This window comes from Euprymna scolopes, chromosome 28 (assembly GCF_053919585.1).
Source record: "Euprymna scolopes isolate OS-2025 chromosome 28, ASM5391958v1, whole genome shotgun sequence".
In the NCBI taxonomy this organism is placed as follows: Eukaryota; Metazoa; Mollusca; class Cephalopoda; order Sepiida; family Sepiolidae; genus Euprymna; species Euprymna scolopes.
The window spans coordinates 98,480,892-98,625,070 of record NC_136509.1 but is presented as its reverse complement, the minus strand read 5'-3'; the positions used below and the strand labels follow the sequence as shown (position 1 = coordinate 98,625,070).

At 33.1% G+C, this 144,179-nt stretch overlaps 2 protein-coding genes and 1 long non-coding RNA gene across 11 annotated transcripts; 2 read left to right on the top strand and 1 right to left on the bottom strand.

Moving 5' to 3' along the window:
- The first annotated feature begins 33,924 nt into the window (after positions 1 to 33,924).
- LOC145249756 (myelin expression factor 2-like) lies at positions 33,925 to 58,595 on the top strand. Of its 2 annotated transcripts, XR_013863574.1 has the most exons (14): positions 33,925 to 34,665; positions 48,922 to 49,082; positions 49,192 to 49,252; positions 49,371 to 49,464; positions 51,071 to 51,437; positions 51,577 to 51,687; positions 51,788 to 51,862; positions 52,006 to 52,808; positions 52,899 to 52,950; positions 53,095 to 53,193; positions 54,137 to 54,177; positions 57,677 to 57,793; positions 57,986 to 58,045; positions 58,162 to 58,595. XR_013863574.1 is itself a non-coding variant. In XM_080111677.1 (12 exons), exons 1-12 carry the CDS (start codon positions 34,595 to 34,597, stop codon positions 57,719 to 57,721), a joined length of 1,980 nt encoding a protein of 659 aa, XP_079967803.1. In that variant the 5' UTR covers positions 33,925 to 34,594; the 3' UTR covers positions 57,722 to 57,794. The 2 variants fall into 2 exon arrangements, 1 of the variants encoding a protein (XP_079967803.1); XM_080111677.1 differs by lacking the exons at positions 57,986 to 58,045; positions 58,162 to 58,595 and having other exon boundaries at positions 57,677 to 57,794.
- Positions 58,596 to 65,739: 7,144 nt separating this feature from the next.
- On the top strand, positions 65,740 to 70,039 carry LOC145249757 (uncharacterized). The gene is made up of 2 exons (XR_013863575.1): positions 65,740 to 66,626; positions 69,733 to 70,039. It is a non-coding gene; the product is annotated as an uncharacterized LOC145249757 (long non-coding RNA).
- A 2,109-nt stretch (positions 70,040 to 72,148) lies between these two features.
- LOC145249754 (uncharacterized) lies at positions 72,149 to 143,589 on the bottom strand. Of its 8 annotated transcripts, none has more exons than XM_080111675.1 (15): positions 143,245 to 143,589; positions 110,170 to 110,414; positions 108,187 to 108,359; positions 100,151 to 100,696; positions 95,619 to 95,724; positions 92,321 to 92,409; positions 83,049 to 83,154; positions 81,360 to 81,487; positions 80,473 to 80,676; positions 76,522 to 76,610; positions 75,012 to 75,186; positions 74,705 to 74,802; positions 73,561 to 73,715; positions 73,045 to 73,174; positions 72,149 to 72,758 (listed from the first exon to the last, which is right to left on the bottom strand). In XM_080111675.1, exons 2-15 carry the CDS (start codon positions 110,397 to 110,399, stop codon positions 72,732 to 72,734), a joined length of 2,256 nt encoding a protein of 751 aa, XP_079967801.1. In that variant the 5' UTR covers positions 110,400 to 110,414; positions 143,245 to 143,589; the 3' UTR covers positions 72,149 to 72,731. The 8 variants fall into 8 exon arrangements, with proteins under 8 accessions (XP_079967801.1, XP_079967795.1, XP_079967799.1 ...); XM_080111669.1 differs by having other exon boundaries at positions 83,049 to 83,166; positions 143,245 to 143,566; XM_080111673.1 differs by having other exon boundaries at positions 83,049 to 83,157; positions 143,245 to 143,566.
- Between the last annotated feature and the right edge of the window lie 590 nt (positions 143,590 to 144,179).

Genomic DNA, 144,179 nt, shown 5'->3' with positions numbered 1-144,179 from the left:
ACCTGATGTTCTATGCCTTTTTGGCGATAAATATGTCACAAGAAAATCATTTGTCTTTTCATGATAGCTTCCATCAGCAATCCTTTAGTGCAGATCCAGTCCATATTTCCCCATTAAAAATGTGATCTACTCAAACGACCTCTTACTCACGAATCACTGCAAGAACTTAGACACCAGGGTCGGAAAGTAGGATTGAGAAGTCAGCACCCAAGAGAGGAGGGGGGAACTCTGATCTGAAAAAGGTACCTAGGCAGCCCCTTTTGAATTGGAATTCTGCAGTAAGGGCACCTCAGGCGATTAGCAATTAACTAACTTCTTCTCAAAAAAGAGAAGACGAGGTTCAAAAGGGTGGACATCTTAAGACTGCCCAGAACTAAACTCGCACCGCAACAGAGATCGGATCATTACTGGAATCCTCTAATCTCTGTTGATTTGGGGAACCCAGGATAAAAATCCTACAATGTCTAGCTACAAAACGTTTTTAGCCATCTCACCAGCAGTAAAACGAAGGACCTTGTTAATCTTCGTGTTTGATTGGGATCATCATCATCATCATCATCATCATCATCATCATCATCATCATCGGCACTGCTGTTTAATAGTGTTGGCAACCACATCTCTCCAATGCGGGCAGCTATCCATAGCCCAAAACAGCTATACTTTTGACGATAATCCCGTACAATTGATCAAGTTTCCCATCAAGGTGCATTTTAGTAGATCTTGCTTTTTCGTTCCTGGCATTCTACCAGTCAGTACCAGATGTTCTACGCCTCTTTGACGCTAAATATTCTCTAAGAAAGTCATCTATCTTTTCATGATAGGTTCCATCAGCAATCCTTTAGTGCATTCAGATCTAATTCGTATTTCCTCGTTAGAAATGTGATCTTTCCAAACGACCACTAACATTTGTCTCACAAACCAAATTTCTGCTACTAAAATAGGAAACTGTATTACAATGAGGTATGAAAACAGCAAATTGATGAAGACCACTAAAACAATGAGTCAAATAAGCTGGAACAAAGGAAGTAAAGAATATATCCGACAATTTTAAAAAATTTCAAAGTGACTTCCAAACTAACCTATCTCTGGCCAGGTCTTCATGTACACCTTGTTTTCCAGAATCCCTGCTTATCACTTCCTTCCATATTTTCCTTAACTTTCCCCTACCAACTGACCATGCTACCTTAGCTCTTTTACATGTAATTGCCCAAGAACTCTCATTCATTCTCTCGATGTGACCAAACCAACAAAGTCTCCTGTTCTTCGCATATTTTCAAGAGTTATTCTTCCTCTGAGGTCATAAAACTAAACCTGGTTTGAAGATTCAAATTATCATTCTCATACTACTCCTATTCATGCAACGCATGTCCTCAACCCTCACTGGCTGGATTTCCCTTCCATAATTATCACATTACACATACCTGCCTCATACTCTCTTTCTTTCATCAATGCTGGTAATGCTCTGCTGGTTTGTAATGGAAGAAGTTATTTGAACTTAATGCATTTATATCACTGGCAATCACATTAGCACCTGCTCCATCCTGTGCTCCAATGGTATCTCCAAGCTAATAAAACTTCCAGTCCATATTTCCTTGTTGGAAATATGATCTTCCAATTTGTCACATAAACGAAATTTCTGTGTTATTAATGCGTTTCTGCATTTTGGAGGAGATAGTTCAGCTTTCACAACCATATAACATATATAGGTGGTGGTGGTGGTGGTGGTGGTGATGATGATGATGATTGTGGTGGTAGTGATGCTTGTGGTGGTGGTGATGATGATGCTGATTATAATTGTGATGGTGGCTATGATGATGACTGTGGTGATGGTTCTGATGATGGCTGCTGTGGTGATGATAATGATAGTTGTGATGATGATGATGATCGCGGTGATGATGATGATGATTGTGATGATGATAATGATGATTGTGGTGGGAATGATGATGATGATGGTGATGATTGTAGTAGTGATGGTGGTGAAGGTGATGATGATGATGATGATGATGATGATGATGATGATTTGTAGAGGAGCTAACAAGAACAAAAGACGACAATCGCAAAGACAGGAGGAAAACAGTCTGGTTAGCAATGGCAAATTATTAATTTGAACTTACTCCGTTCATACATAACTCATGCAATCACACTGGCACCTGCTCCGTCCTGTGCTCCAATGGTATCACCAACGTAATAAACTTCTCGACAGCCTCAATAGCTTCGTCATCCCCATATGTTTTCTCCACATCTGAGTTCTCATCCATTTCCATTGTCTTACACATCTTGCACACAAACTGGAAACGATGCCAAGGTAAGCAGCGAACACATACAGCACCTGGAATTTCCAAATGGTCACCCATTTTAGCACTGACCAGGCGCAATGTTGCTTAACTTAAGTGATCTAACTTAAACCGGTGTGTCAACGTGATTATGTCATATTATGCACATACATTATACACGTAAATATATATACTTGTTATATAGGCGACGTATGTTCATCACAAGAAAAGACTGAACGTCTACCATCTCCGATGCTTGCGACATATCATGGACATCAATTGGTGGGATAGAATCACCAACGAAGAGGTGCTAAGACGTGCCGGCAGCTGCTCCTTCTTCCAGACACTCAAGATCTGACGATCGAGTTGGCTTGGACACCTGTGCAGAATGCCTGATGGCCGTCTCCCTAAGTAAATAATGGAGTTGTTGTTCTTTGTAACTGCTTCCTTTATTGCAGTTACACAATGCCACAGTGAATAGAGATGTTGAGTCTCTATGGTTCCAAGTGAGCATTACACAAAGATAGCAGTTTCAATCCTCCCCCAAGCAGGCTAGAGGATTAGTTGGCCAAAACTTGGTGAGACAACAACTATGGAAGGCAGTAATTACTGAGGATACAGTTAAGAGACTCAGCATTCCTATTCCGTCATTGTTAAACACCTGAAGAAGACCAGAGGATGAGTTGGCCGAAACGTGGTGAAACATCAACAACTATGAAGATGAGGATAACAGTCCGCAAATAAATAAAAAATAAATAATAAGTAAAAAAAAAAATACATTTTTCTTTAGAAATTAAGTTAGTAGTTGAGATTACTTGTACAAAAAAGTGCATCATAGCAGAAAGTCGACATGGCAAAGAAAAAAGAAGGATCCTATCTTTTGGGTATCGAACCATGGAATGAATAGACATATTTTTCAGGCTCTACCATCACTCCTATAATTGGTTAGTAATCGCAGAAGTTCTCTAAACTTGCTCCATCCACTCACAATTCTTGCAATCACAATAGCACCAGCTCCATCTTGTGCTCCAATAGTATTGTAACAGAGCAGTATGCTTTCATTGTAACATAGCACTATGGATGCATGTGAGAAAATCAGCAGCAGCTCTAGGATAGCTGCCTAGCAAAAATATTAGCAGCAGCAATCGTCTTAGCACATATGCAAATGTGCATGCACTTACGTCGCGAGAAGCAAGAAAAAAAGAAAAGGCAGAAGAAAAACGACAGCATGTGATCAAAGAAAGGAAGCGATCAGACATGTTTTGACTCATATGTGGCGAGAGAGAAAGTGTGCCGCATGGCCGAAAAAGCGAAAAAGGTAAGTGACGAAAAAGACATGCGTGAAAGGGTGTCTTGTCAAACATGTTTGATGTGTGATAGATATTTGTAAAGTACAATGAAGTGTGTTGTTGGAAATTACTGGAATAAAGGCTTTTTGCATTCACCTAAAAAATGCTGAGTCGTGTTTTTATGTCTTTCCATAGTTATTGCCTTGTTGCCTGTATACAATCGATTTCACAATCTATTGGGCGATAATCTCTTCGATTTTGTAATAAGTCTATCATTAGGATTATCTATTTTTTGAAATGTTATTTCACCTCCATAAGGTACAGTGTCACTTTGTAAAAAAGGCGGCACACTCTCTTTGTAACATCGCACGTATGGATGTGTGTGAGAAATTCTGCAGCAGCCTATGATATCTTACCAGCGAAAATATTAGCAGCAGCCGTCTTAGAACATATGCAAATTAAGCAAGTGTCTACATGTTGATGACACAGGGAAAAAGAAGGAGAGAAAAAGAAAATATTCGCTCCATTTGGTCACATATATTTGCTAGTATGTACACATACAGAACATAATCCCAAAGTTATGCCATCGATTTTCCAAACAGCACATAAAACTTTGTATCCACATTACAATGCATAACTTCTCCTCTAACACCCCATAAAGTCTCAATAGCCATGGTGAGAGTCCTCGGATAATTTCATTACACTAAGAAAAGATTGTAACACTATGGAAAGATGTTTCAAATCATCGTCATTATCATCATCATCATCATATCATCATCACCACCACAACCACCATCACCACCACCACCATCATCATCAGCATTACCACCACCACCATCATCATCATCGTCATCATCACTCTCACCACCATTATCATCATCATCACCACCACTACTACTTCCACCACCACAACCAGCAGCACCATCATCGTTACCACCATCATAACCATCATCATCACCACCGTAAACATCACCGCTGTCATCATCATCGCCATCATCATCATCATCATCATCAGTTTAACGTCAGTTTTCCATGCCAGCGTGCATTAGATGGCTTTAAGAAACTGTTTTTCAGTGACCTATCTCTGCCCAGGTCTTTTTATTTCAAATCCATTTTTATCCCTCCTTCTATTACTTTCCCGCACGTTTTCTTTGGCTTTCCCCCTGTAAACTAAACCTGCTGACTTAACTGATAATGATGATGATGATGGTGGTGGTGGTGGTGGTGATGGTGATGATGATGATGATGATGATGATGATGATGATGGTTGTGGTGGTTATGATGATGACAATTGTGGTTGTGGTGATAATGATAACTTAGTGGTGGAGATGATGATGATTGTGGTACTGGTGATGATGCTGATGATGATGATGCCTGTGGTGGTGGTGAAGATTGTAATGATGCTGATGATGATGATTGTGTTGGTGATGATGTTTGTGGTTGTGATGGTGATGCTGGTGATAAAGTTCATGATGATGATTGTGGCTATGATGATGATAATGATGATGATGGTGGTGGTGATGGTGGTGGTGGTGGTGATGATGATGATGATGATGATTGTGGTGGTAGTGATGATGATGATGATAATGATAATTGTGGTGATGATGATGATTGTGGTGGTGATGATAATGATCATGGTGATAGTGATGATGCTTATGATGATGCTTGTGGTAGTGGTGGTTGCGATGATGATGATGATGATGATGGTGTCGTCTTGCATTGACAGAGTTCAAAATCGGCTTTCAAATTTGATAGGTGGTCCTTTTTCTCCTCTCTGCAACCTCTTTCCTATGAACAGACGTTGTGAATCTGGCTTTGCTTTATTTTCATGGCAAATGCTCACCTCATCGCCAAACTTTCACAAAAACACTCGTCTAGCTACAACCACTATCAACAATTTCCCCCATTTTCTATCTGTGCCTTAATCTAAACGAAAATTCCATAAACAAAGCTTCTTTCCTAGGACTGCCCACCTGTGGAGCTCTGTTCCACTAGCTTGCTTTCCAGCTGACTACAACATAGTAGTTTTCAAGTCTACTGTAAACAAATTCTTGTTGGGCTGTTTCCTTAAATAGTCAAATTTTACCCAACTGCCATAACCATACACTCATTAAACCTTATCCTCGAGTGACCCTCGAGTCCTGTCGTTGAGCACTTTCAGTTGAATTAAAAGTCGGTCAATTTAGCTCTTATGCGTAGATCATCGTATAACGATTAGATCACTGTCTGATTGATGTAAATGAACACTTAAAATTAAGATGTTTAAAATTCAACGTTATTTCAAGCGGTTAATGGTAGCTGAATGGATTAGGTCTCCGCTAATCGAGCCAGAGATGTCTCGTGATACGGGGTTCGAATCGTTCGACTGGTAGTAATCGTGACACCCTGCACTGAAGATTCCCGAAAGGATGAAACACTAGTGTCTGTAGGTGTTTAATTATTATAGTAAAAAATAATTATATATATATATATATATATATATATATATATATATATATATATATACATGTATATATTTTGTGTATATATATTTATTTATTTATTACTACCTACTTATTACATCACTATTATTAGGTTGTGTTTGAATAAATATTTCTTTCTCTCTCCCCTCTCTCTCTCTCTCTCTCTCTCTCTCTCTCTATCTATCTATCTTCTTCTCTCTCTCTCTCTTTCTCTTTCCATCTCTCTCTCTATCTCTCTTTCTCTGTCTTCTTTCTCTATATATCTCTTGTCCTTTCTCTCTCTCTCTCTCTCTCTATATATATATATATATATATATCTTCTTCATCTCCTCTCTCTCTCTCTCTCTCTCTCTCTCTCTCTCTCTCTATCTCTCTATCTATCTATCTATCTATCTATCTATCCAGGTGTCACAATCACTCGCTGAATTCAGTAGATATTCAGGGTTACATTCCATATCATCACAGAGATAGTCAATTAAAGTTTAAGTTGCTGACGTCATGTTTAAGTGACCATAACAATGCATTGACAGTTTTGCGCCTGTTCCTCCAGCTGTGGCCTGCAAATCTCCTGTGACATTCCCTAATGGCTTTTGAAATAGCCGCACGCTTGACACATCACGATTCTTTTGTATTACTTGCATTATTCGAACTTCTCATCTCATAACATTTTTGCCTGATGTTGTTACGGAGGAGAGAGGGAGTTGCAGGTGGCAGAGATGAATGGTCGGCTGTTTGGGCTTGCAAAAATAAGTAAAAATAAGTCAGTCAGATCAAGACAATGATCCTGGATCCAGATGCCTCAGGAATGATGTCAAAGAAGTTTTTAAAAAATGGAAAACGTAGAAGTCAGCGGGACTGGCTAATATTTCAGACAATGCATAGTGGAATGTTCTGACGTCATCTGTGCCAGTAAGATAGAAGCAGCAGACAACGACAAAGAAGAGAGTGGCAACTATTGGCAGGACAAGTGGACACATTATCTCTCCGTCAGTCTGCACACACACCCCACCCCGCAACCTCTTCATGCTGTCAGCGTTGTCACTAGAAAATAAACATTTTCAAATCATTCATTCCTGTTAAATATTATTTTAAAAGTGCAAGTTACTTTGTTTTGTGTTTATGTCTGTTGCGGAGACATGCTTAAGTTATATGGATTTCAAACAAACCCTGAATTGCGATCCGGCTAGCTTTTTTGAATAACACAATAGACGTATAACTTTTTTTTCTTGTTATGTTTGTATGGTAACTTGTTCGTTCTGGTGCCTTGAAGCGGGGAGGGGGAGGGGGACTTTCGTCATGGGCATCAAAATTATAGCCTGCTGCGTTATTCAAAAATAATTAGCCGATCATTAATCAGGGTTTGTTTGAAATCCATACAACTTAGGCGTACATCCACAATAGACACAAACACAAGACAAAGTCTCTTGCCCTTTTAAAATAATATGTAACAGGAATGAATGATTTGAAAATAATGTTCATTTTCTAGTGACAATGCTGACAGCATGGAGGGGTTGCGGGGTGGAGTGTGTGTGCAGACTGACAGAGAGATAATGTGTCTGCTTATCCTGCCCATAGTCGCTTTCTTCTTTGTTCTTGTCTGCTGCCTCTATCTTAGAATTTTTGATATACAAAGATACATGTTAAAACCCCAGGCAAGGATCTTTGGTTACATAGATACATGATGTAACATAGATACATGATGTAACGTAGATACATGATGCATCATAGATACATGATGCATCATAGATACATGATGCATCATAGATACATGATGCAACGTAGATACATGATGTAATGTAGATACATGATGTAACATAGATAGATGATGTAACGTAGATACATGATGTAACGTAATTACATGATGTAACATAGATACATGATATAATGTAGGTACATGATGTAACGTAGATACATGATGTAACATAGATACATGATGTAACATAGATACATGATGTAACGTAGATACATGATATAATGTACCTATTTACTATGCCTCCCCACGGGACAGAGTTAGACACCAGGGTCGTTTTTAGTGTGGAGAAAAGGTACAAAAATAAAAATTGCCTCAGTCGTGAAGGATTTCTCCTCCACCGAAAGAGAACAAGAAATATAAGTGCAGCATCTGAAGAACAGATACTACACTTTGATCTGGTCCCGAAGGCCAAGAAACATGATGTAACGTAGATACATGATGTAACATAGATACATGATATAATGTAGATACATGATGTAACGTAGATACATGATGTAACGTAGATACATGATGTAACATAGATACATGATGTAACGTAGATACATGATGTAACATAGATACATGATGTAACGTAGATACATGATGTAACATAGATACATGATGTAATGTAGATACATGATGTAACATAGATATATGATCTAACGTAGATGCATGATGTAACGCAGATGATGTTATGTATATATATATGATGTAACGTAGATACATGATGTAACGTAGATATATGATGTAACGTAGGTACATGATGTTACATAGATATATGATGTAACGAGTTTAGAGACAACTTAGGAAATTAGTAGAGTCTGTAACGAGCGGCCAAGAGGGACAGTCGACAGATGGGATGGCACCATCAGGGGCAAAATCGATAATTAAGATGTTGACAGGACTGTATCAACGTTCAAACTTTTCAAGATAAAACAATATTCTGGAATAAAGGTTGCTGAAAAGAAACTCGAGGTCTGTTGTTCGTGGTAAAACTTTCGTTGCAGCTTTCCGTCCAACAAGATCAAAGATGGGTCAAGTGTGTTCCCTAATTGACCAAATGTTGTAAACCCATAGAATGGCATTCGCCCCTTTGATTGAATGTATGTCCTCCTTTGTCTGGCAAGAAACAAAAATGTTTATTCTGTCCCTTATTTGTCGTTATATGTGAACATACATCAGATATGTTGCTTTGTCACATTTTGAAAACAAGGCGATCACACGTAAATGCATGTATGAAGAATAGACGCATATTACATAAGACACTCGTTACATACACGTGTATATATGTTCAGAATATATACACACACCCACAGAAACACAACTTATGACTCCTAATCTTAGAAACTAAAAAAGCCAAACTTAAACAAATCTATACCCGTATAACACAAACTATCCTAAGCACTTCCTGAAAAAATCATTTAACAACAAATAAATCTTATTCGCAAAAAATTCAAAAACGTCTGTTATTTTATATTTGTTTACAGAGACCATGTGCGTGTGTGAACGTCAAGGTCAAACTGGTGTCAATCAAAATCTGTTCTTTTGTTTTGCTCAACCGATTGGGGTCCTTAATCTTACCTTAATCCAAATTCGGTTCTAAGTAACACTCTTCTGAAAGTTGAAAATCTGAGGGAGGAGGTGATGCTAGGAATACAATTGTGAATTATTTAAGACTTATACCTATGCCTATGGATTTAATAAAGGGTTACATTCGAAATTCCGCGCAGATATCTAAGTTCAACAGAAAGATTCCCAAGTTCAATACACCTGAAGAAGGTCGGAGGTTACATCAACTGAAACGCTGTGAAAATAACACTTTAAAAAATTTTTTTTTTTTTTATTACATTTTCACCCTAAACAAGGCAAATTGCCACTTTGGTGTAAGGGGCTACTATCAGGGGCAACAACTACTGGGGTACTATGTAGGGATTTGGGCAGCAAGATGTCGGTTCACGTTACACTTGAACTTCTGCATGTCAGTACTGTTGGGGAAGCAGGGACCTGGAATTGAATTCCAGAGTCTAGTAGTTCTGGGGAAGAAACTATTGGAGTAAAAAGATCTTTTACATCTAGGGATCTCTACAGTGTGGGGTGGGATTTAGCAGCTTGTCGGGTTTGTTGAGGGTGCTCACGTCGTGGGGGCACAAGTGATTGCAGTTCGTCAGAGCATTCACCACTAAAATACTTGTAGAAAAGGCAGAGGGATGCAACATTTCGTCGATGGGACAGAGGCTGAAGCTTAGATGCCAGTTCAGGGCCTATCAGGTTTGCGACTCTCTTTTGTATGAGAACAGTAGTCTGAAGAATCAAAATAATATGAATAATCAATCCTCATCTCAAATGAATGGCCATTTGGGAATTCTAGGTGCTGTATGTGCTCTCTGCTTGTCTCGGCATTGTTTCCAGTCGTCCTGGACTTCTCCTTGCAACTAGACTCAAACAGTGTCGATTCAGGAGAGGTATGTTTGGGGATTGCGCAACCCTTACCTCACAATTACACGTGCAGCTGCCATTACAGGACATATCCATTGTCTTTCTAGACTGAACGGAGGCAGTGATGATGATCATGATGATGATGATGATTATGATGATGATGATGATGATAAAGAATCCTCATCACACAAATCCATGGAAATGACATGTGCAAACTGTTTGTTCAGACTGAGTATTCGCTGTAATGTCATCTATAAGAGCCAGATCATCAGCATCGTCGTCATCATCATCATCATCATCATCTGTGATGCATCTGTGATGATGATGATGATGATGATGACTGGGTCTCTAGAATTTGGTCCTTATTCAATGTCAATCCGAGATGTTTTATCTTATCAACTGATAAACGGAGAATGTAGTCCAAGCAAAGAATGAATATGAAGGATATTAACGTGCCCTCTTTTAGTATACCAGCTAAGATATAAAAAAAGGTCAGTGTTATTATTTTTTTTATGAAAATCGCTCGAGACAAAGCATGAAGTCACTTAATGTAAGTAGTTAAAAAAAATACCACTTCCAAGTCAAAAACCAATCAACAATAAGAGAGTGATAGATTCTGACCCAGAAAACAACAATTCTTCCCCCTTTGTCAGAAACATTGCTCATGGAATGTGAGGACTAAAGTACAAGATATGGGAAGCAAAAGTTATGAGGATTCTAAAAGTAAACCTAACGTCCACTTTCTACTCTCCTCGAAGTTGTGGGGTGAATGAAAACACAAACACAGTTAGCGTTTTATGTTAAGATGAAGTAAGTTTCTTGCCGACATCCTGCCTTTATTTATAACAAAACAATTAAACGAAAGCGCCCTCTAGGTAAGATAAAAACTTGCATGCAAGGGCCATAATTTCACCTTAAATATTCAGCTGTGAATTAATTCTAAGACTTTTGTAAAGTCTGCAAAGAATTGAATATTCAACCTCCACAAATAATAAGTATATAATAATTAGTGTTTAGACGATTAATTGGAATCGGACCTCGAAAAAATCGAAACATTTTGGAGTATGAGAATCGGTATTGGAATCATAAAAATTTTTGCTTATTTTCCGATGCTGAAACCATTCTTTTTATTGAATTTGTTTCTTTGTTTTTTATTTAAAACTTAATTATCCACGGCTCGTATTAATGATGAAATGATAAATATTTACTGATTTTACACTTCCAGTAAGACTAAAATTTATGGGCCACACCCATAAATTTTAGTTTTATGTTTGTGAAAGTATATGTACGTATTACATGAGGGTTTTGCGATAATTCAATAAACAAACAAAAAAAAAAATACCAAAAACACACAACCACAAAAAGCAATATATTTAGAAATTTAAAAAGAATTTAATTCTGAATCGATAATTGTATCGGAAATTTAAAACAGTATCAGGAGTTTAGAGCAGAATCAGTAATTTTATCAGAATTGGAAATTTAGAACAGAATCAGTAACTGTATCAAAATCAGGAATTTAAAACAGAATCTATAACTGTATCAAAATCATGAATTTAGAACAGAATCGGATATTGCATCAGATTCGGGAATTTTTTAACAGGATCGGTAACTGTATCAGAAGTCAGGAATTTAAAACAGAATAGGGTATCAGGAATTTAGAATGGGTAACTGTATTGGAATCAAGAAAACATTTGAATTGCCTCATCAATAATAATGATAAGTAGCAAGAGGACACTTTGGAAGAATAATATGCAATAAAATTCTGTTTTAAACTAGAAAAAAATGTCACAGAAACGTATGGATTGCTTCAGACTGCTTTTGGACCATCTTGCATGAATCAAGCATCAGTTTTTAAGTAGCATAAGAGATTCGAGAAAAACAGGGAGTCTGTGAGGGATAATAGGAGATGTAGGAGGTGTAAGGAAGTCAGAACTCTAGAGTTGATTGGCCAAATAAAGAATTTCATGGATAAAGACCGTCATGTATCTATAGAAACAATAAGTGCACAGTTTGATGTCAGTGTGGGAACTGTACGCACAATTACTCGCGAGGAACAGAAGATGCGGAAGATTTGCACACAATTTGTCCCAAGGGTGCTCCATCCTTGTCACAAACTATTGTATTAAGATGAACATCAAGACAGTTACTCACCCTCCCTATAGTCCAGACCTTACTCCCTGTGATCTTTGGTTATTCGCTAAGCTCAAGGAAAACCTTAGAGGCTGTCATTATGAGATAATTGAGAAGATGAAAGAGGCTGTGGCGAGGGCCATTGACACACTTACATAAGTGGACTTGCATGGAACCTACCAGAAGTTGTTAGAATGGTACATTGCAGCCGGAGGAGATTACTTCAAAGGTGACTAAAAGTTTCATGTATCTACTATCAATAATAGTGGCCATACGAAAAAAAGGCTGGAAACTTATTGAAGGCTCCTCATGCAAAAAGAAAAACTAGGCTGGAAAAAATATAGTCAGCATTTTCATAAACAAGTCGAAGTGAAGCTAAGGGTTCATAATTGAAAGTTCCTAATTTTCAAGTTAAAGGACAGGAAATCATTTTTTATTTATTTATTTTATTATTTATTTTTTTTTTTTTTAATAAGGATAAATGTAAAAACGTCGTTATTTTTTATTTAGGTTGAAAATTTTTTCAAACAGAAAAAAAAACTTTAAATAACATTTTTAGCTTCCCTCAAAAGATTTCTTGTTAGAAAATTAAGAACTGGGGGCATCCTTCTTCTTTAATTGGCTTTTTTTCTTGATTTTTTTTTCAAGATGGCGACTCTAATTTTTCTTGAATAACTTCGGCATTTCATAGATACAATTAAACTATATATATTTAATGCTATATATCATTTATTTATCTACCAGCACTTCAGCCTGGCTTTGCTCAGGCCTTATGTATATATATATATATATATATATATATATATATATATATATATATATATATATATATATATATATATATATATATATATATATTAAAAACTTTGTACTCATGTACAGGTAACCTACATTTAAAATTTCTAGTGTTTAGACAAAAAAGTGGCAGAGGAGTTTGGTAAAGTTTTCAAAGCTGAAATCATTGAACTTTGACCCCCTTGACAGCCAAATTTCTGTCCAAAAACCGATTAAAAAGATTTTCCAAAATTTCAATAACCCTTTTGTCAAATCTCGAGTCTGTAGACAAAAAATTGACAGAGTAGTTTGCTAGGGAAATGTACACACACAGACAATATTACTTTAATAGATATAATAGATAGATTAATTCACTATTAATCTCAAACCCAAACATTCACTAATAATGTCAGCCCCAAATTAGTTGCTATTAATTTACTATTGCTCTCAACTCCAAACATTTTACGAATAATTCACTATTAATCTCAAACCCAACATTATTTGATACGAATTTACTATTACTCTTAAATCCAAACTTATTTACTATTAATTCACTAAAAACCAAAAATTATTTGCTACTTACTTACTATTGTTCTTAACTCCAAACTTATTTACTAATTATTCATTATTAATCTCAAACCCAAAATTATTTGCTACTTACTTACTATTGTTCTTAACTCCAAACTTATTTACTAATTATTCATTATTAATCTCAAACCCAAAATTATTTGCTACTTACTTACTATTGTTCTTAACTCCAAACTTATTTACTAATTATTCATTATTAATCTCAAACCCAAAATTATTTGCTACTTACTTACTATTGTTCTTAACTCCAAACTTATTTACTAATTATTCATTATTAATCTCAAACCCAAAATTATTTGCTACTTACTTACTATTGTTCTTAACTCCAAACTTATTTACTAATTATTCATTATTAATCTCAAACCCAAAATTATTTGCTACTTACTTACTATTGTTCTTAACTCCAAACTTATTTACTAATTATTCACTATTAATCTCAAACCCAAAATTATTTGCTACTTACTTACTATTGTTCTTAACTCCAAACTTATTTACTAATTATTCACTATTAATCTCAAACCCAAAATTATTTGCTACTTACTTACTATTGTTCTTAACTCCAAACTTATTTACTAATTATTCACTATTAATCTCAAACCCAAAATTATTTGCTACTTACTTACTATTGTTCTTAACTCCAAACTTATTTACTAATTATTCACTATTAATCTCAAACCCAAAATTATTTGCTACTTACTTACTATTGTTCTTAACTCCAAACTTATTTACTAATTATTCACTATTAATCTCAAACCCAAAATTATTTGCTACTTACTTACTATTGTTCTTAACTCCAAACTTATTTACTAATTATTCACTATTAATCTCAAACCCAAAATTATTTGCTACTTACTTACTATTGTTCTTAATTCCAAACTTATTTACTAATTATGCATTATTAATCTCAAACCCAAAATTTATTTGCTACTTACTTTACTATTGTTCTTACTCTAAACTTATTTACTAATTATTCACTATTAATCTCAAACCCAAAATTATTTGCTACTACTTACTATTGTTCTTAACTCCAAACTTATTTACTAATTATTCATTATTAATCTCAAAACCCAAAATTATTTGCTACTTACTTACTATTGTTCTTAACTCCAAACTTATTTACTAATTATTCACTATTAATCTCAAACCCAAAATTATTTGCTACTTACTTACTATTGTTCTTAACTCCAAACTTATTTACTAATTATTCATTATTAAATACTCAACCCCAAATTATTTGCTACTTACTTACTATTGTTCTTAACTCCAAACTTATTTACTAATTATTCATTATTAATCTCAAACCCAAAATTATTTGCTACTTACTTACTATTGTTCTTAACTCCAAACTTATTTACTAATTATTCATTATTAATCTCAAACCCAAAATTATTTGCTACTTACTTACTATTGTTCTTAACTCCAAACTTATTTACTAATTATTCATTATTAATCTCAAACCCAAAATTATTTGCTACTTACTTACTATTGTTCTTAACTCCAAACTTATTTACTAATTATTCATTATTAATCTCAAACCCAAAATTATTTGCTACTTACTTACTATTGTTCTTAACTCCAAACTTATTTACTAATTATTCACTTATTAATCTCAAACCCAAAATTATTTGCTACTTACTTACTATTGTTCTTAACTCCAAACTTATTTACTAATTATTCATTATTAATCTCAAACCCAAAATTATTTGCTACTTACTTACTATTGTTCTTAACTCCAAACTTATTTACTAATTATTCATTATTAATCTCAAACCCAAAATTATTTGCTACTTACTTACTATTGTTCTTAACTCCAAACTTATTTACTAATTATTCATTATTAATCTCAAACCCAAAATTATTTGCTACTTACTTACTATTGTTCTTAACTCCAAACTTATTTACTAATTATTCATTATTAATCTCAAACCCAAAATTATTTGCTACTTACTTACTATTGTTCTTAACTCCAAACTTATTTACTAATTATTCACTTATTAATCTCAAACCCAAAATTATTTGCTACTTACTTACTATTGTTCTTAACTCCAAACTTATTTACTAATTATTCATTATTAATCTCAAACCCAAAATTATTTGCTACTTACTTACTATTGTTCTTAACTCCAAACTTATTTACTAATTATTCACTATTAATCTCAAACCCAAAAATTATTTGCTACTTACTTACTATTGTTCTTAACTCCAAACTTATTTACTAATTATTCATTATTAATCTCAAACCCAAAATTATTTGCTACTTACTTACTATTGTTCTTAACTCCAAACTTATTTACTAATTATTCATTATTAATCTCAAACCCAAAATTATTTGCTACTTACTTACTATTGTTCTTAACTCCAAACTTATTTACTAATTATTCACTATTAATCTCAAACCCAACATTATTTGCTACTTACTTACTATTGTTCTTAATTCCAAACTTATTTACTAATTATTCACTATTAATCTCAAACCCAAAATTATTTGCTACTTACTTACTATTGTTCTTAACTCCAAACTTATTTACTAATTATTCATTATAATCTCAAACCCAAAATTATTTGCTACTTACTTACTATTGTTCTTAACTCCAAACTTATTTACTAATTATTCACTATTAATCTCAAACCCAAAATTATTTGCTACTTACTTACTATTGTTCTTAACTCCAAACTTATTTACTAATTATTCATTATTAATCTCAAACCCAAAATTATTTGCTACTTACTTACTATTGTTCTTAACTCCAAACTTATTTACTAATTATTCACTATTAATCTCAAACCCAAAATTATTTTGCTACTTACTTACTATTGTTCTTAACTCCAAACTTATTTACTAATTATTCACTATTAATCTCAAACCCCAAAATTATTTGCTACTTACTTACTATTGTTCTTAACTCCAAACTTATTTACTAATTATTCATTATTTAATCTCAAACCCAAAATTATTTGCTACTTACTTACTATTGTTCTTAACTCCAAACTTATTTACTAATTATTCACTATTAATCTCAAACCCAAAATTATTTGCTACTTACTTACTATTGTTCTTAACTCCAAACTTATTTACTAATTATTCACTATTAATCTCAAACCCAAAATTATTTGCTACTTACTTACTATTGTTCTTAACTCCAACTTATTTACTAATTATTCATTATTAATCTCAAACCCAAAATTATTTGCTACTTACTTACTATTGTTCTTAACTCCAAACTTATTTACTAATTATTCACTATTAATCTCAAACCCAAAATTATTTGCTACTTACTTACTATTGTTCTTAACTCCAAACTTATTTACTAATTATTCATTATTAATCTCAAACCCAAAATTATTTGCTACTTACTTACTATTGTTCTTAACTCCAAACTTATTTACTAATTATTCACTATTAATCTCAAACCCAAAATTATTTGCTACTTACTTACTATTGTTCTTAACTCCAAACTTATTTACTAATTATTCATTATTAATCTCAAACCCAAAATTATTTGCTACTTACTTACTATTGTTCTTAACTCCAAACTTATTTACTAATTATTCACTATTAATCTCAAACCCAAAATTATTTGCTACTTACTTACTATTGTTCTTAATTCCAAACTTATTTACTAATTATTCACTATTAATCTCAAACCCAAAATTATTTGCTACTTACTTACTATTGTTCTTAACTCCAAACTTATTTACTAATTATTCATTATTAATCTCAAACCCAAAATTATTTGCTACTTACTTACTATTGTTCTTAACTCCAAACTTATTTACTAATTATTCACTATTAATCTCAAACCCAAAATTATTTGCTACTTACTTACTATTGTTCTTAACTCCAAACTTATTTACTAATTATTCACTATTAATCTCAAACCCAAAATTATTTGCTACTTACTTACTATTGTTCTTAACTCCAAACTTATTTACTAATTATTCATTATTAATCTCAAACCCAAAATTATTTGCTACTTACTTACTATTGTTCTTAACTCCAAACTTATTTACTAATTATTCACTATTAATCTCAAACCCAAAATTATTTGCTACTTACTTACTATTGTTCTCTTAACTCAAACTTATTTACTAATTATTCATTATTAATCTCAAACCCAAAATTATTTGCTACTTACTTACTATTGTTCTTAACTCCAAACTTATTTACTAATTATTCATTATTAATCTCAAACCCAAAATTATTTGCTACTTACTTACTATTGTTCTTAACTCCAAACTTATTTTACTAATTATTCATTATTAATCTCAAACCCAAAATTATTTGCTACTTACTTACTATTGTTCTTAACTCAAACTTATTTACTAATTATTCACTATTAATCTCAAACCCAAATTATTTGCTACTTACTTACTATTGTTCTTAACTCCAAACTTATTTACTAATTATTCACTATTAATCTCAAACCCAAAATTATTTGCTACTTACTTACTATTGTTCTTAACTCCAAACTTATTTACTAATTATTCATTATTAATCTCAAACCCAAAATTATTTGCTACTTACTTACTATTGTTCTTAACTCCAAACTTATTTACTAATTATTCATTATTAATCTCAAACCCAAAATTATTTGCTACTTACTTACTATTGTTCTTAACTCCAAACTTATTTACTAATTATTCACTATTAATCTCAAACCCAAAATTATTTGCTACTTACTTACTATTGTTCTTAACTCCAAACTTATTTACTAATTATCATTATTAATCTCAAACCCCAAAATTATTTGCTACTTACTTACTATTGTTCTTAACTCCAAACTTATTTACTAATTATTCATTATTAATCTCAAACCCAAAATTATTTGCTACTTACTTACTATTGTTCTTAACTCCAAACTTATTTACTAATTATTCACTATTAATCTCAAACCCAAAATTATTTGCTACTTACTTACTATTGTTCTTAACTCCAAACTTATTTACTAATTATTCATTATTAATCTCAAACCCAAAATTATTTGCTACTTACTTACTATTGTTCTTAACTCCAAACTTATTTACTAATTATTCATTATTAATCTCAAACCCAAAATTATTTGCTACTTACTTACTATTGTCTTAACTCCAAACTTATTTACTAATTATTCACTTATTAATCTCAAACCCAAAATTATTTGCTACTTACTTACTATTGTTCTTAACTCCAAACTTATTTACTAATTATTCATTATTAATCTCAAACCCAAAATTATTTGCTACTTACTTACTATTGTTCTTAACTCCAAACTTATTTACTAATTATTCATTATTAATCTCAAACCCAAAATTATTTGCTACTTACTTACTATTGTTCTTAACTCCAAACTTATTTACTAATTATTCACTATTAATCTCAAACCCAAAATTATTTGCTACTTACTTACTATTGTTCTTAACTCCAAACTTATTTACTAATTATTCATTATTAATCTCAAACCCAAATTATTTGCTACTTACTTACTATTGTTCTTAACTCCAAACTTATTTACTAATTATTCATTATTAATCTCAAACCCAAAATTATTTGCTACTTACTTACTATTGTTCTTAACTCCAAACTTATTACTAATTATTCACTATTAATCTCAAACCCAAAATTATTTGCTACTTACTTACTATTGTTCTTAACTCCAACTTATTTACTAATTATTCATTATTAATCTCAAACCCAAAATTATTTGCTACTTACTTACTATTGTTCTTAACTCCAAACTTATTTACTAATTATTTCATTATTAATCTCAAACCCAAAATTATTTGCCTACTTACTTACTATTGTTCTTAACTCCAAACTTATTTACTAATTATTCACTTATTAATCTCAAACCCAAAATTATTTGCTACTTACTTACTATTGTTCTTAACTCCAAACTTATTTACTAATTATTCATTATTAATCTCAAACCCAAAATTATTTGCTACTTACTTACTATTGTTCTTAACTCCAAACTTATTTACTAATTATTCACTATTAATCTCAAACCCCAAAATTATTTGCTACTTACTTACTATTGTTCTTAACTCCAAACTTATTTACTAATTATTCATTATTAATCTCAAACCCAAAATTATTTGCTACTTACTTACTATTGTTCTTAACTCCAAACTTATTTACTAATTATTCATTATTAATCTCAAAACCCAAAATTATTTGCTACTTACTTACTATTGTTCTTAACTCCAAACTTATTTACTAATTATTCACTATTTAATCTCAAACCCAAAATTATTTGCTACTTACTTACTATTGTTCTTAACTCCAAACTTATTTACTAATTATTCATTATTAATCTCAAACCAAAAATTATTTGGCTACTTACTTACTATTGTTCTTAACTCCAAACTTATTTACTAATTATTCATTATTAATCTCAAACCAAAATTATTTGCTACTTACTTACTATTGTTCTTAACTCCAAACTTATTTACTAATTATTCACTATTAATCTCAAACCCAAAATTATTTGCTACTTACTTACTATTGTTCTTAACTCCAAACTTATTTACTAATTATTCACTATTAATCTCAAACCCAAAATTATTTGCTACTTACTTACTATTGTTCTTAACTCCAAACTTATTTACTAATTATTCATTATTAATCTCAAACCCAAAATTATTTGCTACTTACTTACTATTGTTCTTAACTCCAAACTTATTTACTAATTATTCACTATTAATCTCAAACCCAAAATTATTTGCTACTTACTTACTATTGTTCTTAACTCCAAACTTATTTACTAATTATTCATTATTAATCTCAAACCCAAAATTATTTGCTACTTACTTACTATTGTTCTTAACTCCAAACTTATTTACTAATTATTCATTATTAATCTCAAACCCAAAATTATTTGCTACTTACTTACTATTGTTCTTAACTCCAAACTTATTTACTAATTATTCACTATTAATCTCAAACCCAACATTATTTGCTACTTACTACTATTGTTCTTAACTCCAAACTTATTTACTAATTATTCATTATTAATCTCAAACCCAAAATTATTTGCTACTTACTTACTATTGTTCTTAACTCCAAACTTATTTACTAATTATTCATTATTAATCTCAAACCAAAAATTTATTTGCTACTTACTTACTATTGTTCTTAACTCCAAACTTATTTACTAATTATTCACTATTAATCTCAAACCCAAAATTATTTGCTACTTACTTACTATTGTTCTTAACTCCAAACTATTTACTAATTATTCATTATTAATCTCAAACCCAAATTATTGCTACTTACTTACTATTGTCTTAACTCCAAACTTATTTACTAATTATTCATTATTAATCTCAAACCAAAATTATTTGCTACTTACTTACTATTGTTCTTAAACTCCAAACTTATTTACTAATTATTCATTATTAATCTCAAACCCAAAATTATTTGCTACTTACTTACTATTGTTCTTAACTCCAAACTTATTTACTAATTATTCATTATTAATCTCAAACCCAAAATTATTTGCTACTTACTTACTATTGTTCTTAACTCCAAACTTATTTACTAATTATTCACTATTAATCTCAAACCCAAAATTATTTGCTACTTACTTACTATTGTTCTTAATTCCAAACTTATTTACTAATTATTCACTATTAATCTCAAACCCAAAATTATTTGCTACTTACTTACTATTGTTCTTAACTCCCAAACTTATTTACTAATTATTCAATATTAATCTCAAACCCAAAATTATTTGCTACTTACTTACTATTGTTCTTAACTCCAAACTTATTTACTAATTATTCATTATTAATCTCAAACCCAAAATTATTTGCTACTTACTTACTATTGTTCTTAACTCCAAAACTTATTTACTAATTATTCATTATTAATCTCAAACCCAAATTATTTGCTACTTATTTACTATTGTTCTTAACTCCAAACTTATTTACTAATTATTCATTATTAATCTCCAAACCCAAAATTATTTGCTACTTACTTACTATTGTTCTTAACTCCAAACTTATTTACTAATTATTCATTATTAATCTCAAACCCAAAATTATTTGCTACTTACTTACTATTGTTCTTAATTCCAAACTTATTTACTAATTATTCACTATTAATCTCAAACCCAAAATTATTTGCTACTTACTTACTATTGTTCTTAACTCCAAACTTATTTACTAAATTATTCATTATTAATCTCAAACCCAAAATTATTTGCTACTTACTTACTATTGTTCTTAACTCCAAACTTATTTACTAATTATTCATTATTAATCTCAAACCCAAAATTATTTGCTACTTACTTACTATTGTTCTTAACTCCAAACTTATTTACTAATTATTCATTATTAATCTCAAACCCAAAATTATTTGCTACTTACTTACTATTGTTCTTAACTCCAAACTTATTTACTAATTATTCATTATTAATCTCAAACCCAAAATTATTTGCTACTTACTTACTATTGTTCTTAACTCCAAACTTATTTACTAATTATTCATTATTAATCTCAAACCCAAAATTATTTGCTACTTACTTACTATTGTTCTTAACTCCAACTTATTTACTAATTATTCATTATTAATCTCAAACCCAAAATTATTTGCTACTTACTTACTATTGTTCTTAACTCCAACTTTATTTACTAATTAATCATTATTAATCTCAACCCAAATTATTTGCTACTTACTTACTATTGTTCTTAACTCCAAACTTATTTACTAATTATTCATTATTAATCTCAAACCCAAAATTATTTGCTACTTACTTACTATTGTTCTTAACTCCAAACTTATTTACTAATTATTCATTATTAATCTCAAACCCAAAATTATTTGCTACTTACTTACTATTGTTCTTAACTCCAAACTTATTTACTAATTATTCATTATTAATCTCAAACCAAAATTATTTGCTACTTACTTACTATTGTTCTTAACTCCGAACTTATTTACTAATTATTCACTATTAATCTCAAACCCAAAATTATTTGCTACTTACTTACTATTGTTTCTTAACTCCAAACTTATTTACTAATTATTCATTATTAATCTCAAACCCAAAATTATTTGCTACTTACTTACTATTGTTCTTAACTCCAAACTTATTTACTAATTATTCATTATTAATCTCAAACCCAAAATTATTTGCTACTTACTTACTATTGTTCTTAACTCCAAACTTATTTACTAATTATTCACTATTAATCTCAAACCCAAAATTATTTGCTACTTACTTACTATTGTTCTTAACTCCAAACTTATTTACTAATTATTCACTATTAATCTCAAACCCAAAATTATTTGCTACTTACTTACTATTGTTCTTAACTCCAAACTTATTTACTAATTATTCACTATTAATCTCAAACCCAAAATTATTTGCTACTTACTTACTATTGTTCTTAACTCCAAACTTATTTACTAATTATTCATTATTAATCTCAAACCCAAAATTATTTGCTACTTACTTACTATTGTTCTTAATTCCAAACTTATTTACTAATTATTCACTATTAATCTCAAACCCAAAATTATTTGCTATTAATTTACTATTGTTCTTAACTCCAAACTTATTTACTAATTATTCATTATTAATCTCAAACCCAAAATTATTTGCTATTAATTTACTATTGTTCTTAACTCCAAACTTATTTACTAATTATTCACTATTAATCTCAAACCCAAAATTATTTGCTATTAATTTACTATTGTTCTTAACTCCAAACTTATTTACTAATTATTCACTATTAATCTCAAACCCAAAATTATTTGCTATTAATTTACTATTGTTCTTAACTCCAAACTTATTTACTAATTATTCATTATTAATCTCAAACCCAAAATTATTTGCTATTAATTTACTATTGTTCTTAACTCCAAACTTATTTACTAATTATTCACTATTAATCTCAAACCCAAAATTATTTGCTATTAATTTACTATTGTTCTTAACTCCAAACTTATTTACTAATTTTTCACTATTAATCTCAAACCCAAAATTATTTGCTACTTACTTACTATTGTTCTTAACTCCAAACTTATTTACTAATTATTCATTATTAATCTCAAACCCAAAATTATTTGCTATTAATTTACTATTGTTCTTAACTCCAAACTTATTTACTAATTATTCACTATTAATCTCAAACCCAAAATTATTTGCTATTAATTTACTATTGTTCTTAACTCCAAACTTATTTACTAATTATTCACTATTAATCTCAAACCCAAAATTATTTGCTATTAATTTACTATTGTTCTTAACTCCAAAATTATTTACTAATTATTCACTATTAATCTCAAACCCAAAATTATTTGATATTAATTTACTATTACTCTCAACACCAAGCTTATTTTGCTACTTGCATTTCTGCCCGGCTTTGCTCGGGCACTATGTACTATTTATAACTTGCCCTACGTGTCAATAAATTTTATATAAGATTTCAAATGTTTAGACCAAAATTTGTCTAAGTAATTTTGTAGTGACTGCAGAAGTCAATTTTTAAAAAATTTGACCCCAATTTTGACCCCCTTAATATTTATTATTTTGGTTTCAAATCAAAAAACAAAGTTTTACCCACGTCCAAGTTGCCTACATCTAAAATTTCAAGCCTTTTAGACCCAAAATTGGTGGAGGAATTTGGTAGTATCTGACAAGGTCAACTCTTTCAACTTTGACCTTTGGCAACCAAATTTTCACCCCAAAACTGATTAAAATGCTTGCCACATGTCTGAATACCCGTTATGTATAAATTTCAAAAGTTTAGACATAAAGTTGACTGAGTAGTTTGCTACACACCGCAAAGGTCGAATCTTTTGAACTTTGACAGCTCAAATTTTCGACCCAAACCGATTAAAAGGCTTGCCCTATCTCTGAATACCCTTTATGAAATTTTCAAATGTTTAGACCAGAAATTAACTGAGTAATTTTGTAGCAACCCCAGAGGTCAATTTTTTATACTTTGACCTCAGTATTGATCCTTTAACATTTATTTTTTAGGGCTCAAATCAAATTATAAAGTTAGATCCATGTAACCTACATTTAAAATTTCAAGTGTTTAGACCCAAAGTTGGCAGAGGAGTTTGATAGAGTTCTCAAAGGTCAAATCGTTGAACTTTGACCCCTTGACAGCCAAATTTCTGTCCGAAAACAGATTAAAAAGATTTTCCCAAATCTCAATACCCCTTATGTCAAATTCTGAGTCTCTAGACCGAAAATTGACAAAGTTATTTGATAGGGAAATGTAAACAGACACACACACACACACACACACACACACACATTTTCACTTTTATAGATAGATTAATTCACTATCAATCTCAAACATGAAATCATTCACTATTAATCTCAAGCCAATTTTAGGTCTAAACATTTAAAATTTTACATAAAGGGTATTCAGGCATGCAGCAAGCTTTTTAATCAGTTTTTGGGTAAAAATTTGTCTACCAAGAGGTCAAAGTTGAAAGAGTTGACCTTTGCAGACTCTACCAAACTCCTCCATCAATTTTGGGTTGAAACACTTGAAATTTTAGATGTAGGTTACCTGGACATGAATCAAACTTTTTAATATCTATAATATAAAGCTGAACGTGTGTGTGTGTGTGTGTGTGTGTGTGTGTGTGTGTGTGTGTGTGTGTGTGTGTGTGTGTGTGTGTGTGTGGTTACGAATAGGCTCCTATATGGTTGACTATTTTAAAAAACTGATTACATATAATGATAGAAGATGTATCGTGGATCAGGAATGGGTATGTTTGATCGGGCAGAACGGTGGTTCATTAAAATTGTGGGGTCACAAATAGGCTCCTATATGGTTGACTATTTTAAAAAACTGATTACATATAATGATAGAAGATGTATCGAGGATCAGGAATGGGTATGTTTGATCTGGCAGAACGGTGGTTCATAAAAATTGTGGGGTCTGCGTTCGCACCTGGCCACTAAAGTATGGAAATAAAAAATGAAAAAAAGGGTTTTTGATATAGATATACATAAGAATACTTTGATAAGTATGTTTCAACTTAAATAGGGATGGTATAATAAAATTGTGGGGTCTGCGTTCGCGCCTGTACTCCATGGAAATATGGCACAAACTTTAACAAAGACTTTTCATATCTATTTGCGTAAGTATACTTTGATAATTATGTTTCAGTTTGAAGAAATATAGTATAATAAAATTATGAGGTGTTCGTTCGCACTTGACCTCCATAGAATGTAAATATCTCACAAAGTTTAACAAGGTTTTTTAAAAGGGGTGAGGGCCCACAATAACACCTTAACTTTAATCTTAATTCACATTAGCTTTTATTTATTTTTTTGAGTTGAATCATATTGTGTTGAATAAATTCACCTCATAAATTCATGTTCTTATTAAAGTGAAAGCCAAAAAAAAGTCGGAACTTTAGACAATTCTTGACACAAATTTTGCAGTACTCTGTTTTTTTCCTTCTCCACTTGTACATGGCACTCTTTCGAAAATAGATAAATAGATAAATAATAAAAAATAAGAACATTACTTGTTATCGTGTCAAAAGAAGGAAAAATCCTGCTCACGTGATTACGTGTCTTTTTAAAAACATTTACATAACCTTTTTTATTTTTATTTATATGTTTAAGCTTTTTTTGTCAGTGTACTAGGAATTCAGTTGATTACAACCCTTTCTACGTGTTCTTTACATTACAATAGTACAACTCTGAATCCGATGGTGCAATACTACACCATTCAATACTGTAAAACTGAAACGAAGTTGTTCTGCTTGAAAAGGGCGCCATTTTCTTCTTATTCCTATTTATATCGATTCTTTGCTTTAAAAAACTAAAGTAATTACCTGTTTACTTTTTTAATATCCCATTTTGCTGTTTCAGATTATTTTACTAAAGTAAGTAAAGCTTCATTATTTTTCAAAACTGTTTTTGTTTCTTTGTTTTTCGATATTTTGTCGATATTATTTAGTAAGAGTGTTTAGCAGAAAAGCCAACAAACGACTACCCGAAAAAATAAATATACAAGAAATAAATGTTACCATAGTCAATAAAAGTTCAGTTCATGTTGTTTTTTGTTTTGAAATAGTTTTTAATGCTCTTTACTTGAAATAATTTCAGCAAACCGAAATTAAAACAAAATTTGAGGTGATAACTACTTAAATGAATTTTTATATAAACTACACATGCCATAATCGAATATTCCTCCAGCACAAAATAACAGAAAACATTAAAATATGTTTATAAATATTCCTTATGTTGACGGAACTCTCTTAAATTGTTAACACAGAATGCTCAGGTGCCCCTCCTTCAAATTGAAAATGGGGCTTTCCATTTCAAAGTCGCTGCCATTTGGATTTTTTTTTTTAAACCGATTCGGGAATTAAAAAAAAAATTTTTTTTTACAAACTACTTAAAAATACAAACCAATGAACTTTTCTACCAAAAAAGCAACTTTTATTGACTATGGTAACATTTATTTCTTGTATATTTATATTATTATATATATAACATTTTCTCTTTGTAAGGAAACATCATTTTGTTGGTCACTCTTGGCTACGAATGGAAACAAAGTTGATATAAAAAAATATATTTTTGCGAAAATTATCTTTACTTTCATATTTTTCCTTAGGGTAAAATTTTTGAGTATCAAAACCTATCTCTTTACAACCCCCTCCTTTTCATAACCTATCATACTTTCATAAATCACAGTCCATTTTCTGTAGGCTGTTTTTGAACCCAGTCAACGGTGAGTACTTCTGGTTTGGTTGGTTGTTTTTGTTTTATGACATATCAACCTTTTTCAGGTTATTTAATGCCGAATCTAATTATTTTGAGGAACGATTTTTAATGGGGTATATTTGTTTTTTAAGTCTATGTAACCCATAGTTGAGACCCTAACAGGTATTACCACTCCGGGTCAGAGTGGACCTGGGAGCAATGGCAATTAAAGGGTGACTCCACACTCCCCAAGGCCCGCAAGCTGGGGCTTCACCATCGAATATAGTTTTAGGTCATATCCAGGACCCGGGTACTTCTGCTACGACTCACCAGAGTGGCTGAATCTAGCGAGATTCGAAATCGGGACCCCACGGTAATGAGCCTAAACCCCTTACCGCTGACCCATCTTGCATGACTATCTGGATATATTGCGATTTACTTAAATGTTGTTTGTTTTGGTTTTAGTGATATGTTTTGAATGAATTCAATTATTTACGAAAGTGCATTTTTGCCTAAATGCGAGTTGGAAATAATTTTTCCTTTAACCAACTTGGTACCCCCACATGGTACATATGCACATAAAGTTATGAACAGTACATAGGGGCCGAGCAAAGCCAGGCTGAACTGCTAGTTTATAATAAAACAGTATTTCAGTAAAAATAAGCTATTTTGAAAATAATAATGCATCACATTTTAGTAAAACTGCATTATAGCAGAGAAAACAAGAATAAACTAAAATATAACAAATAACTTTTACCAAATGCATTGAAATTCCCGTATTTTTTTTTCCAAGGGGGTCACCACTAATTAAGGCCCGAAGGCCACTCTAGGATAAAGGTTCATGAATGTAAGGTGGTAGTTCAGTAATCGTTAAAGGTGTAGATTCGGTAGAATTTGGATTATTTAAGGGGATGGCTCAACAAGAACTTGTTTACATTGGACTTGAAGGCTACCATATTGTAATCAGCTGAGATGCAGGCTAGTGGAACAGTGTTCCATATGTGGCCAGTTCTGGGAAAAAATTTTGTTCATGGAATCTGCATTTAGAATTAGGCACAGATAGAGAGTAGGGGACATTGTTGATAGTGGTTGTAGTTAGTCGAGTGTTTTTGTAAAAGTTTGGCAAAGGGAAACTATAGATTGGGGTTCAAATGAGTACTTGCCATGAAAATAACGATAGAGCAGAGACAGTCTTGTAATTTCTCTTCTGTGTGAAAGACGTTGCAGGGAAAGGAAAAGGGCATCCCCCACTAGATTACAAAGTCTATTTTGAACTCTTTAACAGAAACTCAACATTTAACGTTAAATTGACAATTCTTAAACGTTTCCGAGTATGCTGAAAACTAATATCACATTTAAATTTGAGGCAGACAAGTGGGTTTCTGGATATTGAGACTTTTATCATTCAATGTAACCATTGTTTTCACTGGAGGTCATGTTTTTTTCTGAACTGAACAAGTAGTAATGGGCATGTGCGTTACAAAACACCCCCTCCTCCCTACCGACATTCATAAAGTAATACATTGGAAAAAAATGTCTTAATATCCAGAAAATTATTTGTCTGCCCTAAAGCTGAACGTGATATTCGTTTTCAGCACACCTCTAAAAGTCGCCACTTTAAAGGTGAGTGTTGACTTGCAGTTAAAGTAAAAATTTACCAAATTTTCTACCGATCTGTATACTTTTAATATTCTGATACTGTTTTATTATTTATTTCTTAGATTAGAGTTTTTTCAACACACAAGAAACAAAATAGTTGTTTGTTAATGAAGCTTCATTCCTTTAGAAAAAAAAATAGTAAAAACAAACAAAAAAATTATTACCCCCCCCCCTCCAACTAACCCTAAGTTTGAAGGATTATCACTCGGAATTAGAGTTAGGGTTAGTTTGTTTTGTTTAGTTTTATTCACCTGAAAATAATTGACAACCTCAGAAAAATTGTTTCATGTTTCGACATGTCAACTTAACGATAAGAAATTCAGACATAAAAAAACAGTTTCCACACTTTTAAAGTTTACAGGCTGATAGGAAATTAAATTTTAATGCGTTTGGTAAAAGTTATTTGTTGCCTATTTTGTTTTGCGAATTCTTATACAGAGTGGAACAACACTACAGCTTTATTTTAAAACTTTTATAAAAAAATAAAAAAAAAATCAATTCAGGTAATTTGATTATGTAGTAGAGCCGACATTTATTCAATGTAGCCGTCCGGAGCCTCAATCAGTACCTCGATATGGGTCCGGAACTGGAAGCATGCATGTTCCACCAGCGCCAGCAGGAGCTCAGCGAATGCTCGGTGGATGGTGGTGATCAGGCTGGCTTTGGTGTTGTGGGAAGTCATGTTGGTGCTGTTCTCAACGTATGACTAAACGAAATAGTTCAGCAGGTTCAGATCGGGGGAGGAGGAGAGGCAGTAAGAGAAGGGTACAAAGTCGTAGCATTCTTTCTCAAGTCTGGGTCTCATTGAACTTGCAGGCCGACACCGAGTCCTACTGCCACACCTAGGGTCTGCCAGTGGCCACCTGATTGCACCAGGGGACCTCCACACTCTTCAGCACATTCAGGTACACTTTGGTGTTGACTTTCAAGCCGACTTTGGAGATGTGAGGTGGCCTGATGTGGCTTTCACGTGAAACCACACCAAAGATCATAACTGTGGTCGGAAACTGTTTTCATCACCCTGGGCACATCCCTTTTATTAGCGGCAATCCAGCGATGCATTTTGAGGGTGCTGTTGTCATAACTTGGATCAGTAGAGAGCATGAGTTGTACAGCGGCGCATCTCCAATCTCACTCGTTGAACATTGTGTCACTTTCAGACATAACAGAAGGCTCCTCGCTCTTGTGATTTGTATACAACTGGCCAACTAGTAGATGGTCTGCTGCAATCAAAAAAGAAAACCGGTTTTCATCAAACGGAAATGGAATCATGTCGTTTTTTCTATGGCGACAATTTTATTGTTCCATCCTGTACTGCAATTTTACCAAATGATAATTTTGCCAACATTTTTCTAAAAAGTTTGTGACTGAAATAGGAACGAACAGGCTTAGGGTCAAACAAATCCAACTTGCCTCCTCCCTTGAGGCTTGCATTCACAAATATCCGTGGGCTTAGAACTAATTTAGCTGATGTTGAAGCATTTCTCCTAACAAATACCCCGGATATCTTAGCACTAAGTGAGACTAGCCTACACTCCTCCATCCCCTCTAACTACTTTAACATGCCTGGATATCTCCCACTCTGCCGTAAGGACTCTGACAGACATATGCACGGACTTGGAGTTCACATTCGTAATACCCTTCCCTTGACTAGAGAAACAAACCTAGAAACGGATGATCAAGCCTTTATGTGCTTTAGACTAATCATGCAACACAACATTAGCTACTTTTACTTTCTCTACCGCTCTCCCTCGACCCAAGACTGCACCATAATAAACAAAGTATCTGACAGCATAGACACAGCACTCTCCTTCGACACTAGCGCCCAAGTACATGTATTTGGTGACTTTAATGTCCATCACAAAAACTGGCTTGGATTCTCTACTTATACAGATGCAGCAGGCAGCGCAACTCATAGCTTCTCTGTATCTCACTCCCTATCGCAAATTGTTACTTTTCCAACCCGCTTCCCTGATCAGGAAGAACAACACGCATCACTATTAGATCTGTTTTTGACCACAGTTCCTGATTATTGTGTAACGAAAGCCGACAGCCCACTTGGGAACGCTGATCATGCGGTAATAATGGTTGAAATCGCCCTAAACTCTAGACCCAAAACTGAAGAGCCAGTGCTCAAAACAACGAGATATTATAAAAAGGCTGACTGGGAAGCTATCAGAGATCTTATCAGAGACGCTCCATGGGGAAATATTTTTTCTCTTCCTGCTGAACAGTGTGCAACTGAGACCACTGAATGGTTCAAAACTGCAATCGAAGCGCATGTTCCCATGCAGAAATTCTATAGCAAGCCCCACTCTCCCCAATGGTTTACTTCGACTTGCGCAACTGCCATTGCTCAAAGGCAGCATGCATTCCGCAGGTTTAACCGACATAAGTCCAGTTCAAACAGACAAAAGTACATAGAAGCTAGAAGTAACGTTAAGAAAGAAATAGCGACAGCTAAGAGGGAATTTACGGAAACCACTAAAAAACGCATCGAAGCACAAAAATTAGGAACTCGTGACTTCTGGAAAATCTACAACAGTGTAGTAAATAATGGGCAATCAACAATTCCCCCACTAACCAACAATCACGAGGTTCTTTGCTCAGCAACCGAGAAGGCTAACATGCTTGCCAGTCGGTTTGCCTCCAACTCTACACTGGACCCTCTAAACCACCCCCTACCTGACTTTCCTATGCGGACAGACGCCAAGCTAGACGATCTGGAAATCACCCCTGCTCAGGTGCATGCTATCATAAAAAACCTTGACACTTCCAAAGCATGTGGACCCGACCTCATCCCAGCTGTGCTATTAAAAAAGTGCTCAGCCGAAGTAGCTCCAGTTCTCTCCAAACTCTACAACAAATGCCTTAATGAATCTTGCTTTCCGAGCTGTTGGAAAACTGCTTTTGTGGTACCAGTATTCAAGAATTCTGGCGAAAGAACTGACCCATTAAATTATCGCCCTATTAGCCTCCTCCCACTTTTTGCCAAAATATTTGAGACCTTAATTAACCATGCTCTAGTCTAGCACCTTACAGATGCTAAACTTCTGACCGACCATCAATATGGATTTAGACAAGCCCGTTCCACGGCAGACATCCTCACTGTAATCTCTGAACGCATATACCATTCACTGGACAAAGCGGGAGAGGGCAGAGCGGTAGCTCTAGATATATCTAAGGCTTTTGATAGGGTATGGCATGAGGGTCTCCTCAGGAAGATTAGATCTTACGGTATCACTGGTAGAATACTTAACATAATTAAATCCTTCTTAGATAAGAGAAAAATCCAGGTTGTCCTCGACGGTCGTACGTCTAAACAATATAATATAAATGCCGGAGTGCCCCAGGGATCTATCCTTGGTCCTCTGCTGTTCCTGATATTCATAAATGACCTCCCCGACAAAATTGCCTCTGAGATGGGTATATATGCTGATGACACCACACTCTATAGCAGGCACGACACGAAAACAAATGAACATATATCTAAAGTAATGGCAGAAACACTAGAGGATGACCTCAAATCAGTAGTGGAATGGGGACAAAAATGGATGGTAACGTTCAATGCCACCAAGACAAAACTGGCTTCATTCAATAATTACAAGAAACCTTCTCTACCACCTATAGCAATGGCCAACAACTCTTTAGCTGAGAGTACGTCTTTCAAGCTCCTTGGCCTAACGTTCACAGGAAACATGAGCTGGAACAATTACATCGAGGGCATTGCCAGGGCCGCTGCGAGGAAGGTGGGCTCTCTCTAGCGTGCTAGAAAACTTCTAACACCCGAAAGTATCCTGTACCTCTATAAGGCCACTATTCGCCCATGTATTGAGTATTGCTGTCATATTTGGGCCGGTGCATCGGCTACTAGTCTCTCGCTCCTTGACAGGGTTCAAAAGAGAGTCGCAAATCTGATAGGCCCTAAACTGGCATCTAAACTTCAGCCTCTGTCCCATCGTCGAAACGTTGCATCCCTCTGCCTGTTCTATAAGTATTATAATGGTGAATGCTCTGAAGAACTGCAAGCACTTGTGCCCCCACGACGTGAACACCCTCGACAGACCCGACAAGCTGCAAAATCCCACCCCCACACTGTAGAGATCCCTAGATGTAAAAGATCTTTCTACTCCAGTAGTTTCTTCCCCAGAACTGCTAGACTTTGGAATTCCATTCCAGGTCACTGCTTCCCCAACAGTACTGACATGCATAAGTTCAAGTGCAACATGAACCAACATCTCGTTGCCCTAATCCCTACATAGTACCCCAGTAGATGTTTCCCATGATAGTAGCCCCCTACACCAAAGTGGCAATGTGCCTTGTTTGGGGTGAAAATGTAATAAAAAAAAAAAAGAAAAAAAAGAACTCGTATCTTTATGTATTTATTGTAACTTTTGCTATTTTTATGTTTTATATGAAAATAAATAAAATCTAAATAAAATTAAATCAATGACAAATCAATTATTTAAACAGATTTTTTTTATTGAAATAACCCCTCATCATCACAAAAATTTAACTTCTCTGGATTGTAAATTGTTTAAATTTAAAAAAAATAAAATGAAAATTTAAAGTATTTATTTTAGAAAGAGAATTATGAGCAGCGCAGCAATATGAAATTCATATCTTTCGGCGATAAAAACATTTAGAAAGGAAATAAAATTAAAATAAATAAACGACATTTTTAATGTTAGTTGAGGTTCCCATGGTTGTAAGCTCCCAAACAAAACAAGAAATCAATTCAACAGTAAACGTTGATTTATATAAATTATCTCCCCCTGTTTGCTCTATTTCTATTTTTTAAAAATCTAACGACAGGTGGCGCGCTGTCTCTTTTAAAACTACTTTTTTTTTTTATTAAAAACTAAATAAATAAAATAGATTCATGCATGCTATTTAATTATTTTTTTCTTCAGAATACAGTTTTCAAACTGCTCTAAGGAGTTCTCTGGAAAGCCTCATTTTAGTTATATGCTACACTTTAGACTCCTCTGAAACAATACTATTGTACTTCTCTACCTTCTCTTTGCTTTTTACTCCCTCCCTGTTTTGTATTCTCTTCCTCTACATAATCACTTAACTCTCACTCTCTCATTTCTTTCAGTTCGTTCTCTTTCTAGCTCTCTATTCTCCATAACCTGCCTCTCATCCTCCTCCCTTATAAACGCCATCTTCTACTACTCCCCGGTTTCCATCTTTAGTTCTTGCCAGTTGAACATTTATTCTTTCTCTCCTCCCACTCTCTCCTTATCGTAGGTTAATTCATCTCCTCTCTCTACTGTAAGTCGTCCTTCTCGCGACCCTCCCTAACAAAGTTTACCTCTCACCGCTCCCAGCTTCCGCTTTACACATTGAACATTTCAGCCTCTCCTCCAACTCTCTCCTTATCCTTGGTTATCGACCCCTCTCTTTTCTGCGAGTTGTGCTTCTCTCATCTCTCCCTAGCAAAATCCACCTCTCACCGCTTCCAGCTGCCGCCTTACGCTTTAAGTTACTCGCCTCTCACTGCCACTCTTTAGTAGAGCGGGAAAGCACGTACACACACGCACGGCGCTTTTTGTAGCGACAAAACATTAGGAGAAAAATGTCGGACTGCGAAAAAAGTGACAAAAATTCCAGGGCTAGCTCGCCAAATGCGGAAAATAACCGTTACAGGTAAGCCATAAAGTGATCTATTTATAACTAATAAGTATAGCCTTTATATATGTACTAAACCTAATTAAAAAAAGAAAGAAAAACTACTTGTGTTATAACGTGTGCGTATTTCTTGTTTCTCTTATGGCCTGTGCTACAAAATCTCGTTTGTTTAAAAAAAAAAAAAAGTATTGTTTAACTATGTTAATTAAACGAACCACATAAGTTTTTATTTTCTGGGCATTCTTAAAAAAAACTTGTAACTTTAAAAATGGTTAAAAACATGACTAATAATACAAACCACCGTATGGATTAAAGTCAAAATTAATCGGCCAATGTCGAGACTGTTTCTTCATGAAACATTTCGTTTTCATTAAAAAAAAAAAAAAATGCGTATTTTTTAACCGTTATTTTAAAATAACTCAAAGTTAAACAATTTTTTTTCCATCTACCCCCCCCCCCTAAAAAGGACCCTTTTAATGTGACCCTCCCGATTCCTTGACCCTTTCTTTCTGGTTGGGGGATCAGATTACTATAAGCTTATAATTGAAAACTGATCCCCCATTTTATGACCATCCTCTTTCAAAATGGCTGCATTTTTCTAACAAAACGGAAGCCGCTAAACATGATACCCTTAATTTTCTTTAAATTATCCTTTTTTATATATATACAATTTTATGAAGGTTAAATATTTCTTTGGATTTATAAATCTTTTAATAAATTTTGTATTTTTTTTTAAATTGCAATTATTAAAATCTCAGCTTTTTTTTTTTTTTTTTTTTTTTTGTAAACCAATCCCTGTCTTCGTGACCGTAAAGTGACGCGCCAAGATAAAAAAAAATGTTTCTTGGCTTTTCTTTCGTTCTTTCGTTGCGTATTTTTAATAATTTTTCACTGAAAGTTGTAGTGTAATCTCTTCAGAAACAAGTTCTGCTTTTTAAATCCAACATGTGTCCATATAAATATATTTAAATATACAAATATAAATATATTTATATATATACGCACACAAAAACTTATCTCCTCGTCCGACAACATGGACGCCGACTGATTAAAGTTTTTTGGGTTTTTTTTAATATAAAAAAAAAAATCTAAAATTTGCATTTAAAAAAAAAAATCTATAATCACGACCCACTTTTTGATTTACAAATCATGTCTCTTCCGGGTTAAAAAAAAAAAAAAAAAAAAAATTCAGAAATTTTTTTTTTTTTTTTTTTTTTAGTCCTCCCTGACTTGAAGTTAATGAATTTTAAATGTAAAAAAAAAAAAAAAAAAAAAATTTAATAAAATCCTACAAATAAGTTTTGGTGCTTGTGCACTTTTGTTACTGTTTTTTTTTTTTTTTTTTTTTTTTTTAAGCTTCACGATCTTTAAAATTGGTGCAAATGCCGAGTGATCTGATCCGCTATTTTTTTTTTTTTTTATATTTCCAGATTTAATTAAAGTTCTTTTTTTTTTTTCAATTTAAGGTTAAAGTACAGACTAGATACAAAACACCTTCCCCCTCTCCATGTTAAGAATGTCTTAAATATTATTTCAGCACTGATCACTCTCTGCATGCATGAGTATCTTAAAATTAAGTGGGAGCACAGAATAGTTACGAAACCTTCCCTCCCCATGTTAAGAATGGCTTTCAAAATAAGTTCATCAGCACGGTGGCAAAAGTGCACAAATGTTTAACTTAATCTAAAAAGGTACATTTTTACGACGGGCCCCAACGTATTATAAACACCCCAACCACCCCCATGTTAAGAACGGCTTTCGGAATAAATCCCTCCCCAATTTTGAGAGCCGTTCTTAACATGGGGTGGTTGTGAGTATTTATACTACGCTGGGACACGTCGTTAAAAAAAAATAAAAATAAAATTCAATGTGATGAATTTAATCAGACCCGGAAATGACCGAAGCAGTTTATGGTTTGAAAGTCGTTACTTATGCAATTATGTTCCTATTTATTTGCCTCTCCACGAGGGCAGAGTTAGACGCAAGGGCGGTTTTTAATGTGGGGGGAAATCGAGCTCCCCAAAAAGGGCACTCCAGATAGGAAAAAAATAAAAATTGCCTCTGTCATGGAGGATTTCTGCTCCACTGACCGAGGACAAAAGGTGTGAAGTGTAGGCACGGAACAGATACTACGTTCTGATCTTCGCCCGAAGGCCAAGAACTCAAATTCTTTTGCACTATTAAAATAACGTTATGGTTAACTATTTAGAAAGCCATTCTTAACATGGGGAGTTTTTGTAACAATTTAATATCGTAAAACTTAATTTGTCTTGAAAATGTGGGTACTAGTCCACTTATTGATCCATGTTGACATACGGTTATTTAGAAAGCCATTCTTAACATGGGGAGGGGGTGTTTTCTACCTATTCTGTACTTCAACCTTACAATTTAATAAATTCGGGACGAGATCAAAGTGTAGTATCTGTTCTTCAGATGCTGCACTTCTATTTCTTGTTCTCTTTCGGTGGAGGAGAAATCCTTCACGACTGAGACAATTTTTATTTTTGTACCTTTTCTCCACGTTAAAAAACGACCCTGGTGTCTAACTCTGTCCCGTGGGGAGGCATAGTTAAATAGGTACAATTTAATAAAAATATCAAAGATGTAATTAAACTTACATACAATTTAAAAAAAAATACCCAGTTTGGTAGAAAAGTAACTTACCTTGCATTTGGTAACATTTTTTTATTTATTTATTTATTTATTTTTTTTTTTTTTGACAACTTGAAACCAGTTAACATTTTTCTAAAAGCATTTTTAGCATGATTCTGTATAAGCCGTATAAATCTAAAGGCAGACGATACTAAGCATCCCGAGAGCTAAACAAAAACTTTCAGTCTTTCCCAAAAGACCTTTCAAAAATTGTAAACTCTTTCCTTTCGAATGTCGCACTTTTATGAAGAGAATTCTTTCTCGACTGAGGCAATTTTATTTTTAAAGGGGAGGTAATAGTGTCTAAATTTTCCCTACATTAAAAACCAACGTTGTGTATAACTTTTGCATATTTTATGCACTTATAGTACCGTGCTGAAATGTTTTTTATTTCGAAACCTATTAACATGGGGAGAATGCTTTGTAAGTTCCGTACTTTCACATAATTTAATAAAATATCGTGAAACTCAAGTTTAGTTGGAAAATATTAAAAAAAAAAAAAAAAAAAAAAAAAGCGCGTGGCAATAGATGCATACTGCATAAGCATCTTTTTTTTATTCTGTTCAAGTTGAGAATGGAGCATCCTAACGGATCCCAAATATTCACCTGCTATCTCTTACATTCCAACCGAGAGATCTTTTTCAAGATTCTAATAGTCTCTTGAAGTGCAATTGTTTGAATTTCTCTTGCACTTGGCTTACCGAGTATATTTGCAAGGTGATTTATTTTAACGAATCCAGTTTCTTCTATAATTACAGGAATGGAAATCTTCCGAAGATTTCAGTTTTTTTTTTTTTTTGTTTTTTCCAACCCAGATTTGAAAAAGGGTCAATGTTACCAAAGGCAAGATAGTTACTCTTATACCTAGCTGGATAGGATTTTAGTATTTTTAATGTAAAATGTTTATTTGGCTTTAAAAAAAAGTAATATCAACAGTACACAAAGAACACAAAAAAAAAATGGCCGCGTAACAAATAGATTGCGGCCATTTTCCCTTGTGCTCGTGCACTAGTTGACATTACTTGTTTTTCAGGGCGAGTAAACGTTTTAAAGTGAGTAAAACCACTACCTTTTCCAGAAGAGACATGATTTGTATTTGGTAACGTTTATGTTTGACTTTCTTTTTGCTCCCCTTCAAATCTGTTGATTGTAAAACATACCCCCCTTCCCTTCTCAGTTTTATTTAACTCAGCATTATTGGGGGTCACTCACTAACTTCTATTGTTGCTTTCTTTACCCACATGGAGTTGCAATTTGCATGTAAATAGGAACTACTTCGTCCACTTCCGGGATCGAAAATACTAACATCCCCTGGTTACCAATTCTAGAATTAAAAAAATAAAAATGGGTCTAATTGCCAATAAACTTGTCAGCAATTGACTCCTGCCCCTGAACCGTTTAACGAGTTTCGATTTTTTTATTTTTTTTTTTTTTTTTATTGTCACATGAAAGTATAGAATAGTTGCAAAATACCCTCTCCATGTTAAGAACGGGTTTCTAATGGTATTTTCAGTGCTAATGCACTTGAACTGCGCTATTTTTTATATAGTATTTAAAAATTGTTTTACAATATCTTTATTAGGTGAAAGTACAAAATAGTATCAAAGTATCTTCCTCTCCCATGTTAAGAATGGCTTTCTAAATAACGTTATTTCACCACGGTTCAATATGTGTACTAATAGTTATTTGAACATTCGTATTTATTTTTTAAACGACATTAGAAATCGAATTTTTTTGTTTAAATAAATCCACTCTGTTAATCCGGTGTTACCCGTCGTTTTACATTAATAAATGATTTTCGTCTCCACAAGGGCAGACACACAATAGCAAATCCGTAAATTATAAGTCTAAGAACAAATTAACTGCCTCTGTCAGTTAACCGAGGACAAAATCTTGAGTTTTTGTTAATTATTTCATTTTAATAAAATTAAGCTGAAACATTTTTAATAACGAAACCATACCCCCCTCCTTTTTAAATGAATTGAAAAGGAATTCATTTGTTTCAATTCTTGATGACTAATGAAAAATGGAAAGTTTTGACATTTTGTAAAAAAAATACAAACTTGTCGGCACATGTTTTTTTTTTTCTCGATGAGTTTCTAACATTACAGATGCCTCCCTCGCCTCCTCGCCTCGGCCCGTTTTTAAATCTTTGTTATAGCGAGGTTTGTCTTTTTGCCACGAGGGGTTTGTCTCCTTCCCTTTTAATCGCCATTGCATTTTTGTCTCCCTCCCCCCTCCTTTTTTTCTTTTTTTGTTTTCTTTAACGGTTTCGACCTTTGTAACCATTGCAGCGTTCGACTCAATTGTACTATGGACACCAACAGAATAGCTCCATTTTTTTTTTTTTTTAAATAAAACATAAACGTATCCAATACAAAATATTCCCCCAAATTAGATTTAATATTAAGATTTATTAAAATAAAAAACCTGTATTGGATACTTTTTTTTTTTCAAGTGTGATAGGGCCTATCCAGTGATAGAGGGCCTGCAAACGAAATGATCAAAGGTTTCTTATGATTAAATTCAGAAGTTTTTCAAAATTGAGTTCTCTAAATGATTTTCCATGTGTAATCAAAATTATTTTAAGAAATAAAATCCTAAACGGGAGAGGGGTTAACGTCTTTGTTAACGATATCTTTCATCTAACACTTGTATGAATAAAAAAAAAATTAACTAATTTAATCCTATTTATAAATTGGACTGCAGAAAATATTAAACTATTAAAACTCTTAATATTTCGGTGCATTGTATCTAAAGATTTAGATATTAACAATCTAGAAAGGGCAGTCTTGCAGTTAAGCCCGGCAAAGTCGAAAATAAATTCGACAACAATAGAAGAGTCAAATCGTTATTTTAAGAAAATTATATCTTAACAGAACAAAATATATAAAAAAAACTGACGCTTTCTTATGTAAAGCGTAAACTTCAAATTAAATAAAAACAAAATTTAAAAACCGTGAAACTGCGTAATAAAAAAAAAATTAATTTTTTAAAATATTTTTTGTTTTAAAACTTTGATTTTAACTGTAAATACTGTGACCCTTTTAGAGGTGAATTGCAAGCCGTGTTAACTGAAATATTGCCTCGTGCCTCAATTGCATCGTGTTTATGCACTTATGTTACCGTGCTGAAATGTTTCTAGAAAGCCATTAACAAGGGAAGGGAGGGTGCTTTGGGTAAAAAAAATTACATTAAGGTCCCACGTTCGTATATAACGAAATATTTTTTTGTAGATTTGTGTGCTAAAAACGAATCTGGAAACGTTTCCGTCGCAAAAAACAAAAATTTTCATATGAAATTTTTCGAAAAGTGGGTGATCACTTTTCCATGTAAATTTAATTTAAAATGAGTACCCAATTTCTGGCCACCTGAGAGAAGGCATTTTTTGTTTTTATTGGCTAAAATGTTTTTTTTTTTTTTTTTTTTTTTTTTTCAATAAAGAAACTAGGAAATTCAAAAATAAAGAAAAATCGGTGTTTTACTTAAAGGCTCGTCTCACATTTTGTATAGAAAAAAAAAGTTTTTTTTTTTTTTTTTTTTTTTTTTTTCTGTGTGCCTTTATGGTAACCATTTCCGTCACAAATTTAGCGTTTGTATGGTATTGATCCCTTAGCTCTGGGACTATTTTCCATTTCACAGCCCAACCTTCGTTTACGGTACGCGCGAGCATAAAAAGGGCTGTTAAATGTGCACTCGCGTACCAAACTGCCTTGTCACAGTGTAGTATTTGCGAAAATTTTAAATTAGACGAAAAGCAAGTAGTTTTCCAAACATGAAACCATGTTATTCTGTTATCACGGCTAGCCATTTTTTGTACGCGCAAGCGCGCGATGGTATTGACCCCCCCCCCCCCCTGAACTCTGGGACTATTTTCCATTTCACAGCTTATCCTTCGTTTATGTTCACGCGTAGCGTAAACGAAGGATAGGCTGTGAAATGGAAAATAGTCCGAGTTCGGGGGTTAATACCATGCGAAAGAAATCAACTTTTTAGCCAATAAACAAAAAAAATGCTCACTCTCAAAGTGGGTGCTCATTTTAAGTTACTTTTACATGGAAAAGTGATCACCCACTTTTCGAAAAAGTAATTTCTTCATATCATGAAAAATATTTTTTTGCGACGGAAACGGTTTTCAGATTCGTTTTTAGGACACCGAAATCTACAAAAAAAAAAGTATTTTGTTATATACGAACGTGAGACGGGCCTTATTTGTAATAATACTGTACTAAAACTTGAAAAATACTATTTAAGTCAAAATAATACGGTAACATAAGTGCATAGGCAATAATTACATCTCTTGCTCCAAATGGTCATATGGTCTTTTTCAGAAAAAATGTTGGTGCCCCAGGGTATTATAAACACCCCCAACCTCCCCCTGTTAAGAACGGCTTTTGGAATACCCCACCCCCACAAAACATCGAAAGCCGTTCTTAACATGGGATGGTTGGGAGTATTTATACTACGCTGGGGCACGTTGTAAAAAAAAAAATATACCAAAATGTTAAACGTGTCCCCCTCCCCTATTTTTTCGAAATTTGAAAAAAATATATTTAAATCTATCGAAATTTCTATTTATGAAACATTAGGACTTCATATAAGTAAAACAATACTTTTTTTCGTATTATTATACAAACACCGTGACAGCGTTAGGGTTAATTCGCTGTCACGGTGTTTGTATAAATTTACCCTTTTTTTTTTATGAAATACACGTATTGAACAAAAAACTTCAAGTTGCAATTAAAAAAATATAAAAAAAAATTTTAATAGCATTTTTTTTTTTCGAATTAATAATAGTTGAATTGCTAAGAAAAAAATTTCCTAAAAATTAATTTTTAGCAGATTAAAACTATTAAAATTCCATTATAGATTAATTTAAATTTTTTTTTTTTTTTTTTAATATTAAGTTTTAATATAAACATGGCCCTTCTTGTCAGCTACTTTATTTCCAGATTAAAACCTATTTGAAATTATTGCACAAATATTAAGTAGCCAATATACAAATGTTTATAATATTAATCATTAAATTGTAAATCTTAAAATCTAACAATTATAAAGATTAATTAGTTTGAAGAAGATAGGTTTTAAAACATTAAGTCGCTTCTGCTTTTCCATAGTTCGTATAGTTAACACAAATCTGGCGTCACGGAATCATGCGTTTTTTTGTTTTTTTTTTTCACATTCATTTGGCAATACCTATTAATCACACTTACACATGAATGAAATCGTCTAAAACCATGTTTTTATAGCCGTTTTAAACGGTTCTCTGCCATGAATTCGGTGTGTAAAAAAAATAAAAACTTTCATATTAAATGCTGCGTTTTGTTAAAATTTAATTTTTTAAATGTTTATCCATTGTTTAATTTAAAATATATTGATGTAAATCACGAATGCCTTGTTCTTTAAAATGTTGTCCCTTCAACTTCAACAAATCCAAACATGTAAAATTTTGATATTTTCAAGAAACGCGAGTAAAATAATCGAACGTAATTGTATTTTTTACGTAATGAAACAAAGTGAATGAAATGCTTTAAATTTAATTTTCAAAGTATTTTTCTATTAATAGTATGTTATAGGTACGTGCAAAAGAATGCCGATGCTCAAAATGTATAAACATTTTTTTTTTTTTGTATCATATCTTCAAAGCATTTAATGATATATTGAGCTCACTAAAAGAAAATTCATTTTTCAAAAATTTAAGTGTTTTTCGCAAAAGTAATTTTTTTTCTAATCTGAAAAATAACATTCAACGAATTTCACACTTGAAAACAATGAAAGATAACACCTTCAAAATTCGGATTTTCAAGCTTAAAACGTGCGTAGTTATATCTACAATCCTCCCCACAATACAATATAGTTCAAAATAGACTTCGTAGCCTCGTAGATGTCCTTTTCTCTTCCTTGCAACCTCTATCTCACAGAAGAGATGTTGCGAGTTTCTCTGATGTATCGTTATTTTCATGGAAAGTGTTCGACTGAGCTTCAATCTATGGTCCCCCCTCGCCAAACTTTCACAAGAAACACTCGTCTAGCTGGAAACACTATCAATAATTCCCCCCACTCTTTATCTGTGCCTAAACCTAAACGTAGATTCCATGAACAAAGTTTCTTTCTTAGAACTGCACGTCTGTGGAATTGTTTTCCTGCTTTCCGGCTGACTACAATATGGTCGTCTTCAAGTCTAACGTAAATAAGTTCTTGATGAGCCGTTCCATATAAGTTATCAAATTTACCAAATTTTCATTACTAATGATTACTATATTGTCCAATTTCTACTGTACCCTTTAACCCTTATCCTTGAGTGGCCTCTTGGCCTTGATAATGTGGTGATGCCTATGTAAATATATATATATTTTGCTCGGTTTCGGCTATTTTAAGCGTATTTGTAACCACAAAAGCGTGCAAAAAATGAGTATCGATCATGAAAAAATACACCATTATAAAGTTCATTCTTCACGTAGTCGGTAAAAATTTCGTGTTGACTTGATAATTACTTGATTTTTGGTAGATTTTTAAAAACTATTTAAAAAATACCTACTCCCGCCTTTGGTTTTGGCCGTGTCTAGATTTTTTTTTTTTTTTTTTTTTTCCAATGAATTTATCGGCTTCCGAATGTCGCCGTGAAAATATTTTTTTCCTTTTGGAAATTAACTTTAGGCTTTTAATCTTTCAAAGTTTTTTTTTTTTTTTTTTTTTTTTTTTTTTTTCCTCTCGCCATTATTGCCTGTACCTAATATAAATTGATTTTATGAAAATTGCACATATTGTAGCCGGCCACTCGGGTTATATATAAAATGTGTGTACTATTTAAACATGTTAAAAAGGGGCCCCGACCTCCCCCTCCTCTCATCCTAAATGAAAACCATTTTTGGGAAATATTAAACGGTTCTTCTGTTAATATTGGCGCGTTATTTACGGGAAAACGGTTAATTAAACTTCAGACGCAGTAGGCACCTGTTTAAAACTATACAAGTTCTATAATTGAATACCCCCCCCCCCCTTCCAAAAAAGGGGGGAACGAAAAACGTTTTTGTAAACAAACCGCTCGTGAAAACTTAACTTTTCAAAATGATTAAAAACTACGTCACAAAAAAATTACTCTTTTTTTTGTTCGTTCCTCCGCGACGTGACAAGTCACTTTACTACGCGCGAGCGTATCATGTAAAGTAAACACTGTCGCGCGTAGCGAAGGGCGGTGAAATTGCGCAAAAGTCCCAGGGTCCAGGGGTTTTGTAAAGGGTAAATTTGTGACTGGTTGATTATCAGATTCGTTGTCAACGACTGGGAATGTCCCTAAAAATATTTTTAGTGGTCGGTCACGGTGTTCTCTTGTAGGGTAACATTTACAAAAAAATTGATGCTTCAGGAACCTAACGAAAAATCACTAAAGTCTGTGGATGAAAACTTGAATTTTCACACAAAAAAAGTAATTGCAAAAATATTTCATGTGATTTTAATAATTCTCTCGAAAATTTTAAAGAAATATAGTTTTGATGCGCATGAACGTGATCAACGTTTAAAAAAAAAAGGCCTACCTTCAAAATAAAAATTGAAATCCCAAGATGACTAAGAAAAAATTTTAAACGAAATTATTTTTTAAATTTATAGTACAGATGTGCAATAAAGACAGGATTTTCATTCCACCGGTCGTATTCTATTTGTTTTTGGGTTTTATTTTTTTTTTTATGAATAAAAATTGTTGCAATATCTGATTTTAATTTAAAAGGATTTAATTCATCGTTAGGGCAGGAGTGATCATATTAAAAAAATTGACACTGTAGGCATTTTCCAAAAGTGTTATTGAATTTAGGAATTTTTAACTGTTGGCCATTAAAAATAAATTTCAATCTCTATAAAATCGTGTTAGACATTTAAAAATACTAATTAAATATACACTTTTATTACCGAAATTAAGATTTTTATAATCTTACAAAACACAGAAATTGATGTTTCGATTTCTTTAGAAATGTGAAAATATTTTTTCACGTTTTGGTGTTCCGTACAAATTCTGCTCATTGCCTTTTTGTTTTGCTCCAACAAAGAAAAGTTTGTTACTTCGTTTTGGTCAAAATGCGCTGATTTTTTTTTTAATATAATCGGCATGTTTTGAATGAATATCACATAAAAAATTGTTGGCGGCAAGTAGTACCTTCATTATCCTAATATTATCTCCAGTTTTCACTGGTGGCCATGTTTGTTTTTGTGCGTGTGCAATATTTGTTCAAAACAGGCCTGAATATTCCTATAAATCAGCTTTTTTAAGGTAAGTTTTAATATATAAATAAACACGCACAAAACGAATATATAATAAACCTTTGTCTTCGTTTTGATGACAAACTGATCCAGTCCACCACTAAATATTTTTATCGTCTGTTTAAAAACTATTGATTGCAAAACAATTTTACATTTCATCTGATTTTTCAACTTTTCTATTTAAAAAGATTTAAAGTTTATTTCAATTTTTGAATTGGATAATCATTGTGTAAAACTTCTGCTTATGTTCTACTCTACAATATTAGTAAATTTAGGGGGTGGGGTGAGAATGGTCATCATGCTGAAGTGACAGAGGCTCATCTGTGTCAAAAATGAATAGAGCGAGTGAAACCATGCACTGCTGAGACCGGTTCATTTAGTCATCGTTTTCGACAGTGCTCAAAAGCATATATTTGAAGGACGAACATTTCGATATTACAGAAATGGTTTGGATGTTATGCAATGATTTTTAGGAAAATTGAGCTCAAACCAAAAACTTATCACTTGCAAAAGTATTGGAAAGAATTGTAGATTAAACGAAAAACAAGTGAAGTATTGCATGGGTCCCTCATGAACGCAAAGTGAACGAGGCATTAAAGAAATGACTTAGTTCAACATTTGCGCCCCCTCTCTCCCCCCCCCCTCACCACCGCCACTCTAGCAGTATCAGAATTTTTGTAGGAATTTTTGACACCCCTAACACGAAACTGCGAATACAATATAAAAATCTCGTAATTTCTCTGTTAAAAGTGGGTTATTTATTTTCTTTATGGATTATACTTCCAAAATAAACTATTACAGTTGTTTTAAAAGTAATAAAAATATTTTTATTTTTTTTTAAAACAGTAATGAATTTTCCGAACTCAATATTTTTCAATTTTTAAACTCAATATTTTTAAATTTTAAAAATCTATCAAAATTTTTCTATTGATTCTATTTTTACGATATTTTCAGGGTCAATGTGAAATTTTATGTTCTTTCCAATAAACCGAATATAATATTTTAGACAAACGTTTTTTTTTTAATTCACGCCCCCCCCCCCATTTTCAACTTTCTCTTAAAAAGTAAATAATTAATTTATGTTTAATAGTTTTATATATCACAAATTGAAGAGAAAAGGTCAATAAATAATATATTCAAATTTAAAACAAAAAAAAAAATCAGTTTTTTAGAAATTTACCTGTAAAGTCCGAAGTTTAAAACCTTATTTTATAAGAACACATTTTTTCTTTTTGTCTTTTTTTTTTTTTTTAATGAAACCTTGGTCCTTGCTCCTTTAATTGAAAAAAAAAATTAGGGCTTGAATTACATTTTTCGAGGAGTTATAAGCTTAGAAAGATAGGGGGTCGAATAATTTACGCCTCTCATTTTGAAATGTCTATTAAAAAGTAAATAATTAATTTATGTTTAATAGTTTTATATATCACAAATTGAAGAGAAAAGGTCAATAAATAATATATTCAAATTTAAAACAAAAAAAAAATCAGTTTTTTAGAAATTTACCTGTAAAGTCCGAAGTTTAAAACCTTTTTAAAAAAAAAAAAACACATTGTTTTGTTTTTTTTTTTTTTTTTAAATAAAACCTTGGTCCTTACTCCTTTAATTGAAAAAAAAATTAGGGCTTGAATTACATTTTTCGAGGAGTTATAAGCTTGGAAAGATGGGGTGGAATTATTCACTATTTTCACGAAATTTCTGACACTGCTACCGCCACTCTAACCCCAAAAGTCCACAGAGGACGTCAAATCTTGGTGAACATGAACAAACGGTAGGTGTATCAGAATTTTTGTAGAAATTTTTGACACCCCTAACACGAAACTGCGAATAAAATATTAAAAATCTCGTAATTTCTCTTTGAAAAGTGGGTTTCTTTTCTTCCAAAATAAACTATTAAAATTGTTTTAAAAGTAATAGAAATATTTTTTTTTTTTTAACAGTAATGAATTTATGAACTCTATATTTTTCAATTTTTAACCTTTTAAAAATCAATTTTTCTACTGATTATAATTTTTACGATATTTTCAGGGTCAATGTGAAATTTTATGCTCTTTCCAATAAATCGAAAATAATATTTTAGACAAATGTTTTTTTTTTTTTTTTTTTTTTTTTTTAATTCAATATGTTTGTCTAAAATATTATTTTCGGTTTATTGGAAAGAGCATGAAAGTTCACATTGACCCTGAAAATATCGTAAAAATTGAATCAATAGAAAAATTGATAGATTTTTGAAGTTTAAAAACTGAGAAATACTTAACTCCTAAAAATCAATTGATTTCATTTTTTTTTTTTTTTTTTTTTTTTTTTTTTTTTTTTTTTTAATAAAAAAATTTCTATTACTTTTTATACAACTTTAATAGTTTATTTTGGAAGTATAATCCATAAAGAAAATAAACAACCCACTTTTCAAAGAGAAATTATGAGTTTTATATTTTATTCAGTTTTATGTTAGTGGCGTCAAAAATCCCCCCAAAATTCCTATACACCTAGTGCAGTTTTAGGCTTAGGCCTTAACATGTAAACTTGAGTTCTGATGCAAAAAAGAATTGTGTCCATTTGGATCAGTTTCAGAAATCCTTCTGAAATTTCTTTTTAAAAATTGAAACTGAAAAATAACTATCCTCGTAATAGTCTATCGCCTGAACGTTTCACAGCAGGTTACATGACTTTACTGGACGGCCTTCTATTTATGTAGGCTACACTTAAATAAGTCAGTGTGTTCAAAAAAAAAAAAAACGTCCACTTTTTCCTTATTAAAATTTTAATAATTGCACTTTTTTCTACATGAAGTTTCAGGAAATTGGCAAGAAATAGGTGGATTATTTTGTTCTTTTAAGATAGAAAAATGATCGCACTAAAATATTTGCTTCAAAAAGGAAATCAAATTGGTCATAAAATGTGTGATTGTTAGTTCTATAGAGGAAACTGATACCTCCCTCTAAAATATTTGATTTTAGAAAAAAAAAAAGTGATAATGAAGAAGCACGTTAACTACGGTGAATAAGTTTTTATTTGCTTTCAACTGTTTTGACAATCCGCTAAATTGTTTATTATAAATTTATGAAACTCTTTAATTTTTAATCCAAAAATTAGATTCTTTGTTTTTATCAACAAATCATGTTTTTCTGTATAAAACCTGTTTTGAACACTTTTCAACTTAAATTAATTTTTTCAGCATGAAAATTCTTTTCAGTTGACAGAATTGCATGATTTTTATTATTGAATGAAAGATAGCTTAAAATTCTTTATTTCCCTTGATGTTGGGACTCTTGTCTGGTATTTGATTATGAAAATAATGGCGCCAATAAACTATTTCCATGTAATTAACCAATTTTGTTTTAACTTTAATAAATTCCATCTTATCTGTTTTAGGTCTACTTCTCGATCGAGATCTCGATCTCCTGTTCGGTCTCGATCCCGATCAAAATCTCCGAGACGGCGAAGGATTACTGTCAATTCGAAGAGGGTTTATGTTTGCAATATTCCCTATGAAATGAAATGGATGGAAATCAAAGATATTTTCAAAAAGGAAGGTAAAAAAAACTAATCATCCTCATCTTTTCTCTTTTGATGGAATTCAATTCTCATATTCATCCAAATATTTGTATTTTTTTTTTTTTTTTTTTTATTATATTCTTATAGTTGGTGAAGCCCCGTATGTTGACATGATGGAAACTGTTGATGGAAAACCAAAAGGATCTTGGTGAGTCTATTAAATTATTTCAGTATTTTACAGATTAAATTTTTTAATTCGATTTCATCAATACAATTTTATGCCTTAAACTAACTTTATATAAATGTATCCTTTTCTTATTTTTCAGTCTTTTGGAATTCAAAGATAAAGACACGGCTCGTAAAGCAATTGAAAAAATGCACAGATATAAAGTGAAAGATCGACAGATTGTTGTGCGAGAAGTAAGTGTACAAGCTTATTTTCTTTGTTATTGACGGATCGTTCAGATGTTCCAGGTATCATGAGGAAACCTCTCCATAATGACAGGCTTGACGGATTTGTGAAAAACCCAAAACAATGCATTTATTAAAAGCTCTTATATAAAAGGAACTTTGAGTTGGTTCCCTATCCCAATAGGTTTGTTAGGCAGAAAATTATAGAAGCTCAAAATCATTGTAAGAGTAAATAGCTACAACCAAAAGAAAGCACGCTAAAATCACTGGAAAATGCATTAAGGTGCAGAAATTAAGAACTCTGGGTTTTGAAGAAATGCTCTGCTGAAAATCTTGATAACTGGGAAATTGCCACTGTGGTATTTGTATTTAAGAATTTTTGAAAGAACAGACATTTTAGATTATTTTCCTCCTCCTCCGTTTTTTTTTTTTTTTTTTTCTTTGGAATTGTTAATCAACCAAGTGCTAGTTAGACAAGTGGATATCCTAATGATCATCTTTAAATGCATATATCATGCATTGAATAAGTTGGTCACCCTTGATATATAATAAAGAAAAGTTTATCCTTGGATTTTTTTGCAAATTCATAAATGACCTACTGGATGAAATTTGTCTGGGATGGGTGTATTTGCAGATAACACACAATGCTCTTTCAGACATCTCACAAGGAATGATACTGTAAATGTATGGTAACATTTAATGCTACTAAGAGAAAACTCCTTGCCTTGAACAAAGAACCTTTCAGTTATTAATTCATCATGTATTAGAAACAAATACAGTGCAAAGGTAGACTCCTTTTAATGCGTTAGAAAAATGTTCACATCTCACTACAATGGTACCATTTACGCATGTCTGGGCCAGTGCATCAACCACTAGTTTCCAACTCTGTTGAATAGTATCCAAAGAAGTTTCCGTCTAATGTCTCTCACTGTCTAAGCTCCCATCACTGCACTGTTGCATGATTTTTTTTATTATTCAACCCTGTGTTAAATATTTTTGTTTATCTCTGTGTTAAAGGAATACTATTTTGGTTGCACAGTTCTCGTTTAAAGTGCTATAGAACAGTCTGTTCTAAATGAGTCTTCTGGGGGTGTCAAATCCTCATTGCAAATTATTTAAGACTTATATCTGGTGGTTAGGGTCGACGGAACAACGATCCACTGCCATAGAATAAAGGGTTATAAAATAAATTGTATAGATTCACAAGTTTGCCTACTTTCATTTGTAGAAAGTCAGCGGTTACATTATCTCAAACAAAAGAATGACGGTAATTATGGCAATAGTTTAAATGACTTGTTTTCTCATAAGCTTCCTGTCAATCATTTCTTTCCTTCACCCCACCCAGTTTGAGAAATTTTTCTGTTTTTAAATTTGTTGCCTCTTTTATAAAATGTATATCCAAAAACTACTGGTGTGTGCATTACCCCCACCCCCACCTCGACAAAAATGTTATGCCTTTTTTTTTAAATTTTTTTCCTCATTTTTGTCATTATTACAGCTTACTGATATAGACATCAAATTGTAATTCAGTATGAAATAAGTTTTAAAAAAAAAATTGTTAATTTGTCTTTCTTTTTTTTTTTTTTTTTTTTTTTTTTTTTTTTTTCCCCTCCAGGAAAAAGAAAGTGATCGTCAACTGATGCAACAGCTGAAGAATCAACAGCAGCAACATTCGATGGGTGCCGGTCTTGCAGGTCCTGGTCCAATGGGCATGGGTGGTGGCATGGGTAACTGCGGTGGCGGCTCTGGTGGTGCTGGTCCCAGTCCACAACTGCTACAGAATCTTGGCATTGAAGGTCCTCTTACGAATACAGTATTTGTAGCCAATCTTGATTATAAAGTGACGTGGAAGAAATTAAAAGATGTCTTCAAACTGGCGGGTAATGTTCTCCGTGCTGAAATCAAGCAAGACAAAGAAGGCAAGAGTCGGGGAATGGGAATTGTCACCTTTGAACATCCAATGGAGGCTGTACAAGCTATCTGTATCCTTTTCAACTTTTTTTTTTTTTTTTTTTTTTTTTTTTTTTAATACTTTAAAGATCATCAAATCTCTTAACACTTGCAAATTCACCGATTTTCTTGGACTCATTTTAAAATGTCATCCTTGACTCAGTTGTTCAGCCATGTTCAACAGCCAAACTTTGTACGATCGCGCCATGGTTGTGCGTATGGACAAAACTAGTGTTGATACATCAAACGAAAAAGCCTCTCAGCCCAAAGTTAATTTGCCCAGTATGTATTTCTTCAGGGTTTTCTCCTATATTTGAATGAAAATGTCCAACGGTGTTAAATGTTCTCGTTTCTAAACATTTCTTTTTTTTTTTTTTTTTAGGTGGTTTGAAATCGATTGGAATGGGTTTGGGTCTTGGTGGCCAACCAGTACAGCACTTCAATCACCAAATGACAGGTATGTCTGCTGGGTTTATTTTAAAATTATCCTTCTCCCCCTTGATTGTAAAAAAAAAAAAAAAGAAAGTTTTTTAATATATTTTATTTTAGGACTCCCTTCCTTACCCTTTGCAAATAATTATTTAACTGTTTTCTTTTCAGGTGGTGGCCCAATGGGAGGTGGATTTGGTGGTGGAAGTGGTGGTGGTGGTGGTTCTGGTAATAACTATGGGGGTATGGGTGCCATGGGTAGTGGGATGGGTGGTATGGGCAATATGGGTGGAGGCCCCATGAATAACTACAGTGGAATGAGTGGCATGGGAGGAGGCATGGACAACATGGGTGGCGGTATGGGAGGTAATATGGGTGGCATGTCCGGTGGTATGAACACTGGCATGGGTACTGGCATGTCTGGTATGGCAGGCAATATGAGTGGTGGAATGTTACCAGGCAATATGGGCATGTCTGGTATGGCAGGTATGTCTGGCGCTACAAACATGGGTACTGGAGCTGGTGGCATGGGTGGTGGTATGGGTACTAACATGGGCAGTAATATGGGTAGCGGGATGGGTGGTGGTGGTATGGGAAGCAACATGACCACTGGCAATATGGGTGCCATGGGTATGGCAAGTGGTATGAGTGGTGGCAGTAGCATGGGTGGGATGGGGGGAGGTGGTGGAATGGGTGATTATGGGATGGGGGCAAATAAGAACTTTGGTGGCTCCAATCAGGGGATGGGGGACACTTTCACTAGCAACATGAGTGGTATGGGTGGCCTTGGCACCATGGGTGGTATGATGGGCAACATGGGAAACCAAGGAATGAATATGTCTGATATGAGCGGCCATGGATTATCTGGAATGGACGGTCGAACTATGATGAAGAACATGAGCACTACTGGAACTGGAGGAGGAGGTGGCGGTGGCAGTGGCGGACGTGATGACTGCCATATAATTGTTAGAAATGTGAGTTTAGTTTATTATATTTTTTGCACTTTTTATTTTCCTATTCCCCCTTCTGTGTATTACTAATTTTTGGTTTTTCTTTTTCTCCAGTTACCTCCCTCCTTCACTTGGCAGATGTTACGTGAAAGATTCAGGGATGTAGGTGAGTAAAAACTTTGGTTTATGAAAACAAACTATGCAATTCACGTTTGATACTGTGAAATTCAGCTTTTTTAATCCCCTCCATTTTTATTGTTTTAATTTGAAAATTATTAAATTCTAATTGAACAAATTTCTTTGCTTTCAGGAGATGTTAAATATGCTGAGATTAAAACAGATGGTGGTAAATCACGGGGCTGGGGAGTCGTGAGATTTGCTACTCCAGAAGATGCCCAAAGAGCAGTCAGTATCCTTTAACAATGGAAATGACATTGTGCATGTTTAATGCAGTTATAAAAATTTAAGAAACTTCACTAAAAGTTTCTGTAAAATATTCAATAGGTTTTTGTTTCCATGCAGTTGATTAATCACTTTTGTGTCTTGCTGTCAAATGTGCAGCATAATGGTATTTGTGAGAATCTTTTATTTCTTAAATATTCATCAAACTTTGGTTAGCTTATCACTGAAACCTAACTTTTATGGCCTCCGAACCTGCCATAGATCTTCGTCATTGTCTGCTGACTTAAATCTCTGATCCCAGCCTTTAGCTTATTCTTAGAGTTGTAGCTGGATCTGTTGGTTGTATGCCATGCCTCACTGAAGCTAAAAAATCTGAAGTGTATGGTTTTTATCTGTTATAGAGTACAGTTTTATTACATGTTTAGTTGCAACTATCAGATTAATCTGAGATTTTACTATCTCATTGTGTGTATATAGACCCGTGTTCAACCTGAAGTCATAAGAAGTGGGGTGGTACCAAAGGCCATAGATGTTGTTGGAAACTTATCAGTGTTACTCAAAAAGTCTTCTGCTTTTGGCAGAAGTATCCCTTATTGAAGAACCACGATAGGTTGAGAGTTTCAACTTGTTGATTATTTTTACCTTAAATTTGACTTAAAATCCATTTAATGTTATTTCTTAAATGAATTTTAAGATTTTATTTCAAGAATCTCTCTGCAAAAGTTTGATTTCGTAAGATCAGATTTATTTTTCAAATGATTTATTTTAAAAAGAAAAAGCAAATGTTAGACGAGTTAAAATTAAGTAGTGACAAATTAAATTACAAGTTTTAATAAAATTTAATAAAATATAGCAAGACAAAAAATTGTTTCTTATAAAATGTGATTGTTGTTGTACAGTTAAATTTAATTGAATGCTAACATTTTGATATTGTTTTCCTTAAGTCGAAGATTTAATGAACCGTGCTCGCATTGAAGGCCGAGAAATAGAGGTGAGAATCGACAGAGTTTGAACTGGGGACATTTCACATCTTCAATCATCATGTCTACACATCAGAAACAAACATTTTAATTGATACATGGACCACTTTTGTTCACTTGTCTTCTAGCCTTTTATTAGCTTTTATGTACGGATCATGGTTGGTGTGTCAATCACGTCGTCGTCGTCCTCTCCTCCTTTTGATGTTGGATCTGATACAGATTTGATCGCTATTCCTTGCCAGTTGGGGATTTTTTCTTTGTCTGATCCTCTCAAATTCCATGTACCATCATTTGTAATAAACCAACATTTTGATTCAAGGCTTTTCTTCGTCGTCTTCCTCTTCATAGTTATGGCCTGCTGGAAGCTGCTTTCTTATACATATTTTTTTTTTTTTTTTTTTTTTTTTTTTTTCAACAAATGTTTTGGTTTAACTGGTTGCAGCTTTTCAGTTCCCCCCTCCAAATTGCAAAAATGAATATATTTTTTTTTAATAGTTCCTCAATAAAATCGTGTGCACACACTTTTTTTTTTTGTTAATCTATGAATAAAATTTTGTGTCTGAATATTTCAACTTGGATCGACATACAGTATCAATCTGGTATTTCCAAAATTGCTTTTTTTTAGTTTTGTCCATTCATGAAGCAAGCCAAGTGCTTTCCTAGCTGAAGGAAGTAGTTGTCTTTTAGCAGATGTTTATATATATATATATATATATATATATATACACACACACACTGATAGCGTTTATGATTCAAAATCAACCGCGCAACTTTTTTCGTTTGAATTTTTATAAAATAGCTGCTGCTGGGTTTTTAATTAGCTTGAATACTTTTGTTCTAATCAAATAAAGCAGCGTTCTAGTAATTCATTTGGTTTATTACAAATTTTTAATTCTCAAGTCTCAATTTTGTTCAAATCTCTTAATTCATTTCAAAAATCAAATCTGATTTTCTTCGTCATTGCTCGGATTTTTTTTCTTCTAAATGCAAATATTTTTAATCATTTATTTAAAATTTTCTTTTTACTTGGTACTAAAAAATTTTTTTCTATTTGAAAAAGAATAGAAATAGGTTTAAAATTTAAGCAGTTTTGAATTTTGGACATCTTACTTCCCAACAATTTTGCATTGCTTGTTTCATTTGTTTTTTCCGATAAGTATTTTGTGCTTTTTAGAAAGTGAAAAGCTGGAAAACCAACAAATCTGTTACTTTTTTTGACTGGGAGTGGATTTAATGTTGAGATATTCATTCAGACTTTGTTATTTTTTTCTTTTCTCAATTTTTGCATTTTTGATGACAAACAGGATTGTTGTTGGCGAGTTCTCTTGATCAGTCAGAAAACAAAACCCTGGCCGCTGCCAGTTTCCAGCCTCTTCAAAATGACTTTTTTATTCCTGCTGCTGCTCCTACCATCGTGGTGAATGCTGACATTAACTGCACCCTCCTCTCTGCCAATGATGATAGTCTACAAGTGGGAACATTTTATTGCCAGATTATATATGCTTTTTTATTTTTTGCTCCACTTTTTCCCCCCTATTTTGTGATTAGATTTCTCAAGTTTAGTGATACTTTTTTTCTTTACAACTTTTAATAAAATCAAAACTTTCTGTTTTTCCCTTGCTTTTTGCTGCTTTTATCATAATCACATCTGCATTCGACACTCACCTAGTTCTCTTTTTAATGACTTCTCCTCTCCCCCCTAAACTCATAAGATATTTTATCTAATCTAATTATTTGGAGAAAATGTATTTCAAAAAGGATTTTTTTTTTCTTTGTGAATCATTAACCAACCATACCTAATCTAAAAAAAAAAAAAGAAAAAATTTCTTAATCCCCAACTACCTGGAAACTTAAAATTCATTTGTTCTTGATAAAATTTTGCACATTCTGGAGATGGAGCTTGTGTTTGCATTATGAAGTTGCATGCCCTTTTAAGAGATTTTATTTAAACAATTTTAGTTTGGAAAGTAAAGAAAAACTTATTTTATACCTTCCCGTCTCCCTTTTTTTTATCATTTTTGGACTTTATTCCGGTAGTTAGTGCTGCTTATTTGATAACGTGGTGTCTATCCAAATTCTGATGGACTTCCAAGCAACTTTGAGCCTCAGACCGTGCGCATTAATTGTGCAGAAATGTGCGTATGCTCCTGCTCCTCCTCCTCCTGGATGTTCTCACCAAAATTGTTCCTTCTTTTGTTTGTCCAGAGGAAATCTTGACTTTGACCAAAGTTGAAGATCTATTTCTTACCTCAGATCTAAGGTGTTATAGTTCACTCCTAATGTTTGTCTTTAAAAAAAAAAAAATGGGGACTTCACAGCTTCACAGTACAAGCTGAGTGTGTGTACACTTGTAGAGGCTCTGGCATCTTTCCGAGACCATTGTATTTTCTTCAGTCAATAAAATGCTGGTAAGTAGGATCTTTTGTCTCTTTTCTTTTTTTAAACGTGGTAATATTTTGGGATTTGGTGACTTTTTTTTATTCTAATTGTTAGTTGAAAATTTTTAGTGAGTTTTTTTTTTTTTTTCATCTTTTGTAAAATGTTTCTTAGTTTCTATTAGTACCACTTTTTCTGTAGCTGTTTCTCTTGGCCTTTTTGAAACTTTCTAATGAATTTTAAGCTGACATTTCAGATGTTACTTTTTCTTTAAAAAAATTAAAAAATTAAAAATAAAAAGCAATTAGTCTACCAAAATGGTTTAATAATGACATGTTTTTCTAGTTTATCTTTTGTAATGTTAATTCTAATCTTATTCTAATATTTAATGACATTAAGTTTTCTGTTGTGGATTTTGTCAGTGTGTGCCATTTTCTATTAGAATTTCACCGGCTCCTTCTTGACTGTTATTTATTGACCACTACTTAATTACTGCTACTACTACAAGTGTTTGTTATAGAATTGTTTTTATCGTGCTTTGATGCAATATACTGGCTGGGTTATTTACATTTTTTTTTTTTTTCTTTTTTGGTATTTTGTATTCTCAATTGAATTTATTTTTCATCAAGCATTGTGAAATCAAATCTTGACTTGCTGATGTCTTTCTGTAAGTTCTTTTTTTTATATATTTTTTACACTGATGCCATTGTAAAAACTTAATAATAGCATCAATTTGTTTAACTTTCTATCAGTTCATCTCATTTTTAAAATTTTTTTCATTAAACTTCCCACCATTTAAATTCCTTTCTAAATTCAATTTCTCATTGTTGGACTAAGTTTTTATTTTATTTTTTATATTTGAAAGACTCCAGGATAGTTATTAATTTTATGCTTTCTTTTTCTACATGAAAGCAATTTAACGTGGTTATTAAAGTCCCAAAGTACTTCTATTAGTTCCTCCCATGTGGTTGGAATATTTCAACTAAGGTCGCAACTTAAATTCTCTGCCCCAAAATAGCAAGTATTAAAATTTGTTTGAAACTTCCTGGCCAGGTTTGAAAATTTTATGTATTTTTTTTTTTTTACTTTGTTAATTATATTTTTGTCTTCAATTGCATTTTTGTTTCTTTGTAGTGTTATCTGGCCAGCAAAGACTTGATCTCCTCCATCAGAGACTAGCCATTCATTGAATACTAGTTGATTAGCCTGTCCATTGTCGGGTGTCGTATTAGCTGAAATTCCAGTTAACTGGTGAGTTAAGTCATTAAAAATAACTTTAACCTATTGTCTTCAAAATATTTTTAGTTTAAATTTAAAAACTTATTGAAACATTAACTTAATAATTGATATTTTTATCAAACTATTATATTAAAATAATTGCTACAAGTCTTCTTGTGGTCGATATAATTGTTTTAAGCATAAACTAATTTCCTTTTTATTCAGGAAATATCTTCATAAATGGCCAGATTCCAAGTCACTTTTGCCAGTTGTGTTGTTTAATAAGTAAGCATTTTTTCTTTTCTATAAAATGTCAAATCATTTTGATCTTTGACTACATTTTCTTTACATAGTCTTTTCATTTTATTGGTTTTATAAAAGAATTTCCTCTTTCTCTTCAGAGCAACTTTGCTGATCTCGGTTGTAGCATCTACGAATGCAGATATGAAAATGAAATGATTGAAAACTGGATTTTATATTGCATTGAACATTTCAAGAGATCGTTCATCTATTAAGACATCTTTTTTTTTTTTTTCTTTTTTTACCCAACATTGAAAAGTGCCTTGTGTTAAAATGGGCTTTTAACAGATTTCTTAACTACTGCTGCTGTGGAATTGATTTCCTCGATCACAAACCCGTGTCTTTCAGTTCTCAAGGATTTTTTTTTCTTCAGTGGTTGAGTATTTCAGCCAAAACATGAAACTTCTCTTGAAATCATGTCGTAAACATTTTTAACCATTCATTGCACCAGGGACCAAACCTCATTTGAATTCATTGGTATTTTTATTCATTTCCATTTTCATACAGAAAAATAAATCTTTTATATAAAAAATAACTTATCTTTTGATTTTTTTTTTTTTTTTCTTAAGCATGCTATTACTTTGCAGGTTAAACAGTATTTTAAATGAAACTTCAAAATTCAAGAAATAAAAATAAATTAAATCAACATGTATAATTTATGGTATACAACTCAAATGAAATCTGAAATGCACATTTGAGTTGTAACGAATGCTTGATGTATGATGCATTTACTTATCAGTTTATCCAAACCCAATTTGACAATTCTTATTAAATCTTGTGTACAAATCTTAGCCAGTCTCTTTGAGGTTTGGTAAGCAATTCTTTGAAACTTTTTGAATGCTAATTGTTACTATCTTATTGATCAGACTTTTTTTTTTTTTTTTTTTTTGTCACAAGTTTGTCATTTTATGTTTCACTCCCAACACACTTGAAGTGTTGCTATTCCAGTTTTGCAATTGTTTGACACCCATGGTTTATAGAATTAAAAATTCCTGCCGTATGTTTGTTCACAGGTGGAGAAAATTCTTTTATGGGCACATGTGCAGCTAAAGTTGGACTATTTTTCAGTGCCCTTACAATCGCCACCAATGCACAAAATAAGTTTGGGGGAAATTAACTAGTTCTACTTTTTAGTAAAAAGAATCTTTAAATAAAATGAATGCCAATTATAAACATGACTTGGTGTTAATATTTTTCTTCTGGAATGTGTAAAATATTTGAAAGGTAGATTAATTTGCACAGGTGTTTTTCAACAGCATACTCTTGTGCAGACAATCCCCTTCCCCATATAATTTGGCTTCACCTTCTCTTGATCAGTTTAGCTTACAGCCAATAGCAAGATAGTCTTGCTCTGTTCTTTACTGCTTTCTTTCTGTTGGAACTTGCAAATAATTGAAGTAATGAAATTGTTTTATCTGCAGCAAGTATGAAAACCAATCACATCTAATGAGGTTTGCTTAATGAAAATTTTCATTGAACGTTCTTGCATTGTCCATATATTGCCTCCTTCCCCCTAAAAAAAAATGGTTTAAAACCAGTTTTTCTCACGAATGGTCAAATTTTTAATTTTCGCTAACCTGCTTGATAGAATATAAAACTAGCAACCCTGATCTTGTAGCAAGCAGCATTTCACATAAAACTTTGATCTTGAATAACTTTACAGTAGTTAGTAAGATAAGAGATTTTGTGTGGTTCTCTTCACAAAATAGCATTTCAAGTTTACACCTTGCTTCAAACACTAAAATTGGTATGGTTTGTTTTAGTTTAGCCATGACTATACTTAGCTTTTCTCGCTTTTGGGAGAAGTGAAGAATTGACTCTAAGATGCTGTATTTGGTTCAACAGCCAGACAATTTTCATACATTTTTGCACTAACTAGTTGTTGCCATTCAACTGTTCCTAACATTGCCTATTTTTTACGATTTTTAACTTCTGGACTATCTACAAATACAAATTAAACACGATCCTAATCTCTTTACATTTAAATGTATTCAAACATTCACTGGAACCATGCATATGTCATCACTATTCTAAAACATGTCTGTGTGGTAACACCATTTAAAATAATTTGGTTATTTTAATGCGTGGAAGATTAATTGGAATTGAAAAAATTGTAGCTTAATTTTTTTATACTAAAAACGATTGTTGTAATTTGTAAACTTGATTTATGAATTTATAATAAATCTCACTCCATTTTGACAAATTGTATCTTCTCTGAAATGATAGGTCACAGAATGATGCAAAACAGCTCAAATGATTGCATTTTGTTTTTTGCGACAGTCTTTTTAGCCGTTTAAAATCGTCAAAATTTAAAGAAAATCGTTATACATTTTGTAAGTTCGGATATTTTTAATTTCATGAGTGGTGATCCCGCTTTTAATGCTATAGTTTTGGTTTCGTTTCTAACTGATGTCACTCAAGTCATGATTTTTATTTTTACTTCTGAAATCACGAGTAGGCATTATGTACATACAATATATAAAATAATCAACAAATTGACTCAATTACGAAATCTGGATAAATAAAAATATTTAAGCAAATTTTATAGCTGGACAACGCCTGGCACCAATCAAGTTTCGATTTTTTTTTTTTTTTTTTTTTTTTTTTTTTTTTTTCATGAATTGGGTATAATCTAAACTGGAAAGAATGTACATTACTGAAATAAAATTAATTCTTGAATAATATCGTTTGTTTGCTCACGAGACAAATAACTTCACTGTTTATTCTCAACTCGAAATAATTTACGTGACTCAAATAGGAATTTGTGCAAAAAATCTTCAATAACGAAACCCTTATTTTCACAATCCATAAGATTTTCCAATTTTTGTTTCAAACACTACTTAAACAAGATTCTTTTAAAGTTGGTTGTACAAACATCTCCATATGTACTTTTCTACTTTGGAAATGATTGAAGCAATTTCGAAATCCATAAAGCCATATATTTTGGAGAGGGTCAAATTTTTTTTTTGTTTTCAGTTCTATCTGCTGTCATCAAAGTCATTTTTTACTTTGAAATCATGACTACATATTGGGTACAATATTATGAAATAATAGAGAATTCTATGATATATGTGTGTGTGTGTGTGAAATATGGATAAATTATATTTAGTTGTATTTTATGATTGGGGCAACCCGCAAATGATAAATGTTTAAACTATCAGTAAAACTAAAAGCCAAAGATAATAGCATCAAATATGTAAATTTATTTTACTTAAAAAAAAAAAAATTTGCATAAATTGTTTTTGGTAATCTTTAAAAATTGCATTTGTTCCAAAAATGTTTACAATTTGAATAAAACAGTTTTATCAATTAAAAAAAAATAAAAATCAAACATCTTGTGCTTAAATTTTTGTTTTTCTATTATGTTTTTGTACATTTGGGGGGGGGGGTCTTTAACATCATTACTTGGTCTCGTCTGATTTCTTTCTATCTGGTTGGTTCTACCCGCTAGCTAGCTCCAGCAAATCTTAACCAAGGATCGCCAAATTACCGAGATTTAGAATTCCCTCAACAGGCAGTCAAAACGTCCATTTTCATTCTGAAGCTGGACTGTCCTATTTTTGTATACTGAGTGTAAAACAAATTTTTAAAACCTAACACGTTATTTGGGATGGAGAAAGAAGGTAATAGTCACGGACTAATGATTCTTTGATATTAATATTAAAGTCACTTGATGGTTTCTCTCCCAATGACGAAAGGCATGAAAGACTGAAAAGTTGCCAACAAAAATTGTAAGTATATTTTCAAATTATTTTAAAGACATTTAAAATGTTTTACTGATTTAATTTGATTACTAACATTTTTTTTATTAAACTTGTTTCATATTTGTATTCTAAATCATTTCTCCAAATTAAGATTCAACTCTTTTAGTAGATTTTGCGGAAAGAAAAACAAAATATCAATGTAGAATTATGGACAAGTTTCAGTTTTTTTTTTTTTTTTTTTTTTTTTTTTTGTAAAACAAGCTTCCATTTCAAAGACATTCTGGTATTTTAGAGCAGTGAACCAAAAATTATTTTTCTCTGGGAAATAAATTCTGTGTACATTTAATATTTGTGTTGGAATTATATTTGAGCAACTATACAGTTTTACAACCTTACCATTTAAATGTGGATTTGGTGGTAAAAAATAATGAAGTTTCCTAAAACGTTAGAATCGACTGGAAATTATTTTTACATTGAAGCCAATATCCCACTCTTAAGTTCTAAAATGATTTTCTTTTTGCTAAGTTTCCTTTTCTACAGCAAAACATCTTTCTTATTGACAGTAGTATAACTGATCAAATCATAATTCAAGAAAAAAATGCACATTTGCCCTGTTATGTTAAGAATGGTTTTCTAAATAGCGACTACATTAAGATAAGTGTTTATTTTATTTATCAAGTTAAATTTTATTTTTTATCTTTTTGTTATTTTACATAACAATTGTCAATTATTTTAAAATTGCATTTCATCAATTCACAACAAACTAATGCAACGACTATATTTTCAATTACAAAGAAAATATTTAAAGATCTATTTGTGTAATATACACTCTCTCCTAAGTGTTTGCTTGTGAAAAATATATGCAAACATTACATGAAGATTTTACAGCAATTTGGGGGGGGAAAAAAAAAAAAGGCAAGAAATCTCCATTTAGAAATTTAAAAAGAATTGGGAATCGAGAATTGAAAAAATCTTTGAATCTGCTCATCACTAATATAGTCCGTATACAAAGTTATTGGTAGTTATTTCTTTCTGATTTAAATTTGTTTTGGATGACTTGAATCTATTTTCCATTTTATGCCCCCCCCTCCTTTTTTTTTCTTTTTACACTAAGTTTGTCTGGGTGAAGTTGAGTTGACAATTTGTTTGCAAATCTGTGTACTTGCATCCCACACGTAGATTTCTCTATCAATGCTAAGGACTTTTTTTAATTAAGTTTAGTATGTTGAATTAAACATTTCTTTCTCTTATCCAAAACAATTGTAATCAATTTCCTTTCTCTCTCCACAAAATCAATTTTTCTCATTTAACACTGCCAACTCATGAAACCCATCGTTCACTAATGTTGGAAACACCTCGGTTAATTTTTGTAACCCCTTTTTTCTAGCCAGTGCTGGAAATTAAAGCTTTGTCCGTTTAAATAATTGGTGAAAGGTCCGTAGACTTGGCCCAGGATTCATGATATCCCCCACGCAAATAAAAGGGCGCTCATGTAAACAGAAACTAAAGTCTAGGGGAGATAACCAGTATAGACATAGCATATTTTCCCCAAGTATAATTTTGGGACGCTGAAATAATCAGTGGAACGATTTTAAATGAACAATAATTGCACAAATACTATAGCAGAGTTCCGGAAATTACCGAAGCAGTTTACGAAAAGAAAACAAGTTAATTGAATAACTAATAAAACTATGGAAGAATGTTAAATGAAAAAAAGATTACACGAATACTATAGCCAAGTCCCAGAAATTGTCGAAACAGTTTATGAAAAGGAAACAAGTTAGCAAATCAAACTATACCTGAATGAGGTTTAGTCCCAGAAATTGTCAAAGCAGTAAAATATATATATATATACATACACGCACACAAATGCTATATGACAATGTTAAATAACAAAATAAATTAACGTATTACACAAAACAAAGGTAAACAATGTTAATTAAATCAACAGAAATTAAACTTGTTAGTGAAAATAAAAATTACATAAAGCTCTCAATAATTGAGGAAATACTTCTCCCTTTTCCACCACAGAAACTCCATGAAATGAAGAATGAACATCTGTCCCCAACAATTTTCGAATGAAACCAAAAATCTCCATTTAAAAATGATTTTAGTTTTTACAATTTACTAAAATAATGATTAGCATAAATTTTAATGCTAATTATTTACATCTTTAATTAAAAACAAATTTAAATGTTAATTAATATTGAAACGTATCTTTATCTTATCTTCAATTGTCTGTGTGGATGTGTTCATCAGGATTAAAGTATCATGGATGATTGTGGTATGTTCATGTCGTTTTCATACCCGTTTAAAGTATCATACGCAGCTCAAACAGATGTTTTCAGCAAAATTAACGATTAAATTATCAGGACAATGTTTCCCTATCTCTTCTTTCTACGGTTAAGTTACATTTATCAGTATTTCTTTCTACTGCCCCAAACACCCAGATCCTGTCTCTAAATCTACATCTTATATTTTCGCTTAAAGAAGTAGGATTCATCAATTTCTACTTCTTTGCATCTAAAGCTTATCCACCCAGCAATATTGGCTTATTCAAAATATCCTGTTCACAAACTTTAATAAAATTTTTTCCAATATCCACTTGTGGGATGCAATGCCGGCTTCCTTAATTGCCGTTTGCTTCATCTCCATTCCCAACAAAAAATAAATCTCATCGTCTGTTATTTTGGGAAAAATTGAACTAAATGTCCAATTTAAATCACTAATTTCTAGTGGAGTGAAGACCTGGTCCACTATACGTTCTTTAGAAAGTCGGGACATCCTAAATTTGATGTTATCTATTCTAAGAAATCTTAGTAATGATTCTGTGGCTGAACGATAAAATAGCAAATCCCAATAGCCAACAAGTTTTTGTATAGCAACAATCAAGAGCCAATGAAAAATGCTTTTATTAGGAAAAAACCCACTTTATCTTGTGCCGAATCTTTTGACCGTTTTTAATTTTTTTTATATACATTTGTATATTTAAAGATTTGGATTTTAAGTATAATTTTTTATTTTGGATAAGTTTTAACAATGCAGGTTTTTTAAGTTCAGTTTTTACAGTATCTGTTTATTAAATTGCTAGATGAAACTACAGAATAGTTATAAAGAAAACAACCCCTCCCCCCTTCTCAATGTAAAAGTGGATTTCAAAATAAGGTATTTCAGCACAGTCCTTTTTCTGTAGAGTGCCATTTTATTTTTTTATGTGAATAAGCATCACAATTTCTCTTGTTCCTTCTGTGACTGAATAATTCTGATTAATTTCCCCTTTTCTTGGTATAGTAATAACGCGGTCAAAGATTCCGTGTTTTGCATGTCCCGGTAGACAAGTGTACTAGAATGCTTGACTTTAATCATAACCAGAAATTCACTGCTTTAATACTTCTAAATCTCCTTTAAATTGCAAAGTAAACATGTTTTCCCCATTAGTATTATAGATAAAAACCTGACGCTAACAGAAATTGACAGTTTTAATACTTCAAAAGCTTCTTAAAAAGCTCGAGACTAATTAACTAAAATAAAGAAAAAAAAATTCTTTTTAAATGAAGGTGACGCATCAGAAAATTCATCTCCATGAAGTTTCTTTAATTGGAAAAAAGTGATATGCTTAATTTGTGTTAATAAGTTTATTTAATTTGTTATTAATTAACATCGTTTCATTGTAACAAGTTGTTTACTTGTTTTGTGTACGTTAATTAATAAGCAGCCCAAAGTATGCCTTGGAAATATGCTTAGTTTTACTATATCTATGGTGATTATCTCCCCTAGATCTGAGTTTAATGTTGACATATAAGCGCTTATAAAAGCATGCTTAGATGTGATTGGGTTTGAGAATTTTTTCCTCATACATTAACAAGTCTTTTGTTTCCTATAATTTTTAGTGCAAATACTTTTTCCTCCTTTCGTTTGACATGATATTCACGATCTGTTTAGGATTCAGTTTCTCCATAGTATTGCCCTTGGATAGGTTTTATTTTAAGTCACTTCTAGTACAAAATTTTCAGATCTTGTTCTCTCTCTCCAATCATGTTAATCAGTTTCACATATCGACTTAAATGTGGAAGTGATTGAAAGTTAATTTCTTAAACTATTGAAAGCCACTCTTCATCTGTCTAGATTGAAGTTTCCTTCAAACTTTTGTTTTGGGAGCTTTTCAACACCACAACCACTGATCATCACTTTAGTCTTGCTAACATTTACCATTCCAGGGCTTTACAGATTTACCTGCAGTTGACCTTTGACTAAATATTTTCGTTTATTAGCCAAATTTATGCAATGTTATTTCACTGTTATAAAAAACAATTCCATGTGAAGTTTTGTTTGATTTTCTAATCTTCAAAGATGATGCAGACGAAAATTATGGGAGGAAATTAAGAAATTTCAAAACCAATTACATTCAGTGGGAAATATCACTCAGAATAATTCAATCAAATGACAAATGCAAGTTTGAACATCTCATCAGTTTCAATATTAGTTACTAAACTTGAAACAACAATCTCAAAAGCATTGCATTCACTTTGTTACAAACTTTGAACAATGGCATTTAGAATTACCTAGTAAATTTACTGACAAAATGTGTAGTTTTTGCAATATTTGTTTCCATACTTTCAAAAATAACATGCTTATCATTTGTTGCTGCTTCAGTTTGCTTGGAAGCCTGGGTAGATGTGCCAGTTGAATCTGTCCAATAGGTGTGTGCAGCCAGGAACTGACCCAGTACCTGGCATACCTCAGTCCGACAACTGGGTGGTACCTAGGAGGTCCAGACCTTACCACCTGTCTTTTGAGTGGAGTAAGTTCATAGTTTACTACCAGAAGCACCCCTATTCAGAAATGCTGATGAGGCTGCCCAGGTAATTTTTGGAAGTCTGTCCCTCTTCTTTAGGTGCGCTGATTGACATTGCTTACCTTTCGACCTTGTGTCGGATCTTGCTGCAAGTAAATATCTATTTTCAAAAAAGCTGTCAGGCTTTTGAACCGATACGACGTGATCATGATTACTTTCATTTCAGTTTTAAGTTATTCAATCAATGTTTACCTACTTTAAAAAAAAATGTTAAAGAATTAGTTTTTTTCTGAATTTGATAAAGAAAATTAATAGTTGTAATATAAAGTAACTTATTAAAGTACAAACCTTTTTAATTAAAATTTTATTTTAAAAAAGTGGTTATTTGCTCTAAATATTTCTATTTAGAAATACCTGTATATATAAAACCTCCAACCTCTATTTTTGTATCTTAGAGCAAATAGTGAGTGTTGTGATACTATATTTCATCTTAGTCTAGAAGAATCTCTTTACTATGGCAATTTTTATGTACTAAGCATTTTTTTTATAAATGCCAGTTATCGCCCTTAGATTCGAAACATTAAAGTTGGGTCTCAATTTTGTTTGGAACTTGTAAAGGAAGCATTTAATTACTCGTTAAACATTAATTTTTTTTTTTTTAAAATTTAATTTATATACAATTTTAGATTATTTAAATTACATTTAAAAAAAAAAAAAATACAAATCCTTGTCAATCACAACATGTCATATTCTAAAAATTATGTAACTTGATTAGGGTTTTAACTTTATCGAGTTACATATGTTTTGGAATATAACACCTTTGTTCCACAACTGACAAGTATACTTCGTTTTCTAAATGTAATTTAAAGAGCCTAAAATTTATGAAAAAGTAAAGAGAGGGTTAGATGCAGCCAGTTTTTTCGAATACAGGCCTTGCTAAAAAATGTTTTTCTGTAAATTGAAAAACATTTACATAATTTTGGGAACATGTATGCATGTCGCAGAACGAAGATGACTTTTTTTTTTTTTTCATGTAGTTGTTTAAAAGACATCTTTTAAAGTATAAAATTTGGTGCATATTTACTATTTCACTAAAAAAAAAAATCAATAATTTGACTAAATAATGGTTGAAAACATTTTTCACTCAGTAATGAACTCTGGACGATTGTCAGAAAAAAACAAAAAACAAAAAAAAACAAAAAAACCCATGATCACTAAACGATAAGTGTTTTATTTTCAGTCACCACTAGAGAAAATCACTTGTGACGTAAAGCCCGGCATTCCTTAAAAATGTTAGCAACAAGGTCTATTAGATAGGCAAGTAATAAATTATAATCCAGCATCTCTTGCGGACATTCCATATGAAACAATACTTTAAAGATACAAATGAAAAACAATGAACTTAAAACCTAATTGTACTGCTAAGCCATCACTAAATGCGCTATTAATTTTAACACTGAAGATTTCCGTACATTGCTTGAACTTTCACCAATCTCTTGTTTGCCCTTAGCCCATAAGCTAATCTTGGCACTCTGTCGAAAGCATTCTCTAGATCCACAAAAGCAAAATATGGGTTCTTTTTAAGGTATTGTCTAGATAATAAATGTAGTGCTACTTTGCCCCGGCATAAAACAAACTGCATTTCTGGTTTATTTGCTGCTCAATTATCTCAACCACTTTTAGTTAATTCCATCGTCTCTTTAATTACTTGTAACAATCTTCCAAGATAAAATCAAATAGGTTGTCAGATTTGATCATCTTGTAAGCTAAATGTATTTTACTTGCTCTTAACTGAACAGATTTTTGAACTCTTGACAATTTCATTGATAGCTTCTTTCAGACTATATAATCAGTAATTTTCCTGTTGCATGTATTAACTTGTGCTCATCTTTTTCACCAACTTGGTTTTATTCTTAGCTAGGTAGGATCTAGTTAGCTGTCATCATCTCTCTAGAGTTTTGGCCTTATTCTAGATCTTTTCTATTGTCCTAGGGTCCCTTTTGTTGACATGTTGTCGATCTCAAAAGGTGACCTGCTCATTATGTGCACGTCTGTCAAATTGTAAATAAACTAGATGGTCTCATTAGTCAACTGTTTCTTAATCTTCCCTTTCTTACACATGTTCAGCTAAATCTGATCATATTTGAATATCAAAGTTTTACGTGCATTTTTTTTTTACTTGATGAAACTACCAGCATCAGTGATGTCATCATTAATAGATTCACCTTCATAAATCACATGGCCTTTTTATTGCATTTTATAATTTTCTCAACTTTCCTCTTGCTGTAAGCTTTGACAGTAGGTTTCTTTTGCAGTTCAGATTAAACTGTCTGAACCTGTCAAAGATTTTCAAAACGAAAGTAAAAATAGATTTAATACTAGTGTGTACTTTAATGATAAATGCTATTTTTGTTAATTTTTTTTTTTTTTTTTTTTTTTTTTTTTTGATGGCTCTCACCAACTTGTAAAATTGTTGGTTAGTAAAAGCTTGTAAACAAGTCTTACAGGGAAACTATGCATGAAGGATCACCTTACTCAAAACTCGTGTACCGTGATCTTTTCATTTTAATCATTGACCCTTATGACTCAAGTGCTGGCGGTCAAAGAGGGCACAAAGCCATAGTTCATAATTTGCATGCATAAAATGATACTGGCAATTGATTGGTTATTGAGATCCCGTTGTTAGCTGAAACTTTGTTACATGTAAGTACACTAAGATTAACCTTATCATTACCCTTCTGATGTCACAGTTGGACTCTGTTGCTGTAGAATAAAAATTCAAACTTTTAAAATCTCAAGTGTGTGGTTCTTGTAATTTTTTTTAATTTAAAACCAATCGCAGAATTTTTTTTAACATTTTCAATGTGGTTCTTTGATTCTTACTCAACCGAAACTAAAGTGAAATTACTTTTAATGTAAGTCTATGATCGTTAAATTCAAGCGATTTTTCTCGTTTAATTTCTCTCATATATACAATAAGGTGAAACGAGTGTTTGGGCAAAAATGTTTATTTTTCAGCTATTTGGTACAAATGATTTTACATAAACCTTTCACGTTATTAAAATACATAGAAATGAGAAATTAAACAATTAAATATTTCCTAAAATAGATAATGAAAAAAGACTGTCCAAGTGTTTCATTATTAAACTTTTTTTTTTTTTTTTACATTCCAGATCATTCTAGTTTGACTAGAAGTTCACAGAATATCATTCTCTCGGAAAACATTGCAACATGGCCAAGTGAATGGAACTCTAACAGTTCATATAAAAGCTACCAATGTATAGCACAAACTTTGAATGTTCCTGTTAGTACTACAAAAACATGCCAAGATCGGGAGCTCCTCGGAAAGGTGCCAGTGCAAAATCTTGCAAAATGATCCTTTCATGGCCCGTGAAGTCTTAAAAAAAAAAAAAAAAGGGAATCTGCAAGATGACCATCAGTAACGAACTGCACAAATAAAAGTTGCATGACTTTTTTTTTTACAGAAGAAAGTTAACTTTTTTTTTGTGATATGGTTGGATGAGACCAAAATTGAACTTTGTGTGTAAATGGTTCTGCATATGATATGAAGAACACTACCCCTACCGTGAAAGTACGAAGGAGGAAACATTAAAAAAAAACTTTGCTAAAGGACAGGACATTTATAATTAACATGCTATGTCTATATGGGCAGGGTTAATTAAAGTGAATTCTGCAGAAGAAAACATTAAACTATAGGGTGGAACAATAAAATTGTTGCCCAAGATGTTTCCGTTTAATGAAAACCAGTTTTCTTTTTGTTGCAGACCATCCACTAATTGTCCAGATACCTTCAGGAAGACCTGAAACGGTTCAGGCAGGCATTGACAAAACTCCCTAGCAGCCTATTTGATTTAGGCGTCACACACAAATGTGATTGCATGTGTGAAGGAGAACTTGAAGTGTAGGTCCTACAGGCACCAGACAAGTCAGATTTTAACTGAGAAGACAAAGAACATGAGGTTAATCAACAAGCCAATCATGCTCCGGTTCTTTTCATCTGAAAAGAACTTCTAGAACCAGGTGCACAACAGCCAGAACAATCGCTGGATTGCCATGAATAATAGACATGCCAAGAGTGAAAAAGTTTCCAGCAACGGTTATGGTCGTTGGTATAGTTTGGAAGACTACATCATGCCACCTCACATCTTCAAAGTCAGCTTGAAAGTCAACACCCACAGATATAAATGCAGGAGTACCTCAGGGGGTTTATCCTGAGACCTTTATTATTTCTGATATTCATAAATGACCTCCCTGATAAAATTGTTTCTGAGATGGGTATATTTGCCGATGACACCACTCTAACAGGCATGAGGGGAAAAACAAATAAACACATCTCTAAGGAAATGGCAGAAACACTAGATGAAGATCTCCAATCTCTAGTGGAATGGTCAGATTCAATGCTGCCAAAACAAAGCTTGTTTCCTTCAATAATTACAAGAAACTTTCTCTACTAGCAATGACCAAAAACATTACCTGAAAGTACTTCCTTTACATTCTTTGACTTAACAGGGAACATGAACTGGAATAGAGGCATTGCCAAGGCTGCTGCAAAGAAGGTGGGCTCTCTATAGTGATGTATGGAGTACTAATTTATTTCGGACTATTTATTCTCATCTTTATTAGTTTTTCACGACGTTTCAGCCAACTATGGCATTCGTCAGGTGGTAACCGCGACGGATAGGAACTTTGAATGTCCTAATTGTAATTACTGCCTTCCATAGTTCCACACTTTGGGTAGGATTGAAACCGCTAGCTTCAGACAATGTCCATCTGGAAGCAAAGCATGCCAGAGGTTTACTTGGCCTAAACATGGTGAGACTACAACTACGGATGGCAGTGATTGCTGAGAATGCAGTTAGGAGATTCGAAGGCCAGAGGAATAGTTGGCCGAAACGTTGTGAAAAACAACCACCAATAAAGATGAAAACAATAGTAGGAAATAAATTAATATATATAATGCTCATCTCAAAAATGAACTGACATGCAGAAATTTAAGTGTAATGTCCCGATAGTAGCCTCGCCCCCCCCCCTCCCCAAAGTGGCACCGTCTTGTTTGGGGTGAAAATAGAAGGAAAAAAAAGAATGTACCTGGATGTGCCGAAGAGTATAGTGATCCCCTGGCTCAATCAGATGGCTACTAGCAGACCCTGGGTGTGGCAGTAAGACTGTGCCGGCCTACATATCCAAAGAGACCCAGTCTTAGCTTCACAAGGAGTACGACTTTGGGGCCCCTTTCCTCCCTTGACCTGAACTCGCTGGACTACTTCATTTGGTTATATGTCGAGAACATGACTTCCCACAACACCAAAGCCAGCTTGATCGCTGCCATCCACCAAGTTCCTTCCAGCACTTGTGGAAAAGGTATGCTCCCAGACCATACCTTTTCCACATCAAGGTGATGATTGAGGCTACATTGAATAGATGTTATCTCTACTAGATAAGCAAGTTACCTGAATTGATTTTTTTTTTTTTTTTTTCTTCAATAATAGCTTTATAAAAATAAAAACTGTTTCCTATAGGGTGACATTTTTATCATTCCATATAGTGAAAAGAAAGAGAAATGCAGAATGAAATTTAAAAGAATGTTTTAATGTATGCAAAGAAGCGTGAAGTACAATGTGTTGAACAGCAGTAGTGATCCGATTTCCTGGAGTTTTTATAATGAATGGCCCCAATCTCCTCATTTTCCTGGTAAGTATATTTGAAATTTTGATGGTGGGATCATAAAGTAAGTGAATGTTAGAGAAACAGTCATTGAATGAATGTTTACAATCTTTTTTATCTACTTTATATAATTAAAAAACTTTCAATGCGGCAAAGTTTGTGCAAAAACTTTTAAAATTTTCAGATTAACAATAAAACAAAATTGAAGATTTCTGAAAGCTGTTATGATTTTGGAGATACTAAAACACAATACAATGAAAGGATAATTATAATTCTATACAACTTTCCCCCTCCCCAACCACTTCCTTGTGGCTGGTCACCCACATCCTTTAGCTTTTAACCCAACACTCAGATGATGAGGGCAGAAACAGGAGGAGATTAGAGACAAGTAATACAGTTAAATCATTATGTCAAAAAAAATAATGAATCCATGGAAGAAAATCTTGGTTTGATGAGACTGACACACATTTAAATATCTTCAGATTCGTCAGTAATACGGTCTTCGAGGATTGTTCTGAAAAAAAAAAAAAAAAATTCTGATTTAAACAATCTAACCCAAGCCCAATGAGCAACTTGTTTTTATTGCAAATACAATTTCAAATATTCCTTTTGTCTGTTAAAGTGTTGAGGAGTTGAATTTCTTATGAGTAATTCATTCCAAATTTTTTGGGAAGAGGAAATCTGATTTTTCTCTATAAACTGAAGTCACTGGAAGAATTATGCCATAAAAAAAAACAGTAAATCGAAAAACTAAAATATATTCAGTGACAAATTATTAAATAAAAAAAAAATTAACAAACCAACGGATTTGGTCGGAATCTGTAGGCTAACATCATCCGTTTTCTGAAGGCTTCATATTCATCATCGTCCCTACTCAAATTTGCTGGCCTTTCAACTCCAAAGCCACCACCTTCAATTGGTTGAACTCCCCTGCAATGAAGGACAAAAAATAAAAAAGCCATTTTGATCAAAACAACCCCTCCCCCTTTTTTTTTTTTTTTTTTTTTTTAACTAATACATCCTTAATCCAAAAATTCAAGTTTCTTTGTAGTAAAAAAACTTTAATCAAATTTTGATATTTGACAAAAAGTAATTCATATTGAAAATGAACATAAAATCTTGCAATTTTCACTGTCACTTGTACGTACATCATAAAGTTTCTGATTTTTTTAACATTGTGAATTCTGGACATGGAAAAAATATCGAGCAAAATTTAATAACTAAACAAAACAAAATTTTTTATTCAGAAGCGGTAAATCTAACAGCACAAAGTTTTGAAAGTAAAAAAAAAAAAAAAAGTCCAAAGAAAAGCTTACTTGCTAACAGGATTTTTGATTCCTTGATTCTCAGAGCCGAGCCCTTCGCCTTCCTGCCAACCAAGACGCTGCAACATTTGATAACCGATATTCTCGCAGGTTAATTTGAATTCTTTATAATCTGAAAGGTCAGGTTCTCGACCCTCTTTCAACGCCTAAACAGGAAGACAATTTAAATAATTGCATGAAAAATTAAATATAAACACGATACATCTGCAAATTGATAAGATTAATTTTATTCATTAAATCGATGATGCCATCAGAATTCATTTCATTTTTATGTACTCGAAAATAAGACAAAAAAAAAAAAATGGCATATGTAACATGCAAAAGTTGCTCTCTGGCAGTGTCATTAAGATAGAAATAACCAAGTCTCTTGGGTTTTGTTTATGGAACAGAGCAAATGTATTTTCAGGGAAGACAGACACTAAATTGTTAATGTGGAAGAGTTTTGCAACCAATTCAGTATGACCAACTGAATTATCTCCCTTGGCTCTGGCTCTTATAGTAATGCAAGATATTCACATTTTAAAATCTTTTCTTTTTGGAGATCCTTTTTTTTTCCAGCAGTATATCTCAATATATTGAGTTAGGGAAAAGGTTGATAATTTTGAATGGATAACTGTGCCACCGTGCACTTGGCAACTACAAGACTGTTTCTATGGGCTTCTCTTTTATCTCTTCTGGCCATGTTGTAGTCTCTCACATTGCAATGGTTCACAAGTATTGCATTCTACTGTATCAAACTGAAAACTCTTAAACAACCGTCAACAATCACAAACTCAAAAATGGTTCATAAACTGCATCAAAATCGAGTGTAAACAAATTCTAAACATTAATCTCCATTGTCCCAATTACTGCCACACCTTGATTATCAATACTTTTTTAGCTTTCTTTTGTGTACGTTGGTAAACAACTGATACTTTCCTATTTTTGGTTAGATTTTTTTCTAAAATTTGGTGGTGGGGTCAATAGTATCGCCTAACAGTTAAATATATCTTATGTAGTTGCACTCATTTTCTGATTCCCTAGAAATTTTAGTTTAAGAGTTTTAGAAACTGACAAATGTAACTTTTTCTTTTTGTTACAATATCGGCATTATTTTTAAAAAATACTGGATATCTTTGATTTAGAAATCACTTACATTGAATGTCTCCATGAATTTTTCTAATTCATCTGGGGGTAAAAAGTCACCGATGAAGTGTTTGCCTTTATTCATATCTGTCAGATGCTCAGCCCATTCTGCAAGAAAAAGCGGAAAACATCAAACTTTGTAAATTTCCATCTTAAAAAAAAAAATATATATATATATATATATATATATAAAAATAACAAGATAAGAACTCAAACAAATCCTTTACAAATGCCGATAATGAAGAAATATATTATAAAATTTGATAACAATGTATACAATTGGAATTGAATCAATATCTGTTGAAGGGAGGACTTACCTTTGGTGGCGTTCATTTCCAGCATTCTCTTTTTGTGTTCCCAAGTTCCACCATCTGTATCTTCATCCGAATCATAATCATATTTTGGATTGGTACGCATCCCTAACGCCTCGGAAATCATGGCCGCTTCCTTCGCTTTCTTCTGTGCCAGAATCAGTTCGTACATCATGTTTAGCTAGAGGACAAAAAAAAAATAAAATCGTCGTCTGTAAACGTTTGCATGCATTGGATAGCTTTTAGAAATTGACTTTTGAACTTATGTAACCAGGTTTTTATTATTCTTTCAAATCAATCATTTTCTCACGTTTTCCTTGGTCTCCCCATTATAACTAACCTTGCTACTTCAACTGTTCTATATTCACTAATCCAATAATTCTCATATTCTTTTAACATGATGAACAAAGTCTTCTGCACACATTTTCCTGTATCAGTGTTGCAACTGTGTGCTGTGCAACATGTTTTACTGATGCACATATGTAGCAGATGTTGCACTGATAGACGCTTGGCCATGGGTCCAGAAAGCTGAAAATATTTCTAGCCAGAGTAAAATCATCCAAAAAATATTCTTTGTAAAAGGTGCCTCAGCTAAAGAGTCATGCTGAGGTTAACCTTTGTGGGGAAAAGTAAGACCTTCCAAAAAATTTTCAGTAGATGTCTGAAGCAGCCAACCTCAGGGAAAATACACAGTGACCACTAATAAAGAGCCAGAACAAGTTCAGTTAATGGATCTCAGAAAAATAGAAAGAAAGATGGCCAGAATCCATGTATTTGGAGATTTCATCCAGAGATTATCTGGGTTTTTCGTTGCACAGATCCATTTAACGACACACAACATACTTTGATTACACATTTCCCGAGTGTGTGTGAGGACCAGTAATCTATTCTTGACAACACAATGCCAAAGGGGATGTTGATCACCTTGTAATGCTTGACATCAAGCATTACAATAAACCTATAAATCCAAACAAGATTAGTACCAACATAATGACTGGCCATCTCCCAGAGATGTCATCAATGATGCACACTGGGGTAAGACTTTCATTCCTTGCTGAACAATGCAGAAAAGGAAGCAACTGAATGGCTCAAAGCAGACATGGAATTATTTGTTCAGATGCGGAAATTCTATAGTTGATTTCACCCTCCCCCCAATCGTTTACTTCCTGGGGGGAGGGGGGGGTCAATGTAACTAACATTTTTCCCCATCATCCAACTACGATGATGTCGTTTGGAGACGCTAAAATACCCAAGTGCAGAAAAGCTATGGGCAGATAAGGCTATAGAATTGAGCCTAGCATCTATGAATGCAGAAAAGCATATGATGCGGTAGTCTAATCTGCCTTTTACTGCCCTACGAGTGCGGCTAAAACGATCTTGTAGAGGTCAATGATAATGCAAGCGATTGTGTAAAGAAATGAATGTTGTATAAACACATGCGGCACACCAACTGCAAACTATGACGCAATCAAATGTTAAAAAGAAAATGATTGAAATAAATTTGTGGTCGACTTACTTCACGTTGTTCTTTGATTTGTTGCAACTGTTCATCAGACAAAGCATCACTGCCAACCATTCGACGTGCAAAGTCACGAATTGTTACAACTGGATGGGACATTAAGAGAAAGAAAAACAATAGTAAATAGACATATGCAAGATATATATATATATATACACATAATATCTTGTAATTACATGTCGCTTAAACAAAAAATAATTTCCCAGTGTATAATTGTTTTTTTTATTAGATCTTTCATACATACACATATATTAGATTTTTTTAAAACTATAAATGCGGTTAAGTAGCGTGTTTACCTAGATGATTGTTTTCCTTAAAAATCGCCCATATTTTATTTTTTATTATTATGGTTTTAAAAATATATATATATATATATATATATATCACATAATTAATGCAAGCTTCAGTCCAATATAAGCATTAATGTTTATATTATCCCAACCAAATAAAAAAAAATTGATACGGCAGTAACAAGTAGAGCATAAATAAAAACTGCAAACTGGACATTTGCATGTAAAAATTTATTTTTCGACAGGACACATCCAATAAAGAAAGGCAGTAAAATATCCTTATTCTGTCGAGTTTCAAAGAATGTAAGATTCTTTTCTTCAGAGGAAAGAAACTAGTTAGCAAATTATATAAATAGCGGAGCTAAAAATGTGCTGCTTTTAGCATTTTATGAAACTAAGATACGATGATGTCTGTCGTAGAATGTAAAATGCTTGCATAAGGCTTTTTAAAAGGTAAGAAAGAGGAAAAGGCAGAAAAAAGAAAAATCAAACCAGACTGGGTAAATCCAAGATGTGATAGTCTTTTGAAAATATCATGAAGCAAAGTAAATACCTGAGTTTTAAAACAGTTAAAAAAAAGATAATGGTGAAAATTTGAAGGAAACCTGTGCGATCGCGATGAATAATCCAAAAGGCTGTTGAGGGATGAAATTAAATCCATCAGTCAAGGAAATTTCGGACAACAGGGTATCAGGACCAAATTATATATGAAGATGCCAGCCTCTCTACTTCCATTAGCCATACCGAGTGTAAAATGCTTGTCATCCTTTAAAAATTAGGTCAACAGCAACCGTCAAGATGTGTGGAGGAAGGGGTTAGGCTAAAGAGGAAGTGGAGGGGGAGGGGGCTAAAACATTTATGTGCAGGGGGGGGGGGATTATTCAAGTGTTACTTGTAAGGGATATGAGGTGAGGTCGGAAATAAAGGAGATAAAGAAAGTTATCATGTTGACAAAACGAAACGAAGTTGGTAATTAAAAATAATTACATGTTGACGTTAATAAAAGTAGAATTTAGAATAAAATAATAGTGAAGATGGGCTCTCAGCAAACCAGTTTCGTTATTAGCACAAGACAGAATATATAAACTTGTAAATACCAGAGTTATTTGAGGGTAATTTTGAAATAGTACTATTCACAGTGCAATACAGTCAATACTTTTGAATGAAGCTAAACTGTCCTCTCATGACGAGATCAGTTCTACGCATAATTCTACGTGATAACCTGATTTAGTTTAAATATTTGAAGAACTGACAATTTCATGTATGCCATGTTAGGTCAGTTGGTTAGAGCGTTGGGTAATTATCTAAACGTCTTGGGTTCGAATCGTGGTGTGAGATTTTTTTTTTTTTTTTTTTTTTTTTAAATTTTAATATTGAAGCAGGGTTATTTAAGCCATTTTTCACGTAACGTTCGTTTTTCTGTTTTTTTTTTGTTTTTTTTACTTCGCTTATTCTTAGGGTTTCATTAACACTCCTGACCGACCACACACACTCAAAAACACCCGGGTACCCACCGATTTTTTAAATTTTAATATTGAAACAGGCTTATTTAAGCCATTTTTCACTTTTTTTTTTTTTTTTTTTTTTCAGAAGTTTTAACGTTCGTTTTTCTGTTTTCTTTTTCAGATTTTTACTTTTAACATCGTTTGTTTGCCTTTTGTTAGTTTTTTTTTTTTTTTACTTCGCTTATTCTTATGTTTTGATTACCCCCACCCGCTTTATTTTTCAGATAAGTTTTAACGTTCGTTTTTCTGTTTTTTTTTTTTTTTTTACTTCGCTTATTACTAGGTTTTTATTAACACCCCCCACCCCGGCAGACCACACACACACCTCCAAACACTCGGGCAACGCCGGGTACCCCCACTAGTATAATAATCAAATGATGCTATGATAAATCTAGATGACTATTTTAATACAGAAGTTAATCTAGAAATGATTACATGAAACTTAATCTTGATAATAATAGTCGTGAGACAAATGTTAGTGCTTCTACAAGCCCTATTAATCATAACAATTGTAGTGATTGTAGCAAAATGATGATAGTAATAATACTATAGATAAATTCAAATATGGCAGCTTCAACAATCTGGACTTGAAACGGTTATGTAGCTAGAGCATACTGTGTTAAAAATTTAGAACATTTGGGGAGGGCTTAATTTGTTGCTATAATGTATCTTTTTATTTTAAACATAATTATAGAGAGTAAAAAAAATTAACATAATATATAGACTCATTGGTAGTTACGGAAACTTATGTTGCGGAGGATATAAGCAATTGAAACAATGAAGCTAATTAAAGGCAGTATATTATTTTAAATTAAAGATAAGTAGAGGACCATGTAATGTTAGTTTATTAGACAGTAGGTAGGGTGCCAACGATGTTAGGTGATTTCAAAGTCACATTTATATTTAGCTTTATGGTTGCATTGTAATATCACTTTACTTTTAACTGAAGTAATATTATGTGGGGAAGCTATTATTCTGACCGACTCAGACAAGCACAGTTGACAGAGTTTGGAACCTGGGGTATAGGATTTGGAATTACCAATAATTGCCCATTTAATTGAGAAAGGGGTGTTCTTACATTTAAGTTTTTTTATTAACATTGTTAGAGATGTTCCCTGTTTCACTTCTGCATCCATATTGTTAAATGATGACATGTGGTTTGAGATTCTCAGCTTAATTAAAATGGAGGTGGATCCTTTATAGGTATATGTTTTTGGTGCATTCTGGTTACTTTTGTTGGGGATATGGATTCTACTGTTATTATGATTAGGGTAGGATATGGAGAGCGTACTGGGGTTTCCCGGTTGGGTTGGTTGTTTAAGTTGCTATTATGGGAATTATCCAGGGGAGATCCCTCATTCTTCATGCTGCCAGTGTTATCTCTGTGTAGGTTCATTTGGGGAGAGTGCTGATCCATTTTATTATTAGACTGCCTGGAGATTTGAGATTGTGACCAGGTGGAAGAGATGGGGGGGGGGATATTTTGGTCACGGTGCAAGAATAAATCACATCCTTATGCAGTTGTTATCAAGGGAGCATTCATTATCATATCACACTTTGTCCAGTTTGGTTTTTCTTTTTTTTCGCCTTTTCCTCTTTGACAAACCTTACACAAACATTATTTTACATTCATAGTATGAGCACCATCATAAAATTCTAGAACCAGCAAATTTTTAGCTCTGCTATTTATATAATTTGCTGACTCGTTTCTTTCCTCTGAAGAGAAGGATTTTACATTCTTTGCAGAATAATATTTTACCACCTTTCTTTATTGGAGGTGTTCTGTTAAAAAATAAACTTTTACATGTAAATGTCCGGTTTGCAGTTTTTATTTATGTTTATGGTGTGTGTTTGTATTGCACTCATCATTTTGAGTTCACAATTGAATGATTTTATCAGCAAGGGTGGAAAGAGGGGCAAGACGAGCGAAAGGATGAGGAAGCGAGAGGGGCAAAGAGAGAGGAGACAGATGAAGAGAGGGGCAAAAAGACAAGAGAGGCAAGACAGACAAGGAAGCAAAGGTCAGAGAGGGACAAGGACAAATGATAAAAATGAAGATATATTTAGTTGATTGAGAAAACTGTTGAACGAAGAGAATGCCAAGTAAATCTTGTGATAAAACAAAAATTTTTTTAAAAAGATAAAATTTTCACCTGGCGGCCGAGTTGTCGTCATCGATGATGCTGATGTTGGTTGCATTTGTGGTGCAGCTGAAGGCACGTTGCTGGCTGATGAAGAAGAACCCATCGCTGTATCAGATTGAGGAGCTTCAAGATCACAGGGTAGGGGAGCGTATTCTTCTTGCGGTCCCCAACGACTTTGCCTTTTCTTACGACTTGATCGGCTTTCACTTTGTCCTTTTGAAAATTCGCAAAGAAAGAGGGGAAATTTTAAAAGGAGAAAAAACTTGTAAGAAAAGTAAATGGATTTTTTTTTTTTTTTTACTAAGAAATTGATTCATGTTCAGCTATTATACTAAAGCTGAGTCATGTAAATTCCTATATTTCTCTTTGTTTATTCACTTTTTCTTAGAAACTACTGGGCTGATCCGGCTGAAATTTTGTATGAACCTTTGTTATAAGGTGCAGCACACTAAGTTTGGGATTAATATTTATTTAATGCAAAAATTAGCACAAATTTATCTGTATTCAACCATCAATTTGACAAAGCATTCTAAGTCAACAAGCAACAACTAAATAACTAAAAAGTCTTATATTTTGCTGCAAGTGACACTGAATTACCTCCCTTACACTTTCATAGACAAATAAACTTAATATACAAAAGTATAAATTTATGCGTAAACTTTAAGTATTTACTTCAAAAGTGCTCAATACGTAGGTAGAGCTAGTTAGTATGCTGAAGAGTCCTAGAGTGGATGAAACGCAGAATATTCAGTGTAGTTTAACGCCATATATATTTTATAACTTACTATATAACAGATCCAAAGCATTTTATCATGATTGATAACTGTGTTGCCCAATCGAGATTCCAACTTTAATTCTGAATCTTATTTATTGAGGAAGAGTGAAAAGAGACGCACCTGCATCGCTTGGATTCTCATCATCCATTCGCCTCATGTCATCTTGTCTGCCACCGGGACAATAACGGAGATCCTGGATTTTCTGTCGCATTTGTCGGTTGAGAGTGCACGAAGTATCATACAAAAACCTACAAAAATTCAAAGATTATCAAATAAATCGACACTCTTGCAGAACTCATCATTGATCTAAGGGAGATAACTATTTTACTAAAATTCGGTCAATTTTTCCATTTAGGATGCTGAAACCAATGTAAATTCAAGGATTTCTAAGATGCGATTTCTTTTTTTTTAAATAAAAGTTAACTTTAAAAGGCAAATAAAAAAAAAAAAATTACAAAAGAAAAGGAATTTTTATTAAAGACATCCGTGCCGTAACTTTTTCAACTTCTTTTATTAAATCAGTTACTCATCTTTTAACCGTTAAGAAAGCAAACATTTTTTTAATAATTATGACATCGAATAAAAAGTCGTGTCAGTTTTATTTAAGGAAAATTCCATTTCTTTTTTAATGTTATTTTATGTTTTGATTTTTAATGTTTATTAAAAAAAAACATTACTTGTATCTTACAATTCTTCAAAGTTGCGTAGATTTCTTGTATAAAGAAAATAAGTGAATTAAAAAAAAAAAAATATGACATTTTTGTTTTTAATGTAATAATATTTGCTTCCTGATAATCAGTTTCTCGTCTACGCCAGAACTCCATCAAATGCAACAGTTCTTCTGTTGTAACTAACAACCTCCTTATGTGTTTTTTTACATGAGACCAGAAATTTACATAAACAAATCAATCTTAATTACTTGAATCCTAAAGTACAAAAATTACTTATGTAAACTAAAAAACATTGTTGCAGTCAGATATTTCTGTCACTGAGCACAAGTACAACAAATTCGTTGGAGCACATGAAAGTACTTGTAAAACAAGGAATGCAGAATTGCAATAATACAACAGAGGTTGAAGCTTGGTAGATAGTATGGTGTCTTTGTGGAGAGATAGAATACTGGCATGTGAGAGTTTTCTAGCATAGTAGAGAAGGTCTACGTTCTTTGCAGTAGACTTGGCAATGTCTTCCAGTTCTTGTTTCTCGTGAATGTTAGGTTGAGGTATTTCAATGATGAACTCTCGGGTACAATGCAATTAGCCATGGCAACCTGTTGTTAAGATGGTAATTGTTGAAAAAAAAAAAAAAACATTGTCTTGGTAGAATCAAATTTAACCACGATTGACTGGAAGAGATTTTCTTAAGAATTCAACCATTGCTTTGGGTATGTGCCATATTCGTTTTTCCATGTATCAAGAATCGAGGTATAAAAATAATGGTCCAACTATCAACCCTAACCGAACACACCCCATTGTTAAAATCTACAGCCATTGAGGGCAATCAGAATCTTTCTTTTAGCTAAGGATCTTATCAAATAATTGTCCAGTAACACCGTACAAATTCATTTTCCTGAGAAGACTTTCATTCCAGACCTTGAATATACCAATAACTGCTATATCGAGTGTATAATATAGGAGTTCAGAGATGACTGTTAGAATTGTCTGCAATAGAACAGGATCAAAAAAAAAAAAAAATCATATTTTTGTTAAATAGAATTACAAAAGTGACCCACCCCCCACCCAGTCTCCTATATCCTGAGTATGTCTCTTGTCTAAAAAATATTTTTTAAATTAAAATCAAACAACTCACCAGTATGCGGGATTGTTCCTGTTCTCTGCCAATATCTTCTTCTCCATTTGTGCTCCACACTGCGCGATGATGACAGCTAACTGCTCCATGAGTTGAAATGTGTCGTCTGCTGGAGAGACTAGAAGCACTATGAGTATCTTTAGCCTCCCGAGCATCAGCCAATTCTAGCCACTGTGACAGAAACACCAAACCACTACAAGGTACTCACAGAAACAAGCGCACACACACCAACCATTTAGCGAAACGTCAAGTCGGATTGTTGATGCAAAGAATTGAGGGGGAAAAACAATCCGTGATACTTCCACTTAATAAAGGACTTTGTTTTCAAACAAGTTACCAGATTGAAATCAGAGTTAAGATTTTTTGTAATAAAATTTAATTCCCAAAAATTGGCATCCCCCTTCTCAAAAAAAAATTGATGAGAAAGTTATGAAAGCATATGGTGATTCAGCTGCACAGAATCTTCTGCATTTCATCCTGGCAGAGAATAATCAGGCTAAAATTTAAAATTTTCTGTGTAGCTTAATTGCCATAAATGTTTTTATAACTTACTAACTAGCTATACTTACACATTAATCACTTTTGAAATCTCTATTTTATAAAAGTCACTTTGTGTGCGCGACTTCCTTTCTCATAGGATCCAAAATGGCTGAGCTTATTTTCTGAAAATTGCACACAAATTTAATTCATGTCTGGCAGTGTTCTTAGATATGTTTTGCATCCATCTGATAAGTATCGAAAATTGAAAAAAATCCAATCCTAAAAAGTACTTTTTCTTATTGATAAAAAATAAATTTTTACAGGGTAATATTTTAAGTTACACTGGCAAAGGGAGATAATAAAATCTCAGCAAATCATTTTTTCTTAATAAAAACGCAAAAGAATTATTGACATCTGGAGATATAGCTCAGTGGTGGATCATTCGACTATATATCACCTTATTAAATTTTATTTGTATATTATAATTATTCTAGGTTAAGAATATTTAAAGGAAAAACAATGAATATAATGAAGTTTATAGAAGAGTGCTCAATAATAGAGCAAGGTATACTTATTTATATTTAAAGATTTTTTTATGCCATTAAAATAATAATCTGGCGAGAGATGGGCTATTTTTAAAATCATTTTTTAAAAGTCGTCCAACATGTGTCATCACGTAAAACGAACAAGCTTGTTTCGTCTTTTGAAAACTCTGCAATAGAAACAAGCAGGTTCAAACTTACAAACTGGGTCTTGTAAGCTAACGTCGTTTAACCCCTTCGCTAGCAAGTGAACACATTTGAGACATAAATACAGACTCATACTGGCTCTAAAGTTTTCAATCAAGGGGAGAGAATTATAACAGGGTGATATGTTTTTATCTTAAAATATATAAACGCTATTTTTCAACAAAATTTTTTATAAATGATTTGGAAATTGAAGTAGGACGTAAATGTGGTATTATGGTAATTGATGATTTTAGCTAAGAGTAGGATAGACATTTCTGAGCTTTGATGACAGACATTCATTTCCCCATACTTTCAAATAGTATTTGTTTAAAATGTACATTTTTTTAAAAAATTTTTGCAAATAATTCAAAGTGTAGTGTGTTCTCCACAACACCATTTGGCACCAAGTTTTTTATGTAATTATCTCCCTTGAAAATCAAATGCTAAAAAAAAAATTAATACAAATCTGAAATATTGTTGCATTACTGTCATGCAGGTTTTCAATTTGCCTCGTTAAGCGAAGTATCACTGGAAATTGCTTGAGGAGCACCACATTAGCAAACAACAAAAAAATTCAGAAGAGAAAACTACACGTTAACAAATCAATCATACCAACATTGCAAAATTGTTAGACAAAGCGTTTTTAAAGGCAACTGTCAAAATCATTTGAAATTCTCCACACAAAAATAACAAATCACATTTTAATAGTTATTAAAATTTTTAAAATGTTGATTGTAAAACATCCTTTCAATATTAAACAACATTGGAAAAAGAAAAAAAGAAAAGAATCAAAAATATTAGCAGTATTTTGTTGATTTGGTGTTTCTGGCAAAAATTAAGATTTTTTAAAAATTTTAAATTACAAAAAAAAAAGTTTTGGGGGATACAGGGTGGTGGAGAGGATGGAGACTAAATGGTTAATGGCATGAACTGAAAACCTGGGTGTGCCAACTTATTAAACCCACACTTAACCTTGCATCTGACATGCTAGAGAGGAGGTAGATAAAATAATTTGAGGATGTATAATCAGAAATCGATCATTATGATAACAAATCAATAATAAGAAATCGATCATTTCTAAAACGCGAAAAAATGAGATTCTATGAGAAAGTCTTGCAGATTGTCACAAACAAAAACTTAACATCTTCCACTTGCATTAGGAAGATCGGATTACATTCGGGTTAGAGAGAAAGTGGCATACTATAGTAAAATGGGTTAGTCGATATAGAAAAAATTTTCCACTTTTAAATTAGATTCCATTCACAGAGGAAACTTCCATTTAGAAAATAAGTTTAACAAATGTAGCGAACAGGTTCAAGGAAGTGACATCACATACAGGAAATAAGGAAGTGACATCACATACAGGAAATAAGGAAGTGACATCACATACAGGAAATAAGGAAGTGACATCACATACAGGAAATAAGGAAGTGACATCACATACAGGAAATAAGGAAGTGACATCACATACAGGAAATAAGGAAGTGACATCACATACAGGAAATAAGGAAGTGACATCACATACAGGAAATAAGGAAGTGACATCACATACAGGAAATAAGGAAGTGACATCACATACAGGAAATAAGGAAGTGACATCACATACAGGAAATAAGGAAGTGACATCACATACAGGAAATAAGGAAGTGACATCACATACAGGAAATAGGGAAGCTGATATGTTGTACGCTAGAGAAAGCCTCTTTTGCGTGCAGGACAGAACAGATGTGTTTTCTAATATTCCCTACCACCGCTCCTAGAGATACTGAAAGGAATATTATAATATTACTGCTTACTGTATCATAAATGAGATACAACTAAAGAGAGAGGCAGACCAACTCGACAGGCACTATACTATAGTGATCATATGCTATAGTGATCACTACGATTATTACTATAAAGACGGACGTGTCATCAACACAGCACATTTGTTAGAGTTCAAAATATCTTAACCATCTATTATATAAATCTCACCTGTCTGTTTAAATGTATGTTTGTATGTTTGTCTGCCTAAAACTTGTGACAGAAGCGATAGATTTTCACAAGATATCATTTTGAAGCTAAATGTCTCCGACGACAAATATTGAAAAATTGACCAAAAACATTAATTTGTTCACCCTCAACTGGGCAGTTTTCTATAAGGAGGGGTCGATTTTTTGCAAGCCATTGTATCAGTTGGATTGACTTTGCCTAATTTTAACGTTCCAAACTTCCAGATGCGTCATGGAGTAGCACTAAGACGTCATTTTCTTTCACTTTCTTTTCTGCCTTCACATCACGGTTCAAGCCTGCCTGCCTACTACCACTTTTTTTTTTGTTGCTCAACACACACACCCAAACACCCGGGCAACGCCAGGCACCCACGCTAGTAATGCTATAATACAAAAATGCTGACCCTATGTTAAACCTAAATCTTAAAACAACTCATAGCTTGTCCGATAGTGTGGTACCTGTTAAGTCACAAACCCTTTTTGAACTGAGTGGGGAGACAAGTTGATGGTGCACCAGCCCAGATGTCACCACAAATCTCCATGCATGGGTGGATCCTTGTAGAGATATAGAAGGATGGCAGATGCGGGAAGTTTTCCAGCATGGCAACAGCAATCCACTTTGGGATTAAAATGCCGATTCAATGCACAGTTATGCTGGCAGATGAAAAGAACAAGTTTAACATGACACCGTTTATGACATCATTTAAACTTCCCACGTCTCACCAAAACTGAACACATTTTTATTGATCCTCATGTAGTGTACAGCAATAGTGCAAGGGAAATAACTCGTTTCAGAGATTCATCAGTTTTTTTGTTTTGTTTTTTTCAGAAGAAAATTTGGGACGCTATTTTATTAAAATGTTGAAAATGCAACAATATTTGAAAAGAAATTGGAAATGCCATAAAAAAAACATAAAAAAACAGTAATGACTTCTTTTTAATTTAACTTAAATTTGTATTTAATAACATTTCAAATTCCTCTACAAAATTCGTCATATTTTCTGTTTTGCCCCGTTGAACACATTAACAGTTTTTGTAATGAAGGTTATAAACTTTGTTACATTAAAAAACATGTCATGTTTTATTGAAAAGTAAAATTCCTCTAAGTTACATCGATTTCAGTATCCCCACCCCAAAAAATGATGTTAGTCGACAAGAGTTAATTCCCTTGCATCTGGATATTTTCAAAATAATAATCTTGAAATAATATTTTTGTTTTCCTAATAAAAATTAGGAAACAATTTACATTTTGATTCTCATGAGATCACTAAAGTTGAGTGACAGTCAACTTGAAACATGGTGGCCAACCAATGACGAAGTTGAGCAAGGTCACAAATTGATTAAATATTTTGCGGGTGTTAAAAATGGAATCTAATTTTTTGATCGAAAATAAAATTCGTCAAAAAAATAGGGAAACTAACATCTACAGGATTTTTTTTTGTTTTGTTCTTTTTTTTTTTCAAGGTGACAAACTTTGAAGTAACAACTTTTTCTTGAAATAACTTTCAGTTATTTTGAGTTCAGTTTGGTTTGGCAATTCATCATCATCAGGAGACTGACACGGGAGCAGTGTTTGCAAATTGCAAAGGATATGATCAATTTACTGAAACATTTGATGATCAATTAATTTCATGAAATGGACATATCAACTGGTCACCTCATTAGTGCGAATTAACCCCATAAAATTATTTTCTTTGGAGATGTCTACGCTGATAAACCTGACACAAGAGACCACTAGGAAGACGCATGCAATGCGTTATTGCCAAAATGCAACCTAATTTAATGTGCAGATTTTGTGAAAAATTAGACCCCTAGATAACGCCATATCCATGGAAGTCACGAACAGCAGGCGCCATATGCCCAAAATTGTATTTAAATTTTGCCAAAAATTAATCTTTGGAATTAACCACATATTTGTATAATAAAAATATTTTTCTGTGACTTATTTTTAATTTAAAATTTGCTGCTCAAAAAAAAAAAAAAAAAAAAAAAAAAAAAAAAAAAAAAAATCTTTTTTTTAAAAGTGATTGGCAAAAGGAGTAACAATTTTTCATTTTTATTATTTGTTACACAACATAAAAATTGTTCCGATAAATGTTATTGTTCAGTTTTTTTGTTTTTTTTTGATTTTGGATTGTTGATCAAACTAACCATTTACTCAAATTCTCAACTAAATTTCATCAACTCAAAGTTCTGCAAACTTTTAAACAAGACTGATTGACAGCAACTAAGCAGAATGGATACAGTTCATCATGAATTCATAAAACATTCAGTGCCGTGAGAACCAGGATACGACCATATATGACCTCAACAACACAAGTGAACTACATTTGCAAAAGAAAATAAGATCTTGATTCAGAAATTATGAAAATATTCCATTTCATATTCGATACGTATGGATCATATATCATAAGGTAAAAAAACTCGCAAAGGAGGAGTATCTTTCAAAAGTCGCACTCCAAGCGTGTCCTTGTATCCCAGCACTATGTGTAAAATAGAGTCTCTTCAAGTAAATGACCGTCCGTGCGTGATAAGGAAGCACATCATTACTTTGATAACATACATTGGCATAGACATAACACAGCTGATCTAGAGAAGTAAACCATGACTACAAATTCTGTTATTCCTTGGGTAGCAGTAGTTTCAGTTGCTCTCATTGACAAACTGGTCATCTGGTTCGATAAAAAGCACAGATTCATAGACATTTGGGCCATTTGTAGCTACAAGAGTCTGCTGTGCATGAACGACTATCATGTAACTGTATCCAAGCAAGAAGAACTTTTGTTTAAAACTAATTACACCATTCGAATGACAAGCAAATATGTTGAAAATTCACAACTTTAGGGAATCCATAAATTTAGAATATATTTGTAAAAAAAAAAAAAAAATTATTTCATGAATGATAGAATCTACATTTATGCGGAGGACAAGAAAGCTACAACTATACAATAGCCATGCAGCATTTGACAAAAAGAATAATGATTTTGAATAGTTCGGAGTAAAGATGAGGGTTGATCCCAGTTTGAAATCATAGATAAGAACAATCAAAGAATAAAGTTTGAATGCAAAAAAAAGTTTTAAAATTAAGCTGCTACTGCCATGCAAAATCAGAAAGATTTGAAAAATGAAAAAAATATTTAAAATGAATCGTTTTTTAGAAATTTTTTTAGATTCAGTTTACTAATGATTAAGCATTAAAAATTATCAAAACTAAATTTTAAAAATAATTTCGTTTCTGATGAGACAAACGTTGCTTTTCCAATAATAATTTGTAAAATGAGACGTTACTTGACCGACATGAACCGTTTGTTTTGGGTGGAGCAGCACACGCTTTCACACTCATTAGTTTCAGTATTTATAACAAGTTTTCCCATACACAATTTCTCAGTGGATCACCAGAGTTAAGTAACATTGAGCCTTATCAATATAAGATGGGTGACTATTTGGCAAATACCAGGTGCTGTATGTATAAGAATGTCATACATCTCTCTGCAAGAACTGAAAAATACCTGTCATCATCTTTCCTGACAGATATACAAGAAACTGATATTCCCACAAAACTTTCTCCTTCAAAGGAAGTCAGTTTGACCAACTTAGGGTTGACACGAATTCAGTATGATACAACAATTCGTGTTGCCTGAGATTATATTTACTTGCAACTTATTTTGATTTTCCTTTTTTAACTATGGCATTTTGTTTTTTAGTTTTGTTTAAGAGAATATTTTTTGGTATTTAGAGAACCCAACAAACTGGGGAGGGGGTCAAAAATGTAAATATATCATAAATAAATGTTACCAAAGGCAAGATAAGTTACCTTACTTACCGGGACGTTTTGTGCGTTTTAAAGCTTTTATTCAGTTCGAAAAACAAGTAGTGTTGAGTTGGTAAGTTAAACCAACAACACAGTCTTTCAAGCACCAATAATGGCCAAAAAGACAAAATATTGATAGAAATTGACACTTATTGGGTGGATTTTTTTTTTTTTATCATTGTTTGTTGGTTGGATTATAGAAAGGATTATGAATTTTATTAACAATTTCATCGATGATATTGGATGGGGATATCTTGTATTTGTTTGCAATTTTGCAAATCAAGATCGCAATAAGTTGAAACATTTTAAATAACGCCTCATTTTACAACAAATGAACGTGGATATGAATCGCCACCAGTAAAACATTTCTCGTTAATCAATAATAACCCAAAAAAATATTTAATAGACGAAAAGAAAAATCACTAACAAAATTATAGCTTCGGTTGTGCAGAGGCGACATGACTTAGAGCCTGGCATATAAGACTTAACATTTTATGATTTCCTTGGATTTTACTTGTGCGAATGGAAATTTAATTAACTTTCTTGGATTTAGTTTTTTGGATTTTACCGTCATTGGATACTTTACCTTTCACCAGCCTATCCATTCACGTGAAATCACCTTTTTCTTCAGCATATTCCCTCTGCTTCACTTTTTGTTATCAAATAAGATCTTTGACTTACTTGCAGTTTCATCAAATACTTTTGTATGCAAAATCTGATCCCACATTTTGCTAATTCCTACCCTCTGATGAGAAGAGAAGTATTTCTTCGAAACTCCATGGATTAAGGACTATCTTCTTATTAAGTGTTTCCTTTTCAGATTAAATATGTTTTTAACTCTTTTTCAAAGCGTTTTTTTTAACATGTTTTATTAACTGTTTGCTGTGATTATAAGGTCTATCTCCTATTTGGTTTTATCGAGCTTTTACATCTGGCTGAGATTACTTTATAAATATTAATTCTTTAATATTTATAATATACTTTAGTTTTACCATCTGGGATCATTTTGGTAAATTTAATTGTAATTTTTATTAGGGCACCCGATGTTGCCCAGTCATAAAATATGAATAAATTTTAATTCATGCAGAAACCGAGACATACATGTTCGCTTTGAAGTAAAAAAATATTTGAACTCAGATTGAAACCAAAACCTAAAGACAGTGAGTTAAGTATGTTAACCATTAGGCCAGCTTGACACGATCTTTAAAAAGTGTTTTCAAACCTACTTATTCTTAACATATCACTGATTTGTGCATGTACAGTCGTGAAACAGTTGACAAGCAGATAAAAATCCAATGACCCCCCCCCCTCCCAAGTATCAATTTCGACCACTTAGCAGCCCTTTTTTTTTCGGATGAAAACAGATTTAAAAGTTTTCCACATGTCTGAATACCCTATATATCAAATTTTAAGTCTGTAGACCAAAAATTTGTTGAGTATATAAATTGAGAATTGTCCTCTCACACGCACACACATACTATATAAGTTATGAAAATATATATGGCACACAGAATATTCCGTGTTTTATTCTTGTAAGAATTTGTCAGGCTCATGCAAAAAGTGGTGGTTATCATGCATTTTTATATACGCATATAGTATTTGCATTTTTATATACGCATATAGTATTTGCATTTAGAGATAAAAAGAAAATTTTAAGATTTTTTTTTTTTCTTTAAAAATAAATTTCAGATTTTTTAAAAAAATATTTTAATGGTAAGTGCTCTGACAAACTTCAGGCCTTTGTACCTCCTCTATGTAAATATGTAAATATGTAAAAACCCCTGATAAACTTGACAAGTAGCAAATCCCACCCTACACAGTTGAGATCCCTAGAGACAAGAACGCCTTCTACTCTAATAGTTTATTCCTTTAAACTGCTAGACTATGGAATTCCCTTCCGGGTCCCAGCTCCCCTGACTGTACTGACATGCAGAAGTTCAAGTGTAATTCTCCCTACATAGTATTCCTGCAAACTATGGCCCAAATAGTGAGAGCCAAAGATGAACGCAAGGTAAAAAAAAAAAAAAATGTCACTCGATAGTCAAGGGAGATAAGGAAAGGATCACTAGAAAAGGATGGAAAGGGGGGGGGGCTAAGAGTGACTTATTAATAAGGTCACTATGACACAAGAGTCAAAAGATTTGTTTATGAGAAAGGTTCTCTCGACATTTTAACGACGACACAGAAAAGGTCATTATGAGAAGAAAGGCCAAGTGTAAGAGAGGTCAAAAAAAAAAAAAAAAAAAAAAAAAAAGGAAATACCTCTTTCATTAGATTTTTCCTTGTCACTCGGCGGATTGGATTCATCACTGCTTGGGCTTTTCACATCATGTCGGATTTGGGACAACATGCTAAAAAAATTTTTAATAGAGAAAAATAAATGAAAATTAAAAAAGAAATATTAAAAAAGAAATATTAAAAAAGAAAAAAAAAAATGAACTGAAAAATTGGAGTCACATGCTTTGAAAGCATTATCTTGTAAGGTCAAATTAAAAAAAACAAAGAATTTTTTTTTTAATACAATGTAAAATGAAAAATCATTTTTATGTTTTTATACTAAGACTTGGCGGAAATCACCCTAACCATAGAAAACCGTTTTTATGACACATCCAGTTTTGAGTTTACTACAATCACCAATATCATTGGATGGACAAGTTTTGCTTCCTTGAACTTAAAAATAGTAAAAAAGAAATAAAAAATTTTCATAATACAAATTTTTTTATGCTTAGGACGGTTTCCACTGAAAATTTCAGTATAAAAATAAAAGGATTCTTCCCTATAAATAAAGCAGTCGATGTATACGTGTGTAAAACTGACAAACTGTTACATTTTTTTCATCAGATAGAAGGAACCCGATGGACCTGTACAGAAATCTATTGATGATGTCACAAACAAAACATCCATCTCCAATTTGTCATGAGCCAGCACGGAAGTAATAAGGTTCAGAACACTGTCATAAGAATGCTCATGTCAGTTGTGCAATCTGATCTAAGCAGATATATTTCAAACTTATACCGTTCCATTGCACGACTATGTTATAGGTCTGTGGCTAATAGACCAAGTTTTTAATTAAATAAACGTTTATTCTGTTATTTGCATTTTACACTTTAACAGATTTCTTTGCTTAAATGAATCCCTGCATTTTCATCTGTCGAATTTAATGAAGATTTCTCTTTCAAATAATATTACAATTTTAAGAATATCCGTACAAATTCTGCCAATGTATTGTCCAATTTCATTTAGCACTAGCTATATCTACTGTTACTTTTTTTTTTTTTTTTTTTTTTTTACAAGGGTGTCACCACTTATCAAGGCCCAGAGGCCACTCAAGGATAAGGGTTAATAGGTATACATTAGTCATTGTGATTTTAGCATAGTAAACAGTGGGAATTTTGAAACTTGGATTACTTAGGGGGACGATTCAATTAGAACTTGTTCACATTGGACTTTTTCTTTTTTTTTTTTTTTCATAGGTATCAACTCATTATCAAGGTCAAAGAGGCAACTCAAGGATAAGGGTTAAAGAGTGTACATTAGAAATTGGACAATATAATAATCATTAGTAATGAAAATTTGTTAAATTTGATAACTTATATGGAACGGCTCATCAAGAACTTATTTACGTTAGACTTGAAGACAACCATATTGTAGTCAGGCGGAAAGCAGGAAAACGGAAGACAATTCCACAGGCGTGCAGTTCTAATAAAAAAGCTTTGTTCATGGAATCTACGTTTAGGTTTAGGCACAGATAAAGAGTGGGGGGAATTATTGATAGTGTTTACAGCTAGACGAGTGTTTCTTGTGAAAGTTTGGCGAGGGGGGACCATAGATTGAAGCTCAGTCGAACACTTTCCATGAAAATAACGATACATCAGAGACAAACTCGCAACATCTCTTCTGTGAGATAGAGGTTGCAAGGAAGAGAAAAGGACATCTCCTACGAGGCTACGAATTGAACTCTATCAAGGCAGGCCAAGTCCTTTCTAGCAGCTCCTGCCCAGATGTGGCAACAGTATTCCATCCTTGGACGTACCTGGCTCTTATATAGATAGAGAATTGCATCAGCAGTGAGATATCTACTGGATCGATAGAAAGATACCACCATTTTTCCAGCGGCCTTGGCAACAGATTTGATGTACGTGTTCCATTTAAGATCAGGAGTAATGGTCAATCCCAGAAGCTTGTCAAAACTTGAGGCCTCCTGAAGACGAGAGCCATTCATTTCAATTGATGCCAGATGTGGATCAGAATGTTGATGATGTAAAGAGAGGAGCTTGGTTTTAGATGCATTAAAAGTAACCAGCCACTCCTTTCCCCATTGTACTACATGCTCAAGATCAGAGGAGAGAGAATTGGAGAGTACTTGGTCGTTTACTGTCTTAGATGTACTACCATAAATGGTAGTGTCGTCAGCATAAATGTCTACAAATGATGTAAGGATGTGATTTGGAAGATCATTAATGTAGATCAGGAAAAGAGTTGGGCCCAGGATGGACCCCTGAGGGACACCGGCATGGGCATGATCCCCTGTGCAGAATTTATGACTATTGATTGGCTTTTCCTCCCTACATTGCTTACAACATATGAATAAAACAAAAATATAAAAGGATACGTCAACCATGAGATTAACAGCCTTTGTGACACATTATCTGGTTCAAGATCAGTTCAATCTTGTCAAAGTTACAACCTGCATTTAACTGTGCCAAATGTCGCAAACCCAATGCTCCACAAACCGTTCCCTAATTGTCGTAAACTGTTATTAAACTTGTGGCCACATCTAAATGTGTCCATTAACTCTAAATATACTTTTGTTCAGTCCTTTGTCCCCAAATAACAGCCACAATGTGATTAACAATCCTATTTCAGCTTCCTTTTGTGTCCTTTGTGAACACCTTCCTAATCATTGTTCTGCTGATAAATCCATTTCCCCCCTTTCTTTTGCCATATTTTTCCCCTCTTCCCCCCCCACTCCCTAACTCTTTGGGGGATGGAGGCACAACAACAATTGTATCACACTTGGCATTGTAAATTTTCTTGCAATTTGGAGTTTCTTATTTAAAAGATGCTACATTATTTTCTAAAAACATTTTCTAAAAATATTTTTTTAGAGAGGAAGTAACTTTGCATAACAAAATACAGATTTATGTCCCCTTTTTTATTTTCAAGATGGTGGCCATTTGAAAATATTTCCAACCTGGATAAAGTATTTTCTGAAAAGGTATTAATTTGTCCTAACACCATGATGCAAGCAAAACATGCACAAAAAAAGCAACGGGATTTCAATTTTCCATGAAAAAAGCAACGGGATTTCAATTTTCCATGAAAAAAAGCAACGGGATTTCAATTTTCCATGAAAAAAAGCAACGGGATTTCAATTTTCTATGAAAAAAAGCAACAGGATTTCAATTTTCTATGAAAAAAGCAACAAGATTTCAATTTTCTATGAAAAAAGCAACAGGATTTCAATTTTCTATGAAGAAATGCTAATGAAATGACAAAACAGATCAACTTTCAGCAATTTTACTTTCTAAAAAGGAACAAGAATCCAAATATCACTTACTCTGAGACTTTCTCAGGATGCTTGTCTTGTGGAACGGAACAATCATCTTCAAACGAATCACGACTGCTTTCACTTGGACTGAAATTCGGATCCTGTTGAATTTTTACTAAAATTTGAAAAATAAAGAAGTAAATAAATAAAAAATAAATAGTTTGATGTACTTGATTTAAAACATTGTTTCGTGTATATAAAGGAAATTTATAGAAAATACAATGCAGATGTGTAACGGATGATCACAAACTGAAGCAAATTAAGATATAACAAACCCAGCACGCTGGGTCCCCTTTCAGGAGTGAAAAATTTAACTTTCACCATGACTAATGTTTGTAAAATTTAAAAAAAAAAAAAAATCCAAGGCATGGTTATTTAGAAAAGTGTGAATAAATAAACGGATGAACCCCTGTAATGCCCCCTAGGGAGGCAACCAGAGTTATCCCGGAAAATTCATTTTGACAAAAATTTACTTTTACTATGACAAGTTTTTGAAAATTTAAGGAGTGGTTATTGCAGAAAGTGCGAAGGGTCAAACAGGAGTGAATTACTAGGTACAATCCCTCCTTTATTGGGGGACCAATAATGGAATAAACTGTGCAAATTCACTTTTATTAATACGATATTATTAATACGATATTATTAATTACGATATTATTAATTACGATATTATTAATTACGATATTATTAATTACGATATTATTACAAGTTCAGAGGTAAAACATCAAATGGATCGAACAAGGTTTATTCAGTACAAATTGGAGCAAGATATACTTATTTGTTTTCACGTCAACATCTTGGTATCGCTGTGATAGCACTATGTTCGTGTGTGTGAAAATATCAACAAGAGCCGAAGGATAGCTGGTTAGCAAAAAAACAGCAGCAGCAGTTAAAGCACGTATGCAAATTAGCAAGTGTGTTGAAGCTTGTGTTGCAAGGAGAGAAAACTGCACCATGTGACAAGGAGAGAAAAAAAACGCAACCGAGATGAGATGGACGTGTTGCCCTATGGTGGTGGCGAGAGACTTAAGCTAGTATCGAGATAGCAGGGGTTTGTAAATCTCATGGCAGACAAAATGAACAGTTTAAAAAAGAAAAAAAGAAAGTAAAACGAAAAGGAAAAAGAAAAGGAGAAAGAAAAGAAAAAAGGAAAAAGAAAAAAAAAAAAAAGAAAAAAAAAGAAAAAAAAAAAAGAAAAAGAAAAAAAAGAAAAAAAAAAAAAAAAAAGAAAAGAAAAACGAGAAGCAGATATTGTTTGGAAAGTAACAGTAATAAATCAATTTTGCTGAAACAACAAAAAAAAAAAAAGCAGAGTCGGATTTTTTTTCCTCTGTGACAATACCAGACGGCGTGGGGGTCCGACAGATGTTTGAAGTATAACGGTCATGTTACATCACTACAGTCACGAGTAGTTAGTCATAACTAGTTGACTAAAACATACTTATGGCCATGTAGCAATGCCCAAATGTTTATGTAAAAACTATATTTTATTATCTACAGAAACTACGGATAACCTGGATTTTTCTCTTCTCTAAGAGGGATTTGATTATGTTGAATATAAGTCCAGCAATACAATTTGCTTTTCATGAGAAGATCATCATGCCAAACCATCAAATGCCTTACATACGTCTAGGGCTACTGACCTAACTTCCTCCACCTTATCCAATGCTTGATATATACATTTGGAGATTACAGTTAGGATATCTGCAGTAGAACGAGCTTGTCTAAATTCATATTGTCAGTTGGATAAAAGTTCATTGTGAGGTGGAGGAGTAGTGTTTGATTAAGATTTTGGCAAAGAGAGGACGGAGGCTAACAAGGCAATAATTGAGTGGATCAGTTCTTTCACAAAAATCTGCTACAACTGAAGCAATTTTCCAAGTTGGGAAAGCAGGATTCATTAAGGCATTTATTGAAGAGCTTGGAGAGAACTAGAGCAACCTCAGTGGAGCATTTTTTTAAATAGTAGAAGCTGGGATAAAATTGGGCCTACATGCCTTTGAGATTTCTAGATTTATTATGGCATAACGAACAAGAGGTGATTTTCAGGTCAGAGTGTGGCTGCTGTCCACAAAGGGAAATTTGGAAGAGGGTGGCCTGCTGGAACTAAAGTGGAGTTTGAGACAAAACGTTGGGCAAGCAGATTTGCCTTTTCAGTTGCTGTGCAAACAATGCCAAGATTGTTGGATAGTGAGGGAATTGTTGATTGTCCATTATTTACTACACTGTTATAAATTTTCAAGAAATCACGAGTTCCTAACTTTTACGATTCAATGCATTTTCTGAAGAGTTCAGAATGCCTTCTCTTGGCTGCGACTACTCTCTTACAATTATTTCTAGCTTCTATAAACTTTTGCCTATTTGTACTGGACTTATGTTGGATAAGTCTACAGAAGGCATGCTGCCTTTGAGAGATAGCAGTTGTACAATCAGAGGTGAACCATTATGGAGAGTGTGATTTGATAAAGTACTTCCTTGTGGGAATGTGTGCTTCAGTTGCTGCTTTGAACCATTCAGTATTTTCATTTTCAGATTGTTCCACAGGAAGAGAAAAGATACTACACCATGGAGTGCATTTGATGTGGTCCCTGATGGCTTCCCAGTCAGCCTTCTTATAGTATCTTGTTGTTTTGAGCAATGGCTCTTCAGCTTTGGGTCGAAAGTTTAGGGTGATTTTTATCATAACATAATCCGCATCTCCAAGTAGGCTACGGGCACTTGTTACACAATTATCGGGAACTGTCGTCAGAAATAAATCTAGAAGTAAGGTTCGTTGGTCCTGTCAATACGGGAGACGGGTCAGAACTGTAACTGTGTATGATAGGGAATGGGATGTAGAAAAGCTATGTGGCATGCTACCAGCTGTGTAAGTAGAGAAACCAAGTCAATTACTGTGGTGGACATTGAAATCATCAAATACATGTCCTTGCATGCTAGTATCAATGGAGAATGCTGTATCTATGCTGTCAAAGACTTGGTTAATTAGGGTGCAGTCTTGGGTCGAAGGAGAGTAGTAGAGAAAATATAAGTAACAAACGCTATGTTGAACATAAAGGCCTCGTCGTCTGATTTTAGTTTGGATTCTCTAGTCAGGGATGGAGGAAGGGTTCAAATATAGACTCCAAGTCTGTGCATAACTGTCTGAGTCCTTATGGCAAAGTGGAAGATAATCAGGCATGTTAAAGTGATTAGAGGGGATGGAGGAGCATAGATTAGTTTCACTTAGCGCTAATATATCCAGGGAGTTTGCTAGGAGAAATGATTCAACATCATGTAAATCATGTCTAAGCCTACGGATATTCGTGAATGCAAGCCTCAAGAGAGGAGGCGAATAGGTTTTGTTTGAGTTTATACCTGGTTTGATCGTAATTTTTTTTAGTGAACTGTCATTTTATTTTATTTAAAAGTTTGGCATTCCGGCATATATCTCAAAACTTTATTCTTGCATTATTCCCCGTTTTCTAGATGGTGACATCTAATTTGGTGTCCCCGACAAAACATCTTCCAACAGATATTTTAACTGAAGAAATTTATCGCATTCTTAGAAGAATTATAAGTGTAAAAAAAAAAAAAAAATTTTGTTACTTTTTCTCCCTTATTTCCCCTCTCTGCTCTGTTCTATCCAAATCTGTCAACCTGTTCTATCCAAGTCTGTCAACCTGTTCTACAAATCCCAAAACTCCATCATGAAAAGTCCCCCTCACCCCAAAAAATTAAAAAAATTAAAAAATTTTTTTTTTTTAAATACACAATTAAACCCAGAACTAACTTGCAACATTACCATGTCTCCTTCAACATCAGGAGTCTAGTTCCAACCTTCTAAAGGTTGAAACCCAATAACTGTCAAACTGGTACCTTCAACTCGTCAGACAAACAGCAGCCCAATAAGCACCCCCAAGTTTTAGGGAATGGGAATGTGACAGGAGTGGGGAACAATGGTCATTGCCCTAGTAAGGAAGCAAGGTAAAAATTAGGTGTTTCTTTTGGGTCCCTGTAATCACACCTCTGTGTTTGGCTAATAGGCAAAGAAGGAGTATGAAAGCCAGGCGACAGACAGAGCCTATCTACTCCTTAAGCAGTTTAGGTTTGCAAACCGGTAATTTTTCAAGTCATCAGCTCTAGGAAGATCATCAACCAGGACTAAAGAGGCCTCCCTCCCCTTTATTTGATACCATGGTCAGTAGCACAGGTTTAGCTTCAGAGTTTTCCTTCTAGACGAAGGACCTGAGAAGATCTATGGGTCCATCAGCACCAAGAGGGTTAGCTTGCGACTTGGTCCTAAACCAAGTATTTCTGTGACCCCCGCATGGGTAGTTATGATTAATTGAGTTAGTACTAAAGTTTATATATCTACTGAAATGTTACTGAAAATAATTTAAAAGATTTTACTATGCTTTCCATTTCATTGTTAATGGAAAAGAGAGGGTAAGTAAAAAAACATTTACACAAAAGGCACTCCAAAAGTAAGGCCTCCTATTTTAGGGTGAATTCTAGACAAGGACCAACATTCTTTTTTTAAACAACTTAAATATAGAACCTACCTGGACTTATATCTTCTGTAGGTGATGTTGGGTCATATTTATCATCATCATCATCCTCCTCTTTTGGCCGAGGTTGAACAGGTTGTGGGCGGGCTGGGTGTACGACCTTTGGACTTGTCTTGCCATTATCATAAGTGGACACGGCAGTTGGCAAAGACCTTACAACAGGAATGCTATGAGTGCTACTATTACTATCATTACTATTACTACTGCTGCTAGCAGCATAGTCAGACGATGGCGGAGTTGTAGCAGCAGCTGTAGTAGTAGTGACACCTAAACTAGGGTGACCTGGTGGGGGAGGTGGGGGCACATTGTGAGGTTGAAATATAGAGGAAGGCTGAAAGGGATAGTGCTCGGCGGAGGAGGAGGTGGTGGTCTTGTTTGAAGAGGAAAGAGTAGATGTGTAAGGCACTGAATGGGACGTTTTATCAATTGTAGGCTTGTTTGGTTTGATGGTTGTAGTTTCCACAGGGCTGGAATCTGGGCCTGTACAAACCATTGTTGGTAGAGACGGTGTGCTGGAAGTCGCGTTCTGCGTAGTAGTGGCTGGAAGATAAAAAGAAAAGTATTTAAGTAAACATGAAAATTTTTTTTTTTGCATAACACCAAATATAAGTAATATAAACACACTTAATGGAAATCACTCCGGACAAGGCATAAGGCCACTTGATGTAAGGAGCTAACAAGAACAAAAGGTGATTATCGCAAAACAGAGGAGATAGATGCCTATTGACTTTAGTCTTGAGCAAGAAATAGTTGTAAGTAAGTAGGAGGAAAACAGTAAGCAGGAAGAGAGTTCCACAAGTTTACAGTTCTTCGAAAGAAACTATTGGAATGTGAAGCTGTATTACGATGAGATATTAAAACAGCAAATTGATGGAGACCATTAAACGAGTGAAACAAAGAAAGCAGGGACTACATCAGACAATTCTGAACAACACATGCCATAATATTTATTTTTAAAAAAATTAAAAAAGACTGAGACTAGATGTTTTTCTTCCTTTGAGGTCTAAATCTCTCTCCATCCTTTCTGTCCATGCAACACATGTCCTCAACCCTCATTGGTCAGTTTTCACTTCCATGCATCACCAAGTACACTTACCTGATAGACTCTTCTCTTGATCAACAGTGAGTAACAATCATTACTGATTATTCAAGACATCGACATTTATTCGGGCAAAGAAAAATAGCAAGAAATAAACAGATCAAGTGGGTTAGGGTTAGTCACTATTCACGTTGTAAACTTTTTCGTTGCGCAATCTATATATAAAAGCTAAAATGTGTGTGTGTATGTTTGTTTTTTGTGTATGTCCGAGAAAGGCTTTTTTCTAAGAAGGGAGCAGTCGGCTCACTTCTTCCTAAAACTTTTTATATTACGTCTAAATGATAAAATCTATCAGTTAACAACGTGGGTCGCCTGTCTATTTAATTTGCCTGAGTTTGAAAAGCTAAATATTCCACATTTTTCGATCGTCGCGTGTGGATTGGGCTTTTTTGTATAATAATAAAAGCGAAACGAAGCTTAAGATATCGTTCCCGGTGCGATCGCCAGGAACGTCCGAAAGAATCAGCTTTGATCAATGTGGAGTTTCTCCTTATATCAGACAATTGCTATTCAATTTGGACAATCCCCTTTTTATGGGGAGTTGGTTTCCCCCTCAACATCTTTGGGGGGAAAAAAAAAAAAAAAACTAAGAAAGCTGCCCCGCAGTAAATAAAATACTGCCCCACAGTGAAAGTTGACCCCACTAAGTCATTAAGTACGGACACCTGCCAATTCTTAATACTTAAATAAATTCAAACATGTTTTTGTTATTATTCTGTGGTGGCCCAGTGGTTAACATCACGCGTTTTTTTTTTTTTTTTTCCCCCCCACACTTTAATTTCCAACTTCGCGTCAAGAGTTCGGGTTTGATCCTTCATACTTACCTACCAAAACTTTTTTTTCAATCTTAACCCCCCCCCCCGACACAATCACCCGGACAACGATTTTTTATTCTTTTGTTTTGATTTACCCAAAACCACACACACCTCCAAACACCCGGGCAACGCCGGGTACCCCCCACTAGTCTATAATATAAATTTCACCTGTCTATTTACATGTATGTATGTTTGTATGTATGTCTACCTAAAACTTTTGACAGAGGCAATGGATTTCCACAAGATTGGTATCATTTTGAAGCTCAGCCCTTCAGACGTCAAATATCGAAAAATTGGATAAAAACATGAATTCCTTCACCCTCAACTGGGCACTTTTCTACAGGGAGGGGTCGCTTTTTTCGCTGATATTTTCGAAAGTCATCCCCCTCTTTTTGATTGACTAGCCTTAATTTAAACCTTTGCCACTTCCGGTTTGGTGATGGACGCAACAGCAAAGACGGCACTTTTTTCCTCCTATGGGGTCGAGCCTGCCTACCGACAACCACTTTTTTTTTTTTTTTTGCTCAACACACTTCTGAACACCTGGGCAATGCCGGGCACCCAGGCTTGTATTATGAGAAAGATGAGACGTTAACAGTTTTCTATGCCAGCACGTGTTAAACAGCTTTTAGAAATTGATTAATAAACTTATCTCTGACCAGATCTTTAGTTATCAATCTTTCAAGTCGCAACATAAATACCCCTCGACTAACCCAACAGACAGCAAAATCCCATTCCTTCACTGTAAAGATCCCCAGATGCAAGAAAGCCTTCTACTTCAATAGTTTCTTCTCTCAAGCTGTTCGACTTTGGAATTCCCTCCTCCTGGTCTCACCAAAACAGTCACACGTTTTCCTGTTCTGTACACATCTCTTGTACTTACTGGAGAAGATGATTAAGGGGGATGGTAGGGGCTGCTGAGATCTTTTGAACTCTCAAAAGAGAAGACACCTCGAGAGTTGTTTGAGAGGATTTTTGTGGCTTGTGGAGATCGGATCACATTGTAATCAGTCGGAGGAGAGCAAATTGATGCCGAGATAAACTGATCAACCAAATGATAAACAAGGGTCCTTTTTCTGCAACACTTATCTCACACACACATCCAGGGTACAACTGATTTATACTAGGGTTTCGACAAATTTTCAATGTCCATTTTCAAAGTTTTTCAAGGTCTTCTCTGGACAAAATTCAAGTTTTCAAAACAATTTGATATATAAACAAAATAAACTGAAAAACTTAACAGAAAAAGTCAATTTCATTTATCTCTTTATTTAGTAGGTTTAAAGGTCAGTCATTTACATAAAATTCTCTAACGCACAAAAAAACTGAGCAACTATTTACAGCTTTCGTTCATTTTGTGTTTAGTGCCTTACACGATTTCAAGGCACTTTCACCCATTTTGTTCATAACAAATGTCTTTTTATTTCCTGACCCACTTATATTTAACCAACTAAGCATGATTAAACGTTATTTCCCATTGTAGGTTGGTCTACGCTGTTTGCTTTACTTTTAAATTTTGAATTTCCGGTATTGTAGATACAAGAGTTATGTCCCTTTATCACAAAATTATCAATGGATGGATATGGTCTTTACATTGTCATCTGCTAAGTAAAATGTGATTCAACACACTCATTGAATCTTAACCTTCCAAATTTTTTATAAATGCATCTCAAGTCTAAACGCTCTAATTCCTTACATCTAAATGCCCAGGTCACACTTAAATAAGCTTTAAACCAGAAAGATTTTTTTTTCTTAATGATGAATCACCACTTATCACAGCCAAAAAACTACTCGAGGATAAAGGTTAATGAGAGAAAGATTGTCAGTTGAAAATGATAAATGCAATCAACTAAATTTGGTTTAAGAAAATGGCTTGGCAAGTATTTAACATTACCCTTGAAAACAACCATGTTGAAGTCTGCAAAGAAGCAGTCCATTGGCAATGTGTTGCTTAAATGAGAAAATCTTGGCGAGAAAAAAAAAAACTAATGTTCTTGGAAATTTTGACTGGTTTTAGCTACACGGAGGAAGAAAGAAAAGTTCTTTGCAGTGGTGTTAGTAAGATGAGTTTTTGTTGTGAATGTTTTACAGGAAGGAAGCAGAGAGTATTTAGTGTTAATTGGAGGGCAGATGCAATTTTCTCATTTCAGCTCTCCTGTCTTCATCTATTGCTTGCATCAGTGTTGAATGTGTTGCTATGGAAACAAAGTATAATTTACAGATGAATCGACACGATATATGCAAATTAACGTAAAAATTAATTATATATTCTTCTAATGTGTTATATGACCAACTGACCTCATACGATGGGTACGTTTTGAAAGTTTTTTGGTTTTTTTTAGTGAACTATGATTGCATAATATTAAACGATAGTTTTGTCCTGCATTAGTGAAGTCTAGTCACAAGGAAAAATCTAAGATTAAAAGCAACGCTGGGTTAAGCAGAGAAAAAGATTTCAGATTTTTACCTTTTTCTAAACTAGTTCCATGAAGGTTCAAGATTCGAGTCTACCCTACCAGCCTAAAGATGGCAAGGACAGCTGGATTCATACTTTACCCACAAACTATTAGACTGACTTTATAATCAATTTCAAACTTACAATATCTGATATTGTACTATAAAGGTGGGCAAGTTCTTTGATCTCAGACCGTAATAAAACATCTCCGGTCGGCCTCTTGTTATTCACAACTGAAGTTTTGCATGGTTTACTTGTAAGTTGTTGCTCAGTGGATAGTGATGTCTGCTTTTCCCTCAGTTAAAAGTTAACAGCACGTCATCATCTGAGGGCTTAGCAATGCTTTTAAAGTTTGTTTTTTTTCCTTTTCTTTTCTAGCATACATAATATTCTGCAGCTCTCCCTTCACGGGAGGGGGGAAGCAACTAATTCAAGCACAACTGCTCTCTTCCACAATTGAGCCAAAAAAGATTTGATCAGTTGATCAATTGTATGTCACTGGCAACTTCCTATCTATGACGTAACATCTTGAACACATCAGTCTAATTCTAATCTTAATTTAGGATAGAATTTCTACTTATGTAGAAAATAGTTTTTTGGTTTTACCAATGTTGCTATATTTCCAAATTTTTTCCATCTTAGTATTGACCCAGTTCACCGTGCTTAACTGGAGATTTGAACGTGATATATATATATGTATATATATGCCTATGTGTATAATTTATTGATTTCAAAAAAAGAAAAAAGTTAAAATATTCTGGCAAAAACTGCAAATAAATTACAAAATCATCGATTGCAATAAAATCTGAATATTTAATAAAATAAATTACCATGTTGTCAAAACCAGCTGGCAAACAGTAACACCTGCGAATAATTTAATTAGCAATTTTATATATCAAATTATTTAATTTATTATTTATACAACAAACCTACTGTTGCACAATCTTTGTTTTTTTTTTGTTGTTTTACTTTCTTTTTTTGCTATATTTCTAAATGGTTCTCATCTTAGCAGTGACCTAGTTCATTTTGCTTAACTTTGGAGATTTGGCATTTGAACTGCATGATATTGTATATATAATTTATTGATAAAAAAAATAAAGTTAAACTTTCAGGCAGCAATTGTAAATAAATTACAAAACCATTGAGTGTAATAAAATCTCGGAATATTTAATAAGATAGTTAATAACATGTTGTCAAAACCAGTTGGCAAAACAGTAACACCTGTGAATGAACAAAGTGAATTAATAAAACTGATCACTCCTTCTTCTCCCCACTCTTGGTCATGTAAGAGAAAGATTTAATCAGTTTATTAGTTACATGTCACTTGCAATTTTCTGTCTATAACTGGCAATCCTCATCAACCATAAAACGCTTTTGATAATGACAGATGTCAAGGTTGTTTTTTTAAAAAGTCACATTCTAAAACCAAAGCACTATAAGTCTCCAAAAGACCATTTTATATAGTTTCATACGCTTTAATAAACAGTAATCTACATGATATAGTTGAAGAGTTTTGAGCAAATAAAGTGATGACAATCTTAACGCTATAAAAACAGTGATATTTCGTTAAATTTTTATGAACCTCTGTTTCTTTAAAGGATCGGTACCATGTTTGAGGAATTTCGCCATGAAATTGGAAAAACAGAAAAAAAAAAAAAAACAATTTTACTTTTAGTCAGGGTATGAAATAAACTGATCAATTTTTTTTTTTTTGTTATCTTAAAAAACAGACTTCAACATGACAGCATGTCATACAGCAGCAGTCTCTTCCGTTTGCTTTTCAGCTGACTAAAATGTGGTCATCTTCAAGTCCAATATAAACAAATTCTTAAGTAATCCAATTTACTAAATTTCAATTGCTAATGATTACTACGATATTGTCCCATTGACTACTGTACACTCATTAACTCATCTTCGAGTGGCCTTCGGATGTTGGTGACTCCTTTGTAAAGAAAAAAAATTAATTAATGTTTATTAAATCTGGCTCATTCAAGAAATATGGGTTTTCAAATATACTCAACATTTGAACTTTAATCGTAATAAATAACTGTCTTGCTACCAATTTAATAAGACTACTTTTATTAAGCAATTATGTGTGAACACCCTTAAAAAAAATATAAAATAAAATTTAGAGTAGTGGGAGGATCAGTTTTGCATATAAAGTTAACGTATAATGAACCCTTATTTCCTCAGCATTCTCGCTATTTAGAGCAGTTAGTACTCCAAATTCTTTCAATATTTTTCAATTTGAAAACTTAATATAAAAACATTCCCCTACCACTAAATATAAGTCCAAGCCCACCTCTTAAAAGTGCCTTCATTTGAACGTGTCATACCATTAACCTTAAATCCGAGTGACAAGCTCCCACCCCAAACTCCTCAGATGTAGATGCTAATAGTGGGACCTCAACAACATGCACACATGTATGTGTTACAAAAAAATCAAATACACAATGTATATATTAAAATGTTTTTGTGCTTTTATTATGCGTGTCTGTATTGCTTTCACTATGCATACAAGATGTAGACCAGTACATGTGCCTTCAGTAATCGTCAATGCTAGAGTTGATATGGCCAAAATAAAATGGAAAAGGAAAACCAAAGCACAAACATTGGGGGGGGGGGGTCAGCAATTGTCAAAGGATAGCATAGACACGTACGTTTATATTTAAAAAAAAAAAAAAAAAAAAAAAAAATCCAAAACATTGCACAACATCTTACATTAAAAACAAAGTGCAACTTAACTATAGTGTGTTGTCTGACCTAATCATGTATTCCCGAACCAAGGCATATCAGAGAAAAACATGGCTTTGGAATGTTTACTATAAACACACACACACATCAGCGAAACACTGCAAGAATAATATACACGATGAGCATGGTCGTCATAATAAAGTAAATGCTTAGCGAATATAAACTTAATCAGAACCTGAAAATCTTTACCTTACAATAAGTGTATGTTGGACTCGGGTAAAGTAAGATTTTCTGCTGCAGGTTAATACATAACTTTCTTTTTCAATTAATAGATCCTATTTACTTATCTCTCTACAAAAAAGGGTATAGTTAGAAATAAGAGCAGTTATGACAAAAATAAAATTGTCTTAGATAAATAGAATCTCTTTTCTGACTAAGGATAGCACAGATATTACACTTTGATCCTAGTCTGAAGACTAAGAATATTGGGTGCTTATCAAATTTCACCCCAATATTAAAAACTGCAAAAATAAACAAAATGGCACAAAAATTTTAGTTTGAAATAGGTAATACACCAAAAATTATGCAAATTCAAACATTTTTTTTAGAAACAAGAAAAAACATTTTAATGGCAAATGTTTCATCCATCATTTTCTGCTTAGATTAAGGTCAACAACCAAACTTAAATTCAGTCATAATAATACGAGATAGAAGTAATTTACCAATCAAATTTTATTTTATAAAGAAATAAATACTGGATAAATTTGGGTAAATTTTGGAAGTATTTTTCTTTTTTAAAATCTAACAAATACATAAAGTGCTTTGTGCAATTATAATTTGTTAATATTGGGTAAAAACTGGATAATTGCTGAATGTTGTAGTTGGCTTTCTAATAATTGAACCAAAAGTACTGCATATCTTCTAATGTACACAATATCTACGAAACACACAACAAAGCACCACTTACGTAAAAGACCTTGAAGTTTCTTGAATCGTTCCAGAAAGCTTCCATCATTGGCAAACATATCTCTACTTGTTGATACCAAAGGAACAATCGGAGATGGGGTTGAACTCTGGCCTTCAGATTTAAATTTTTTGGCATCTGTTCCCTTACGGATATTCAAGTGTCGCTTTCCAAATCTGCAAGGGAAGAGTTTTTGAAGTTTTGAATATGGAATCTTCAGAGAACAAAGAAATATGGATGATGTAAAAAGAGTTGTGTTTGAAGGCTATATCAATGCAGTCCATGGGAAACACAGGAAACGAGTTAGTATAGAAAAGAATGACAATATTAGAAGGAATTTTCAATAATTTTCAATTATATTACATTTATTTTGCTGGCTATACTCTTTTAAATATACATTATTTTATAAATAAATATATAGGTTGTTTGCATTGCAACAGAGAAAGCTAATATGCTTGCCCGTCAGTTTGCCTCAAAATCTACTTTGGGACCCAGCAAACCACTCCCTCTGATTTTCCTATGTGGACAGAAACCACACTAGATGATCCGTAAATTACCCCTTCTCAAGTACATGATATTATAAAAAACCTAGACACTGCGAAAGTATGTGGACCAGATCTCATCCCGGCTGTACTATTTAAAAAATGGTCTGCTGAGGTTGCTCCAGTTCTCTCCAAACTTTTCAACAAATGCTCTAACGAATCTTACTTCCTTTACTGTTGGAAAACTGCTTCTGTGGTACCAGTTTACAAGAATTCTGGTGAAAGAACTGACCCATTAAATTATAACCTCATTAGCCTCCTCCATCTTTTCGACAAAATATTTGAGTCCATAATTAATCAAGCTCTAGTTCATTACCTTACATTTGCTAAACTTCTGCCCGACCATCAATATGGATTTAGGCAAGCCCGTTCAACTGCAGATATACTAAATGTATCTTTGGATGTATATACCATGCACTGGATAGGGGGGGGGGGTAAGTATATATATATATATAAATAGATATATCTAAGGCTTTTGACAGGGTATAGCACGATGGTCTTATGACAATCAGATCCTATTACTGAACAAATAATTAGCATAATCAAATCCTTAAGAGTAAAATCCGGTTGTCCTCGACGGTTGTACATCTAAACAATATGATGTAAATGCGGGAGTGCCTCAGGGGAGGGGAGGGGGTCGATCCTTGGAGCTTTATTATTCCTAATATTCATAAATGACCTCCCTGATAAAATAGTCTCCGAGATGGGTATATATGCTGATGACACCACGCTCTATAACAAGCACAGAGGAAAAAACAAATGAACATATATCCAAGGCAATGGTGGAAACTCTAGAGGATGAACTCCAGTTTGCAGTGGAATGGGGTCAAAATTGGATGGTTACGCTCAATGCTGCCAAGACTAAGTTTGTTTCCTTTAATAATTACAAGAAACTTTCTCAACCAGCAAAAGCTATGGCTAAAGATACATTACCTGGAAGTACTTCGTTCAAACTCTTCGGCCTAACGTTCACAGGGAACATGAGTTGGAACAGATACATCGAGAGCATTGCCAAGGCTGCTGCGAAGAAGGTGGGCTCTCTCTACCATGCTAGAAAGTTACTTATGCCTGAAAGTATCCTGTACTTCTACAATGCCGCCATTCGCCCATGTATGGAGTATTGTTGTATATCTTAATCAAATTGTGAACAAACAAACAGACAGGAATACGAATTTATATATATATATATATATTATATATATATATATACACACACACACACACACTGCATATGTACAGGTGATATCAGTCTCAAGGTTAACTAATTTGCATATTAGTTTTCAAAAATAGCATTTTATTAATTTATTAAATTTTAATTCAACAAATCATTTAGGTTTACAGAGATGGAATGCGGAAGAGTATGTGTAGCTTACTTGCTATATACTTTCATAACTTACCAATAAAAATACACATAAACAAAACAAAAAGGGTAAAAAACACTCACATTTTTGCCCGGAATATATCCGTTTCTGAATTACTCGCCATTGCTTCAGACGAAGATTGTCCGGACGAATTCTTGGAGGGTGCTGATGTCTTCATATCTTCTTCGAGTTTTTGTTGGATTTTCCGTTTCTTCTCTTCAATCACTTGTTCCAACTTAGACATTTGCTTCATTCTTTCTCGGAAACTGGTGCCATAATAATTGGCACTCGGGCTATTGGTTAGACGAGACATAGTCGAGATTTAAGGCTACGAAAGAGAAAAAAAAAAGTTCAAAAATTAATATCTTCATTTACTATAAAGAAAATGAATGATGAAAAATAAAACAAAATGGTTGTGGACCGAGCCTGGCCTTAAAACTTTAGAGGTCAGAATCATAGTTGCATATTTGGCCACCGACAAAAATATATCGTCGTATATTAGTGTACACTATCCATCAAGTGATGCAGAGTTAAAAAGGACTCACACATACATATTAAAGTGACCTTGTCTGTCTGTGTGAGGAACGATCTCTACCAAACTGCTCTGTAAATTTTTGGTCTACATATTTGAAATGTGATCTGTTGGGGATTTGCACCCGTGGAAGAAATTCAATTTTGTTTTTAATCAACAAAAATAGCTGCTAAGGTGTTAAAATTGAAAAAAAAAAAAAAAAAATTGGAATCTGGCAGGCATAAGTCGACTTAAAATGCTCTTTATGCATGCACATCTTATACCTTTAAGAAGGTTACTTTTTAAGATTTTATATGCGTATGGACTTAGCTCAGACAGTAACTAATAAGGCTGGAGATTACAGGTTTTGGTTTCAATTCTAGCTGATGGCGCCTATGTTTTTTTTTTTTTTTTACTTTTGAAATCACTATTATATATTAGGTGCAATAATAATCACTAGAGTATTAGCTCTATAATAATAAATATGAAATCTACATAAATTTGAATATATAATATTTAAGCATATTTTATGTCTGAGCCACGATGGGCAACCATTACTAAATATTGGGTACAATATAACTTGTTGACTTAGAATGGTCATTTTATGCCAAATTGATAATACAGGTGAATTTGTGCTTTTTTTTTTTTTTTTTGCATCAAATACTAATTCCATTAATCCCTGTAAATCTGTCCAAACAGATACCATAATACTTAGTTTGCTGCACCTTATCACAAAGGTTCATACAAAATTGCAGCCGCATCTGCTCAGTAGTTTCCAAGAAAAAGTGGAACAGACAGACAACTTAAGAGAAATATTATATATTTTTGATTATTTTAGTATCTTTTTGTAAACTACTCAAAACTTTTTTTAGGCTATATACTAAATTTTTAGATTTGTATGGCTAAGTTTCTTTCCTCTCATCTATTTTGCCTGCCTTGGTACCAAAAGTTAAGCATTTTTCTATGAATTTTTATTCCTATATAATTTATATGCTAATTGACATATCACAGAATAGATCTTAAATTATTATTATTATATTTACTTATAGTATAAATAGTAACTGGATTGTGTTTACATTTTGTTATTGAAGAATTGTTCTTTTCCGCTAGAGAACCATTTAGGTAACAGCTATCCTGTTTTTAAATTTACAAAACAGCTATAATGGTAAACAGCTGATGTTCTCAGTTTTCTATTTAACAATTCAAAGTTAATTTAAACTGCATTTTTTTTTTTTTATTATTATTCTATTTTAGTATCTTTTTGTAGAATACTCAAGACTTTAGACTATATATATATATACATAAGTTTTTCAACTCTTAAAACTATATGGAGAAAAAAAAACACTTAGTCCTACCTAAGTTTTAGAAAATCGCTTTGCTTGTCAGTCTCATGCAGTCATTGTAGCAAAAAGATTTTTAGTTAGCATTAAAGCAAATAACAACAGCTGTTAAAGACGTTATGGATAGGAAAAAAAAAAGAACAAAAAGGAAAAACATGTATAGATCAATAATAATAAAAAGAAAGAAAACAAAAACATTTAGTACTAGAATGAGGGCGCCAGGTATGGGGTGGGGGGCTTCCTGTCAAGTGTTTTGTATTGGCTAACGAATACACACACATTGCTTTTTTTTATTATTATTAATTCAATGATTTAAATTTTCTTTATTAAAAAACAATTTTCAATTCACATGCTGAACAAAGAAATCCAGTTCACTCTAAAACAGAAATGTTATAAATCAAACCTACAAAACATACTGCAATCCTTTACAAACACACCTGCAACTTTCATAATATTTATTGTAATTTTGTGATTTAACAGTTTGAAATTGTAGTTTTTATTATTTTAGATGGATAAACATGTTCCATTCATTGCGAAAAATAGTGAAAGTTTCTTCATTGCAAACTAGCAGGGCTACCCACCATTGCCCAGTGATCAATAATTTAACTTCTATCCCACTCTCTTTCCCTCCTTCTTTGGCAAACCCATTCTTCTCACTCAACCCACACATAACTAGAGTTGGTATTAGGGAAAAACAACATCAAAAGCAGTTCAATTTCAATTAAAAAAAAAAAAAAAAAATCACAACAGATTCATTGTCAAATATTTTGATAAGCTGTTACATTAATGCCACGTCACAGTGAATAAGATGATTAAGTTTGAAAATTTATTTTATGATTTTTATTTTTTGGATTTTGAGATGCGTTTTGGAATTGTAATATGTGGCTTTGTTAGTCGGATCGAACAAGAATTTTTCAATGTAAAATTACTTTTTCTATCACTGAACGGACAGATTCAATGAACGGGTCTTTTTCACCGTGCTCAACTGACAATTAAGTTTGAAAATATCATTTTTGTAGGTCTGTCACATTTTAATTTGAAAAAAAATTTTTGTTGATCTATGCAAGTAAGTTTGAAATCGCATTTTTACATTTTGGCAAAAAAAAGTTAGGTGCTTATGTCAACGGATCATTAAATCCAAGGGAGATAACCAGCATAGACATAGAAAATAAGCATATTTTGCAAGATATAATTTGGGACGCTGAAATAATCAGTAGAACAATAAAAGAATGTTAAATAAAATAAAAAATTAAAAAATGATGACATGATTATTGTAGCCAAATTCTGGAAATGCTGAAGCAGTTTACGAAAAGGAAACAAATTAGCAAAGTAAATTTCCGCAGCCTGCTAAGATTCAGTACTGTATGTGGATGACAATTATTATATATCTTTGGGTTGAGCACTTTGTAAATATATTTTCACCCAACGTGTATTTAAGCTATTAAGCGAATCCCACCATTAATTTGTTTGTAAACAAACTGATGGTTAGAGCACTGTTGCGACGGGTGGATGTGGATTTAAAAACACACTCAAAGCTTCTGGGTTTGACCTTTACTCCTGATCTGAAATGGAACACGTACATCAAGTCTGTTGCCAAGGTCGCTGGAAAGATGGTGGGATCCTTCTACCGCTCCAGAAGATATTTCACTACTGATGCAATTCTCTATCTACATAAAAGCCAAGTACGTCCAAGGATGGAATACTGTTGCCATGTCTGGGCAGGAGCTACTCAAAACAGTCTATCCTGCCTCGACAGAGTACAAAATAGACTTCGTGGCTTAGTGGAGGATGCCCTTTTCTCTACCCTGCAACCTCTCTCCCACAGAAGAGACGTTGCGAGCCTATCCTTGTTTTATCGTTATTTCCATGGCAGGTGCTCATCTGAACTCCAATCTCTGGTCCCCCCCCTCGCCAATCTTTCACAAAAAACACCTGTCTAGCTGAATCCACTGTGAAAAATTTCCTCCACTCTATATCTGTGCCTAAATCAAAACGCGGATTCCATGAACAAAGCTTCTTTCTTAGAACTGCGTGCCTGTGGAACTGTTCCGTCTGCCTGCTTCCCTCCGGACTACAACTTGGATGTGTTCAAGTCCAAATTTACCGAACTTCCATTACTAAATTGTCCAATTTCTATTGTACACTCTTTAACCTTTATCCTCGAGTGGCCTCTTGGCCTTGATTAGTGGCGATGCCTATGTAAAAAAAAAAAAAAAAAAAAATTATATATATATATACACACACATACACACATGCCAGATTAAAGGTATTCAAGATTGATAACTAATAAATTTAACAAGGTTTATATATATATATATATATATATATATATATATATATATAGAGGAGTCACCACTTATCAAGGCCCAGAGGCCACTTGAGGATAAGGGTTACTGAGTGTACAGTAGTCAATGGGTTGGTTGGTTGGTTGTTTTTTGTTTTACGGCATATCAACCCTTTTCGGGTTATTTAATGCCGAATCCAAAGATTTTGAAGAAAAAATTTTTTAATAGAATATATTTGTTGTTTTCACGTCAGTTTCTATTTAACCCATAGTTGGGACCCTAACAGGTACTACCACTCCGGGTCAGAGTGGACCTGGGAGCAATGGTAATTAAAGGGTGGCTCCACACTCCCCAAAGCCCACCAGCTGGGGCCTCACCACTGGATATATTTTAAGGTCATATCCAAGGCCCCCATTGAGGGACTTTTACCCTCTGCAGGGGGGCAGTCGGCATATTCTAATGCCCCACCGACAGGGCCAGTAGTCAATGGGATAATATAGTAATCATTAGTAGTGGAAATTTGGTAAATTGGATTACTTAAGAGGATGGCTCATCAAGAATTTGTTTATGTTGAACTTGACGACAACCAAATTGTAGTCAGACGGAAAACAGGCAAACAGAAGAGAGTTCCACAGGCGTGCAGTTCTAAGAAAGAAGCTTTGTTCATGAAATCCATGTTTTGGTTTAGGCACAGATAAAGAGTGAGGGGAATTATTGATAGTGGTTTCAGCCAGTGGTTTCAGCTAGATGAGTGTTTTTCATAAAAGTTTGGTTATTAAAGTGCTCAATAAAAGAGGAAGACATTTTTATGAATATAAACAAATTTACATGGTCGTGACACTGGATATGCTAACGTTTCGGACAAATGGTCAGTTAAAACCAGAAGCCCTCATCAGGCGACTTACTAAATAGTTGCTTTCCACAGAAGAAACCAGTTCTCAAATGAAAAAAAAAAAAAAAAAAAAAAAAAAAAAAAAACATACGAACGAAAGTGCTATGGTATTAAAGTAAAACTCAAAGATTTCTTGTAAAACATTCGAACATGTTTTACGTGTAGATGTGTGTGAAAAATGCGATTAATGTTTTATGAGGTGACTCATGTCCACAGCAGCAAGACCTGCAATGGGGGAGTGGCACACGTCTTTTCTGTGTACAAATGGGCCAGAAATGATGACTTTCATCTATACAAATTAAGATTGATGGGAATGACATCCAATACATCATTATGACAGAAGGGAAATTCATGTTTTTTAGAAATAACAGTAAAAAAAAAAAAATTAAAAAAAAAAAACGATTTCGATTGCAATAACTATGAAACATGATACCAAATGGATTAAAAGCATCAGAAAAACAATTTTAATTAAAAACAAAAACATATTTTCTCCTTTTACGAATTAGTATGCGACATCTCATTAGTTGCTCGTTAAAATGTCAACATTTTCTCGACTTTAATAATTGCTTGACAAAAAGAAAAAAAAACAGGGAATGAAAAGAAATGGTAAAACAAAATCAAAATTATTTTAAAATCTAGCTATAAACTATCTGGCATTGTCTGGGTTTTAGTTTGGTTGTTCTACGACCCGTTAATCTTTTTTGGCTTATTTAATGCCGAATCTGGTCTTTTGATAAACGTTTTTGTTTTAAGTTCTTTACGTCTTCAAGTAACCAACTGACTGAGCCAACATTTTCCACAATATCTGCAGAACGGGGACGGAGGGGGAAGTTATTATTATTAGTTATTAGCAATTATTAGTTAATAATTATTATAAGTTATTAATAGTGATGGGATGATTCCAATACCTTTTCTCGATTCCAATACAATTACAGATTCTGATTTTTTATAAATCTTTAAATGTTTAACAAGAGTTTTTATTTATTGCTTATTACCATAAAAACGCATTGTAAATGTGCATATATTTTCTCAAACATAAATATACACTTGCGGGTGGTGATCTACAGATCTTAATTTTAATTCAAAATCAATAAATGTTATTTTATCATTACTACCAGCAGTGGAAAATTTTGTGTTAAACAAAATCAAATTAGAAAGGAAATTAAAAGAATCGTTTTTGGCATCAGAAAATGGGCACAAATTTGTCCAATTCAGATACTAACAAAAGCACTGATTTTCCCTGATTCCAATTAATCGTCCAACACTAGTTATTAGTAGGGTTTTGAATAAAGATATTAATTGCTGAGAGTAGGCTCATGTGGGTTTTATATGATAGGGTTTGACGTGACCAGCCGATTGATCAGCTTAGGCCTCTTGAACCACTTGTCGAACCATGGTAACGGTCAAAGTAGAGTGTTGGCGTGCGTATTAGGGTAGGTCGATTTTGGAACCCCAGTGAGGCAATGGTGATGATAGTTAGGGGTTTGACAGAGAAAGGACCTACACAAAATATTTTTTTCAAAATCGTTATCTTCGCTTGAGGAAATGACTTTAAAAGTTGAAATCCTTCCTTTGTCGGAGGACCCAAAAATATGGCTGTTAGTAAAAAATACTTTAAATGTGTACGCAGGATAGTGACAGCAAGTCATGCATTGGTTAAACAAATCTTGTACATTCTCCCTACCTGTATCGTGATTTTCTTGAATGTTTGACTCAAGACAAAGAGGAAGAGAAAATAAAGCAGAAAAAGAGAAAGAAAATTTTTTTTTTAAAAACCAAAAAAGTCACTGGATACTTTGTCTAGAGAACAAAAAATGTCCTACCTTTCTGAATTTAAAGCTAGTTAGGGAGAAATTCTTCTAGATGGAGAAAATTTTTATTTTGATCCCAATTTAGAGTGGTCTTTTATACATTAACAACCAACCATGTCAAGTACTGTCCATACGGGGAAGTAAGTTTTTAAATAAAGATACTCATTTTCTTTCTGAGAAAATCGAATGTAATTATTGGAAGATCGTCAGATTGAAATTTTCCTAAACTGAAACGGAAATTAACTTTATGAAAAGTGTTGAATGATTTGAATAGGGAAAAGGCAAATTTTTTATTATGTGAGGAGAGAGAGAGACACACAGATAGAGACAGGGAGACAGAGACAAAGAGAAAGAGAGAAGCAGAGACAGAGAGAGAGAAATCGAGAAACAGAGAAAAATTTGAAGATAACCATTTAATTAAAGAGTTGATTATAGTTTCCAAATATTTCTAGATAAAAACCAGATTCTCACATCCATTTATGTTGGATTTTCATTTCGGCATCTTTGCAGAGTAGAAAACAAAACCCATTGCAAGCCTTTTAATGTTATTTGGTTGAAATATCACTACAATGGATTATTTCTTTGACACCAGCAGATTATCTGTAAGGCAACTTATTGCATAAACTAGAATTTTGTGATATATTATGACACATAACTTTCATTTTTGTTGCAGTTAAATGACATTTTTATATATATATATATATATATATATTTTTTTTTTTTTTTCGGTGGCATTGAACATGTGCAGGTTAGTAAGGAAGATGCACACATAAGAATTTGACAGAATGGATTTTGTCAACAAGTTTGTGTTTATAAAATATGATGAAAGTCAAAAATGACAATGAACATGGCATTAGCTGAGGATTACTGAAATGATGAAGCAATATCAAGCATCCATCATCACAACTGGATGCAGCCGAATATGATGAAGCGGATATCAAATAAAACAAACTTCCAAAATTAACATTTCCTCGTTCAATAATCACGTTTTTTCAAAAGTTATAATCATCATTTCTATTACTTGGCAGTTTATTTTAGTATATAAACTCACGCACACGCACAGACTGTCGTTCCAAAATAATTTTTTTTCAAACTCAAATAGTTTAAGAGCTATGAAGACTGGAGTGGTACGATTAAAACAAGCAACATTTTGTGTGCCAGAATATATTTTTCTACATAGTCACTGCCATTCTCAATGTATCTCATACGTCCTGCTTTCTTAGTCTCACACCATCAATATCTGCAACAGAGAGATAAAACGTTCATGTACGAATGCATAAGATCAATCATCATAATAATGCAATTTGCAATCGCCTTAGATCTATTCGGGCAGAATAAATATAGGAGTCCTTACTTCTGGACTGCCCCTCTACATCTAAAGAAAAACTGTAAAAATTAAAAATTGTTTTTCCTATTTGAATTCTTTACATTATTTTTCATCTATGAAGGATTTCCTTTACATTGACCAAGGACTTAATTTAAGTGTAGCATCAGAACAGATACTACACTGTGATCTTGGCCTGAAGGCCAGGTGTTTGCGTTGGAATAGTTTTTGCATTATTTTATACAAAAAAGACAGACAGCCGACATGATGGTGCCGTGGGAATTTTGTTTAGCTCAATCAAAAAAAAAAAAAAAAAAAAAAAAGGATAAAGACGATGTCCGTTTGTGAATCTGAAATATTATGATCTAGGAAATATAAGAAAACTTCTCCTGGAATTTAACCGATGTGAGAATCCCAACCCAAAAAGCGTCTCGTGAACACAAATGCTCGCACCCATTTTGTCCTTTATATAACAGATGTCGCCGATAGAAACAACACTAAGCTGGATACTCCACCAGACTAGATGGATTCTTGTTCTGGAATCCAGAAGGAACAAGTGACTAAAAGAAATATTATCACATAGTTAACTGGTCAATAAGTGAGAGGAAAATTAATATTTCCAATTTCTTTACTCAATATTTGAATAAATAAGAAATTTAATGGAATATTTGAATAACTATGCATTTCATTTAGAGATGCAAGTGTTAGTCTTAGAAAAGGCCATTGGATTTTAAAGAATTTTTAAATAAAAAAAACTTTTCCTTTTACCTTTCAACACCTGTTAATCACTTTACTCCAGCAGTCACCACAATACCACATTTACTTTCAAATATCCTCAATGGTTTTAAACTATTTTTCATTATTTTTTCTTTTTTACAAAAAGATATTTACAATTATCAAAAGACTCATGAGCAATGGAGAGAAAGAAAACAGTGACAGGTTAGACCATTCCAACCAATCAGTGACTAGTTTGAATTTGACAAATATTTGTTCAGAATCGTTTGAGTTATTGAACGTTGTTATTTGCATATTACCAGATTATACATTTATTTTGTATTCAATTTTCTAGGCCTCAAGTAATAATGTCCGTATCAATATACATGTATGTGAAACGTGATAATATATAAACGTAAGTATATGTGAAACAATGTATATATAAACATAATAATGTATATATAAACATATTAGTATATGTGAAACATAATGTATATATAAACATATTAGTATATGTGAAACATAATAATGTATATATAAACATATTAGTATATGTGAAACGCAATAATGTATAAACATATTAGTATATGTGAAACATAATAATGTATATATAAACATATTAGTATATGTGAAACGTAATAATGTATATATAAACATATAAGTATATGTGAAACATAATAATGTATATATAAACATATTAGTATATGTGAAACGTAATAATGTATATATAAACATATTAGTATATGTGAAACATAATAATGTATATATTAACATTAGTATATGTGAAACATAATAATGTATATATTAACATTAGTATATGTGAAACATAATAATGTATATATAAACATATTAGTATATGTGAAACATAATAATGTATATATTAACATTAGTATATGTGAAACATAATAATGTATATATAAACATATTAGTATATGTGAAACATAATAATGTATATATTAACATTAGTATATGTGAAACATAATAATGTATATATAAACATATTAGTATATGTGAAACGTAATAATGTATATATAAACATATTAGTATATGTGAAACATAATAATGTATATATAAACATATTAGTATATATAAAACATAATAATGTATATATAAACATATTAGTATATGTGAAACGCAATAATGTATAAACATATTAGTATATGTGAAACATGATAATGTATATATAAACATATTAGTATATGTGAAACATAAGAATGTATATATAAACTTATTAGTATGTGAAACGTAATAATGTATATATAAACATATAAGTATATGTGAAACATAATAATGTATATATAAACATATTAGTATATGTGAAACGTAATAATGTATATATAAACATATTAGCATATGTGAAACATAATAATGTATATATAAACATAAGTATATGTGAAACATAATAATGTATATATTAACATTAGTATATGTGAAACGTAATAATGTATATATAAACATATAAGTATATGTGAAACGTAATAATGTATATATAAACATATTAGTATATGTGAAACATAATAATGTATATATAAACATATTAGTATATGTGAAACGCAATAATGTATAAACATATTAGTATATGTGAAACATGATAATGTATATATAAACATATTAGTATATGTGAAACATAAGAATGTATATATAAACTTATTAGTATGTGAAACGTAATAATGTATATATAAACATATAAGTATATGTGAAACATAATAATGTATATATAAACATATTAGTATATGTGAAACGTAATAATGTATATATAAACATATTAGTATATGTGAAACATAATAATATATATATTAACATTAGTATATGTGAAACGCAATAATGTATATATAAACATATTAGTATATGTGAAACATAATAATGTATATATTAACATTAGTATATGTGAAACGCAATAATGTATATATAAACATATTAGTATATGTGAAACGTAATAATGTATATATTAACATTAGTATATGTGAAACGTAATGTATATATAAAAATATAATGTATATATAAAATATAATGTATATATAAATGTAAGTATATGTTAAACAATGTATATATATAAATAATATATGTGAAACAATGTATATATAAACATAAGTATATGTGAAACGTGATAATGTATATATAAACATTTTCAGTTATTGAAGTTTATGATTTGCATAGAAATCGATCATACCTATATTCTTTACTCGTTTTGTATTCAATTTTCCAAGCCTCAAATACACTGTAAATATTAGCATTTGTATACAACAGCATACACTGACGTTTAATACATTTATTTTTAAGTTTTATTAAATGACCAATTTAATAAGTCATAAAAATCTAAATCTATTTCATACTAAAACTCTAATGATCTTGTATCATTTTGCACAAAATGAAATATAGGAAAGAACTTGAATGCCTACTAGACAATATCCTTGAGTGTCTAATGTCTCTCTGTACAGGAGTTTGTCAGGACAACCTGGCATGAGGATAGTTTTCTTTACAATTAAACCCTCACTAAATATTCAAAATAACATAGAATTTAGTTTTGACAAAGAATAGTGCACCTTCTCCAAATGATGTTACCTTAATTAACAGCATGAAACTGGATAATCCACCAGACTAGATGAATTCTTATCCTGGGATTCAGTAAAACCAAGAGACCACAAGAAAGATATACTGTAACATATTTAGATGGTCAATTGCAGAGAGGAAAATTATGTTCAACTTTCTTTACTCAGTGTTTGAGATATAAAGAAGAAATTTAATAGAATATTTGAATATCTATGTATCTCATATAGAAATTAAGTGTTATCCTCAGGAAAGGGGGGCTCTTGATTTCTGCGAACCTTCACTGAAGTAAAATTAAAAAGTGAATATTAGAAGTTAGTGTCCCGAATGATGCTGAGTTAAACAGAACTGAGAGGAAAAGATAACGAAATACCTAAGTCTTATGTATGACATGAAAAGAAACTGGAATCATAGGAAGATCTCCATTATTTCAGTAATTATAGAAGCAACTGGACTCATGGAAACGAATTTCAAAAACTTTCTGGCAAATATACTCTGTGAATTAAGTGCAAAAGAAATTCAAAGAATTGCACTTAAATGGAAAGTTAGAATCTTAAAAAGATCTCTTGGTTGGAATGTATGAAACAGTGGGTGAATGAATGGCGTCCAATGAGATGCCCCATCCCCAGCTAGAACAAAGGAAAAGTAAAAAAAAAATAAATAAATAAAATAAAATAAAAATAAAAGCGATATATATATATTAGTTTTATAGTCTATTGGTATCTGCAGTTTTACAAATTTACTGAAATGGACACCATAGCATCAACTGAAGAACAGTTACACTTGATATCTTTAGCTCTACGGACTGAATTTCTGAAGTTTCATGAAACTGAAAGTATCGACGGACGATCAAACTATTTTTGATTGAAATTTTTAATATGCTCTTACATAATTGTACACTTTAGTCATTTCTTGTCTACTAAAATAACATATCACACAAACACAAAAAATGGATGTCATAAAAGGCAAATGTAATAATTAAGAGAGGAGATGTGGGGTGGGGGGAAATGGGGGTGGGGTGATAATTAAAAGAGAAAAAAATATATTTTTACTTGAAATGGATGTCACAAAACGAACTTCATTAAAAGTTTTAAAAAGTCTTCAAAAAGCTATCAATTATGAAATCCATTTCTTGTAAAAACAAGACCAACCAATGCCAATTTCTTTAATCAAATCCATATTTTTTCCCTTCTAGTCACGAATAAAATAATAGGGTAGACTGGACTCTTAACCATTAGTAGGCAACATGTCTGAAAGGAAAACTCTAAAACACTAGTCTTTCTCTGCATATTCGGCAGTCTCCTTGCTATTGGACACTTAAGTAGTGTTGACTTAAATGCGTGTCATCATATTGCGCAGTCATTGTTCTATTATAAACTTCTTATCATGCAGACATCTTTTGCAGGAGGTATCCATTGTCTTTCGAGAAAGGAGACCTACGATATACACATTTATTGTGATGACCTTGAGATTGTTAGAGAAAACAATTTGAAACCATATCTGATTGCAATGTCACGTTTCATGATAAGTATCACGCGTAAATATAAAAGATATGCGGTTGATGGACCACTGATAATAATCAAGCCGAAAGGATTCACAGATATCTAACAAGGAGACAAAATAAAACTCTAGTGTTTTATTTCAGCTTTCAACCAAATACGTGTCAAACTTCTTCAGCCGTTTTTGTTGCAACTAGTTTCCTACAGAAGAGATGTTGCGAACATGTCTCTGTTCTATCATTTTTGTAGCAAGTGCTCATCTGCTCTTCTATCTATGCCCCTCCTCCACCAAACTTTCACAAAAAAAAATCACTCGACTAGCTACAACCACTATCAACAATTTCCACCACACTATCTACACAGAATCCATGAACAAAGCTTCTTTCCTAGAACTGCCAGTCTATGAAACTGTTCTGCTGACCTGCTTTCCAACTAACTACAATATGGTTGTCTTCAAGTCCAATGTAAACAAGTTCTAGTTAAGCTGTCCCCTTAAATAATCACATTTCCGCCATTAACGATCACTGTTGTCCCAGTGACCTCCATACACTCATCAACCCTTACCCTCAAGTGGCTTTCTGGCTTGATAAGTAGTGACTCCCTTGTAAAAAAATAAAATTGATACAAGTTATTTTAATTGAAGCAATGATTTTCAAATACCAGAGTAAAGTTGCCTCGTGCTGTGAGAAGTGCTCAATATCAGACAGAGCATATACAATTCAACATGATAGATCTTTTTGTATTATTTGAACTATTCTCCTCATCTTGAGTAATTCCCACAACGTTTTGGCTGATGCAACCTCCGACCTTCTTCAGGTGTATCTTCTCAAACTCGGAAATTTGCACAGAATTTTTAACAGAACCTTTTATTTAATCCACAAGAGGTAGCATGTGCTTTTTCGGTCAGCCATGATCAGATAAAAGTCATTATTTGCAATTGTAATTTTCCGCACTAGAGATTGAACCTTTAACTTACAGAAGTAGGTCACTTAGAACTAAATGTTATCTAGTACTTAATCTGTGGCTCTATAGGTTCTCGTAGACTGAAATACAATGCTAATTGGTAATTTCAACTTGCACAATCATTAGATCTCACTTTCGTTCACATGCTTTGAATATGTAAACATTAGCTAAAGTTATCCAATATGGTCCAGATGAGTCAACGATTTTGGATAACTGACTACTGTTTACAAATATAAAGTGTCTATTTCTCAATACAAAATGTGTATTCCTCAATAGATTTTAACTCAAAAAGATTCCTCATATTAAAAATATATATATAATGCATACATGAATTTTTAAAAAATTTCTTTTCCATGATTTACTGACTTCTCCCAATATTAAATCAGAATACGCAAGATTTTTAAATTCATGTTCAGTGGTTTCTGCCTTTTAGCCAAACAGGTGACATTTCATTATATAATAGATTGGCTTCCTTAAAATCCAAACCGTATTAACCGATTTGAAGACTCGTTACCTAGTAATATCAATTTCAATCTTTAGTTCTTATTGCTTTAAAGTTGGTGTGAAGAAAAACAAGGTGAAAAGTATGCTGCTTCAAAGTAACTACAATGTAAATACATTGTCTTGCTTTTATCGACAAAACAAGCAAGACCTTATGTTTATACAATTTTGTGTGGATTATAAAATAAAAGATATTAAAATAAAAATCATGTTAATTTCTCTAAATTTATAAAACATGCACAGAGTTAAAAAAGAAATAATCTGGGATAATTGTAAAAGTGTTCGCTAATGAACCAGAAGACAAAGGTTCAATTCTGAATTAAGTCATATCAAAGACTAAAAAAAAAAAAAAAAAAAAAAAAAAAAAAAAAAATACTTGATACAATCTTGCTAAACACTCTGCATTATAAGAAGATTAAGGGTAAGCGGAGTAACCCAGATAATGGAGTGGCACCTGATGAAAAGTAATCTTCAAGTTGCCCTTAACTAGTCAGTCACTTAGTTTAGACTTACACAAGATTTTTGAACTCGGGGTATAAACCGTATATTCTGGTTAACGAAAAATGAAAAGGCAATCAAGTTTGCAAACAAACTCCAAAAACCCTATAACTTTAATAGTTTAATAGATTAAGAAAAGAAATAAAAAGGTGATAGACAATGAAAACGAAGCTTGTGAAGTTTGTAGAACAAATGCTAGATGTTACAACACACGAAATGTTTTATGGATGTTACAACACACGAAATTTTTTATGGATGTTACAACACACGAAATTTTTTATGGATGTTACAACACACGAAATTTTTTATGGATGTTACAACACACGAAATTTTTTATGGATGTTACAACACACGAAATTTTTTATGGATGTTACAACACACGAAATTTTTTATGGATGTTACAACACACGAAATTTTTTATGGATGTTACAACACACGAAATTTTTTATGGATGTTACAACACACGAAATTTTTTATGGATGTTACAACACACAATTTTTTATGGATGTTACAACACACAATTTTTTATGGATGTTACAACACACAATTTTTTATGGATGTTACAACACACAAAATTTTTTATGGATGTTACAACACACAAAATTTTTTATGGATGTTACAACACACAAAATTTTTTATGGATGTTACAACACACAAAATTTTTTATGGATGTTACAACACACAAAATTTTTTATGGATGTTACAACACACAAAATTTTTTATGGATGTTACAACACACAAAATTTTTTATGGATGTTACAACACACGAAATTTTTTATGGATGTTACAACACACGAAATTTTTTTATTTGGCTCAAATTCATAAAACAAGGAATTCATTCAGACTCCATAATCATGTGAATGACAACTTATATTGATAAACGCAGTATCCTCTCTCAGCGGGAAAGCAAAAAAAAGGAAAAGAAAAATAATTGATGTAAATAGTCTTTGGTAGGCTCCCTCTATCATGCTAGAAAATTTCTCGTACCCGAAAGTATTCTATATCTCTACAAAGCCACCATTTACCCATGCATAGAGTATTGTTGCCTCACATGGTGCTTTTACCATTAGACTTACTCTGCTTAGACAGGGTTTTAAAAAAAAATACATCCTAATAAACCCCACACTATCGGCTAAGCTCCAACCTCTGTCCCCTCACAACAATGTTGTATCCCTGGGCCTGTTTTACAAGTACTTTACTGGAATGTGCTCTGATGAACTTGTTACACTTGTTCTCTCTCAACCTACATACTTCCCAACCAACCAGACAAGCAGAAAAATTATATCCTTTCACTGTCAAGGTCCCTAGATGTTGGAAAGCCTTCTACTTTAAAGGCTTCTTTTCTCAAACCGCCAGACTTTGGAATTTCCTCCCTGTTTTCAGTTTCCCTGGCATGCAGAAGTTTCATATATAATGTGAACAGACATCGTTACTCAACTCCTCACGATCCCTGTTAGACATGACCCAAAATAGTAGCCTTATATGACAAAGTGGCAAAATGCCTTGTTTGGGGGAAAAAAAAAAAAATCAAAAAAAGCATGTGGGATCCCCCTGCTCGAGTGAAAATTTACCTTCACCATGACTAATGTTTGTTCAAATTTTGCAAAAAAAAAAAAAAAAAATTTAAAGAGTGATTGAGAAAAGTGCAAACGGATGAATGATTTGGGGGCAATTTTACCCTTATAATGACCCCTAGGGAGGAGTCAACCAGAGTTATCTTGGAAAATCGGTTTTGACAAAAATTTACTTTCACCATGACTAATGTTTCTGCAAAATCTTTTTTAGAAATCCAAGGTATAGTTATTGAGAAAACTGAACAAACGAATGGGGGAACCAAAAACTAATATATTGTGAACAAAATTAAACTTACATGGACTTTCTTTGGAACGTTTATGTTCATGTCTGTCATGGTTGAGTTTGAAAGTTAAATTTTCATGTGCAAACGCTCATATCATCAAAGGTATACACCTTAAATGGATCGATTCTTGTACCTTCCATCGACTTCCGCTTGCCACGTGTTATCTAAATAAAGACTAGATTGTTTACTCGGCAGAAGATTAATGTTTGTCTGTTTGACAAACATCAAAGCTGCATCAAACCGAAACTGGAATGTCTGCGAACAGAAATGACCTTCTTTCGAAGGTCATAATTAGCAACCAGGAAGGATGGAGGGGGGGGGGGTAAATAAACATATCTTGTTAGTCTTAGCAACAACGTTTGATAACCATCAACTGATTCTGTCTCTTAATCATATATCCACCATGTGACGAGTAAAAAAACATCAACCATACCAGCAAAGACACAAAGCAAACACTCATTTAACAAACAAGTTTTGTCGTTACAAAAAGAAAGTGTTTCATATTTTCACTGTATTTTTCCTTTACAAGTAGAAAACAAAGTAATCAAACTTATTAGTTTTTTTTCTTCTTTCATGATTCAATTTTAAAAAACAGAAATTTATAATCATTTTTATTCTATACTAGTGGGACCTGTGGAAATTCCACAGGGAACTCATTCACATGTAATATATTGATGTTGGCATTCTGTAGATGTTCAGCATAAATGGAGACACCGATATTATATCTCTTTTGTTAAAATTGCAAAAGTATTTATCTTAGCAGGGATGCCTGACGTAGCCCGGTCGTAAAGTATGCTTAAATATATTTTAATTCTTGTAGATGTTGTATATATTATTATACAGTTAATGTTCCATCTGTTTTTATATGCTATAAAGTTGCAATTTCCAAAATAAAAAAAATTATATCCATAACTTAGGTGCATTAGCTTGAATCGAAACCGAAACTTATGAAAAAAATATAGGGAGTTCCTTCAACTATAACCGAAATCAAAACTTATAAAGAATTCTTGTTAAAATTATTTATTACAAGAAATGGAAGTCCATAACAATTAAACGGCAGTCACTTGGATGTAAGCGTGTCACACAAAATAAACACACATACTAACCTATTAATATATATATAAACACACATACTAACCTATTAATATATATATATATATATATATATATATATATATATATATAATATTCTGCAGTTTCTTCCTTAGTCCGTATATTACGCTTTGAAAAAAAAAGACCAAATACAATTTTTAAAGGCTAAACTGCTTCAAAACAAAAAGACTTGCAAAATTTGCCTTTAAAAAGGACAATCTCACAACCCTGGACAAGAATATAACCACCACCTTCCTTTAATATTGTCTCGTTTTCAAATATTCTAAATAATATTCTGCTCGTTTCTTCCTCAGTTAGTCCATATGTTACACTCTGAAAAAGGCCAAATACAATTTTTTGAAGCCAAACTGCTTCAAGAAAGGTAAAATTCACACAATTTGGTTTTAAAAAGGCCAATCTGACAAGAATATGAGACCTTCCTTTGATGTAGCCTTGTTTTCGAATATCATTATAATACTCTATGATCATTGTTGAAAAAGAGACTCATAATTTCGACATGTGGTGGTTCTTTACTGAAGAAAGTCAGCGAAACATTATGTAAAAAGGGAACATTCAAAAGAAACAGGGCAAAAAAGAACATTGTCTGCCAAAAGGTACTGATCTGAAAGGGTAAATTAAAGATTGTTCTCTTACAATGTGATTTCATTATTTGTATTGAACCATATAGCAAAATATTATTTTATGGGTATTTGTTATTACTTATTAATTTATTTCATTTGGGGCAGTTCTATATTTAAAATACAATAGACACTATTTTAATAGAAATATTAATAAACTCATATTTACAGTGTGCTAATGGCTTTTCTGTCCAAAACATTAATGTGGTGGCACTATCCAGAAAAAAAACATCAACTTTATCAAAACATTTGTTGATTCAATATATTTCTCGTTCTATTGAATTTCCACAGGTCCTGCTAGTAAATATTATTAAGAGGAAAAAGGTGGATGGAGAGGGTTAAGTTTCTTTCTCCCAAAGTAAAAAAATAAATAAATAAGAAAGTGACGCATTTGCAAGGCCAATGTAAATATGAGAAGTGATAAGAAAGTGTTACATAAAGTATGACCCTATGTTGGATGATGCTAGTATTAATCTTGACAAAAAGGTTGAACTAAGTGCAGATTGAAGTGACATGAAGTTTGAGAAATAAAACAATTGCCACGTACACGTTAAAAAATTGTAATCGTCTAGCTCTACTGATGAAAAAAATATACCCAAGTATAAAGAATAATTTTTAGAAACAAAACATTACAAATGAATTTGAGAAAAAAAGAATAAAGGCCTGGCCAGAGATAGATGAGCTTGGAAGTCAATTTCTAAAAGCCATCCAACACATGCCAGCATGTAAAACAGATGTTAAACCGAGCATGATAATGTTTCGTCTGATTGGCTCATCAGAAAATAAGCAAGAGAAGGCTTCGGCGACTTTCAGTATTCGCCATTGAATGAGTATTTGGTTTGTGATTGACAGAAATGTCATTTTTTTTTATAATTAGATAAAACTTAAATTTTATTTCTTACATAATATTAAATTGATTTTAACTTTAATATATTCAGCATGTCATAATCTTTAAAAACAAATACAATTTTGGAACTACTGCAGATTAACTTTTTCTGATAAAATTATCGGATCAGGAAACTTGATGTTTAACAAGTCATATATAAATAATTAATTTGGAATTTATGTCTAAACAATTGCGTTTCAAAACGTAAGCAAACTGGCAATATTCACTGATAGTCTTTCCAGATATTCACATCTGTACAAATATGATGCATGCTTTTTGATAAATACTTTGCATATAGAGCTAGGAACATGAAATTTGATCAAAATGAAATGTTGAGGGGTTTTTTTTTGGGGGGGGGTTGTAGCAGTAAGCAGAATGCATGGCCTGTAAAACCCTTGTTGAAGAGCAGGGTTAGAGTGTTCTTGTTCCATCATCATGACCAGGTTAAAGTCTTAGTTATGGCTGACAGAACAAGAATAATTCACTATGGAATGAATAGAGCATTCAATTTGAAAATCTGTATAGGTTTGGAGTTTGACAAAGATTTACAAATTCAAAAGATGCACTCAAATGTCAGATCATACTGTTGTAAACATTTTCAAAACACAAACAAGACTAATAGTTTAAATAATCAAAATTATCAATATCAATATAAAAAAAAAAAAAAATATTGATTATTTTTTGTCATTTCACGTGAAACAAGGTGCAGAGCCACTCAGTCGTAAGGAGCTACTATTTGGAACTGGATTTGCAGGGATACTATTTAGGGAGTTGGACATTTAGACGTCTGTCTACATTACACTTGAATTTCTGCATATCAGTATAGTTGGGGAAGCAGGGGCCCAGAAGGGAATTCCAAGGTGCAGCAGTCGAGTGGAAGGCTTTACGGCAGCTTGGAATCTCTACAGTGCAGGGGTGGGATTTTGCTGCTTGTCGGGTTTGCTGAGGATATTATCATCGAGAGGGTTCTAGTGCTTGAAGTTCGTCAGAGCACTTGCCATTGAAATACTTGTAAAACAGGCACAAGGATGCCACATTTCAGCGATGAGACAGAAGTTGGAGTTTAGTTATTAGTTCAGATCAGAACCTATTAGATTGGCGACTTTTCTGAATCCTGTCTAGGAGTGAGAGACTAGTGGCAGATGTACCAATCCAGATGTGGCAACAATACTCCATGACCTTGCAGAGATACAGGAGACTCTCAGGTAGAAGTAACCTTCTAGCATGGTAGAGAGAGCCCACCTTCCTCGCAGTAGACTTGTCAATTGCCTCAATGTATTTGTTCCATTTATGTTGTCTGTGAATGTTAACCCCAGGAGCTTGAAAGAAGTACTTTCAGGCAGTATATCATTAGCTATGGTAATCGGTGGTTGAGAAGTTTTCTTGTAATTATTAAAGGAAACAAGCTTAGTCTTAGCAGCATTGAACATTACTAACCAGTTACGGTTCCATTCTACTATAGACTGGAGGTCTTCCTCTAGAGTTTTAACAATTTCTTTAGATAGGTGTTCATTAATTTTACTTTTGTGTCTTATAGAGCGTGGTGTCATTAGCAAATATCCCCCATAGAGAAAATTTTAATGACCCATGTTACAAAAAACTTTCAAAATTCAAATTTGATAAATGTGGAAAACTAAATTGCTTTTATAATTCTTGTAAACTTTTTTTTATTTATCATCATATTCAGTTTATCATCCATTTTTACATGTTGGCATGTGTTGGATAGCTTTTTGAAATCGACTTCTAAACTAACCTATCTCTGCCCAGGTCTTTATCCCTCTTAAGTTTCTATTTTACTTGCCGCTGGAGGGTGAAGATTGCAGATTCATATCTTTCCCAAGAGTATTCAATTCCTATATCAAAATAAGGTCAACACAGTCTGAACCGGTTAAACACTGTAGTAATGTTAGAGAATAGTCAAGCAGAAGTAGTAAATTATCGATTTATCTAGCTATCTGTATATTTATCTATCTATCTGTCTATATAATCATCTACACTGCGATGTGTGGACAACAGAGATTTGAATAGTCATCTTTTGACAGGTTTGCGCAAGCATAGGGGAGTTAGATTGGAGACTTCGATGAAGACAGGTGGGCTAAAAACAAGTCTCTCCATGAAGGAAATGGGATCTCAGAATGGAGACAGAAGGAACCCTCCCCCCTCAAGCCAAAGATCATCGGTCACTCCCTTCTGCTATGACGAATATCTGGGAGTGAATAAAGTACATAAAATCTCACATCGTCTTGGGTCCTGTCTTGCAATGTTGCTTTAAACAGATTCCAGCTTCCCTGAAGACGGCTGACAAACCTCCCAGAAGAAACAACAGCAGAAACAGGTATGTCGCCATGTTATGTGTATGTAATATATGTTCTAATACGATTGCACCAACACTTAGACGAATCACAGACATTAAGAATCTGAGGACAGCAGTCCGTTACACAACAGTAGTAGGTCTCCATCGGTCAGTGTTGACCATGGATGAAGCATCCTTAGCACATCTTTTTTTGTTGTTGTTTTGATGAGGGAGTCACCATTTAATAAGTTGTCCCGGCTGTTTGCTTGGCAGAACCAGAACTGTCTTTATGACAGATGGCAGATTGTTGCAAAATCACAAACACATAAATAAAATGTAAAGAACATTTTTTTTAATGAATGTTCATTTTGGCTTTTAATGGCTTTCATTTTGTTTTTCTTTTTTAAATGTTACTTTTTAGATGCATAACAATCTATTTTTTATCAAGAATAATAAAAATGATATATTTTTTTTTTTTAGATAAGGTTTTCCTTTCCAGAACAATAAATGGCAAATAGCTTTTCAGCAAATATTACAATGAATGTCAATTGTTACAATTAGACATTAATAATAAAATATTCACAATCCAATTAAGCTCAAGTGGCTGAGAATTCACTAAGAAAAAAAAAAAAACAAACAAAAAAAACTTTTCGTCCATTTTTTTTTTCTTTTCATTGCTAAAACATAATCTAGAATAGTCATCTTTTCTAAGCATGAAGCAAAATGTTTCTGCTTATAAATTTGTCGTTCATTCACAAAATATCTAATTCCATAGGCAATCCTAGTCATGGTTGTGGCATTCACCCTGGACCAGCTCTTTTCAATAAGCTCATCATGCCTCGAACAGTGGCTGATTAGACACACTGATTCAAGACTGCTTTCATTAGAAGTGTAAACCATTTGCGGTTCCAGTGATAGACCCCGAAAAAGGTGAGAGCCCAGAACCAATTCAACATCCGGCTTCATTGACCTGAGCCAGGTTTTGAGTTGGCCACCTCAACATTTCTTCCAGCTTGGTGGTGGTCATGGTGTTGGATCAATAACTTCACAGATGAAGTCAATTGGGTGTCATCGAAGGGCATGGCAAAACCAATGAATGTGTTTGGCAAGGAGAAATTTTTGGAGGGAGTGGATCTTACAGCAAGTGCGAATAGTACTGTTGGGGATAAACTGTTGCCAGTAGCCACTGCGGATGCAGTATAGGCAGTGATGGTCAAATACATCCAGTTTGTGTAGGTCACTCGCCTGCACAGGCCATACCTCACAACCATGAAGAATAGTGTGGACGAAGGGTTGGTAGATTCCGATTTATATCCTTTAGAAACCAGAGTTGCGGTCATAGCCGACAGAAGGTGGTGTGAGCATTGCTGATATGGTTAAGGATGTCTTCCTTCCCTTGACCTTTGACCTGATAGACATCAATGGTTTCTACATTTAGAAAATCAGTTTTTTTCATTTCATCAATAATAACCATGTTTTTCTATTTAGAATATCGAACCATTCCCCCAATTTCTCAATGAATATTAAAAAAGTTTGCTTTGCAGCATATCAACCATTTCTAGTTGATAAAAACAAAGCGTAGTTTAATTTAATTCTGTTTATCTTTTTTTCAAGGGGATATAACTAGTTGTCAATACAGGGTTATTTCTTTTTGCTTGTAACAAAAATTTGGAATGATAATTTCCATGGATTGAAGCTGTTGGAAGTCATTCAAAAAGTATTTAAAAGAGTACAGAACGTTATATCACAAATCTCCATTGACAGCATGGAATTCGGCTTTATGCCTGGATGATGAACCACAAATGCCATTTTTATCTTGCGTCAGTTTCAAGAAAAGTATGTTGGCAAGTACAAGGACTTGTTCTTTGCATTTGTTGATCCTTAAAAGTCATTCGATCATATTCCAAGGAAGGTGTTGTAGCGGGCATGCATGATCTAAGGGATCGATGAATATTGCACATTGTTCGCACCATGCACCAAGTGAATGTGTTAGAGTGAATGGCAAATTTAGTGAAGATTTGCGTGTTGATGTTGGTGTCCACCAGGGACTCATACCAACCCCTCATCTTTTCATTATTGTGATCTCACAAATTTTGAAGGGGCTGTCCTTGGGAGCGTCTTTATGCTGACAATCTTGTCAGGATTATAGAATCCCCAGAGGAATTTCTTCGGAACCATGTGGAAGGAAAAGACAGAATCTAAAGTGAAAAGACAAAAGTTCTTCACTGTACGCCTGGTTTGAACGAACAACAAATTTGGGAGTCTTGTGGATTCCACTACAAAGAAGTTGGTAATAACTCCATCGACTGTTCTTTGATATCGCATTGGATTCACAAACAGTGTTCTGAAATAAAGGGAAGATTTGTGGATGATGTTGAGTTTGTATCTATGCTGTAAAAACCCTACTTCTGCCTCGGATTAAACCAACTTTGAAATTGGCAACATATCTTCGAAAATTGTCTCCCCCTTCTGCTATTTTGGAGATGGTGTATAGATGCTATTACAACTAGGATAAAATATACATGGAAAAAATTCAGACTGTTCATTCCTATTCTAATCAAAAGAATGCATACCCCTAAAGTCCCGTGGACAGGTCTTTTTTCTTGTTGCTGGTATATGCGGAGTCGTGGTTCGTGCCACCAAAACTTGGGTTGTCAGTGTTGATGATATAAACGGGCTTGTGAGAAACAACAACGCCTTAGTCAGATTTGCTCTTCAAAAATTATGGACAATCTGAAAGAAGATTTTGGCATCCCCTCTTTGGAAGTTATCCTGAGGTGTGGAAGATTGAGATAGTTTGGGTATGTGAAGAGAATGGAGGAAAACCTGACTGGGATAGCTTCCGTACATTCATATCTGATTTACCTCTGCACTCCATGTTTAAAAAGGAAGTGTCCTCTATAGTATCAGATCTGACCGAATGGTTAATTGTAGGCATAGACCAATTCATACCATCTAAAAAATTCCAACAAAAACCTAACAGCCAGCCATGGTTCTCCCCAGAATGTGCTGCTGCTATCACGCACAGAAATCACTTATTACATAGCTACCAACGTAATAGATGCACTGAGACTAAAGCTGCTTTCAGGACTGCCAGCAACCACTGTAAAAGAGTAATAAAAAATGCAAGAGAGCTATATGCCAAGTCTGTTAAATCCAAGGTAGCTGATCAGCGGCTTGGTTCCCACCAGTTTTGGCAAATAACAAATAGGACCCTGAACAGAAGTGTGCGTTCTATCCCAACCATTATCAATGGACCAGAGGTCATCGTGTCAGCGTCAGACAAGGCCAAACTATTTGCAAAGAACTTTGCAGCTAATTCTACCCTATGCGACGAAGGCCATCAACTCCCCATATTTCCTCCTATAACACAGAACAAGCTAGGTAACATACAAATATCCGTACATGAGGTCGCCAAGCTAATCAAGAACCTAGATTCCAGTAAAGCAACTGGCCCTGACGGCATCCCAATTATAGTGTTAAAAAAGCTTCAACCAGAACTTGCTCCCATACTTACGAAACTATTTAAGCGCTGCCTTAAGGAGAAGTGCTTTCCAACTCCCTGGAAGACCTCATCAGTTTGCCCTGTATTTAAGAATTCAGGTGATAAGTCATCTCCCTCTCAGTACAGACCAATAAGTCTCCTGTGTGTTATGAGTAAGTTGCTGGAATCCATATTAAATAGAGAAATAGTCAACCACCTCAGCAGGAATAACCTTCTTAGTGACACACAATATGGTTTCCGCTCTGCAAGATCTACCGCAGATGTGCTGACGGTTATATCCCACAGGATTAGTGAATCTCTTGACAAAGGCTTCCTTTCTAGGGCAATTGCTCTTGACATATCAAAGGCGTTCGACAAGGTATGGCATAAGGGTTTACTTCACAAGATTCACAGCTACGGTATAACTGGAAATGTTTTCTCAATCATTATATCATTTCTCTCCGATAGGCTCATAAGAGTAGTGGTAGATGGACAAAAATCGGAGGCCTGCAATATAAATGCTGGAGTCCCTCAGGGGTCAATCCTGGGCCCAACTCTCTTCCTGATCTACATCAATGACCTCCCTAAACACATGCTTAAATCATTCGTTGACATCTATGCTGATGACACGACCATCTATGGCAACACATCAAAGGCTATAAATGACAAAGTTCTCTGATTCTCTCTCCTCTGATCTCGAGCGTGGTTCAGTGGGGGAAGATGTGGCTGGTTACCTTTAATGCATCTAAAACCAAACTCCTATCCTTACATCATCAACGCTCTGATCCCCATCTGGCATCAATTGGGATGGATGGCTCTCGTCTGGGTGAGGCCCCGTGTTTTGACAAGCTTCTGGGTTTGACCTTTACTCCTGATCTGAAATGGAACACGTACATCAAGTCTGTTGCCAAGGTCGCTGGAAAGATGGTGGGATCCTTCTACTGCTCCAGAAGATATCTCACTACTGATGCAATTCTCTATATAAAAGCCAAGTACGTCCAAGGATGGAATACTGTTGCCATATCTGGGCAGGAGCTGCTAAAAACAGCCTATCCTGCCTTGACAGAGTACAAAATAGACTTTGTGGCTTAGTTGGGGATGCCCTTTTCTCTACCCTGCAACCTCTCTCCCACAGAAGAGACGTTGCGAGCCTGTCCTTGTTTTATCATTATTTCCATGGCAGGTGCTCGTCTGAACTCCAATCCCACAGATATAGAGTGGGGGAAATTTTTCACAGTGGATTCAGCTAGACAGGTGTTTTTCGTGAAAGATTGAGAGGGGGGGGCCCTCTCAATCTTTCACGAAAAACACCTGTCTAGCTGAATCCACTGTGAAAAATTTCCCCCACTCTATATCTGTGCCTAAATCAAAACGCGGATTCCATGAACAAAGCTTCTTTCTTAGAACTGCACACCTGTGGAACTCTGTTCCGTCTGCCTGCTTCTCACCGGACTACAACTTGGATGTCTTCAAGTCCAACGTTAACAAATTCCTAATGAACCTTAAGTAAACACTTCATCAAATCTCCACACTAACGTAATGTACTTGCAATAACCCTTATCCCTGAGTGGCTTCCAGGCCTTGATAAGTGGTGATCAATGTAAAAAAAAAAAAAAAAAAAAAAAAAAAAAAAAAAAAAGAAAACTTTGAGAACACAGAATGTTGTCCTTTGATGTCATAGGCAAACATTGCAGCCGGCCAAAGAAACAATGGTTGGACAATATCAAGGCTGACCTCTACACTCTAAGCATCACAGAGCATCTCTTTTTTTTTTTCTTAACATGATAGTCACCACTTATCAAGGCCCGGAAGCCACTCGGGGATAAGGGTTATTGTGTGTACAATAATCAATGGGATAGTATAGTAGTAATCATTAGTATTGGAAATTTGATAAAGTATCTTACTAAAGGGGGGGGGGCGGTTCATCAGGAATTTGTTTATGTTGGACTTGAACACATCCAAGTTGTAGTCAGGTGGGAAACAGGCAAATGAAAGAGTTCCATAGGCATGCACTTCTAAGATAGAAGCTTTGTTCATGGAATTTACGTTTTGGTTTTGGCACAGATAAAGAGTGGGGGAAATTATTGACGTTGGTTTTAGCTAGACGGGTGTTTATTGTGAAAGATTGGCGAGGGGGGGCCAGAGATTGGAGCTCAGACGAGCACTTGCCATGGAAGTAACGATAAAACAAAGACAGGCTCGCAATGTCTCTTCTGTGGGAGAGAGGTTGCAGGGAAGAGAAAAGGGCATCCCCCACTAAGCTACGAAGTCTATTTTGTACTCTGTCAAGGCAGGATAGGCTGTTTTTAGCAGCTCCTGCCCAGATGTGGTAGCAGTATTCCATCCTTGGACGTACTTGGCTTTTATATAAAGAATTGCATCAGTAGTGAAATATCTTCTGGAGCAGTAGAAGGATCCTACCATCTTTCCAGCAACCTTGGCAACTGACTTGATGTACGTGTTCCATTTCAGGTCAGGAGTAAAGGTCAAGCCCCTAGACGAGAGCCACCCATATCAATTGATGCCAGATGGGGATCAGAGCGTAATGTAAAGATAGGAGCTTAGTTTTAGATGCATTAAAAGTAACCAGCCACCTCTTCCCCCACTATATCGTGCGTTCAAGATCAGAGGAGAGAGAATCAAAGAGAACTTTGTCATTTACGGCCTTAGATGTGTTGTGATAGATGGTCATGTCATCAGCATATAATCTGATCAATAATCGTAATGCTTGGACAATTAAAATATGATAGTTAAAGTTCCTTCCAATATTAAGAATGGCTTTCTAAATAATATTTCAGCTCACTTCATAAACTATACAAAAAAAAAAAGAAAAAAAGAAAAAAAGATCACTGTACATTTAGGTCATTAGGCAAAACTTGTGACTTCTCACCAGTTTTGGTAGTGTTCGATGAAACTCACTATTGATGACCTAAGTACGGATATTTTATTGGGTGTCGGTTAAACAATTGTATTGATATATTTCTTTAAGCATTGTTTTTTTTTTTCATCTGTCAATGTTACTTTTCAGTTATTCCCGTAACCATGTTGACGACACAGCAAGATGACCAGAAAAAAATAAAATGGACAAATGCAAAATTTTCCTGGGGTTGTTAAAAGTGAAAGACAATATGGCTGCATAAAATCGTTTTAGAAAATGCTTCATGGGCTACGTCATATCACTCACACAATTCGAAAAACAGCAGCTCAGGTTTGAGAGGAACCTATTAACTAATCCACTTCGTATTTTATATTTCTTTTCCTTTATTCTGTTTAAGTATCCCATTTCACATCATTCATAGCTTGAATATATTAAGTAGGTTAGCTGCATAGAGTAAATGTGGTATTTTGGTGAAAGGAACTAGTTTAGAGAATAGACGAACTAGATAATTCCCGACCTCAATTCATATATGCTTTTAGCCTTGTACGACTTTTTTATTACGAGTTCTGTAATTAGGTTTACTTTCAGCAACGTTGCAACTCTTGTTTCACTTATTTTGTCCTTTAGTTCCTACGTTCTATGAACAATGTTTCTGACAAAGGATGAAGAATTGCTGTTTTCTGAGTCGGTATCTATCCATCATTGTTAAGCTTTTGCCCTTGAAGTTTTTTTGTTTTTATCTTCTTACATTAAGCAGCTTCACAAAAGAAACAAAACAAAAAAACTATTTAAAAAAAATCCAATGTTGCTTTCATCACAAAATTGTTTTATCAAAATTATATTTTCTTACGCAAACTTTTCAATAAATGTTTTTACAATTATATTTTGATACATTTTTGGTACTAGTGCACTTACTGATGCGCGCTATTTTTTAAATCGTATTTCCAAGTTTAATTAAAGTTTTATGCTTTTTTTTTATTCAATTGTAAAGTTAAAGTATAGAATAGTTACAAAACACCCTCCCCATGTTAAGAATGGCTTTTTAAATAACGTTATTATTTCAGTACGGATCAATAAGTGCACTAGTACTAAATTTTTATACAGTAAATGTTTTGGTTTTCAAATGGCTCTCGCCCAGTTTAGACAATTATGAATATGTCATTTCCAATTTCTGCTTTTTAATAATAATGTCTTATTTTCTGTTTTTAATAATATATATATATATATATATTTTATTAAAAACAGAAAATATATATATATATATATATATATATATATATATATATGATGAAAAACTATATATATATATTTGATGAAAAAAAAAATATATATATATATATTTGATGAAAAACTTTCGCCATTTTCATTAATTAAATCGAAACATTTTCAATTAAACAATGACGGATATATGTTCTCTTTCAGGTGCTAATGCAGAGTGATCTGCACTATTTTTTAAATCGTATTTCCAAGTTTAATTAAAGTTTTATATATTTTTTTATTCAATTGTAAGGTTAAAGTACAGAATAGTTACAAAACAGACTCCCCTCCCCATGTTAAGAATGGCTTTTTAAATAATATTATTTCAGCACGGATCACTCTCTGCATGAGTACCCACTTTATTTATTTTTTTCATAGTTCTTTCCGGAAGTAATTAATATCTAGTTTAATTTTTTTGTCATTTATTTCTAACTTCGGCCGTAGTTTAAAATACTGATTTCTCACTCGGATTTTAACAACAGGTGCGCGAAAAAAAAAATGGCGTCTCCATTTTCGGCGATAAATTGTAGAAGTACCGTATTTTTTTACAACCTGGCCCAGCGTAGTATAAACACCCCCAACCACCTCATGTTAAGAACGGCTTTCGGAATACCCCCCTCCAATCACGGCTTTCGCGGTTTGGGCGGGGTTATTCCGAAAGCCGTTCTTAACATGGGGAGGTTGGGGGTGTTTATAATACGCTGGGGCAGTGGGGCACGTCGTATAAATTTACCGGAATTTTTTTAATTACCATATTTTTCATGAACATGCTCTAAAAATGTTTCAAAATTATCTAATATTTTTTCACTTTTCATAAGCCTCTCTACACATGGCCTCATCGACAGGAGATCATTTAATTTCTCCTACTGATCCCGCTATGTAGTTTAGTGTTTATCGCCACAAGTGCTAATCTGGACTTTCAACAATTTTCCTATAATAACTATAATCTCCGGCAAAAAAAAAAAAAAAAAAAAAAAAAAAAAAAAATCTACGCTCCCTGGAACGCGTTGCGACGCTGCGTACAACATCGGCGGAGCCGATGCCGTCATGGATGCAGATGCGTCGCTATTGGGACCTCAGGTATTTTTTTTTAGTTTACCGACCCCTCGGCATTTACCTTTAATTTGTCGACTTGCCCAGGTTTTCGGTTACACTGAGAACGAATATCGCATTTATTTTCTGCGCAAACACGCAGTTATCCATATTTGAAGACATCCAGTATCCAACGTAATCACTATTGTTTTTGCTGGCGGCCATCTTGTTTCCCATTTAAGAAAAACGCCAAAAAGAGCCAAAACATGACCCAAAAAACATTTTTCGGCTTCAATGCCGAAATGACCCCGATCCCCACCCTCCCGGATATTTTTCCGCTTCCCGATATCGAAGCGAAGCGGACTATCTTTTTCACTTTCTTAATTATATTCATTTTTTTCACTTTCTTACTAAATGCGCGCACGCGCGTAGTCACTCGATGTTGTTTCACAAGGTGCATGAATACATGGCGGACATTTTAAATAACAAGAAATATTTTTCATAAAATAAAGTTTTCACCTCATTTAAGAGTAAAAACATTGCTGTCAGTAAGTTTTTACGAGCTGTTTACAAAAGTATATCTTATGTTTTTCGTTCTTTTGGGGGAGGAGGGGGGTATTCAAATATAGAACTTGTGTCGGTTAACAGGTGCTTTTCTGCAGTTTAATTAACCGACACAAGTTCTATAATTGAATGGCCCCCCTCCTCCCCCAAAAAAACGAAAAACATAAAATATGCTTTTGTAAACCGTTCGTGAAAACTTTTTTTTTTTTTTTTTTTTTTTTTTTTAGATCAGTTAAAAGGGGTTAATACCATGCAAACCTTAAATTTGCGACGGATTTGATCATCAGATTTGTGGCCAGCAACATCGAATATCCTTAAACAACAACAAATTAGTGGTCGGTGTTCTGTTGTAGCGAAAGATATTTACCTTTTAATTTATTTTAATAAATATTACTTTAAATACTGTTTTTGATTTGTGGTCTTTTCTTTACGTTCTTTCCTTTCGCTCAAAATTTCTTGGAATTTACCCCTCTAATAAACCTTTTGTACACCAATGCCAGTGGTGGCGAGGGGGGGGGGTCAGTTACATGTGGCATATTTAGCTTCTTTTGGCGTTTTTTCATTATTGGAAAACAAGATGGCCGCCAGCAAAAACAATAGTGATTACGGTGGATACTGAATGTCTTCAAATATGGATAACTAGCTGTTTGCGCAAAAAATAAATGCGGGGTACACAGATTCGAAAAAGTTGTCAAAAAACAAATATATAACAAATAAATATTATCAAAGGCAAGATAAGTTACTTTTCTACCAAACTGGATATATTTTTCGCGTTTTTATTCAATGTAACATGTTTATTCAGCTCGAAAACCATACAGTGTTAAGCGATATTGGAACATTCAAGATGGCGTCTTATTCTCTCTTTAACACGGTAAGTGTGGGAAAAGATGTTATAAATAAAAAACCGGATAAAATACTGTTAAAAACTCGCTCAATATATGTTACCGTGACATAGGTTGACATATATTCGTATCGACGTATGTGTACAGTAATACAAACCCTCAAATTTCCCCAAAGAAAAAAAAATTCAAAAAATAAAATAAATACACGCGCGATTAAAAAAAAAATGTGAGATATAAACGAAGTGAAAAAAAAAAACGCTTTGAGGGAGCAATCAAAAAAAAAATAAAAACATCGTTTTTTGCAGGATCCACGTTCCCCATGAAGTACCCTAAACTGTATTGAACCACCTCAGTACTTCGAATTAAGTTGTCTTCATTGAATTTAATCGCGGCTGACAAAAACATGACTCGCTTAATCGTAAAATTTTATTTTCTTGAACAATAAAATAAAAAATACTTGATCAAATGATGTGATTTTTGGAACAAGTACGTAACAGATTTTTCTGCGTTTTCTTTATTTTTTAATTGCCACCATAAGTGTAATTCTGAATGAACACCGAAAACACTTCTTTAACCAAATTGCGAATTATGTCCAGGGTGGCATATTACAACCCCGGACTTAGGGTTAGTGGTCGAGTTAACGAAGGGAACCAATTGTACCGTATGCCTTAGATTTTTTAGCTGTTTGGGAAGAATTGAAGTCAAAAAATAGGAAACAATCTACAGGCAGAGAAGAATTCACAAAACATCTTTTTAGATAAATAGATATACGGAGATTGATAAAAAGTTGGCACTTATGCACGTATGTTACGGTGCTGAAATAACATTATTTTGAAATCCATTCTTAACATGGGGAGGGTATTTTGTAACTATTATGTACTTTCACCTAACAATTTCATAATATTGTGAAACTTCAATTTAACTTGCAAAAATACTATTTTTTTTTTAATAGCACAGTAACAGAAGTGCATAAGCATCAATTTAAGGGGGTGTCACACAGATCCACAGATTTAAAAAAAAAAAAAAAAAAAAAAAAAAAAAAAAGGTAAATAATAAATAAAAACAAACGTATAACAAATGTTACCAAAGGCAAAATAAGTTATTCTACATAGCTGGCTGGATAGGTTTTGACTTGATGTGGTGAACTGTTTATTCGAAAAACAAGCAATGTCAACCGGGACACGATCACAATCGCGTAACGAATACATTTGCGGCCATTTTTTTTTTTTTTTTCTTGTGCTCGTGTACCGGTTGATATAACTTGCTTTTCTAGCCAAATAAACGTTTTACATAAAGTAAAAACACTAAAAAAAACTATCTAGCTAGGTAGAAGAGTAATTTATCTTCTTTGGTAAGTTATTATTTTTTACCACTTTTTCGAATCTGTGTATTCGAAAACAACCCCTCCCCCGCCGAAAAAAAAAAAGAAAGAAAAAGAAGTGAACTTACTAAATATATAGATGAAAAAAAAATGTCGATATATTTTTGTTTCACATATTCCAGGGAAAGAAATAAAAGACCGACGCGTTTCTTCTTCTTCGTCTGAAAAAACAATCTTGTTGTTTCAAATTCATAAAAAATTCTTTGTTCAACTTGGACTTAATTAATTATAACAATATCTCAGCGATGAAGACTGATAAAGAATATAAAAAAAAAATAGAATATTAGTTCGGGTTGGCCGGAATGCAATAAACGAATGCTTTCCTTTTCTTTTGTGAACGAGACGCCGACATTTTCTTCTGGTAAAATGATATTAAAATGGATAACTTCCGGTTGCGCGGTTCGGCAATCTCCGGCCTATTCCGGAAGTGAGTCACAAAAAAATTGTTCCCTAATAAAATTTAGTCCGGCCGGAACTTTTATATTGATTTTTTATGTTTTTCTATAAAAATAAATAAATAAAATAACTTTAAAATACAATTATTGTTTCAGAATTTGTGAGATGAGGTTTGATAATTTTTTTTATTGTTGTATTATTCATGGTGACATGGATATAATTGCTTACTGATAATCTGTCTAAGCTTCCACCAAGCAATGCCGATTAGCGGGTACTGTCAGTATAGAATATATATAAGTATATAAAATATATATGTATGGTATAAAGAGTTTTATTTATCCTACACCCCTAGCTGATGTAGCATACATATTGAATAAGCGAATATCTATATGCATCAGTATATATTTTTATATTATCATGTTTTATTTTTTCATATTCTCTCTCTCTCTCTCTCTCTCTATATATATATATATATATATATATATATATAAAGTTATAAAATATATATGGAAATTAAGCTACACAGAATATTCCGCGTTTCGTCCATGCTAGGATTCATCAGGCTTATGCGTGGATGAAACGTGGAATATTCTGTGTAGCTTAATTG

Excerpts from the sequence above, each read along its gene's own strand:
- LOC145249756 (XM_080111677.1), top strand. The coding sequence starts at position 34,595 with ATGTCGGACTGCGAAAAAAGTGACAAAAATTCCAGGGCTAGCTCGCCA. Across the intron at positions 49,465-51,070 it reads GACAGATTGTTGTGCGAGAA|GAAAAAGAAAGTGATCGTCA; the intron begins GTAAGTGTACAA and ends TTTCCCCTCCAG. Across the intron at positions 52,951-53,094 it reads TGAAAGATTCAGGGATGTAG|GAGATGTTAAATATGCTGAG; the intron begins GTGAGTAAAAAC and ends CTTTGCTTTCAG.
- LOC145249754 (XM_080111669.1), bottom strand. The coding sequence starts at position 110,399 with ATGTCTCGTCTAACCAATAGCCCGAGTGCCAATTATTATGGCACCAGT. Across the intron at positions 95,725-100,150 it reads TACAGAAGATATAAGTCCAG|TAAAAATTCAACAGGATCCG; the intron begins GTAGGTTCTATA and ends TTCAAATTTTAG. Across the intron at positions 72,759-73,044 it reads GATTCCGACCAAATCCGTTG|AACAATCCTCGAAGACCGTA; the intron begins GTTTGTTAATTT and ends TTTTTTTTTCAG.